Raw genomic sequence first — 144,179 nt, forward strand, 5'->3', positions numbered from 1 at the left:
CGTTTATAGAATTTATTGAAAAATAGATGGTGATCCTTTCCTTTTATCAGAGGACAAAAGCTTGGAGTGTAGGTTGACTTTGATCAACTGACCCTTTTTGCATATGGGTTACACAGTATTTTAATTTTTTGAGTTAACATTTAAAAAAAATGGGTCAGTTTAAAAAAATGAGTAAGCTTACATAAATAGCTGGATTTTGTTTCCAATTAAACTATGGAAGATTTGGCAACACTGGGCCCTCATCTCCAGGTTGGAAACCATTATCTAACTTCAGCTATCATAATTCCTTCTTAGAATGAAAGCTACATAGAATGTAGAGAGATAAAGAGAGAACTCTTTTAATAAACTAGCTTTTTCCAATCTACAAATTTCTTCTGTATTGATGGCTATATTACTCTTTTTTCTTAACTTCCTGTATTGTATTTTTCTCTTTTTTATTAGAATAGTGGATATATTAGTCTGGGTTCTCTGAATGTAAAATAGAGAGAAAGAGATAGAGATAGAGATAGAGACAGAGAGATAGAGATAACTATAGATATGGATATAGATATATAGATATATAGATATGGAAGAAGAGATTATGAGGAATTGGTATATAGTTACAGAGGCTGGTAAGTCCCAATATGTACAGCCTACAAGCTGGAGACCCAGGAGAGTCAATGGTATAGATCCAGTTTGAAGGCAAGAGAGGATTGATGTCCATCAGGCAGATATAATGAGAGAGGAGGAAGACCATCAAGCAGACACAAATCCCTTTTTATTTGCAGAAGCGTGGTGGGAATCACCACCTCTAAATCTTTCAAGCCCTTTATAGTGTCATTAATCTCTGAAATCCTTCCAAGAATGTAGTATTGCTTTTGACTTACTGCTTTCCTCAGCAAAGGCAGTTCTATTGGCTTCAGTGTGACCATTCTTACCATAATAGCCCTCACTCCACAGGTCAGGGAACTAATGAAAAGATTTTCCCAGCTTCCAATTATACATTCTAGAATTGGGTAAATAACCACAGGATGGGTTCAGGGACCCCACCAGGCCTATTGTGATATGGACCCAAGATAAAACTTCATTGATCACTTGACCACCATAAGCCCCTACGCCAACTACTGGACCACAGTGAAATTTTACATCTGCTGGATTTACTATCAGTTCAGAGCCAATGTCCAGAAGTCCTTGAAAGGTCTGATTATATCTTTTTCTCCAACATATAGTTATCCTGGCAAAAGACAGTACTGTTCTTTGAGGACGACTGCAGTCAAGATAAACAGTACATATTTTTTTGCAGTGCACTGGGTTCCTTCTTGAAGGGCACCTGGCCTCCTCTTAATTCAAGCAGATCTTGGTCTCTTTTGCGACACCTGTAGAAGCTTTCAGGTTTTTTTTGTTTTGTTTTGTTTTGTTTTTTTTTGCCAAAGCTGAGTATATTCAAATCCCTGAGCTCATATTTTTCTCCCTCCACTTTGTCCAGTAACATTAAGAGTGAACAGCCAGGGGCGCCTGGGTGGCGCAGTTGGTTAAGGTCCGACTTCAGCCAGGTCACGATCTCGTGGTCTGTGAGTTCGAGCCCCGCGTCAGGCTCTGGGCTGATGGCTCAGAGCCTGGAGCCTGTTTCCGATTCTGTGTCTCCCTCTCTCTCTGCCCCTCCCCCGTTCATGCTCTGTCTCTCTCTGTCCCAAAAAAATAAATAAACGTTGAAAAAAAAATAAAAAAATAAAAAAAGAATGAACAGCCAATCTTATTATATTTGTTAGTTTTCTAAGAATGTTTGAAAGTGTCATATTTATAGTCACCTAGCTCCTTGCTGCTTATAACTGGTTGATTAAGAGTATCCAATGGATATATTTTGCATACCTCTATTGACAAATGTATACCATGGACTATCAGTATTCTCTCTTCTACTAAAAAATAGAATCATTAGTGTTTTTAAATCTAATCTATCAATTCCAGAAACTACAAAACTAATTCATAAAACTCATCCATAAAATTCTATTCCTCTATAACCACTCTTGGTATAGAAATCTGTATTAGCCTGTGTTCTCCAGAGATGTAAAATCTATAGAAAATATATGTGTGTATTTATAAAATATACAAATACATAATACACACACGCCCTTCTCTCTCTTAAGATGTATTACAAGAAATTGGTTTATGCAATTATGAAGCTTGAGAAGTCCTAAGATCTGAAGCCAGCAAAGACCCAGGAGACCCATAGTATAATTCTAGTTTGGACTCAAATGCAGGAGAAGATTGGTGTCCTTCAGACAGATGGGATGGGAGAGGATGGAAGGCCATTGGGCAGAGAGGAATTCTTATTTGTAGAAGGATCTTTCTTTTTGTTGTACTCAGGCCTTCAACTAATTGGATCTGGGACACCCACATTAGGAAGGACAATCTGTTTTACTTTGCCTATAATTGAAATGTTAATCTTATCTAAAACACATTCACAGACACACCCACAATGTTTGGCCAAATATCTCAAAACCTCATTGCCTAGTCAAGTTGACATATAAATTTAACTCTCACAGCTAGTGGTTTTTGCTTATTGCATTTTTAAAATAAACCAAAACTTCAAAGTCTACTGTTTCCCTCTGAGAATTGTTGTTTTTTAATGTTCATTTATTTTTGAAAATGGCAATATTTCATTCTTTGTCATCACTGAATAGTATTGCAACAATGCGGATGGAACTAGAGGGTATTATGCTAAGCAAAATATGTCAGTCAGAGAAGGACAGATATCATATGATTTCACTCATGTAGAATTTGAGAAACACAACAGATGAACATAGGGGAAAGGAAGGAAAAATAATATAAAAACAGAGAGGAAGGCAAACCATAAAAGACTTAAATACAGAGAACAAACTGGGGGTTGCTGGAGGGGAGGTGGATGTGGAGCAGAGGTCAGTGGGGGGGGTATAAGTTAAATGGGTGATGGGCATTAAGAAAGGGACTTTTGGGGATGGGTACTGGGTGTTGTATGTAAGAGAGAAATCACTGGGTTCTAGTCTTGAAGCCAAGACTACACTGCATGTTAACTAAATTTAAAATAACTAATTAACTAACTAAATAAATCCATCCATCTATCCATGGGTCTAGTTCACTAAAACAAACAAACAAATAAATAATAAAGTCCATGGGGTCAATGCACTGAAAATAAATGCATTATAGATAGATAGATAGATAGATAGATAGATAGATAGATAATAGATGGATGGATAGATAGACAGATAGATAGATAAATATTTGAGAGAAAGAGAGCACATGCGGTAGTGGCAGAGGGAGAGGGAGACAGAGGATTCAAAATGGCCTACACACTGATAGAAGTGAACACGATGTGGGGCTTGAACTCATGAACGGTGAGATCATTCCCTGAGCTTAAGTCAGACCCAACTGAGCCACCCAAGTTCCCCCTTAGAATTGTTTTTAACTTTATTTTATTTTTCTTTATATTGCCTTTTTCTTCCTAGCAATGCATTTGTTAATATCCATAATTTTGTCCTCAGTAATGAAAAGTACTTAAGCATATACAGGTTCCCTATGGGTATGGTGTGAACTCAATTATTATCTGGAAAGGATTTTCTTTATTACTATTTTTAAAACAGTTATTGCTACAATATTGATATATACTTCACCTATAGGGTCATTCATAGAAATGTTATTTTGTCCCTTTCCAAGTAACATTTTTGGTATATTCTTTTATGGTTAATTTCAATTTTTATTGCATCGCTATTATTTTATTGAATCATTATTTATTGCCCCCTAAAGTAGACCTTCATTCAGTCTTTCCAGGAGAATCGATACATATATATTTATAATTAGATGACAGCAAATAAAGTTTTTCTTTGTAGGATTTAACATTTAAGATAATATGTGTTTAGTCAAACTGAGTTATCTTTTGTCTGCCTGATCTGTCAAAGAATGGGAAAAACATTAAAGTCCCTCACTTCATGTAAAACAAACAACACAGTTAAGAAATTGGCAGAAGACATGAATAGAGACTTTTCCAAAGAAGACATCAAGATAGCTAACAGACACATGAAAAGATGCTCAACATCTCTCAACATCAGGGAAATACAAATCAAAACCATGATGAGATACCACCTTACCCCTGTCAGAATGGCTAAAATTAACAGGAGAGGATGAGCAGAAAGGGAACTCTCTTGCCCTGCTGGTGGGATTGAAAATTGGTGCAGCCATCCTGGAGAATATAGAGGTTCATCAAAAAACTAAAATAGTCAGGGTGGTGGTTCAGTCGGTTGAGTGATCAACAGGTCATGATCTCTGTGCTGACAATGGGAGCCTACTTGGGATTCTCTCCCTCTCTATCTGCCCCTCCTTTGCTTTGTGCTCTCTCTCTCCAAATAAATAAATTAAATTAAATTAATTTTTAAAAAAGCTAAAAATAGATCTACTGCAGGATCCAGCAATTGCACTAGTAAGTATTTACTCAAAGGATACAAAAATATAAATTTGAAGGGGTACATGCACCCCATTCTCAACAATAGCCAAACTACGGAGAGGGCCCAAATGTCCATCAACTGATGAATGGATAAAGATGTGTCATTTATATACAATGGGATATTACTCAACCATCAAAAAGAATGAAATCTTGCCATTTGCAATGACATGGATGGAGCTATAATGTATTATGCTAAGTGAAATAGATTATTCTGAGAATAACAAATACCATATAATTTCACTCATATGTGGAATTTAAGAAACAAAACAGATGAACATATGGGAAAGGGGAAAGAGAAGAAAGGGAAACAAAACACAAGAGACCTAAAGATAGAGAACAAACTGAGGGTTGATGGAGAGAGGTGGGTGGGAGATGGGCTAGATGGGTGATGGGTACTAAGGAGGGCACTTGTGATGAGCACTGAGTATTTTATGTAAGTGATGAATCACTGAATTCTATTTCTGAAACCAATATTGCACTATATATTAACTAAAATTTAAATTAAAAATAAATATATTAGGCATATATAATATATATTTCATAAATACATATTTGAAAATAGGTATACATATGTATTTATGTCTCCTTTTTGTTTTTTGTTGTTAAAGACAGTTTATTTCTAACAAGTTGTACGTGGCCAATACAGTTTAGTCATTGAGAGTGACTGGACTAAAATATGCCTGGTTGTGAACCTAACTCCTATTTTCTATTTTACTCTAGTCAAGTTATTTAACTCTTTATGTTCCTCTTTACTCCTAACTATAAGAGAATGATAATAACAGTGCCAATTTCATAGAGATATTGATGGTCTTCAATAAGTGATACTTGTAAGCAGTACAATCTGTTAAGATTGTACTGAGCAATGCTATAGTATAAAGTTATCCATGTATGTTAATAATTAAGTACATTGTATATATTCCACAGATGTGGCTCTTGGTTTGTCAATATTGTTGAGTGCTGTTTTGAAGGAGACAGTGTGTGTGTGTGTGTGCATACGTGTATGTGTGTGTGTTTGTAAACCATTGCAGAGACTATTTCAGTATCAGGTTATATGAAAGTAAAACAAACAAACAAACCAAAAAACAAGAGAGAAAGAGACAAGAGGCAGAAAGGCAACCTGCCTAATTCAAGACACAGGGGGAAAATATAACATCAAAACCTTTAAGTTTTTGAAGAAATCATGTGAAAACTTTGAACATTCAAAGATCATGGAAGTAGGAGTTTTAGCCATATGTATATATAAAGGCTAAGTAGTACTTTTTTTAAATGTAGACTCTGGACTCAGATTACTTGCATTTGAATTACGACTCTGTCATTTTACTGAACATACTTGTACCTCATTTTCCAATTTATAAAATAAGGATAATAATAATCATTACCTCATGATACTCATCTGAGGTTAAAATGAGTTACCACATGTAAAATACTTAGAACAGTTATGGTAACTCTATAAGTGATGTGTAGGTGTTATTAGCTATAGTATTTGCAATAATTTATTGTTGTATCTCTGTGGGGAAGTGGAGTTCTAACAATGACTAAGGTAAAAAACCACCATTCTAGCCATCATTGCCGGCTTCCAGAATCATTACATTCCACTGTCCTAAAGTACTCCATATTGATCTTTAAAAAACAAAACAAAAAAATGTAAATCTTATTATATCTCTTCCCTATAAAAAACACTTGTTACATACTAGGTAATTATTGAGATGCCAGAAATACAGAAAAAAAATCAAATAGAAACATCTCTGAATTTATGGAATATAGCAGATGATGAATGAACATAATCCATTGGTAAAATTTAGGATACATTAGATAATGATAAGTTCTAAGGAGAAAAAATTTTTAAAAAAGTATTGAGAAGTGATAAAATTATATATAGGGTGTTCATGGAAGTGCTTATAAGTAGGTGATCTTAAAATGAAAACTTAAATGAAAGAAGTAGAGCACTCCAGGTACAGGGAACAGGAAATACCAAAGTCCTGGAAGGGGAAATGTGTGGCTGCAGTAGAACGAAGGAAAAGACGTTGTACTCCTACAACTTTATTCAAAGAAATAAAGGGAATCTAAATGAATGAGGGCCTTGTAGGTCATTTTAGAGTTTGACTTTTATGCCAGATGAAATGGGAACCACTCAAAGAATTAGGAACAGCAATGGCTATGACCTCACTTAACATTTGTTAAAGATAGCTCTGGTTACTAGATTGAGCATAAACAATCATGACACATAATCAGGATTGTAAGACTTCAGGTAAAAGGTAATCACAATATACCAGGGGAGAGGTCATGGTTGACCTGACCAGGATGGTAGCCTTGGAAATGATGAAAGTGTTCAGATCCTTGAATATTTTGAAATCACTGTTGGTGATGGATTAGATGTAAGCATATCAGAAATGAGAACTGTTGAGGATTACTCCTTCAACTATTTTACATGAACGTCAAGAGGAAAATCCATCCTTTTCTAGAATTTTATTTCACTTGAGCCAATACTGTCACCAGCTAGACTCTAAGACCTGGCCTTAACTATCCACCTGCTTGTAATCCCTGACCTTTGTCTTATATTTTCCCTTAAGCTCTTCTTTCCAGTTTTCCTCTTAACTCAGACAAATGAAACCCAAAATTATGCTCCAGGTGATGGCAACTGTCCTGACAAAATCTGCCACTTTCCAGGACCACCCAGACAGTTTGAGCTAAACCTGAATTGTACCTGAGCAGAAGGACCATGGAGTAACCTCTGGAACGACCCACAATTACCTTTACTTCCTTATAATACTGAAATCTCTGCCCAAGGAGGATACAACTCATATACAACAACTATGTATGTATAGGCATGTTTCCTTAAGGGACATGTGTGACCTTATGCCTGCCTCTACATAGGATGATAAGGCATCTAAATATCTAAATATTCATCTTAACCCTAAACAAACAGAACCCATTCACTCTCTCTCTGGGAGTTGGGAATTGGAAGCCATTCCTTGTGATCATTTGCTACAAATAAAAGTTTTCTTTGTGTTACAATTCATCCTGGTGCAGTTTCTGACTCACTAAGGAGCTAACTCATGTTTGTTTGGTTACAACACAGGCGATTGATGATATTTTGTATTTTGGAAACTCCTATGAAGGAGTTCAAATATATGTTTATTTCTTGTCAATTAACCCTTTCCCAAATGTGCAAATATAAATGTGTCAAATATATATGGAGGACAGAGCCTTACCTAGCAAAATCCAAAACCAAAATTCTAACAGATACTTTGAGATTAAATTGGTACTTAAAGGGCACCTGCGTGGCTCAGTTGGTTAAGCATCCCACCTTGATTTCAGCTCAGGTAACCTAAAGTTGGTCCTGAGATAGATCCCTGCGTTGGGCATTGAGCTGACAGTATTGAGCTTGCTTGTGATTCCCACCCTACCCCCCCACCGCCTCTCTGCCCCTCCCCCACTTATTCTCTCTCTCTCTCTCTCTCTCTCTCTCTCTCTCTCTCTCTCAATAAATAAATAAATAAATAAATAAATAAACATGAAAAAAAATTTAAAGTATCATTTTAAATTGGTCCTTGAATCCACTTACCAGCATCATTGAAGTATTAGGCCCACTCCTCACCATTTTTTTCCTGTATATATATATATATATGTATGTACATGTGTGTATATATACATATATGTATATGTGTGTATATATATGCATATGTATATGTGTGTGTGTGTGTGTGTGTGTGTATACACACATACAGAAAAAATTGTGAGGAGTGGGCCTAGTACTTCAATGATTCTGGTATATATATCTATATATATATACACACATATACATATTATAAATTTATAATACATACATATTATAAATTTATATATATTAATGTATATAAATATATAATATTTAATATATAAATAATATATATTATAAATTTATATATATGATATATAAATTTATATATATATGTATATACAAAATTTTAAAAAGTTCTTTCTTTTTGAGGCCTACATTCATACATAATATACCCTATGCTTAGAATATATCCTCTACCACATCCTTATATACTTTGCTTCCATATTAACTTTAGTCATCTTGATCACCTCTTACAACATTATCTGGATCCAATAATTGTCTTATATGCCACTAGGTCACCTTAGGTATATTTGCATTTTAACCTTCATTGTGGACTCCGTAAATTGTTCCTGTTTCATACTAAAATGAAACTGACTAAGGAATAAGATTATGGCTTCATGCTGTCTTATCCTGATCTAGTGTTTGGCAAAAAGTGTTAGTTAAATTTAAGTTACCATAATAAATATTAGCACTAAAGATGGCAGGAAAGTGCAAGTATAAAAGGTCAAGATTATTTTACCAAATACCTTGGTTCCCCATTCCCTCTACACTCATTCTTGCCATGCATTCCATCCAGGCTTCTTTCTCTCTTTTTTTTTTTAAGTTTATTTATTTATTTTGAGAGAGAGAGAGAGACTGTGTGAGCTGGGGGGGGGGGGGTGGACTGGGAGGGGAGAGGCAGAGAGGGAGAGAGAGAGAATCCCAAGCAGGCTCCTTGCTGTCAGTGTGAACCCCATGCAGGGCTCGATATCACAAACTATGAGATCATGATCTGAGCTGAAATCAAGAGTGGGATGCTTAACTGACTGCGCCACCAAGGCACCACTTAGTGAGGCTTCTGATTGCTCCTGAGAGCTTTCTCTGTTTGTGAGAACATGCTTTCTATGCAGGGTGGTGCTGCCAACTGTCATGCCTAAAGAATGACCAGAGATTAAAAATTGTTGTTGGATACGTTCACCACCTTCTCACCTCTCCAGTGAGACAATTCTAAAATAAGTCCTACACAATTTCCAGTCCACAGCATTATTAAGCTTCATTTGCCAAAATGGTAACATTCTCTTTAAGGCACCTGTTTTAGTTTCCTATTAATGCTTTAACAAATTACGCCAAAATAGTGACTTAAAACAGCACAGATTTATTATGTTACAACCTTGGGATTCAAAGTCCAGAATAGCTCTCGATGGGCTAAAATAAAGATGTCAGCAGGAATGCATTCTTCTTGAGGCTCTAGGAATTAATCCGTTTCCTTGTCTTTTCCAGCTTCTAGAGGCCACCAGCATTTCTTAACAGGTGTTTCCTTTTTCAATCCTCAAAGCCAGTAGGGTTGCATCTTCTGATATATTTTTGATCATTTTTAATGTTTATTTTTGAGAGAGAGAGCACAAGAGAGGGAAGGGCGGGGGGAGGGGGGGGCAGAGGATCCAAAGTGGGCTCAGCACTGACAGCAGACAGCCCAACAAGGGGCTCGAATTCATGAACTGTGAGATTGTGACTTGACCTGAAGTTGGACTCTTAACAAACTGAGCCACACAGGTGCCCCATTGTTTCTTTGATTTTAATACTGTAATATTCCTGACACCTTGTAATATATTGGATCTACCCAGATGATTCAGGATACTCTTCCCATTTCAAGATCCTTAATCACATCTGAAAAGTTCCTTTTTTCCATGTGAACTGACATAATCACAGGTTTCCAAGATCAGGACATGCACATCACTGAGGGACTAAATGGAGGACTATTATTTCCCTTAACACTACATTTTTTTTTTTTTTTGAGAGAGAGAGAGAGAGAGAGAGAGAGAGAGAGAGAGAGAGAGAGAGCATGAGCAGGGGGAGGGGCAAAGGGAGAGAGAGAGGGAGAGAGAATGTCAAGCAGATGCCATGGCCAGTGTGGAATCCGATTCAGGGTTCAGTCAGACAACTGTGAGATGATGACCTGAGCTGAAATCAAGCGTCAGACTCTCAACCAACTGAGTCACCCAGGCTCTCCTCCTTTACACTATATTCTGTATTGGCTTCTTCCTCTTTCCCTCTGACTTCGCTATTTTTAAATAGTTTATCCTGGGATCATCTCTAAAAACACCTCTTCCACTCAAATTCTAGTTTCAGCATCTGCTCTGGAAGAAGTTTATTTAAGCAACTGTTACTAAAGAATTACGTTATTCAATATTCAGTCAAAATTCATTGAACAACTGTCAAAACTTCTGGGAATAGAACATGGAACAAAATAGAAAATGTCTCTATACTTCTGGAGGTTATATTCCAGGGGGAGAATAAACAATAAATAAGTATATAACTTTTGAAATAATCAAGGAAAATATCAAATAGTGGCATGTGCTTTCCACAGACTTAAAGTAAGTAAATGTGATTGCAATGTAAATAGTGGTTGAGTAGCTACTTTAGATCAAGTCCTTGGAGAACTCTGTGGAATTGGTGTCAGCACTGTGAGATTTTTCTTTTCTTTTCTTTTTTTAGCACTGTGAGATTTAAAAGGAAGACTCCTTCAGGCAAATGGTACTTTAAAGACTTTAAAGTAGGAATTATATTGGCTTCATCAAGGACCAGAAATGTACTGCTAATGGGACCGTATTATAGTGGTAAAGAAGTATTGAAAGAGATGCAGAGAAGTAAGTAATGGGAAAGTAATATAAGGTTATGTGTTTTAAGTGTGTTGGGAAAGTGTAGAAGGTTTAAATCATAGATTAGTCTTCTTTTTTAATTTCAGTTTGGAGGAAAACCACTATGGCTCTAGGGAAGCAATGGATTTAGGAGTTAATAGAGTAGGCATGGAGATCAGTTAGGAAGCTATCAAGGAATGAGGCAAGAGAGGTTGGGAGCTTGAATTAAGCATTCAGTGCTGGAAATAAACAAACAATGGAGTAAGGGAAGGTCAGAGAATCAAAAGTAATTGTCCAAAAAAGCAGATGAGTGAAATAGGAGGGAATGAGACATTAGTGCTTCTATTAAAGATTAAAATAGGTTTTGGGGCACCTGGGTGGTTCAGTCGGTTAAGCCCCCGACATCGGCTCAGGTCATGATCTCACAGTTCATGGGTTCGAGCCCCCTGTTGGGCTCTGTGCTGACAGCTCAGAGCCTGGAGCCTGCTTCAGATTCTGTGTCTCCCTATCTCTCTGCCCCTCCCCTACTCACGGTCTGTTTCTCTCTCTCTCTCTCTCTCAAAAAGTAACTAAACATTAAAAATTTTTTTAAAGAGTAAAATGGGTTTAAAAAGAATTTGAGAGTAAAATATAAACAAGTTGTCATCAGAGGGAGTTTGGTCAAAATTAAAGATCAAACTATTAAAATGGTACAAAGTAAAGAAAGTTATTTATGAAATAAAATGCATTTGTGACAAAGAAAGTATCATTCAGTCTCCTAATTAGTTACATATTGGGATATAAACATATAATTTTAAAATTAAGAAAACTTGATATATCAATATCCTAGAAGACAGAAGAAAATCATGACAATTCATTTGTGATTCTGTTAATCTATTTTTTAAATTAGGCCACAATTATTTTTTCAAGAATCCATGCTGTGAATCTAATATTCCACAGTACTAATTAAAAGCAATTTTTGACATTTTCAGAACTTACTAAATGTAACTTTTATGTTTACTACAGTGTGTTCTGTAACACTGGGTTTTACATAACAGTTCAATAGTAGCACTCAAGGTCAGTAAGCAGGAAACATTAAAATTTCTTAAGAACAAAAGTTTATCTATAGATATAAGTACATATTATCCTGATAAGACCCACCAATATATTGCTAGGGATATGTATACATATAGTAAAAGTATGAAAAAAACAAGGGAACGATAGAATATTCAAGTTGAGTATAGTGGTTACTGATGATTAAAGTAGCTGCATCTATGAACTTGAAGGAAGTGCATACCCAAAGCTTCAACACTCATATCACCATATCTCTTAAAATGCCGGGTGGCTACAAGGACATTACTTTTATTCTCATACTATATAACTTAAATGTTATTTTTTTAAAATATTTGTTTAAAATCCTTCCACAGTAAAAAAAAATTTAAATAATACAAGGATTTTAGCTTTGATATATAGAAAACTTGAAAGTCATCACCATCATATTTATGACAAAAAGAAAAGAAAAAAAAAAAGCACGAAACAAAGTCAATACCGGTAGCTTTTCTTAAACATTCCCAGAATTGAAGTCACAAGACAAATCACCATTCCCTTAAAATGGAGAAACAGGTAAATTCAGAGTCACAGCCAAGATCTGCCTAGTTGGAACAGAAGCCCCCTGAAACTGCAAACTGATAGAAAGAGTCAAATGATAACTTTGTGCAATTGTTGGAGGTTTAGCCTTGACCAGCTGAGAATGAGAAACTCCTGCTACCTACAGTATTAATTCCATGCCCATACACCTGAATCCCTCATTAGTTTTGAGCCACCAAGTTCTAATGATAAAGAGCCAACAAAGATCCCCTTATGGCTCTGGGAGCGGGGAAGAGAGATTAAAAAACTGTGAAAGATTCCCCTTTGGGCTTTCTGTCTCCCAAATGGGTGGGATTAGCATGGGAAGGTGGGAAGTAGCAGGGTTGTGTAAGAACTCCTGGTGATGGTTATAGCCCAGAACATAGCCACATACGTATATATGTATATATATATATATGGTAAAATTATAGAACAATACTTTTCACCCACATCTTACCTCTCCAGAATAATGCCAGTGAATTATAATTAAAAGAGCTGAAAACACCAAGTTTCTCTGAGGAGCAGTTGTTAAAGAAGCTAAAAACAACAGGAGAGACAAAAACAAAGACAATGGAGAAATGTGAAGCCTCTGGCACTTATAGTTATGGAAAACATTAAACACCCCAAATTCTAGCCAGACTAACACAAAACATCACAATGAAGGTATATTTAATTCAGTTCCAGTTACCCAATACATCATGTCTGCTTTCAACAAAAAACTACAAGGCGTGCACATGGCAAGAAAAAACACAGATGAACAGACCATTTAAATCATCTGAACCAGACTCAGATATGAAGCATATTTTAAAATTTTTAGAGAGGGAATTTAAAATAACAACAATTAACAGGTTAAGGGATCTAAAGGAAAAGTAAACAACATACAAGAACAGAAGGGTGATATAAACAGAGTGATGAAAATTCTAAGAAAGAATGTCAAGGAAATTCTAAAGATATAAAACACTATAAGACAAATGAAGAATGCCTTTGATGGGTTTCTTAGTAACTAGTAATGACTGAGGGAAAAAAAATCAGTACTCTTGAATATAGGTAAGTAGAAAGTTCTAAGCAAAAATGAAAGAGAAATAGCACACATGCACACACATGCACACACATGCACACACATGCACACACACCATAAAATCCAAGAACTGTGGAAAAACTTCAAAATTGTAACAAAATTGTAATCAAGTTTGATTATCACCAGAAGGAAAATAAAGAGAATAGAGTAGAAGAAACATTTTAAGTGAAATAGTCAAGAAGTTTCAGAAATTATTAACAGACACCAAACCACAAATCCTTGAGGCTTAGAGAACACCAAGCAGTGTAAATACCAAAAAAACAAAAACAAGCACAAAAACAAACACTTCACATCTAGGAATAGCAGATTGAAACTGCACGAAACTAGGAAAAGTAGAAACTCCTGAAAGAAAACAAGATTAAAAAGCTAATCTACATAGAAAAAAAGATATGAACAACAGCAGACTTCTTATCAGAAACTAAGCAAATAAAGAGTAAAGTGAAATACCAAATTATTCAAAGAAAAAAAGAAAACCCACCAACCTAGCATTATGTATTTATTAAAATTATCCTTCAAAAGTTAAGGAAATATACACCTGCAACTCAATCCATAAATCAATCCAGGTGAAGGATAAAAATCATATTATGATTTCAATAGACAAAGAAAAAGCATTTGACAAAATTCAGCATCCATTTATGATAAAAAAAATAAACCTCTCAAGAAACAGAGGATAGAGGGAACATAATAAAAGCCATATATGACAAGCCCACAGCTAACATCATACTCAACAGCGAAGAGATGAAAGCTTTTCATCTCCATTCAGGAATAAATCAAGGATGCCAACTACTGCTAATTTTATTCAACATAATATTAAAAGTCCTACTTAGAGCAATTAGTCAAAAATAAGAATAAAAGGCATTCAAATCAGAAAGAAGTAAAATTGTCTCCTTACAGATCATATTATATACAAAAAAACCTAGAGTCCACCAAAAAAACAAAAAACAAAAACTATTAGAACAAAAAACATTATGGGACGCCTGGGTGGCTCAGTCAGTTGAGCATCGACTTAGGCTCAGGTCGTTATCTTGCAGTTCGTGAGTTGGAGCCCTACGTCAGGTTCTATGCTGACAGCTCAGTCCAAATCCAGAGCCTGCTTTGGATTCTGTGTCTCTCTCTCTCTGCCCCTCCCCCACTCATGCTCTGTCTCAAAAATAAATTAAAAAAACATTAAAAAATTTAAAAAAAAAACTAAAAACATTAAGTAACATTTCAGGATACAAAATTAGTATGCAAAAATCTGTTGTGTTTCTATATATACTAATAAAGTATCAGAAAGAGAAATTAAGGAAAGTACAGTTACAAATGAATCAAAAAGAATACAATACATAGGAATCCATTTGACCAAGGATGTAAAAGACCTCTACAAAGAAAACTAAAAGACACTAATAAAAGAAATTGAAGAAGAAAAAATAAATGGAAAGATATTCTGTGTTCATGGACATTGTTAAAATGTCCATACTACCCAAAGCAATCTACAGATTCAATGTAATCCCTAACAAAGTCCCAATGGCACTTTCAAAGAAATAGAACAAACAATCCTAAAAAATTGTATTGAACAACAAAAGACCCCAAAGCAATCTTAGAAAAGAAGAAAAAAGCTAGGGGTATCATGCTTTCTGATTTTAAATTGTATTATAAAGCTATAGTAACAAAATCATTATGGTGTTGGTAAAACAAAACAAAGGAAAACAAAACAAAAACAAAACCAGACACACAAATTAATAGACTAGAATAGAGAGTCCAGACATATACCAATGCATATATGGTCAATTAATTTATGACAAAAGAGGCAAGAATATACAATGGGGAAAGGACAGTCTCTTCAATAAATGGGGTTAGGAAAACTAGAAAGCCGTGAGCAAAAGAATACAACTGGACCACTATCAAACACCATATAAAAAAATTAATTCAAAGTGGATTAAATATTTGAATGTAAGACCAAAATGCTATTTAACTGTTAAAGGAAAATATAGGGAGTAAACTCCTTGACATTGGTCTTGAAGATGATTTTTTGCATTTGACACAAAAGCAAAGACAATAGAAGTGAAAATAAACAAGTGTGGGTACATTAAACTAAAACACTACTGCACCGAAAAGAAAGTCATCAACAAAATGAAAAGGCCACCTACAGAATGGGAGAAAATATTTGCAAATAATATAACTGATAAGAAGTTAACATCAAACTGTATAAAGAACTCATACAACTCAATAGCAAAAACAAAACAAAACAAAACAAAACAAAAAACCATAATCAAATTTAAAAATGGGTAGAGGACCTGAATAGACATTTTTCCAAAAAAGACATACAGATAGACAATGGGTCGTCAATATCACTAATCATCAGGAAAATACAAATCAAAACCACAATGAGATATTACATCACACATGTTAGAATGGCTATTATAAAAAAGACAACAAATTACAAGTGTTGGCAAAGATGTGGACAAAAGGGAACCTTTGCGCCCTGTTGATGGGAAAGTAAATTGATGCAAACACTATGGAAAACAATATGGAGGGTCCTCAAAAAGTTAAAAATAGAACTACCATATGATCCCACAATTCCACTTCTGGGCATTTATCTGAATAAAATGAAAATGATAACTCAAAAAGATACCTGCACCCCCATGTCCACTGCAGGAATATTTATAAAACCCAACATACAGATTGCGACAGATTAGCACCTCCTTTCTACTTAAGAGGCAATGCAATGTAGTAGCTTAAGTATTATATTCAAATCCTAGTCTTCCATTTATTAACAGTGTGCTATTTAATCACTTTTGAGCAATTTTCTCCTCTGAAAAATATAGGGGAGGAAAGCAATAATAATGCCATTGACTTGTCATAAGAAATAAGAATACACTTATAAAAAAGTTGGTACAGTGTTTAACATAAAACTTCTCATTAAATGTTGGTTCTTTTTATTGACTAAAGTGAGTTGGAGGGAGCAAAATGCTTCATAACTTTTGTGGCATTCAAAATGTAAAAAGATGGGGCGCCTGGGTGGCTCAGTCAGTTGAGCGTCTGACTTGGGCTCAGGTCATGATCTTGCAGTCCATGAGTTTGAGCCCCGCGTCGGGCTCTGTGCTGACAGCTCAGAGCCTGGAGCCTGCTTCAGATTCTGTGTCTCCCTCTCTCTCTGCCCCTTCTCTGCTCATGCTCTGTCTCTCTCTGTCTCTCAAAAATGAATAAACATTTAAAAATATGCAAAATGTATAAAAATATATAAATTAAATAAATTTTCTACGTAATATACATAGCATATATTTTTTGACTTCCAGTCTCATATGCAGTCTGCACTCAATTTTTTCCCCCACAAAATGTCATTATCCAATTGGCTAGTATTTTGGGGAATGATTTAGACTCTCTCAATAATCCAGTTCATTATGTGTGGGTGTGTGAGAGTAAAAGAAGAGCTTATGTGTATAAATGTGTGTATTTGTGCCTTTGATATCCATCTACTCGGCTTGCCACCAAAGAACATGTATACACGTTCTTTGAAACATATTTTTGGTTTATTAGTTTATTCTGAAGCAATACTTGAAATTAATCAAGTCTTCTACTTGTAGCATTATGTTTCCAGGGTTTTTCATGATTTTTTAAATTAATTCTTTAATGTCTGTTTTTATTCTAGAGAATGATAGCAGTAATTTGTAAGGAGTGCTGACTTTGCTTTGACTCATGGCAAAACAAACAAAAATACATTTTTTTTTGCAAAATAACTTAAATAGAAAATCTTATCAGAATTGTAAGTATTTGAAATGACTAATGACATGATGAGTCATTAGTTGTTTATGATTTTTTAAAGCATCATAAAATAATGTAGTTTTTAGTGTTAACTTGAGATATTCAATTTTTTATACTTTTAAAAATGTAGGGGGATCTATTTGTGGCATATGACTCTCAGAATTTTATAACCATGCAAAAGGGTAAAAGATTTGTACTACTTATTTGCACTTTTTTTTACTTAAGATTGAGCAATTAATTTTTAAATCATTATACATATATTTTCAATATTTCAGAATAACTAGCTCTCTCTACAAATTACCACATCCCAAATTACTAACATTTTTAAACATCTTACATTTTGCCACATATTTTAACAAATATGCAAGAAATTTCACATACGATTCTGATTTCCATGTTCTAAAAAAAAATGGCTGTACAATATTGTTAGCTTGATTAAATCATGTCAATTTCTATCAGCTTTCTAAATCACACCTGTAAACAACAGTTCTCCCCAAACATTCTCCACATGGAAGAACTAAAATCTTTCCATAAATTAAGATTCAAAAATTAAGTTACACAGTTTTTGGATTTTTTATGTTTATTCATTTGATAGAGAGACAGAGAGTGCGTGTGTGCACGAGCAGAGGAGGGTCAGAGAGAAAGACAGAGAGAGAATCCAAAGCAGACTCTGTGCTGTTAGAGTAGAGCCTGAAGTGGGGCTTGATCTCACAGACCCTGAGATCATGACCTGGGCAAAACCAAGAGTCAGATGCTTAACTGACTGAGCCACCCAGGTGCCCCAGTTTTTTTACTTTTTTAAATGGAAACTTTACAAGTGTAAATAATGTTCTCTAAATAGTTGTCGGTGAATCTTAAAGAAAATAAGCTGTTACTGTTGGTGAATTTTCTTGTCTATCTCCTTCTGCTGCCACAAAGGTCAATCAGAATGTGCCCTGTTGGGAAGGAAGACATTAACAGCAGGGATGTAACTTGTACTTTCCACACCAAATTCCCCTGAGGAATGAATCGTTAGAGGAGACCACACGTAAAGGTGCTGATGACCAGACCTTCTTATAAACAGGTTAATCATGTTTGCTAGATAAAAGATACAAAGATCCCTATTCTGAAATATTTTTATCAGGATCCATCTAGCCTTTCTAGATTGCTTATTGCCTTTAAATAGGAATGTATGTGTTTATGGCTGTAGAAAGGGAAGGTTCACATATCCTTTTCCTATATATGTAATTAGCACAGTATAAAATGAAGAGGTTACAAAAGAGAAATGACTTTGTAAATAGTATTTTCACATGTGTTGCTCAAAACATGCCCTTTGATTTGAAACTAAAACATATTTAATGCAGAAGAGAGAAACTTGGAAACTGTAGCTGATAGTTTTACACTCCTCTAAGAAAAGACTGTTTAATTTGTGTCTGGTACTTGCCTTTACGTTTTGAATCATTACTAAAGTTTTTAGTTGGAAAAGATCTATCACCATGCTCTGCTTTGACATTTGAGCCTTTGTTGTAAAAAAAAAAAAAATCAGTGGCAGCTGAAGGATTATCTTTCAGGCTCATGAATTAAAATGGCTAAGGCACTATTTGGCAAGGAAACAGATGAGTTTGGCAACATGATGTTAATTTGATGCCATAAATAGCCCCCTATACATCCTTGGTATGAAGTGGCAAAAGTCTTAAAGATATCACAGCACACAAGTCTTACCAGTGGAATAAGGAGTAAATGAATTTAGACCCAGAGGAATTACCTTAGAGATGATAATCAGAGAATGCCAAGCAGAAGAAAAAGTAGCAAACACTATTATTCCATGGCTGTTATTAGTATTCAGGCTGAAAACTATATTTCTGTAAGAGGGAACTAGGACCATGCCATGGCCACATGGGGAGAGAATATAATCACTTGCAAAGCAACTCAACTACAACTTTTAAGCACCCCAAGTATCAATAGCTGGGGCCATGATCAGGAGATCCTGAAATCCATAGTGTATTCTGATAAGAAGCTGAGATGGTCTACAGAGAAACTAGCAGATGCCTGGTAAATCTCTACTAGCATGGAGTCTAAAAATAGATGATCAGGAGGACACAGCACTAATTGTAAATGCTGCCAAATAGTGTATTATTTTGTAGGGTGTGTTAGCCAGGCTCTCCAGAGAATTAGACCTAATAGGATGTGTGTATAGAGATAAAGAAAGATTTATTTTAAGGAATTGACTCATGCAATTTCCGATGCTTGGTAAGTTCAAAATCTACAGGATAAGCCAGAAGGCCAGAGATCCAGGGAGTTATAGAACTCTTTTGCAAGAATTTTTTTCTTGTTCAGTCTTTGTTCTGTTAAGTCTTTCAACTGATTGATTGACGCCTACCCACCTTATGGAGAAAAATCCTCTGTACACACCTCAAAAGAGAGAGATTATTGTATCTCTTCCCTTTCTTATAAGGACACCAGCCCTATTAGATTAAGGGCCCAACTCATGACCCACTTAACCTTTATTACTTCCTTATAGGCCATAAATCTAAATATAGTCACATTGGGAGTTAGAACCTTGACATATGAATGATTGGGGGGAGTGGCACATTTCAATCCATAGCAGTAGATTTCAAAGATAAGACAAGGTGATTCTCTTGATTGCTTCATCCATACTTTGTATGGAAAAACTGTTCAAGAAAGTGCAACAGGTTAAAGGTTGTTGATATACTATAACAGGCTTGGCAAATGTCTTATTTTTATTTTCTATCTCAGACTCTACTAAGTCACAATTTGCACTTTCATGGAATAATATTCAGTATACATTTATAGTTTTGCCTTGAGTATATTTGAAGTTACCAACATACTACTATAATCTGGCACTACAGAATTCCAATTTGATAATCTCCAAAAATAATTTATTACAATATACTGATGATTGCCTCCTTAGGAAGTAAGATGAATTACGTACTCTAGACACTCATGTGACCATGTGACAAATAGAGGCTGCTGAACTTCATCATAAGTAACCAGATTAGGGCTATTAAAGTGAGAGCAGCTCCATTACTAAGAATCAGGGGCAGTCTCAATTCTTCACTTGAGCAATCCTATCACACCTTCACTGGAATGGAGCAAATGGGAAGCTATGGCCACACTGGTATCACTGTATGCCTTAAGAGTAAACAATACAGTCAAGCCAGATAGTCTCATCTAAGGACGAAGGATATGGGTAACAAATGGAAACAGAAGAAATTCAATTTAAATAAGAAGGGAGTAGGCTATTATTTCATAAAAGGATGAAGTAAAATCATTCCCAGGAGACCATCCCAAAATGATGGATTAAGATTCTTAGCTATATCCTACATGTGGTGCTAATTACTGATGTTGGGAGAAGCCATCAGTTATGTTTGCTCCACTTAAGGGAAATTGTACTCATGCTAACTAATGGTTTTTGCCTTAAAGTATCCACCTGGACAATCTGGGGAAAAGTAACACAGTACTCTGGTGAAAACTGACCTTTATGTGACCCAAACTACCACTTGGGTCATAATGTGTAGCCTATTTTACAGTTTTGTTCATCAGGTAACAAAAATACTACCTCTGAACTGCCTAGGATAAAGGCTATTGAACACCAAAGCACACTATGTGATTATGAATCAAGTTGATTCATTAAGACAGCTCCTTGGACATGATAAGAAGATTGCTGGCACCTGCCATATTTGCTACAGCTTAATGTGTTCTGTGGATATAATCCCTTTAATAATATCACTAATGAAAACTGTGGAGTTTTGTGGGAAATGTTCTTACAGGTGGTATGGTAGCCATGTATCACTATGATTATCTTTGGAGCTTTAGAGGGACTGCTGTTGGGGAGCCCTTTGGCACACACAGGTTGAACTACAGAGTATATCTGTACAGCTCACATGATGTCTCCATGTAGCTCACAATATTCTTTAGTGAATAGGTTTGCCTAAGTGTACCTATGTAACGATTCCTCAAAGGCAACAACAAATACTGTGGTATAATTTCCAAAGACCACACTGCATTTTTTTTCAAATTTTTGTCTTTAAAACTCAAAGTGATGTCAATAAAATAGGAGGGATTATAAAACTATTGTGTGTGGGAGGGTATATTTCAAAGTTCATGTGGGTAAATTCAATTTGAGAGGTGAATCAACTGAGTCTTAAAGACAAAGTGATACTTTCAAAATTAAATGGGTTTATTCAGCTCTTCTTTCAACTAACAAATGCTGAGTACTGATAGTGTGCTAAATGCTGGGGATGCGATGGTGCAAAAGGCAGACATGGTGTTTCTCTTAGTTTTTATGGCTTCTATAAACATTTACCACATTAGTGGCCTAAAACAACATATTACATGCTACAGTTCTGAAGGCTGTAAGTCCGAAACAGGTCTTCCTGGGCTAAAGGCAAGGTGTCAACAGGGCTATGTAATCTGGATGCTCTAGACAATACTCTCTTTTTTGTCTTTTACAGCTTCTAGAAGCCACCCACTTTCCTTGGCTCAAGTCTCTCTTCCATCTTCAAAACAAGCAATGGCTAGTTGAGTGTGTTTTACATATCATTCTGACACTGACTCTTCTAACTCCTTCATCCACATTTAAGGTCCTTCGTGATCACATTGGACACACCCATATAATCTAGGACTAGGTCCTGAAGGTCAGCTGATTAATAACTTTAATTCCATCCCAACTTCAATTACCCACTGCCATGTAATATAACATATTCACAGATTGTGGGGATTAAAATATTTGAAGGACATAATTCTGCCTACTACAGTAGTAGTCGTAAAGTCTGAAGGTGCCCAATTTTATTCTCATCTTTTCTGACTCTAATGGCTTTGTTGTATTTATTTTCTTATTTAATAGTCACATAATATGTTTTATTGTTTAAAACTGGATGTATTACACAAATTAAATTAATAATCTAATTTCAGTGGTAATCTATAAATTACCATTTATATTCTTGAATTCATGTCTTTCTAACAATACCATATTACTAAGTAACCTCAGTATAGCACCAGCCATATAAGTCAGGATCGTATTATTTTTGTCTCCCTTTCATGAAGGAGAAAACAACTACTGTTTAAAAGAGATTTGTGATTATCACAGCTCACATGACTACAGGTATTCATGCTCAAAACCACTTTTCTGTTTTTGAAGTCTTTGTATTCCAATATAGCTTCAGATGTTCTGTATACTTCCATAGATTGATTTCGATTAATATTTATATAGTTACTAAAGATGGTTAATCCATAGCTAGAAGGGAAATCCATACTAATCATCACATTCTTGCTCAAAGGGTGTCTCCTCCCAGATTCTATCCAAAGCCAGTCTTTCCTTTCTCCAAAACCCCATAGTTTTTGTACTTATATAAGGACACATCTGATCAATGTTGATCTTGTTTCCAAGGTATAGCTTTTCTTATAACTCCACGAACCAAGCATAATGCTATACACCCACAGCAACCAATTCTATACCCCAATCCACAAAAAAGAAGTGAAATAAAAAAGAAAAAGGATTGAACTGAACTGAATTAGATAATAGCTTCAAAACTCTTACCATTGAAAAATAGAGATATATTAAAGCTCATATCCAATTGTCAGTAATATTATTGATTTAACAAGAATGTTGTCCTCATACTAAATACTATTTCTTGTATGAAGATGGCACACTTAGATCTTTTCAAGTGGATTATTCTTGAACATCATGACAAGTAAGTGTGATTATAATGTAGCTTCATGGTGCTGGATAAATTAGTCTAATTTAATACAAAAACAAGAAAATAGGCCAAATAGCATGTAGATTTCCCATCTCCCATTTTCCCTTTTACATAGACATAAATGTTGGTTTCCCAAAATAGAAGAAAATGTTGATAAATGTTTAGTTAATATAAGATAAAAAAGAAAACAAAATAGATTTTACTTTTGAGAACTCCAGGATGAGATACCAAGAAACCCGACTGAATTAATCCCTCCCCTTCTTTTTTCAGGGTTCAAAGTTGTTCACATATTATACGAAATAATCCTGACATTTCTTCTCTTTTGGAGCTGATGTCTGCTGTGCTGCGTCCTGGAAAACCTTATGACTGCTGTTCTCAGCACGAGCTCCGCCTCTAGAAAGTGCTACATGACTGTATGCTGTTACTGTTACTTCAAGGCTCCCATGGTCACAACCCCGTCTCCAATAACTGTTCCTGATGTTACACAGAGATTCAGATGTTGTTACTAACCTAGGTTATGTTAACTCCTCATCCCCAGTCCTGTAGGTCAAGGGATATTAAGGTGTTTGATGTGATAGTCGCTCTTGGTCTTACAGAGGAATTGAAAGAGAACCCTCTCCCAATTTGACTTAAGTGTGTGGTTAAACTCTGCTAAATGATACCCCACAATATTAAAATGGTTATAATATTATACTATTTTATTATGCACTACTTCATTTATCCCCCTTTCTCAAAAAGAATGAGACAACTTTCCTGGGAAAATGAGTGGCATTATACATTTTTTTAAATTTTTTTTTCAACGTTTATTTATTTTTGGGACAGAGAGAGACAGAGCATGAACGGGGGAGGGGCAGAGAGAGAGGGAGACACAGATTCGGAAACAGGCTCCAGGCTCCGAGCCATCAGCCCAGAGCCCGACGCGGGGCTCGAACTCACGGACCGCGAGATAGTGACCTGGCTGAAGTCGAACGCTTAACCGACTGCGCCACCCAGGTGCCCCGGCATTATACATTTTAATGTACCGAAGTACACACTCAAATACATCCACATAAATTCAAGACAAACAGTCCCAGAAAGAGGTCTGGGGCCTTCATTCTCTGTTACCACAGAATAAGTTAAGAGAAATTCAAGTGAAGTTTTTATTTCCTTTTAAAGTATTCAACTCAGTGCTTAGATCTCTCTCCATTGGTAGCATACCAAAATGATTAGAAGGCATAATGATGAAGTGATTAATAAATAGCACAGGTTCAGAGACGGGTCTTTCTGGTTCAAATTTAGGGTATAAATTTTTTTGCTAGCTCTTTGAGGTGCATTCATTGAACCCCAGGTACTTAAATTCCTGGTCAGAAAACCTGCATACTAATAGATTATGGTAATAAAAATAACCTATGACCTATAATGCACTTTAAAATATCTCACATAATAAGTGCTCAATAAATGTCAGTTACGTTTATTATCCTCAAGTAAAGATAAAGTCTTCTACAATCTGATATTCACCATTTTGTTCTACGAATTAACAATTAGACTCAAAGCTTAATTAAATATTCACAGAGAGATCAACACTTTATTAGGCTTCATGAGCCCATAAGAAGCACATAAATTAGCACGTGCCCTGTGCCAAGCTTGGCGTTATGAACTTGCCGGGACCGGCTAGAATGGTTTCTCAGAATGAGCTCAGTTAACCATATTGCAACTCCACAGGCTGCAGCACACATCCTCCAGGCAGGACATGTGTGCAGATTCCGTGCCAGCAAGATACCCCCTCATTTCCTGCGCCCTGGCCTGAAGTAGAATCACTGTCGGTGGGGAAGATTGATGAGACGTTCTTAAGATTTGCTGTGGAAGAATTTCAAACAGGGCTGCATAGACACTCACTGCTGGGAAACTGTATCCTTTGGCAGACCACTGGAGCAGGCAATTGCCATTTGGAGCCAAGTGTCTCCAAGCTGAAGAAAGAAGAAACAGAGCCTGCAACAATAATACCTTGTATCAGGCATGACTCTCCAGAGTCCAATGGATGGATGAACACAAGCAGTGTGAGGACTACTGAGAAATGCAGGCACAAGGTCATATGGACAGAGCTCACCACTAAATATATTACTACTTACCTGTAATCATGTAGCATGTTATCATTAATAAAACAACTTCCTAACAGCCATCTCATAGACCCTTACAGTAACACTGGGAGACCTGTGGGCAATTCTCATTTTGTAAACTGGGGAACTTGACACTCAGGGAGTCAGGTTAGGTGCCCAATCCAAGAGCTGCAAAGCAGCCAAACGACATCTAAATGCCAGATATCAAAAAATTTTAAGATTCTCTTTATTACACCAACTTTTATTTCGTATAAGAACACAATTGTGAATGCACCCATGAGAAATGACACAGATAAGGAAAAGTAATAAACATTATACAAAAAAAAAATCAAGATGCTTGAGAAAGTATGATTATTGAAAGTGATCCGGGTTGAATCTTTTGATGTATTCTTCTCAGTCAATGAAAATGTTTTTATTCCAGCATATTAGGAAATTGATCCACAATCAAAATTTCTCTCCAGGTATAACACCGACAGTATTGCTTATCTTTGATAAATTCAATTTTAAGCATAGTCATTAAATGGTAATTAGAATGGTTCAGTATAATTTACTGAATGGTTCAGTAGACTACCTGTGCAATTTCTACATCTGTTGGTTAACAAAGAAAGAATGTTTTTAAAGCCTTTACACGTGATACAGTGAACATGTTTTCTCTTGCCTGAGACACCTTTTATAGCTGCTTGTTTGCAAAATCTTGGATTGCAAATGGGGCTATGTACACACCCATAAACCTTCACCAAAATAAAGAAATGGTCCCCAAAGTGTTCTGTATTGCTGATTTGCATTGTTTTATAATCAGTCTTTTTTCAGTAGTTTTCTATACCATTTAGCCACTGGAAAGAAAAATGACACAACTTTGGTCTAGCTAAGATTTAGCTTAAAGAAATCAACTTAATTGAGTTATTAACACAATTATGATTAAAAATGTAACAGTTTTCTTTTTATTTCTCCTCAGAATGGGTAGAGCTACAGCTTATTTAGCAGATTTTCTCCCATTTTCCCTTGTCCCACCTTATAATCAGAACTTCACATTCTCTTCTACCTACTAGGCCTGAAGTTTGCCAACCTAGGAAATGTGAATGATTCTTTTAATGTAAATTTTAGGTTTTTAAATGTAGATTTACAAATTAACTCATATTTAAAATTATGGAAAAATAGTATCTACCGTAACACAATTTTTTTATTTGTATTTTGAGAGAGAGGAGAGCGTGAGTGGGGAGAGGGGCAGGGAGAGAGAGAGAGAGAGAATATCTTAAGCCCAACACACAGGGCTTGGTCCCATGCCCCTGGGATCATGACCCGAGCTGAAGTCAAGAGTCAGATACCCAACAGACTGAGCCACCCAGGCACCTCCGTAACACATATTTTTGATGAATTATTTTAATATCAATTAAATTAAATGAATTGGCATTGTACTTTCTTCCAGTTTTCTTTATAGCCATGACATTTCACATCAGTACACAACTCTCAAAGGGCAGACTTAGAGATTCCTAATCATCTTTATAAAGCAAGCCTTGAGTGCTTTTTGGTATAATATCAGTGTATTCTCCCTAATATCTCTGTAGAAAGTAACTTTCAGCTTCATTTTCAGCAAAAAGTCCCTATCCACTTCCTTCTCTCCATGCCTTATCCCAGACCTTGTGTAGTTACGTATGTCTCCACAGCTGCTGCTGTGTTGTAAGGAGCTTTGTTGCACAATAATGAGTTGCTTTAAATACCCGTATAAAAATTTTCATTGCCTTGTTTCCACAAATCAAAGAAATAAATAATTTGCACTATTATTTACTTCTACTCAATTTGAAGCTCATAGGTTCTCCGTCTTATACTTTATTCCATTTTATTTTTTACATCTCCTTAACACCCAAAATTGTTATGCAGACTGAGGTGACACTAATTGTGTTTACTTGACAAACTGATTTATGCAAAATAATAAGCATTATTGTACTGGTCAGTCTTCTCATATAGGATACTTTTCTTACTTTATTACAATTTGTGTTCTTTAGGTTTTTTGTTTAGGTTTTTAATTGCCTTTTAATATATGCTTTGATACAAATTTGACACACAATAAAATATGTTCTAAGTACTAATCTTCCAAAACTTTCAAGATATATTCTTATTAAACCTTATTCTTAAGTATTTAAAATTTTTTACCTTTAGTGCAAGTGAAATATTTTAATTTGTGTTTTCTGTTGAGTTTCAATATTTGTAGAATTATCATTTAACATTGATTTTTAAAAGCTATATTTTATACTTTTATTTTTATTAATTTTTCTTCCACTGATATTTTTAAGTAATAATATCATATACTTATAAATGTTATTTTTTCTCTCCAATAACTATATCTTTAACTTCTTTTTTTTCTGAATAGTATTTCTTAGAACTTTTGGAACAATTTTAAGCAATACTGCCAAAGATTTCACTTTTTCTGATATTCAGAACTATAGCAGGAATGTCCATGGGTTTTAATTTTTATGTGTAATGTTGACTGCTGGAGTAAAATAAGTATTTACTTACTCTAAAATATTTAGTTAGCACAAACTTTTTGCCAGTTACTGTGCTGTCTCTGTGTGATAGACTAACTGCTTCAGGAAATAGATCCAAAAATATATCACGGATCAGACAGAATAGAAGTTCATTTCCTCTGCTGATAACAGTAATATATGTACTTTAGAGCTAGTGATGTTGCCCTACTCCATGCAGTTATTGAGAATCCAAAGTCAAAGGACAGTCATTCATCATCTACTTGTGATTTCAAAGTCACCTTGAAGGTTTAATCCATTCCAAACTGGAAGGGGAATAGAATAAGTAGTAGTGGTCATAAGAAGTTTTCAGGGTTGGGTTTTGATTGCATATATATATATGATATATATATATATCATATATATATCAATATATGATATATATATATCATGTATATATCAATATATGATATATATATATATCATGTATATATGATACATATATATATATATATATCATGCTCTTTCTATTTTTTTCAATGTTTATTTATATTTAAGAGCGAGACAGTGACAGAGTGCAAGCAGGGGAGGGGCAGAGAGAGAGACACACACACACACACAGAATCCAAAGCAGGCTTCAGGCTCTGAGCTGTCAGCACAGAGCCCAATGCAGGGCTTGAACTCACAAATGATGAGATCATAACCTGAGCCGAAATCAGATGCTCAAATGGTTGAGCCACCCAGCCGCCCTAAGTCATGTTCTCTTTATCTGTTCATTCATCAATGGACACTTACATTGTGTCCATGTCTTGGCTATTGTAAATAATGCTGTAATGAATATAAGGATGAAGCTATCTTTTCAAACTGGTGATTTTTTCCCCTTCAGATAAATACCCAGAAGTGGAATTGATGGATTGAGTCTTAACTTCTTAAAAATTATTATTGAGGAAAAATATTATTGAGGGGCACCTGGGTAATTCAGTTGGTTAAGCTTCTGACTCGATTTCAGCTCAGGTCATGGTTTCATGGTTGGTGAATTTGAACCCCATGTCAGACTCTGTGCTCATAGTGCAGAGCCTGCTTGGGATTCTCTCTCTCCTTCTTTCTCTGCCCCTCCCCTCGTGCTCTCCCTCTCTTTCTTTCTCTCTCTCTCTCAAGATAAATAAATTAAACTTAAAAATTATTGTTGAAATGTTTTATATGAATGCTGTGAATTCTACAACTATTTGTGACCCTATGAAATATCTTGGACAAGAAGTTTTCTTACTTCCCACCCTACTTTAAAATGAGTTTAAGGGCACCTGGGTGGCTCAGTAGGATGAGCATCTGACTTCGGCTCAGGTCATCGTCTCACAGTTTGTGGGTCCAAGCCTGCGTCAGGTTCTGTGTCTCCCTCTCTCTCTGCCCCTCCACCGCTTGCGTTCTGTCTCTCTGTCTCTCTGTGTGTGTCTCTCTCTCAAAAATAAGTAAACATTAAAAAAAACTTTTTAAATGAGTTTCTATTCAAGACTCCTGCAAGGATTTGATGACTTTAGACTAGTTGACTCCTACAGAGTAGGCTTTTAGTGGTAGCTACCCATAATACTATATGAAAAGGATAATTTTCAACAGACATAGAAACAACTGTAGGATCTTTTTTCCGAAAGAATTTTATGTTCAAGATAATATTCAATCTCCTCAAGCATTTGCTCCATTCAGTGACAAAAATTATTTTAATAACATTTTGAAACTGAAGGTATTTATAATGTCCTTGTCTTTCATACACTAATACTCTAGCCTTCCGTCAAATACAAGTGCATTATTCATAATAATTTTAACTGGCATCTCTCCCACATCGGTTAAAAACTATAATTATATTTACCTGGTACATGTTTGAAGAAAAAAAATAATAGAAGAAACTCTAACACTTTTCCAGGAAAGACAGAAACAGTTTGAATAGAAAGAAGCAAACTCAGAAAATAAGCCATTATATTTAAGTTGGGTCTCAGAAGGCCAGTAAAATGCTAAAAGACAAATTTTCCAGCTCAGAATTTTCTTGACAATTAAATGGCAAGATGTCAAATGTCAGACCATTCCAATGTCAAAAAGCAAGCAGAAACAATGTGCTTCGTACTAGTATATTGCTAATGCCACATGGTGCAGGCTGAACAATCATTGAGAATGCAATAATCCTCTGGTCACAATGACCTGCCTTAGAAATTATTTAGAAAATATTTTTTTATCACTTCCACCCGTACTAAAGCTATTGGCTGAACAAAATATTTTCTTCTGGCTTAATGCAGGAGAATTAAAATGCAGCTAAGCCTATGTAATCTAAATAAAAGAGATGGGATTTGGGACATGATGAGACACAAGGGTCAGAGAATTCCCTACACATAAGGCAAAAGTTTGATGAATTTTAAAAAATGAAGTAGAAATACATGACTTGGTAACACTGAAAAGATGGGAGGTAGGGAGTAAGAAAAGGATTGAGGGTTATGCTGAAATAATCAAAATAGAATAAAGGCAAATGTTCTCAAAGAATGGAACTAATACATGTGATCAAACAAGACAGTAGCTAAGATTAACATCACAAATACCTATGTAACGTAATGATTATACTTTTGTAATATAGCAGTCAAATTTTTTCTAGGACTCAAGAGTTAAGTGATCAATTACTCCATTGTTCTTTTCTTTTTTTCAACTCATTGGAGTATAATTAACATACAATAAAAGCATTGGTGATAGGTACATGCCACTGAAATCATGGCCACAATCCAAATAGAAAACATAATCATCATCACTAATAGTTTCTTTAGGTACTTTTATAATTAATTACTTCTCCATCCCTGCTCCTCCCCCTGTCAGGATCCCTCCATATACATTGATGTACCTCTTATCACTATAGATCAGTTTACATTTTCCAGATTTTTATATAAGTGTAACCATATAGTATGCACTATTTTTTAATTAGGCTTATTCTATTCAGCATAACTATTTTGAGCTTCATGCATGTTGTTACATACATCAATAGTCTATTCTTTTATTGCTGAGTATTATTCTAATGTAATAATATATCTTAATCTGTGAATTTATTCACCAGCCAATCCTTTCAATTGTTTCTAATTTTTAGGTATTTCAGATAAATTTGTCATGAACATTCATGTTCAAGTCTTTGTATGATCATGTTTTCACTTACTTTGGGTAAATACTTAGAAGTAAAATGGCAAGACCATATAGCAGGTATATGTTTAACTTTTTAAGAAACCGCCAAAATTTTCTACAATTTAGTTGTACTATTTTACATCCATAACCGAAGTGCATAAAAGCTCCTGTTCTTTCATATCTTCATCAGCATTTGGTATGGTCAGTCATTCTAATAGGAATGTAATGGTATCTCATTTGGGTTTTAATTGCATTCCCCTAATTACTTACAACATTGCTTATTTTTTCATGTGCTTATTTTCATCCTTACACTTTCTTGGGTTAAGTGTCACTTTAAATACTTTCTCTGTTTTTAATTGGGTAATATGTTTACTTCCTGAGTTATGAGAACTCATTGTATTCTGGATAGGAGTCCAAATTTTTTCTTCTTTTACAAAACATTTAGCTATTCTGCATCCTTGTCCAGATGAATTTTAAAACCAGCTTGTAAATTTCTATAAAAAATTGTTGGGATTTTAATTGGGATTGTGTTGAATCTATAGATCAACTGGAGAGAATTAACATTTTAGCAATTTGAGTCTTCCAACCTATGAATGTGGTATATCACTCAATTTATTTACTGTCTTCTTTTCTTTCTCTCTTCCATGATTCTAGTTTTTCAGTATGCATGCCTTGCACATCATTGGTCAGAATTATTCCTGAGCATTTCATATATTGATACTATTGTTGATAGGATTTTTCAGGCCTTCTATATTCTTACTTATTTTCTGCCAGTCATTCTGTCATTTATTAGGAGGCATAAATTAAAATCACGCACTATAATTGTGAATTCTTTATTTCTCTATGCAGTTCTTTGTTGTTTTTGTATAGTTCTATACGTTTTTGCTTCATGTGTTTGGATGGTCTGCTATAAGGTACACAAACATTTAGGATTATTATATCCTACCAAGTGTTGATTTTCCTCCTTATTAAATGGCTTTATTAATCCCTGGTAATATCCTTTGATTTGAAATCTATTTCAAAAGAGTTAATATAGCCACTGCTGTAAAATTTAATAGTATTGACATTATATATATCTGTCCATCCTTTTACTTTAAGTTATTTTTGCTTTCTATATTTAAAGTTTGTTTCTTGTAGGAATCTTATAGTTTGGTCATATTTCTTTATGTAATATAAAATATATGTATCTTTTACTTGTGTTTAGACTATCCATATTTAATGTAATTTGTGGTGCAGTTAGGTATATTCTATCATATTTTTGTTTTCTCTTTCCCATACACTCTTTGTTTCTGCTTTCTTCTTTTTCTGTCATTTTTGTACTTTTTATACTTTTGCTATATCTCATTTGCTGGTTTATTAGCTATAACTCTTTGTTTTGTTATTTAGGTGATTACTTTAGAGTTTGATGTATAGCATTCAACCAGCAAGGGATACTTTCATAAATGTATGAAAAAGAGCATTTCTTAGTTGTTTAAGAAATTATAAATAGAGAGGTACCTGGGTGGCTCAGTCGATTGAGCATCTGAGTCTTGATTTTGGCTCAGGTCATGATCCCTGGAATGGGATCATGGTATCAAGCCTTATATTGGACTCCATGCTGAGCATGGATCCTGCTTGGGATTCTCTCTCTTTCTCTCCCTCTGCCCACTTGTGCTGTCTCTCTCTTTCTCTCAAAATAAAAAAAAGCAAAATAAGAAATTAAAAATAGAATTAACATGAAGCAGGATTTCCACTTCTAAGTATACACCTAAAAGAATTGAAAGCAGATACTCAAACAGGTATACGTACATCCATGTTCAGAGCAGCACTATTTACAATAGCTGAAATGTGGAAGAAACCCACATACACGAAATGAAATATTATTCAACCTTACAAAGAAAGAAAATTCTGACACATACAACATATGTGAAGCCTAATGATATTTTGCAGTAGAGTACGCATATCACAAAAGACAAATATTAGATAATTTGATTCATATGAGATAGTCAAATACGTAGATTCAGAAAGTGCAGTGGCAATTTCTAAGGGTTAGAAAAGGGGAGAATGGGAGTTATGTTTTAACTGGTACAGAGTTTCAGTTTTCCAAGATGAAAACAATTCTGTGGATGTTTGGCCATGATGTTAACACAGCGACGTGAATGTACCTAATGCCAAAACAATACTGAAATATGGTTAAGATGGCAAATTTTTGTTATATGTATTTTACCACAATTTAAAACATGGGCAGTGGGGTAGGTTTGGGTTACAGGCTTATATTCCTGGTATAGAGTAATGGTTGGACTAACAGATGTTTACATGTCTACAGAGTAGTGATGCAGTTTTTATTTATTTTTAATTTAATTTAAGACTCTTAACAATAGAAAACAAACTGATGGCTGATGGAGGGAGGTGGGTGGAAAATGGGCTCAATGGGTGATGAGTATTAAGGAGAGCACCTATTGGGATGAGCACTGGGTGTTACATGTAAGTGGTGAATCACTGAATTCTACTCCTGAAACCAATATTGCACTGCATGTTAACTAAATAGAAGTTAAAGTAAAAAAAAAAATGCAGTTTTTAATCTCCACTGCTCAATGTTTCTTCACAAATTCTTAAAATACATTGAATGGAAAATGCTATCACTGCAGACAACTCCGAGTGTTAAAAACTCCAGAGGATGCAATCATATGGGGCTCCCCCAGTATTGTAAGATTCAACTACAAGATCTGAACCAGGTTCACAATAAATATCAGAGAAAAATCCCCTTCTGGCAGGAAGAGGATAAAAGGAACCATTCTGAAATATGTAAGAAAACTGTGGGGGCGCCTGGGTGGCTCAGTCTGTTGAGCAGCCGACTTCGGCTCAGGTCATGATCTCGCAGTCTGTGAGTTCGAGCCCTGCATCAGGCTCTGTTCTGACAGCTCAGAGCCTGGAGCCTGTTTCAGACTCTGTGTCTCCCTCTCTCTCTCTGACCCTCCCCCATTCACGCTCTGTCTCTCTGTCTCAAAAATAAACAAACGTTAAAAAATTTATAAAAATGTAGGTCCAGTTTTATTTTGAGAAAGTTTTCTTAAACTATACACTTCATTATAATTTGATTCCCTTAGTTTTGTTTTTGCGTTTTCTTTGCTGATTTTCAATATTTATCACCATCTCTAAAGTTCCTTTGTATTTCTCTTCCATTTCCATTTAAACATTCCTTCGGTTTCACTTTGTATTTCTCTTAAGCATTCACTTTTGGGTTCCTTATATTTCCTTTGTGAAATTATGTTTCTTCTATTGTATTTATTTCCTGAGATCTGTCACTTACCTCTTAAGTTTTAAAATCATAATTAATTATTTGCTCACATCTTAGGTAACTTTTCATATCTTTAACTCTTTTTTAAACAATAGGTGACTGTTTCCTATGTTTTGGGAACTCTCCATTCTCTCTAGGATGTTATTTTGCTCCTCATTCTCTCTTCCTTATAATAATTTTGCATAGGATTTGAGTTGGATCATTTCTGTTGCTTCTTTTTATATGAAACTAGCTTTCCTAAAGTTTTAGAGTAATGCAAGACTGGAAAAGTTTATGTATCTCCAATAAACTCTTGGTCCTGATTTTTGTATTGTTCAAATATATGGTGGCTTACTCACTGAGATTTCTGGACCCTGTATCCCACTCAATTTTGGTCTAGATCTTCTCTTTTGTTTTTGTTACTTCTCAATTGTTATTCAGCTCCTGGAAAGTTCCAATTGCTGTGTGATTCTGTTGGGAGTTCTAACACTCAGTTTTGTGAATTTACTTCAGCTCACTGTTCTCTGACCACAGGTGTCTTGCATTCACCCAGTACAGGAAGGGGCCAAACCCCTCCAAGTTCCAGCTTCTTAAATTTCCTTCTTTATATTGTTGAGCAAATATATCTTGTTTATTTGTGGTTGTCCCTTTCTCAGGGCTGACAGACACCTCACCATTGCTACCTCCTTCTTCTCACACAGACAAGAATAGCAGGTCTTATGGATTTGGGTGGTTTGTCTCCTCCTGCTTTTATGTTGGGGCTTGTGGGAATATCTTGTCACTTTGTAACATTTTAAATGTTCTGCATTTTTTTTCTCCCCATGCTGCTTGCTCTGTTTTCAATAGAGGGGTTTGGAGAGTTTGAAAACTTGGGTTGCTGCTGCGGCCATCTTCCCAGAATCCCACCAATGACTTGCATTTTTCATTTCACATTATGCTTTTGCAGTAAGCCTCATGAATAGAGGTAGCTAGGCTTCATATTTTCTCTGATATATAGCATACATCCATATAAACATGCAAACAATGTATCCATTTTTCAGGTTAATCCTTCTTAAAGGGTTTTGTTGTTATTACAAACAATACTTCTATAAATATTCTTTTATATCTCTACTAGCACACACAGGGAAACGTAAACTTATCTAAGGCAGTGCAGCTCAAAGTGTGGTTCAAGTTTTGGAGAGAAGCAGAAAATCAGAGGGAGTGGGATACTAAAAACTATGATAGACTGAGCCTTTTTTTTTTCCTAATGAAACTGTATTTTATCTAAAAGGGACTATTTCCATTCTTGGGATAAATTAATTTTAAAATAGGTAAGTCTAATTATTTTCCCAATTACTAGCAGTAAGAAATTATGAAGACCACATAAATTATAGAAAGTATTAAAGAGCCACATCTTCTATGCACATCTGGGTTATACTGTGAATAAACTTTATGACCCTTCTCTGCATAGTTATCTTGTGTCTGTAGTATCCATTAGAGTTAAAATCCCTGAAATCTCTTTTATATATATATATGGCCCAAGACTTCAGTATAATTTTCTCCTCCCTTATTTCTTTGAGGAAACGTTTCATTCATATAAAGAATGAACAGTCAGATATGTAGACATGACTGAGACATTACAGAATAGAGAAGAAATAGCACCTACAATGTTCCTGACAATGCAGGTGTATTATCCACACTATGAAAATTATGTTTTCTAGGGCAGATTGGTAAAAACAGAAGCTGGGAGAGACCTACCAGGAAGAAGATGAAAAATGCATTCAGATACCTAAACTCAAAAGAATTTCCATTCAGTAAGTTTCAAATGGATGGCAGTGGCTGTTGTAAAATAGTACCTGGAGGGTGAAGAAAAACAGGCCAGTCTAACACGTGGTGACAAATGGCAGGTAGACTCCTATCTTTTTGTTTACAATTATTCTCTCCCTCCCTTCCCTGTAAGATTATCTCACCCTTCTCTTTGCCATGTGATTTGCCTCCTGTGGGAAGAGAATACATTCCTGCCTCACTGAGTTTTGGCTCACCCATATGACATCTTGACCAGGGAGTAGTAAGCAGATGTGACCAAAAACATGTCTACTGAAAGCTTGAAGACAGAGCATGAGCTGTAAGACGGGTGATCTACATGGAGACACTCCTTCTTCCAGAGTTCTGCAGCAGCAAATATGGCCGTAGCCAAGTTACAGTATTGGTTTCAGGAGTATAATTTAGTGATTCATCACTTACATATAACACCCAGTGCTCATCCCAACAAGTGCCCTTCTTAATACCCAGCACCCATGTAGCCCATCCCCCAGCCACATAGAACTACCTTATGACTCAGCAACTGCCCTCCTATGTATTTAGCCAAAGGATACAAAAATACCGATTCAAAGCAAAACATGCACCTCAATGTTTATGGCAACGTTATCAGCAATAGCCAAATTATGGAAAGAGCCCAAATATTCATCAACTGATGAATGGATAAAGAAGGTATGGTGTACAGATTTATATTATAAATATATAAAATAAGTAATTTTAATTACAATTATATATATGTATATATATTGTATATACATATATACAATACATATATACAATACATATATACAATATACAATACATATATATTGTATATATATGTATTGCAATTATATATATAATAAATATATAATATATAATATATAATATTATATAATGAAATATTATTCAGCCATCAAAAATAATGAAATCTTGCCATTTACAACAACATGGATGGAACCAGAGTATTATGCCAAGTGAAATAAGTCAGTCAGAGAAAGAGAAATATCATATGATTTCACTCATATGTGGAATTTAAGAAACAAAACAAATGAACATATGGGATGGGGGAAAAAGAAAGAGCGAGAGGATAGCAAACCATGAGAAACATTAAAGACAAAGAACAAACTGAAGGTTGAAGGAGGTAGATGGGTGGAGGATGAACTAGATGGGTGATGGGTATTAAGGAGGGTAATTGTTGTGATGAGCATTGGGTGTTGTATGTAAGTGATGAATTCTACTCCTGAATCCATGATTGCTCTGTATGTTAACTACCTAGAATTTAAATTTAAAGATTTTTTTTCCTTTTGGAAAGGAAAAAAAAAGAAAAGGCAAACTTTGCAAATGGCCAAAAATTCTCTCAAAATTTCTTTATGACAAAATCATTTGAAGATAGCCATAATAGCCCTCTTTAAAGCTAACACAGCAAATTTTACCTTCACTGTTGGGTTGGATAGCTATAAAGTTAAGCATCAGATGAAGTAGTTGGTGCTTTAGCAATAAACCAATGAACATAGTGAGAAGCTTACATTATGAGAGATACTTAGGTACTTGAAATTGCAACTTCTGAATTGGATTCATATCTAAATCACACTTATTTTCAGGCATTTATGTTCATTTCTCTCTCTGCTTATACCCATCTTCCACCCTCCCTCTCTGGTTTTTTTTTTTTTCACTAGGCACACATCGTTGAATTTCCTAAGTGAAACATGATTATGACTATACTGTAATGCAAATTAGACCATCTTAAAAGTCATACATGAAAATACTTCAGCACAGAGATTTATACAGAATTACCATTATTCTCTTATAGTATGCATTTCCTTCTGTTAAAACAATTTTCACTTACTAGATCTTACTCTCACTTACATTATCACTGTATTTACTGTCAAAATAAATACTTTAACGTATATAAGGCACAGGAAGAGGTTAATAAAATTTAGAGATAAAATGCAACATAATTCTATTCTATATCATTCTAACAACAATAATTACCCTTGTTGGTTTATATTTCACTGGGCCTAAAGACATATGTTCAGTTTATACTAACTCCAAAAAACTGGTTCCCCAAAAACGTCAAGACAGTAGATACAGGGTTAAGTGAGGTGGCTTAACATAATGAGACCCAGGATTAGAGAACCCAGTGTCGTTTCCTCTCCACAGAGGGCTTATTTCCAATTTAACAAAACAAGGCTCTAGAATGTTTCTAAGCTTTGAAGAAAGAAATATGAGGAGAAGCCAGAAATAATAACTGAGAAACAGAAGCCTGAGAAATAGTAGGAAAATCAAGTGAAAGAAATGACTTGGCAGCCAAGGCAAGAAAATGTGTAGAGAAGTAGAGAATGACCAACGATGTCAAATTCCTCTGACAGACTGACTAAAATGGATATTGAGAATTGGTTGTTTATTATGCATTTTAATATACGTATATACTAAATAGTTACATAAGGCTATATATAGATACACATGGTTTAATGATAACATCAAGCACCTGTCACTTGCCAGGAAGTGTTCTAAATGCTTTACATATATTAACCAATTTAAATGTCTAAAAATCATGTGTGGTAAATGTTCTTATTATTCCCATTTTATAGATGAATGCACTAATACATACAGGCACACAATGAGTTGTCCAGAGTCACATGGACAGTAAGCTAAGATTCAAACCCAGGCAGCCTGTGTAAATTTCCCCAACAGGGAGAGTTCTACGCCAGTTGTGTTGTCATTTTAAAAACTTTGATGTATGGGTCTTTCTGATCCGGCACTCAAAGAGTCAAACATAGATTTGGTACAGTTCTGACACACTGTGTGTCCATACAGGTTGACTTTCCTAGGATGCCATTTTTAGGCAAAGAATGATTATAAACTCATGAGATGCTCTATTTTTGTAAGAGTGGTTTTGAAGTCTAATTAATAATAGAAATATGTACAACCAGAAAATAGTAGTTCTAAATCGTTCATTCTGAAACTCTGTAAAATCATTATTAAGTTTTCTCTGGGCTTGTGGCAGTCTGTTAGACTCATGAAGAGTTATAAAATACAGTTTCCTGCCAAGATTTCTCAAGGTAAGCAGTTACCATGTCATGAAAGATTCATTTTAACTTTAGGTTAATGAGAAGCTTATTTAAAGGATTTAAGCAAAAATACTTTTAAATGTGTGGTGAAGTCAGAGTGGCAAATTATTTGTTTGTTTCATTTCAAGTTTTTATTTAGATTCTAGTTAGTTAACATACAGTGTAGTATTGGTTTCAGTAGTAGAATTCAGTGATTCATCACTTACATACAACACCCAGTGCTAATCACAAGTGCCCTCTTTAATGCCCATCACCCATTTATCCCCCACCTACCTCCCCTCCAGCAACCCTTAGTTTGCTCTCTATCTTAAGAGTCTCTTAGGTTTGCCTCCTTCTCTTTTCTTCCTCCTTCCCAAGATGTTTTGTTTCTTAAATTACACATATGAGTGAAATCATATGGTATTTCTCTTTCTCTTATTTCACTTAGCATAATACTCTCTAACTCTATCCACATCATTGCAAATAGTGAGATTTCATTTTTTTCATGACTGAGCAATATTACACACACACACACACACACCATCATCATCATCATCATCATCATCATCATCTCTTCTTTATCCATTCATCAGTCAATGGACATTTGGCCCTTTCCATAATTTAGCTATTGTTGAAAATGCTGCTATAAACATCTGGGTACATGTGCTCCTATGAATCAGTATTTTTTTTTATCCTTTGGATAAATACCTAGCAGGGTAATTGCTGAATCATAGGGTATTTCTGTATTTCTATTTTTAACTTTTTGAGGAACCTCAATACTGTTTTCCAGAATGGCTGTACCAGTTTACGTTCCCACCAGCAGAGTAAGAGTGTTCCCCCTTCTCTGTATTCTTGCCAACATCTGTAGTTTGTGTTGTTAATTTTAGCCTTTCTGACAGGTGTGAGGTGATAGCTCATTGTGGTTCTGACTTGCATTTCCCTGATGATGAATGATGTTGGCATCTTTTCATATGTTTGTTAGCCATCTGTATGTCTTCTTTGGAAAAATGTCTATTCATGTCTTCTTCCCATTTCTTCACTGGATTATTTGTTTTTTGGGTGTTGAGTTTTTAACTTCTTTACAGATTTTGAGTACTAATCCTTTATCAGATATGTCATCTGTAAATATCTTCTCCCATTCTGTGGTTTACCTAGTATTTGTGTTGTAATCAACAATTAGTTGTAGTCTTTCACTGTGCATGAGCTTTTTATCTTGAGGAAGTCCCAAAAGTACATTTTTCCTAAAGTGGTAAATAATTTTATGAGATAAATCTATAGTCAAAAAGTACAATTAGAAACTCTTATAAAAATCCCATCAAGGAATATGATGAAAGTAGTAATTGATGATGGAAATAAGTGAATAGGGATGTTTAAGGATAGAAATCATACACTTAGTGATTGATTGAATAAGGAGGCACTAATAACACTCTTTAAATATTTGATTTGAATTAGTAGATGATGATGCCACCCATTGTCATATAGGAGAGTGAGGAAAGGGTGATTTTAGTGAGCAAAATATAGGAAAAATCAATTTTATTTTTAATCTTATCGGTTTGAGACACCTATAGAACTTAAAAAGGGAGATTTCAATAAGCAGTGCTGCAGTGGGTCTAAAGATCAGGTGATTGATTTGGGTTGGAGGTACTTCTTTAAATCTCACTGAAAAAAATAATTTCCAGGAACTTTTTCCTACCCTTGTTAAATGTTCTTGTCTCATTTGGAAAGAATATAGAAACCAGACACATTATTTAAACAATTTAATATGACAGACTGTTCTATAGTTACTGAAGGACTGAAACCAATAGGAATAGGAATAGGAATAAGAACAATGAAGTAATGCAGAGATAGCAACTGGAAGAAGTAGCTACCCTTTCAGGACTGTACAAAAAGGGTAGTTTAGATAGGCTTATCAGGATCTAAAATTTGTATCTCTTAGGAAGGGATGCTATTTAATGGATAGTTCATAAGCTTTGGGGAGGCTGGGTGGCTCAGTCAGTTAAGCATCCTTCTCTTGATTTCAGCTCAGGTCATGATCTCACAGTTTCGTGAGTTCAAGTCCTGTATCAGGCTCTGTGTTGACCACCCAGAGCCTACTTGGAATTCTCCCTCTCTCCCTCTGCTACTCCCCTACTCATGCTCTTTCTGTCTCTCTCAACATAAATAAATAAACTTAAAAAAATTAGAAAGCGTAGTTGATGGTTTCCATTGGTGAGGTCCCAAATGATTGATGAAATAGAACTGTCCTAATGCCAGGATGCCCTGATGCGTGTGTGTGTTTGGTAGAAGCTAAAGTTAAAAACAAAAACAAAAAAATTTCAATCCTCAGACTGCTCTCTTCCTGCTTCCCCTTCTGCCTCCTAACTCATAATCTAGAACACATTCTGGAGGTATTCTACAAGGAACAACACACATTACTTTATAACTTTGACCAGGTTGTTTCCTTGTAAGTGTTTACCAAGTTGGAAGTATGTCCCTGCATAATTAAGGAGGAACCATCAAGTTTCACTCTTGATTTAGGAGCACAGAGATGACAGTAGGCCTTGTGTTTTGTTTCTTTTTTCTAGTTCCAGGTTATACTGCTTTTTCAATATATAAGCCTAAATAGGCAGTCAACAATTTCTCAGCAAGCAATATTTCATTCCAGGGGTTTTCATGTCATTAACTGATCTTCAGTTTCCTATATTACAGATATTATCTTTATTTATAATTTTATATTATTCAATAGTCAGGTAAGCAAGCAGAAGCAGCTGGTTAGTAACCATCAAATTAAAAACTATACTTTTATTAATATCTTGCCTGATCTCCATTACAGTTTGAATACAGAATGGAAATGTAATGGTAGTATGCTTATTTTACTTGCCTCATGGGACCCTGGGAATCAAGTATGTTGATAAATATGGATATAAAATCCATATTTTATTTTTATAATCCCAATTTCTTGTTTGGACAGAAAGATTCACATTCAGATTTTTTTTTAATTGGACAAGCATTTAAAATTCTTGTATTCTTTTTTTTTTATAAAGTTTATATATTTGAGAGAGAGACAGAGACAGAGACAGAGAGTGAGAGTGAGTAGGGAAGGGGCAGAGAGAGATAGGGAGAGAGAGAATCCTAAGCAAGCTCTGTGCTGGCAGCTCAGTGCAGGGCTCAGTCTCATGAACCAGTGAGATCATGACCTGAGCCGAAATCATGAGTCAGATGCTTACTCAGGCAATCTAAGCATTTAAAATTCCTTTTACTTATTTTAATTTTTAAATGTTTATTTATTTTTGAGAGAGAGAGAGGCAAAGAGAGACAGAGACAGAGCATGAGCATGAGCAGGGGAGGAGCAGAGAGAGAGGGAGACACGAATCCGAAGCAGGCTCCAAGCTCTGAACTGTCTGCACAGAGCCCCATGTGGGTGGGGCTCGAGCTCACAAGCTGTGAGATCATGACCTGAGCTGAAGCTGGACACTCAACCTACTGAACCACCCAGGCGCTCCATCAAGTATTTAAAATTCTTATGCACAAAGCAATCCCTATGCTAAAAACACTTTTCAAGGTTAATAATTTCTATGTTATTACTTTATGAACTGCAAAGATATATCAAATACAATATCATTTAACCTCATTTTACCTGAAAGCTTTTTTATTATAGAATAAGTAAGGCAATACAGTTTTTTTTTCATTTAACTCTCACTTCAACCCACTTAATTATTTTCTGCTTTCTCCATCATTTTTAGGAAGCAGGTCTTTGGTTAAATAGAAAAAAGAAAGTAAAGAACTCTGCTGACATAAAAATACCAAGTTATGAATAGGAAGTAGTTATTAATTAGGAAGAAAAGCATGATTTGACCTGTGGAGTTTTCACTCTGAAGGACCAATGAACCCTACTAGAATATAAGTCCTAAAGAATCCAAAATCCCCTCCCAGTTCCCTTCCTTGTAATCCACACTGGAAAAAATCTCTTGCTTCCCTTCCTACCCCCAGGAAAGGATGTCCAATACACAAGGGGCTAGAATTTCTGACTCCATACAGATTTGTGTAGACAATGGAGGTGCAGATGGGTTATCCTAGGAAAAAATGGAAGGGAAAATCAGATGTTCAAGAGATTCAGACTTTGATCTACTAATTAGAGATTCTGTGTGTAAAGAGCATTTAAAATTATTTTCGGGTCTCCATGAATACTCATGATTACCCAATAATAATTTTTATATTAATGAACCATTCTTCCTTCCCTTTACAGATACTTCAGGGCATAATTATGAGATTAAGCTTATTTCAACTTATTCTCCATTTAAATCACATTCACTGTTCTTGTTACTACACAAATGTCCTATTAAGAATTTTGGCTTTGTCTGAGCTTGGCTCTGGGGTGTTAGGGCAAAAGTCATTAGCCCGCTTTGGGCCTCAGTATAAATCAAGGGTGAATCATGGAGCCATGAGTTTAATAATCTACAACTGAAATAAAAAAGACATGAATTTAATGTTCTTTTGCTTCCCATCCCATACCCAGCCAGCAATGTCCAATGCAACAATTGGCAGGAATTTATGATCCCATTTTTCATTTTAATCCTTTTATAGGTATAATTTACATTCAATAAAAGAACACAGATTTAGAAAGTACTGTTTGATGAGTTTAGATAAATGTACACATGTAAGCAGTACCCTAATAAGATGCAGCAAATTTCCGTCATCCCAGCAAGTTCTTATATAATCAATTTCACCACCCCCACAATCCCATCTAAATAGCCACTGATACCCTTTCTTTCACTATAGGATAGTTTTCTTGATGTAGAATTTCAGATATATGGAGTCATATTTATGTAATCTTTGAGTCAACATGATGTATTGGAGATTCATTGAAGTTGTTGCCTAAGTCAGCTTTTCATTGTTAAGTAATATTCCATTATATGGATATATCACAATCTATCCATTCTCCGTTGATGGGCATTTGTTGTTTCTAGTTTGGGGATACTATAAGTAGAACTTCTATGGACATTTTTTCAAATCTTTCTTCACATACATGCTTTACTTTATATTTTCTAGAATAAATACCTAGGAGTGGAATTGCTGATCAGAGTAGGAATATATTTAACTTCATTATTAACTGCCAAATTGATTATTAACTTAGTTTTCCTGAGTAATCATCCCATTTTATATTTTCTCCAGCAGCGTATAAGAATTCCAGTTGTTCCATATCCCTACCAACATTGATATTGTCTGTTTTCTGCCACTGGTGAGTACCCAACCAGCCAGCAGCAGACACCAATGTTCAACATTTAACAAGGCACCATTTCTTGGATAAATAGACCAGCATTGTACTGCAGGACAATTTCTAAACCTCATCACCAAGGTGAGCAGGGGGAGGAAAAGAAGAGGACTACAGTTTATTCCTACAGAATTTAATAAAATCTTCAGATATAGGTTTTCCTTTCTTATTTACAATGTCTTTACAGTCACCACCTGTCATAGACTCTAAGTCTAAAGTTCTCTTTTGGCCAGTAAAAGAGCAGACGCAGGATTAAAGCGACAGATGGCTAATGTCTGGGAAAAGACAAGAGCCCTAAGTAAGGGCCCTTGTCCCGTTTTTATTAGGATCAGAAGGCTTACAAACATGGCGAGACGTGCACAAAGAGACAATGGATCTGCGAACATTAACTTGTGGACATGAGGGAGAGGGGGTCTTGAGGATATTTGGAGTTAGGGGTTTGGGTTAATATAAAACAAAATCCAGGTGCCAGCAGTAGGGAGGAAGATTGTTTACAGTGGACATGAAGCACCACCTCTGTTTATCTTAGCTAGCCTAGGGGATAAGACAGGTAGGACATGTGACCTCAGGGTTGACAAGGCACCTTTTGTTAACCATCTCTGCTCTGGGCTGCTTTGCCTGCAGCACAGTGGTCCATAGTCCAATTCACCAACTTACCTGGCCCTATCCTCCTGTGAAAGAGCTTTTCTGCTATAGTACTAAATTGGGGGTGCTTCCACCCTGAATATCTAATCTTGTTTATTTCATATATCCATGTATTGGGCACCTTTGCACCATTTCTATTTTAGGCCTTTGCCTCTCCCTCTCTATTCTGGGGGCTCTGCACTGCCTCTCTATTTTGGGATGCCTTTGAACCTTCCTATTCCTGGCACCTTTGTGCCTCCCTATTCTCGGGGTATCTTTGCACCCCCCTATTTTTGGGGTGCCAATCTTGTTTACCCAAACTCCGGTGTGAGCATTTTATGATTTTGTATTTCTTTATGCCTTGTCCACACATTGGTGTAAGCCCGGGGGATTCCTAAGCTTATCACCCACAACCACCATCCCAGATCTTACTAAAAATTTCATTCACGTGGTACCAACTACACACATTCCCTAAGTCCAAGGGATCCATATTACAGCAAAAGCATGTGACAATGGGCTCATGATACAGAAACAACTGATCTATTATAATCATGGAACAGTCTTCTGAAAATATAGTCAACAAGTCCAAAGTGGGAAACAGTTGTTGAGTTAGGGCATTGTCCTTCAGGTAGCAATATAATGATTGAACCAATGATGGAGATTCATTACTATGTCTCCTATTGCTACAATACATTGCCCTGGGAACTAATAATTGTGATTAAGAATGGCCCCACCCACAGTTAAGCCCTATCACACATTATAACACTGTTCATGCACCTGTGGAAACCATGCTTCCCTTTTCTACAATTATGATCTCTGCTAGATAAAAAATTTAAAAAAATAATAAATACAAAAATAAATCCCTGTTTCTTAGGAAAAAAAATACTTTCTCCAGGGAATTTAATAAAAGACTTTCTAAACTGGAAGCTGTGACTACTATCGGATCACCCTAAGCTTCTCATGTAGTGGCACAACATGTGAATAAAGGACTTACAGCACAGGGCACCTGGGAAGCTCAGTGGGTTAAGCTACCAACTCTTGATTTCAGCTCAGGTCATGATTTCATGGTTTGTGGGATCAAGCCCCATGTTGGGCTCCACACTGACAGTGTGGAGCCTGCTTGAGATTTTCTTTCTCACTCTCTCTCTGCCCTTTTCCTGCTCTCTCTCTCTCTCTCTCTCAAAATAAATAAACTTTTTTTTAAAAAGCACTTACAGAACTAGCCTAAATAATATATCCTGATTACATATGGAACTAGAGTTTAATGAAGTCTAGGATAGATATGTCCAGAAATCAGCTGACATACTGGTTCTTCTCTTTGTGTTTTCATGTTTAGTGAGAACCATCAATAAGCAATAATAACCACAATACAATCTGGGAAGCACAAGCAAGAGTTCTAAAGCTGAAGAATAAAGATCTGGGTAACATAAACCAGACCACCTAAAATGTTGCAGAAGATAAGGAGAATCTATAATGGGTAGATGAGAAGATAAATGATTAATATTAATTATGACTTTAAGAGTAGATCGGGTAGCAGAGACTGTATCTTGTTTCACTAACCCTCTTACTAGAGTCTTCCAGGAGATTATAAGTGACCTTTCACTTGAAGAATGTTGCCCTTCTCCTGTGACGAAAAGAGTAAGGACATTGTTATTCTTTGAAAACAAAATGAAGGCTCAGTATTTTAAAATGGAATCTTTATATAATAGAGAACATAAGTGATTCAAGCAGTGCAAGAAATAGACTGTACTTGATAAATTTTATGTGCCCCTTCAGTCTCTCTTAACTTCAGAAGAAAGTTCTGAATGCATCATTCCACTCCTGGACCATGCTGCCATAACTATGGCATAGTCACTTGTTCCTGGACATCATAGCCAAATAGCTACACTCTGTGTTTTGTTTGTCTCTTCTTGTCACTTTCAACGTTGGATGAAATGCAGTACTAACATTTGTGGTGTTTGAAATACTGAATGGTGACTAAAGTGGCTTTATGATACAAATTAGATGTAATGGGAAAGTTAATTTTCCATGGGGCAAAGTTTAACCAATGGGAAATAGGAGGAAAAGAAAGGAGTTTGGCAGAGACATTTCCCTTCTTTCCTTTTTTCCATAGACTATCCCACAAGATAGTTGTTTCTTGTCCTCTTTCCTGAGTTCTGTATACGAAGTAAATGCATCTGATTGTAACTTGCTCTCATCATTACAGCTCATTAAGAAGCCTTAGGGTAGCAAGTATCACATTTTCTGCACTGATTCTCACTTTCCTTACATCCCTTCTCTTTTACTTGCTGTTCTGTTCTGTTCTGCATCTTCCAAATGAGGTATGAGCACCTTAATCCTTGCCTGAGGTTCAGTTTTTAGAAGATCAGGATTAGCAGAGCAGTCTACTGCTGAATTTTTAGTGAGGCATTTAATATTAATTTTATACATAATATTGGAGCAGATAAAAATATGAACATTAAAGGCAGTCACCTGAATCAAATCTCAGTTACTTATCAATATGTCCTCATGCATATCAACTAATATTTTCTGATCCTCAGTTTTCTCATCTGGCTAAAAAGTGATAATACATAGAATAGTAACTAACTAAAAATGTGTATCAACTACTTTTTAGACAGCTATATGTAGTCAACCTAATACTTTTGTTAAACACCTACACACTCCCCGAATTTTTGATTAAATAAGAATCTTCAATTTTGTGGTGCCTGGATGGCTCAGTTGGTTAAGGGTCCTTCTCTCTCTCTCTCTCTCTCTCTCTCTCTCTCTCTCTCTCTCTCTCTAATGTTTATTTATTTTAAGAGAGGGAGAGAGACAAAGAGAGAACAAGCAGGGGAGGGGCAGAGAGAGAGGGAGAGACAGAGAGTCCCAAGCAGGCTCCGCACTGTCAGCCTGGAGCCTGACACAGGTGTGGGGCTCAGCGCAGGGCTCAAACTCACAAACCAAACTGTGAAATCATGACTGGAGCTGAAATGAAGAGTCGGATGCTTAACTGACTGAGTCACCCAGGCACCCCAAGTGTTTCCATCATGATTTCGACTCAAGTCATGATCTCAAGGTTCCTGGTATCAAGCCCCGTGTCAGGGTCTGTGCTGACAGCATGGAGCCTGCTTGGGATTCTCTCTCCCCCTCCCTCCCTCCCTCTCTCTCTCTCTCTCTGTCCCTCCTCACCCACGCTCTTTCTCTCTCTCTCTCAAAATAAATAAATAAACTCAAAGAAAAAATAATCTTCAATTTTGTAATACACGACACAGACTCTACACTGATTTGTCTTACAGGGTAGGCATCTGAATTAGAGTAGGTTAATCACAGTTTTTTCTTGAGTATTTTCAAACTAAAGCCAAAAAAGAATTCTTCCCTTGGAGTTAAGATAAATTTGTGAAAGCCAAAAGTTATCATTGATTGTTTCATATCATATGGAGAAAATTCATTCTACAGGGAAATAGAATCTGACATGAATAAAGGTTTAGAGGTAAAAGATCAGGACAGAGTCTTGCTAGCTGCTAAATCCTAGATATCAGCCATTAATGAGACTCACCTTCTACCTTTGTCTTTAAGAGAGCTTGGATCTTCAGACCTGCTTTGATTTCTTTGAGCCACTAAATTTCTAGTTTTGCTTAAACTAATCTTAGTTGCATTGCTATCGACTACTACTTAAAAAGCAAAACAAAACAAAACAAAAACAAATAGGCATTTAGCACAATACTTACCACCTAGAAAGTCTTCAAAAATAGTAATACACATATTTTTAGAATAATTAATTTATTAAAAATGCTACAAGATAAAATTTTTTAAGAATTTTATGCAAATATAATGAATTCCTGTGTAACTGCTTAAGTAGAAATATTGGTTTTTTAATTGCAACTCAAAAGAATAAATTGTGAGAATAATCTCCTGAAGGGAAGAAACAGCTGAAAATGGAGTAAAATAATAAGAAAGATGGGTATTGGCTTAAATGAGATTTGTTTTCAGCTCTTCCCCAATGGCTGTCCAAATTGAAAATGGCAACAACAACAACAACAACAATAACAACAACAACAACAACAAATTCCCAAGGAATTTTATGAATAAATAAAAAATTAAGAGAATCCCCAGGGCTATTGGCCCATATTTCATCATTTCATATGTCAGTTTCTAGTTTCAAAGAAATGTTCCGCTTGAGGTCTGGGAACCAAATTATTGCATAAAGCATACTTCCAGGAGTAAATGGATATAGGATGTGTCCACATAGGACAAGCAATCTGTTGTGTCTTCAGTGACATTAAGAATTATGTTCCTCAATTTTTGCTGCTAAAATGATCATTTGTGCTATATAAATATATTCAGAGAAGAGAAAATATTAGGGGCTATTTGGGGAGTTCCTATTTCACAGCGACAGATACAACAGCACTTACTGAATTTCCTTTGTACATTTACACTGTACAAGAAGATGAGGCATTTTAAAAAGACATTTTTAAAGTACAGTAAATTGTAGTAAATGTTACAACACTTACATTTCCCGAGTAACCTACCATAAGGAAGATAATATGGTGTCAGTAAATTGTTAGTTTATAAAGCCACAACTGTAAACTCTGGTGACAGCACTATTTTTTTAATAACACACGGAGGAAAATGTACTATTTACTAGGGATAGGAGAATGATATTCTTTTAACCATATTCTTCGTGTACAGCCACTCACATAGGATGCTTAAGAGATAGTTATTTGGAGATGACTCTAGGAGTCCAAGTGGATTTACATGCTAAAGTACATGCTGAAAAATAGAGGGAGTTTTGCTAATTTTAAATTCAGATAAAATCTGATAAAAGAAACTCAGAAGCAAATCAAATCTCCCACAGAACATAATGTAGTGTTAAAGGAAGTATTCCAGGAAGATACAGCAACAAAGCATAATTATCTGTAGGTCATCCTACTTCTCACATTTCTTAGAATAGTCAATCCCTAAGACAATTTCCATTGGTCCTCAAGCACCTTAACCCCAGCCACTTCCACTTCTCATCCTATGAAGCCCTGCCACTCGTACCCTTGGAACATTAAGTTTTGAGGTCAGCCTGGATGCATCTCCTCCTCCTAGCTTTAACTGGCCAGAATGTTTAAAAGTATCTCAAAATGAGACTCTTTCCCTCACACCACACACAAAAGCATGTCAAGAGATGGGCTGTAAGACCTCATTCACAACTACCACCCAAACAATGCCATTTCCATCAACTTTCTGCCTTAAAAAACACCAGTTTGGCCGAAAATCATTGCACTACTGTCATCTCCCCTTGGTCATTCTTTCTCATGAATAGAAGGCCGAGGACCACATCACAATTGTCTTTTGTCACCCAGGCACATCTGACCACATACTTATGCCTGTTGGCCATGTTGTTAGAAATGACACATCTGACACTGGGGGCTCTCAGATCCCTGGTGTCTTCACTTCACCCCAAGGTATCACATCCCGTACTGCTCTAACAAGTGTATCTCGGCTTACCTCCGTTTTCTTCACAACTCTCTCTCTCTCTCTCTCTCTCTCTCTCGGTCCCTGTGCTTTAGAGTCATCGCTGTCCCTTCTGTTCCTCAGACCAGAATATTTTCATTCATTTTGAAGGTTGATTCCAATGGTGGGGATGTAGCCAAATGAAAGGCTTTTAATAAATCATGTTTTATGGACTCCTTAAATTGTCCATTATAGGGAAAGTTTGTTATTCTTATCTACCATGATAAAAGACAGGACATAAAAGTAAAACCTTGGCTAGTATACCTCACCCTGGGTAATGATGCCAAGCTTTTGGCCCTTTCATCATTTTCATTTATTCAACACAAATGGAAACACCACACCCCTCCCAGGACTGGCAGATTATATTTGCTAGATTCTTTATTTCTAAATTTTCCTCAGAACTAGGCATCTCTGCCAGCAAAGGCCCTAGTCTAGTCTTTTACAAATGATGATTATGTTTCCATAGTTCTGGGCCTGCCAACATCTTATGTTTGGTTTTGTTTCCTGATGGTTTGAACCCAACACTGTCTCTCTGACTGGCTCAAGGTAAGACCTGCCAAGAAGACCTTAAACTTTCTCAACCTCTCTATTTCTAAGGTGAAGCTTTTGCTTTTGATATGTTAATATTCAAATTAGCTATTTGTCAAGCTCTGCAATTAAAACTGAGATCCTCTCTTTCTTTTCAAGCTTAAGATAACCTATTAGGTCTTCTGTAAGGTGGAGTTCTACTCACCTCTATTAGCTTTAGTAACTCACTGTGCTCTATTCCGTGGTAGTTGTATGTATATATGTGCCTAATAGTCTCTTTGTTTTTGAAGATGTTACCCATGATCTTAATTCTTATATTGATGACTTTAATTCTTATACTTTATAACTTGTTTCTTTTAAGTATATTTCCCTCATAAAGATCTTTTGAAAATAAAAAACTACCCAAATTTAACTATACATATAACATAATAGTTATATTTTTTCTGAAAGTTTCAAGTTTATTTTGTATGTTTGATATTTTACAGGAACATAAGTATTTCCCTAACTTGGAAATCGCTATGTGTTTCTTAATTTTCTTTATGTTACCTAATCAAGATTTTTTTCCTGGACATTTTTACCCCAGTTTTTAAGAGAAAGTAAATTAATTATACCAGACATTGGTCTAGACTTTCAAAATAATTTCACTTTATTAATCCACATCATAAGTTTATGAGTTAGGTATGATTATCCTTATTAGCAATAAAAATGTAGGACTCAAAGATACTAAGCAACTTGACTAAATTTTCACAAGTTACTGCTAGAACTAGAATTGAAACTTAGGTTGGCCCCAGTCCGGGAAGCTACTTATTCCAAAATAGTACATGGCATTTTCTAAATAAAGTTGAATTAGTCAGATAAACAAGTGTCCTTCTAAGTGAGTTCTTCCCAGCTTTGAGAGATGAATTCACAAGGCTGTCATAAAACCCTATGTTCCAGAAAACCAAAGGCTGGCCTTTAATACCTTCTCTGTAATCAACTGTTTACTTATCATTTTTCCCCCTTATAAGTCAAGAGTGAAACAATAAGAATTGACTTGTGCTTCTAAATCATTTCTGCTTATATCTTTCAACATATTACTTTTTTCCATAAAATTTATTCAGTTTGATATAACTTGCAATGTAAAACTTTCCCTTAATCTTTCCATTGAATTATTCATCTCAGACATAATTTTCATCTTGAGTAGTTCAATTTGCATACACACACACACACACAGAAAGAGAGAGAGAGAGAGAGAGAGAGAGAGAGAGAGAGAGAGAGAACATGTCTCTGTGTGTAACCTGTTCATTACATTTCTTTATGTTACATGTTTATTAGGGACTAAACTGTGTCCCCAAAAGTCATATGTTTAAGCCTTAACCCCAGCACTTCAGTAAGTGACTATATTTGTAGATAGAGCCTAGAAAGAGGTAATTAAGTAAAAATTAGTGAGGCCTTTAGGGTGGGCTCTAATGCAATCTGAGTAGTGTTCTGATAAAAAAAAAAAAAAAAAAAAAAAAAAAAAAAAAAAAAAAGAGATACCAGGAATGTATACACACAGGGGAAAGGCCATGTGAGAACACTATGAGAAGGGAGCCTTTCACAGGTCAGGAAGAGAAGTCTGTCAAGAAACCAATCCTTCTGACAAATTGATCTTGGACTTCTAATCTCTAGAATTATGAAAAAATAAATTTCTGTTGATTAAGCCACCCAGTCTGTGATGCTCTGTTATGGTGACTCTAGCAAAATAACACAAAGTTCAATTGTTCCTTTAACATTTGAATATGTGGAAAGCAAACCAGTGAGAGTGTATTTCATGTGTCGGTTATTGGTCAGTTTTGATTAATGTTTCTCTTTTTTCCAGGTCTTATTTTCTTGCTTCTTTGCATGATTGGTAATTTAATTGAATGCCAGCCATTATGAGTTTTAACTTTTTGAGAATTGGATATTTTTATATTCCCATTTTTTTCACTTTGTTCTGGGAAATATTTAAGCAGCTTAAATACGGTTTGATCTTTTGCGTCTTGGTTTTAAGATTTGTTAGGCTGAATCAGAGCAGCATTTAGTCTATTAGCTAACTATTCCCCCCCTGACTAACTACTAAGGTAATACAATTCTTAATAGTCTATCCAAAGTCCATGAGTTATACAATTTTTCAGGCTGGTTTATGGGAATAGGCACTAACTGTTCCAAGTACTGTCCCAGGGAATACCAGATACTCTTCCCTTTTTCTCTTCTTCAAAATGTCAACTTCATATCACTTAAAAGAGACAAACTTTAAATATGAAGACAGAAATACAATTGACTGGATGTTTTGGTCGGGGAGAGGGATGGTAAATTTATCTTCTGGCTAGGACTTCCAGTACTATGTTGAATAAAAGTGGCAGAAATTGGCATCCTTATTCGTTTATCTTAGAGGAAAAAGTTTCATTTTTTTATGAATGATTATGATGTTAGCTGTCCTTGTCATATATAGCCTTTATAATTTTGAAGTTCATTCCTTCTATATCTAGTCTGTTGAGAGTTTTTATCATGGAGGCTTCTTGAATTTTATTAAATGTCTCTTCCTTCATCTTTTAAGATAATCATGTGATTTTTATCCTTCATTATGTTCATGTGGTGTATCATATTAATTGAGTTTCATATGTTGAAACATCCTTGAAGCTTGCGGTCAAATCCTATTTGATCATAGAAAATAGATCCTTTTAATGTACTATTGAATTCAGTTTGCTAGTATTTGGTGATAACTTTTGCATCTATGTTTATCAGGGATATTGTTCTGTAACTTTCTTTTCTTGTAGTGCCCTTTATGGGCTTTGGTATCAGGTGGTGCTGGGCTCATAAAATGAGTTTGGGAGTGTTCCCTCCTTTTCAATATTTTGGAAGAGTTTGAGAAGAACTGACATTAATCATTTAAATATTTCTTCAAATTCACCTGTGAAGCCATATGGTTCTGTGCTTCTCTTTATTGGGGGGTTTTCAGTTGCTTCTCTAATCTCATTATTTATTAGTCTGTTCATACTTTCTATTTGTTCATAATTCAGTCTTGGTAGATTCTGTGCTTCTAGGAAGTTAAGAACTTTCTATCAAAAGAAACAGTCAAATGAGCAAAACTACAGTGTAGAGTGGAGGATGATATTTGCATGACAGCTATCTCACAAAGTTCTCACCACTGGTCCAAACTGTTCTTCAGCAATGCTCAAAAAGCATCTAAAATAATTCCTTAACAATACCTCCACATTCTAACAGCATCATCCAATTCTCTGAGTAATGACAAATTTTTCCAACCTTTCTGTTTATTTCTATGTAGTTAGAATCCATGATCACTAGGAAATACATTCATAAAGCTTGGTAAATATAAAAGATAGAGTAGGAGGAAGACAGCCAGGCTACCTTTCAAGTGACCTTATAATTTAGGGATGGCATTTGGCAATACAGGGATTCATAAAGTCTTATTAATTTGTTAAAAAATATGTCAATCTCCTATGTTATACCACACATTTTGACAAACATAGAAAACAAACTTCTTTCTTTCTTTTTATTATAAGAGCACTTACCATGAGATCTATCCCGTTAACAAATGTGTAAGTGTACAATAAAGTATTATTAACTATAGGCACAATGTTGCATAGCAGATCTCTAGAACTTAATCATTTTGTATAACTGAAACTTTATACCCACTTAAGAGCAGACTTCTTTCTTTAAGGAGTTTATAGCAAATGGATTGGAGACAAATAATTCTACAAAACAAAACAAACAAAAACATCAAAGCTATTGCTTAGTTACCTAGTATGCAAGTACTGAGGGCTGAAACATCAGTAAATAGTCAAGGAACTGCAATATTCAGGGCTGGCTGAAATAAACTGGAGTGTTGAAGAGAACTACAGGAAATGGGAAAAGAAAGTTCAACACTTATTATCTCATAAAATATATTGCCATGCTAATCTAGGGTTTATTATGAAATCAGTGGAGAGATAATGCAGAATTTTAAGTAGGTACTCAAAAAATCACATTGATGATGCAGAAAGATCATTTCAATTATATGTCAGGGAGGGCTTCTATAACTGAAAAGAAGCAGCAAAGCTTCAGCCAAGCAGCAAACATGGGGGGAAATATTCTTGTGACAGGAACAAAGAATCCCAATATTTGAGTGAAGCTTGCCATGTTTCAGGTACAGAAATAAATTCACAATGAACAAAATGTGATGATCTAGAGAGAAAATAAAACAATTTGTAGTTCTAACCAAAGGTCAAATAACTTCAGGTTGATAAGTCAGGTTAAGGAATTTGGATTTTCCTCTAAGTGCAATTTAAAACAATTGGAACATGAGCAACAGAGTAAAATTATCTCTAGGTTTTTAAAAATTAATTCTGCCTGTGGGGTGGAGAATGAACTGAAAAAGGCAAGAGCAGAACAATAGAGTAGAAGATACAGTAGAGATGTAATATTAGCTAGGAATATGTTTACAGTGTTAGAGAGGAAAATAAGTACAATGATGTGTACTGTGGATTAAAAACACAGCATACATGGGGCACCTGGGTGGCTCAATCAGTTAAGCGTCTGACTTTGGCTAAGGTCACGATTTTACAGTTTGTGAGTTTGAGCCCTATTGTGGGCCCTGTGCTGACAGCTCAGAGCTCAATCTGGAGCCTACTTTGGATTCTGTGTCTCCCTCACTCTCTGTCCCTCCACTGCTCATGCTCTGTTTCTCTCTTAAAAATAAACATTAAAAAAAAAAACCAGCATACATGACTAACAGGGGCATTGAATTTTGGGTGTTCTATAAAGAGAGAAACTTAGCATAGATCTAAATGTGTGGCTTCAAAAACTAGGTGAATTATAGCAGCATTTATTGAAATGGGGACACATATATCAAAATCATATTAAGAGAATGTATCCACAATTGGAGAGGTCACAAAAATATTTTTCTAGATTTCTGGATTGTGTTGCATGGTAAACAAAGATTTTGAATATTGGAGAAAACTAGGTGATACATTCTGAGGCAATAAAGTATCTTGGTTAAATATCTGTGACTTAGAGGCAGAAAGAGTTGTGTTCACACTCTCGCTACGTACCTTCCCTAAGTGCATATGTATGGTGTGGACAATCCAAATAAACTCCAACCCCCTCACTAATTAATAGTCATACCATTATGATTCATACACAGTTTTTATAAGGTTAAATAAATTAATGCTTGCATTAATGCTTGCAATTACCTGCAAATTGCTGAGTACATAGAAAGTCACTCTCTTTCTCTCCCTTTGTCTCTCCATGTATCTATAGTAAGAATTCATATTAATACTACCATTACTACTAACTATATCTTAGAACTCTTCTAAGAAATGAGGATTCTACCAAAGCAATAAAAGGAAGAGTATTTATATAACTTTCAAGAAATGGTGCTAAATATTTACCAAATGTGCTGGAAAATGTACAAAAAGATGCAGATAATAAAAGTCACTAATAAATTTGTCAAATTATGCCAATAATTTGTCAATGTGCTCAGGGAGATGTGTTTGTTGAAAATATGGAAGTGGAATCCAGATAGATGCTTAACGACTATTTATTATAAACCATAAGTTACAGTTATTTCAATAAAGAAAATTTTATGGATTTTGAAGACATTTTCCTCTACACAAATGATGCTATTTTAAATAAGAGGTAAGAGCTAAGCATATTTAAATTTTTGGTCAACAACCTCTCTCAGGGTTTACTCAAGGATTAAATCCTGAATTATTTCATTACATTATTCATTGTTATATGGGCATTAGATTAATGGTAAATAGCAAACTTTCAATAAGTGCTTAAACTATCATAAATAGCTCTATGTATAAATTATAGAAGTCAAGAAGCTAGTATTTTTCTTAGCTAAATGAGATACATTTTTTCTGTACTCTAAAAGAAGTCACATTGAATTAAGATTTTGAACATCTTTTAGATCTGACATTCAAAAAAGAACATAAAGATATTAAGGGTATATCATTTAAAATGAATTTTATTATATTCTAAAGTAATTAGAATAGACCTAGTTTAGTTTTAGTTGTAACTTGGGTGTGGCTTTTCTCAAAATTATCCAATTTAAATACTTGTTTAAACTATAAGATATCATTAAGTTATCCAGCAAATAAGTAAGTATTTTTAAGTAGTTACTATGTGTCAGAGTCTGTTGTAACAGCTTTTTAAAAATCACTGAAGAATAATTGATCTGCAATGTTAGATTTGTTTCAGATGTACAGCATATTGATTCGACTTTTTGGGTGTGGATGGAGAATGTAGTCTTTTTCCAAGTAGCTATATGCCTAGCTAAAATTTGGAGTTTATTTATTTATTTATTTAGTCAGTTACCTAGTTAGTTTAATTCCAGCATAGTTAACATACAGTGCTATATTAGTTTCAGATGTACAATACACTGATTCAACAATTCTATACATTGCTCAGTATTTATCATGATGAGTGTACTCTTTAATCCCTATCACCAATTTCACCCATCCCCCATCCTCACTCCCCGGTAACCATCAGTTTGTTTTTGTTAGTTAAGAGTCTGTTTTGTGGTTTCTCTCTCTCTCTTTTCCTTTGCTTGTTTCTTTTCTCTTAAACACTACACAAGGGAAATCATATGGTATTTGTCTTTCTCTTGATTCGACAATTCTATACATTACTCAATGTTCACCACAATAAGGGTAGTCAACATGTACCAGTATATATTATTACCATATGATTGACTGTATTCCCTATGCTTTACTTTTCCTCTCCATGTCTTATTTTATAACTGGAAGTTTGTATCTCTTAACCCTCTTCATCTATTTTCCCTGGCCCTGGCCCCCATCTCCTCTCTGGCAATCACCAGTTTGTTCTTTGTGGTTAAGAGTCTGTTTCTTTTTGTTTCTTAAATTCCTCATATAAGTGAAATAATATAGTATTTGTCTTTCTCTCACTTATTTCACTTTGTGCTAACAGCTTTATATGTATATATAAGTATTTTTCTTTAAAAGCTTGTAAGGCATGTGCCTATGGTGAAAATCCTATGATTATGTTAACTTTACAAGAAGAAACAAAGCTTACAGATCATAAGTTATTTGCCCATTGTTGACTAATAAAATTTCTGAAAAATGTATAATAGCTGAAAATATCAACCTAAATACATTATATGCATCACTGATTTCATTTCTTAATTTAGCTTTATCTTAATGTTACTTAAAAGTAGCCTATGAATATCAAATATTTGTGACTAGTTTTTTTTAAATTTTGAGTCCATTTGAAAACAAATATAACACTGAATATATTCTATATAAAGAATGCATTATATAGTATTATTTTAAAATTTGAATAACCTTAACATATTAATCATAATTTACTATTGACCATAATTGCATTAATCAAATGCAATTTCTAGAAATAGCCTGCTGCCTGTCTTATGTTGCATCCAACATACTTTATTTTCCCCCTGGTATTTCTGCAAACATAACTATTTTCTAAGAAAAGTGCTTGGAAAAGGTGTAAGACGGGACAGAATTTTGGAAAAGTGTTTGCAAGGAGAAAAGGATTCAAAACTATTAATATTAGAAGAAATAGAGTCATTTATTTTCCACTCCACCCATATCCCTTCTGCATACTTCTTATTAATGACTGTGAATATCAACAGTACTACCAATGAATTGAAAGGAATGGAAATATATTCCACGTAGAAATTATTCCCCCTAGGTCTTGAACTCTGCAAAGGTGGCAATTTCATCCTGAATTATAGCTAAGGCTCTAGAGGAAAATTTTACCCTAGAGATTTTCTTCCCTCACCTTCTGCACATAGGAAAGTAGCTATAAATATGAGAGTATGTTAGTAAGAAAAATTATTCAGTCCTACAGGATTTCTCTCTTATAGTTATGCCCCATGTTGTTATACCATTTTCAGATCTGTAAAAATCTTCATTTGATTAATGTGTTACTAATCAGATGAAAAATCAGCATGATAGAACACAGCTGTAATAAGGATTTTGAAAATTCATGCAAATGGAATCTTGGTCTGTGGATCTAAGTACAATTTTTGAGCTGCTCATTATTCATGTATTTTGGAAACAGATTTTTTTCTTCATATATTTTTGCAAACCTCAAAACTTTTGCAAAAGTAATCCCTAAGTCCAAAAACAAAAAAACACTCTTTCAAAACTCCAAACAGTAAATTCCTTTGAAAAAACAAAACAAAGCAAAACAAACCACTTTTTGTCTCAAAAGCACTGTTGATCCTAAATGTAAAGTTTATTTCTATATTAACGAGGATTTTCAGGTATTTAATTGAAAGAACTTGGGTAATAAAACAGGTTTATGACTGGCTAAAAATATGGAAATGCTACTGATAAGCTGTTCTGAAATAGCTATTTAAAATAAGATATTGAAAAAAGAATGGAAAGATGTGACTCAAATTTGCTTTGGAATTTGTACTAGTAAATTTACTAGTACATTTTCAGTGGGATAACCAATGTTATAGGATGATATTGAATCAGAGTTTCAGGGATCATAGCAATATTATATGGACACTTTAAGAATGAGTAAAAAAAAAAGATTTACATTTTTCTCTATATAGCTTTTGCTAACATCTTGGTGTAAGATGTTGATAAATCAGTAGGCTTATCGATATCAATACTGAATTTCTGTTAAGTATCTTAAAAATATTAGTACAAATGTCATACTACATAGAATTTAGGTTCTATACCAAAATGGAAAATATTTTATTCATTTTTTAATTTAAATTTTAGTTAACATGCAGTGCAATAGTGATTTCAGGAGTAGAATTCAGTGATTCATCACTTACAGAAAAATCCCAGTGCTCATCACACGTACCCTCCTTAATACGAATCATCCATTTAGCCCTTCTCCACCCACCTCCCTCCATCAACCCTCAGTTTATTCTCTATCATTGAGCCTCTCTGTTTTGTTTCCCTTTCTTCTCTCCCCACTCATTCCGATATGTTCATTTGTTTTGTTTCATAAATGCTACATAGGAGTGAAATCATACGGTATTTGTCTTTCTCTGATTGACTTATTTCACTTAGCATAATACATTCTGGCTCCATCCATGTTGTTTCAAATGGCAAGACTTTGTTCTTTGTGATGGCTGAGTAATCTCCCATTACATATGTATACCACATCTTCTTCATTCATTCATCAGTAGATGGACATTTGGGCTCTCTCCATAGTTTATCTATTGTTGTTAATGCTTCCATAAACATTGGGGTGCATGTACCACCTCAAATCTGTATTTTTGCATCCTTTGGGTAAATACCTAATAGTATTTATCAGTATCAATTGCTGGATCATAGGGTAGCTCTATTTTTAGTTTTTTGAGGAACCTCCATACTGTTCTCCATTATGGCTGTACCAGTTTGCATTCCCACCAGCAGTGCAAGAGGTTCCTCAAAAGAAAACAATTTAATACAACTCTGTGACATTGTTAGAATTTTGATCCTAATAGCAAATAAGAAAAAAAATCTAAATGTTAAGTAAAACTTATAAGTCTTAAAAACACTGTTTTATGAGGTTTACAAATGTATATATAGTGGTGTAAACTTTAAAATACATTTTTCTCTCTTATTCCACCAAGTTTCCTACTACCAAGAAAGTCTGCTTTCCAGTCAATCTTCCTTCCAAGAGGTAAACACTATTCTGATTTCTGTCACTGTATGTTACTTTTACCTGTTTTTGAATTTTACATAAATGAAATCCTAAAAATCAATGTTGTATTCTCGATTATGAAATCTGTAGGGCAGGAGAGTTCAATTTTCATAAACTTAAACATTCAATATTATAAAGATATCCTTTTCCACCCAATTAATCTATGGATTGAATGTAATCCCAAATCAGTATCACAATAGGTTTCCTTTGACAAACTTATTCAAAATATTAAGGAAATATCCATGGAAAAGAATAATCAAGACAATCTTAAAGATGAAGAATAAAGTTTTAGGTCCTAAAGGCAAAATGTAAATGCTTATTATAGAAGTATACTAAGAATCTGTTATAGTGGTTCAGGGTAGACAAAATAATTGATAAAACAGCATACTCCAGAATTAGATGCACACATAGATAGATACTTGATTTACTATCAAGACGGCACTGCAGAGAAGTAGGATGTGGTCTTGTATCCATTGTACATCCATACAGTAAATAATGAATATGAATTCTTACTTTATACTATACACAATGGAACGTATATCTAAATATTGAAGATAAACCCTTATAATGTCTATAAGATAACACGAGAATACTTTTATGGCCTGATAGTACACAAAGTTGTCTAAAACTGAACACAAGAATCACTTATCTTACAGGAATAAAATAGATAAAATGGACTACATTAAAATTAGGAACTCATTGTCAAAAGAAACCAAGAGATTGAGAACTAAAGCCACATACTGAAAAAAAAATCATTCGAAATATATATAACCAACAAAGGATTAATATCCAGAAAATATATAAATAACTTCAGCAAATCAATCTAAAACAAGATAAATTATAGAAAAAGGATATTCAAATTTCATAAAGTCATATAAAGGATTCATGTTATTACCTGTAAAGGAAATTAAGTTAAAACCTCAATTATATACTGCAGCATACCCCAAAAATGGCTAAAACTGAAAATAATGTTAATACTAATACTTTATATTGTGAATTAACTTGAATCCTTATAAACTTCTCATAGGTGGACAAATGGGTCAGTTGTTTCGATAAACTTTATGAGACTATCTCCTTACGCTGATCAGATTCATAACCTAAAATTAATTATAAATCATAAATTAATCATAATTAATTATAAATTATAAATAAATCATAAAGAGCAAGTAATCCTCCTCTCCAGAGCATGAATAAACATGCGCATTAAATATGCACAAGAATGTTTATTTCATCCATATGTCTCATGGCCTCAAACTGAAAACAATTTAAAATACCTATCAATATTACAGCAGTTAAAATGAAAAATATTCTGCTACTCTGGTAACTGAAATAAATCTCACAATCACAATGTTACATGAAAAAAATCAAGCAGAAATATACTATAGTACTCTATTTAAATAGTTTCAAAGCCAGAAAAAAAATTTTCTGTGGACATACATGTCCCTAAATTCAGTCACTTTATCCTACTCTATATTAAAACATTCTGTAACATATTTTCCTTTAAATAGTTTTGTTTAAGTTTATGTAATTATTATACTTAAAACATCATCAACATTAATTAAAATCCAACATTACTTTGCATAATAAAAAATAATTGTCAAGACATGCATTTTAAAGCCTAAAAATAAAAGAGTTAAATTTGAATAATATTAAAATAATTTTTTTCAAATAAAATTCATTCCTAAATTTATTTTCTTATTATGAGAAACAAACTTTTTTGATCACTTCCTATAATTTAACATGCAACTTGATGTTGCTTTAATTACCTCAAATCCAAGAAACCACAACACACACCCACACTACAAACACAAGACATCAAAAGGGGCATAATTTAATGAAATTTCTTTTAATAATGCAGAAATCTGAAAACCATTTCAAAAGGACTTCTGAAGAATCACTCAGAATTAGTTTTTCCTTTGACAGTATTATTTGGTAGGACACCTGCATGGTTTGGTTGGTTAAATGTCTGACTCGATTTCAGCTCAGGTTATGAGATCATGAGATCAAGTTCCCCATTGGACTCTGTGCTGACAGTGTGGAGCCTACTTGGGATTCTTTCTCTTCCTTTCTCTCTCTGCCCCTCCCCTGCTCTCTCTCTCTCTCTCTCTCTCTCTCTCTCAAAATAAAAATAAACATTAAAAAATAAAAGAAAGAATTATTTGGTAATGTCCAAATAATTGGGAGGGAAACCATTCACTATTGGATTTAGTTTGGAAAAATACATTGTGAAGATATCTATTAAATCACTACCTTTTTCTTCACAATATTAAACAAATATTTTGGTGAACCTTTCAGATGAGTTTAGTCAGGCCATTCACAAAATGAAAATATTCAGTCTATTTGTTGGTTGGTTGACTAGAGTAAGGAAAGAGATTTTTCACCGAGGGACCTAGAGTCACTGTGTTTGAAGTACATTATCAATAGTTAACATTTATTAGCCCAGTACTGCCAAGGTATAATGCTAGAAGGAAACTTGCCATACTTCAATTATCACTGCAATCTAACGAAGTAGGTATTTTTATTATTTGCATTTTAGAATGCATGGCAAAGAAACTTAAAAAAAAAAAGGCTGATGAAGAGTGCCACTTTTTGGTAGCAGATTCAAGACACCAACCTGAGCCAAACCTATCCCAGCACTGAACTTTTAACCTCACATTGTGCTGCCCCCTTGCTCTAATTAAGAAACAGTAGTTAGAGATTCACTTCAGATTCTTTTTAGTGCGTGAGAGAGAGAATTTCAGAAAAGTCAGCGCCTAACTACTGGTGAAAAACAATATTTAAGAGAAGTCACATTACTGACAAGGATACATATTAGGCACTGCAGCTAAATGCTTTACATGCGTTACTTATTTAACCCTTATGAAAATCCTAGGAGATAGGAACTATTACCTCTATTTTATCCAGGAGGAATCTTTGTGTCAGAATCAGTAAGCAGCTTGCCCCAGAGCTGAGATTCAAGTTCAAGTCTATTATTGAAATCACAATGCCATATTAATCACACATATTCATCACTATGCCACCATGCCATATCCCCAGAGCAGAAGCAGAGGATATAAAAATGAAGAATAACAGATGATAAAGTATAATAGAATAAGAAATAAAGTAATTCTGAATAGAAAGATCTTGGAAAGCTCCTGCAAGGATGAAGAACTAGGCTGGATCTCTAAGGAAATGTAGGGCATTGACAGGTAGAAACAGCAGGAAAACAGACTAGGAAGACAAGACACAGCAGGAGCCCATGTGGGCCAGAAGAACCTGGCAATGATGGTGAGTAGGTCATATGGATTAAATAAAAGGATGGAATAGGAGATTAAGAACGAAAGCAGGTAGATTAGATCATGAAAGGCCATATATTTAGATGGAGGATTTGGAATTTATGTATACTGTTGTATAAAAAGAATTAATCAGTTATTGAATTTACAAGATTTGGGTATTAGAAATTTAGTTCTAACTATGGTGGCAATATGTTCTAGTTTGGCCCTAACCATCCTTGCTTATGTTTATTATCCTAGGAAAGTTGTTAACATCACCTCCTTTTCCTTTAAAACATTCCTAGTTAGGATAATCTATTTCGTGGCCACCTAACTTGGACAAAGATTTATGTTTATCAGACTGAAAAAATAAAAATTTGGCATCACCAAGTGTTGGTGAGTGTCTAAGGTTTTTAAACTGGATGAACAGTTTGAAGGGTAGCTTTATAGAACTTATTAGATTTTTTTTAAAGCAATACCAGACCTCTATATCTATGCCAGGGAAATGTGATAATTTTGCACAAGGAAGCACGTACAAAGTTACTGACTGTCTCATATTATAGGACAAGTCAAAACAAAAAGAGACAATTGTCAATAAACGAAAGCTATATAAAATATAGTATACATTTACTATGAGTCATTATGTAACAGTTAAAAAGACAAAATGGCAGGTGCGCCTGGGTGACTGTTGGTTAAGCATCTGACTTCGGCTTAGGTCATGATTTCACGGTTCCTGAGTTCAAGCCCCACATAGTGCTCTGTGCTGACAGCTAGGAGCCTGGAGCCTGCTTCAGACTCTGCATTTCCCTCTCTCTCTGCACCTCCCCTGCTCCCATTCTGTCTCTCTCTCAAAAATAAATAAACATTAAAAAATTTTTGAATGAAGACAAAAAGGCAGGCCTATGAGTTCTGGTATAGAAAGCAAACTAAATAAAATAAAAATGGTATTAATTTAAATGAATAGTAATTAATGTAAAAGGAATAGTAAATGTACTCCTTTTTAATATTCTCTATTAATGTAAATGAATAGTAAAAGAACTTCAGGGAAATCTACAACTCTTTAAAGAAAGGACTAGAATTAGGTTTATGAACAAATTAACAAGGTGTCTACTCTATAATCATTTAAGAGAAAGTGAACTATACTTCTGGCTTTATAAATTAAATAGGCAGATTTAAGAAATTGCATGATTAGAATTAACAGATCTTGGAATGTCATTTATAGAGATACTAAAGGAGTAAGTAGACGCAAAGAAGTCTCCAAATTTTGAACGTTCATTCCTGGAATGGTCTCATTTTGGAAATACTGATGGCATAAAATACATTAAACAAAATATATGCACTTTAATTTCTTACATCCTCTATTTGAGGTGCTAGTGGACTTGCCATGTAGAGATACGTAACAAAAAGTTGACCTGGCTTTTCTCTTCATTCCTTGAGACCCATGTTTACTTGTATGGTATTGGATATGACATTTTCCACATTGTATTATAGCTGTTTTATGTTTCCTCACTAGTCTGTGAGCTGAAAAATATTGTCCAACTTTCGAGTTATATAACTTTACAAAATCTGAGCCAGGTCTTTACTCATTATTATATTTCATATTACCTGTGAATATAAGTGCAATGTCACTTTCCTCATAACTCTTAAACTAATATTTTAGCCACCTATAAGTACACCTATTTATTTTCATGTCCATGTAGCACTATGATATTATATTGAGGTAATAGAATTTATAAGACTGCATTATGATATATGATTGCATTTTTATTCCCTACCAATCACGGAGCTGGGGTGGGAGCAGGTCTTACTTGATATGAATCATACAGTATCTAGTGTATAACAGATATAAAAGAATGTTGGTTGAATTGAAATGTAGAGGCATGACATAAGGAATACTGAAATGCTTGATAAAAAGACTAATAAAAATAAAGTGTTATTTTTCCACATTGTAAGACTTAAGTTCATTTAACATTTTTGTGTTAGGACACCATACAATGTTTATTAGATATATTTTATATAAATATCCTCTACTGAGGCATTTTTAGAAAATAAATTTCACAGCTATAATGTTTGCTTTTAGAATTGCTTATTAGATAGGAAGCTAAATTGGCAAATCAAGCAGAACAAAACTATATAGAAAATCCAAATCCATTTCTTTATATTGTTCAATAAAAAAAATTAAGAATATCCTGTACTTCAGTTTACAGCAGATGAGCTCATTTAGCTTCATCACTTCATTCATTTTTATGGATCTTAAGACTTTTTAGACCCACAGTGTTGCTTTTGTTTTAGTCATACCTAGGTTTATTTTGGGCAATCCTATTCCTCCTCTGTGTAACTATTTGAATATGTGACTTGAAATCAATCCAAGGTCCTACCACAAATTCCTGGAAACATCTATGTGCTTAAATTTACTTTACAAGAAAAGGGGTGGCTCTTCCTTATTTTTCATCTATTCTTTGCATTTTAATTGTCAGTGTGTAAGTCAGTAAAATGATTTTAATTATCCTATGATGAACACTATCATGCAGTTTCTAAGTTTATGCATAACAGAAGTGATTAAAATACTGTAATTCATTTTATGCTTTATTTTTTATTTTTTTTTTACTTTCACCAATGTCTTACATTGAGTTTGCAACCTATTGGCTTAAAATAAAACTTTATTAAAGAAAAAAAGAAATAAATTCACATTACTGTTCATTTTAAGAAAGCAGCAGTAATGAAAAGCTGTATCAATTTCCCATTATGGTTTAGAAGAGCTAGTGATATGAAACTGTATATGTAAGAAAAGTGACACCTCATTCCAACTTGGAATTCTAATTAAGCACTTTATTTCAAAAGAGAAACTATATTTTCTCCATTTCTTGGGATATTTTACAGTGTTAATCATTTTTTTTGATCTGCATAGGACACAGTATGTTAAATAAGTATCTGGAAAAATACTTATGGGAGATAAAAAAGGACCGTTATATATTAATTCAACTGAAATATAAAACACAAAGTACTTTAAATTGAATACAAAGATTTTAAAGCTGAATCTAATTTATCACTAGAAAATTGTAACCTTATGAAATGTAATATTAGTATCAAAGATCTGCATCTTTTCTACAAAGAGGACAATAAAATCTTACCACTTTCTCACATACATTAGTATAATAATGAAAATCAATTTATACTATGGTTGACCTCTGAAGTGAATTCTATATATTGATAGTATTCTGACTATATTTCAATATATTAATAAAGAGTCTGCTCTTTTAACCTTTTGTCAGCCAGGAGAGACAGACAAATCCACAAGTTAAACAGCAGGTATTTATGTGTGAGTACACATGCATATATTACACATCAACCCGTAGGGAAACAGGCTTGCTGAGAAACTGATAAAGAAGGTAGAAATATTTAGGGACATCTTAGAAGCTTAATCTTCTAACTTTCTCTGAGTAATTATATAGCTAAGCTCATGCTGAATATACATAAGAATCAGCACAGACTACTTTTTGTAAAATATTTTTAATTGGAAGCATATAGATAGCCTTAATTGTTCCTGAACATAATGTAAGCCTGATTGTAAAAGAATCAGGCGTAGCAAGAATTTGGCTTTATCAACTCAGAAATGGCTCATACCTGAACAGGAGTCATCTGCCACAGTCATGTCCTATATGGAACATATACCAAGTAAAAAGCTACAACTACTCTTTCTCTGTTAAGTTCTATATTCTTAACTAAATCAATCAGAAACATATAGCCAAGTGTGTGTGTGTGTGTGTGTGTGTGTGTGTGTGTGTGTGTGTGTGTGTATAACAGTATTTACCCTCAATAACCTGTGAACTTCCTGTAACAATGAAGACCAAAATCAGTATACTCATTCAAAGATGTATAACAAAGAAAACAAAACTGCAATGCCAAGTATAACAAAAAGATCTTTACCTAGTTATCCTTGTGAGTTTCAGCTATGTCCAATAAATTTATAGGGCAAAAAAACCAAAACAAAACATAGGGGCACCTGGGTGGCTCAGCCGGTTGAGTACCAGACTCTTGATATCGGCTCACATAATAATATCATAGTTCCTGAGAATTCAGTGCAGAGCCTGCTTGGGATTCTCTCTCCCCTCTCCCCCCACCCTCTCAAAATAAATAAACATATTTTAAAAAAGACAAAACATACACCAAGTTTCCTTTTCATAAGCCATTCTTCTTACTCTGATAGCATTTTTAAATACTTTCAGTTTATTAACTTTGACATTTCTATCCTAAGCACCTCCAACTATTCTCACAATGTGTTTATATGAAACTTTCAAAAACTTGAAGTCAATAATAACACATTGCAAAAAATCATATTTAAAATTTCCTAACCATTGCCACAAGTAGCATCAACATAAGAACATTGTAATTATTCAAATAGCCAACAGTAATCTCCTATGAAATTGAAAAAAATAAATGAGTTAATAAGCAAAAAGAGCCATATTTAACTCTGGTTTTAATTTTTATCTCAATAGAAATCAGAGGGGAAAAATAAGCTTAATTTAATATAATCTATGTGTAGCAAGGGAACGTTCTCATCCTGTCTATATCGTCAAACATATAAATATCATTGTTGTCAATCTCTTAAACTTTCAAAATTATGTGGATTATGTCTTCTGCATAAAAACTGGCCTACAAACTTAGAGTTTTAGGAATAAAGAAATAAAAGGAGCTTAAAAGGCCATTTTGTATAAACTTAGTTTGTTTTACAGATAAAGAAAAAAGCTAAATGACAAGGTTACTTCAACATAATGTATTATAATTTCCTGATACTGGAAATGTAGGCAAGCTTCTAATTAATGTGTCAAAAGCATTAACAGCATGTTCAAGTCCTATTTGTATTGAAAATCTGCTTACCTTATTCTTACATATCCTTCTAGCTACCACCCTATCTCTGTCCTTTTATTTATAGCCTCAGCTTCTTGAAAATGGTCGACACTTATTGTTCAACATCCTCACACACCATTTAAAACTGTCACAAGGGAAGCATTTAACTCTAGGTCCAGATGACTAGTGCTTTTAAGCTTCTAAAGCTGATTGTGCAGACTCACAAAATTTGTTTGTGCTAAACTATGCAGAGAACGTCCCTGGTGGGCTTCTCCCATGCTTAGAGGTACCAAGTGGTGATTAATCACAAACTACAGGAGATCCCAGAATACCTAAAATACAAGTTGTTGATTACATGGTTGAGAGATGCAGATTTCTGGTGGTATCTCCATGTTAATAAAGGGATAGCAAGCATAGAATCAACTGAGTGAGCCAGATTACTAGCCCAAGTTATTAGGCTACTTTAAAAATTATCACAACTCTAAGATTGTGCTTAGGCAAGTAGGCAGCTATCCCACAAGTGTATGGTGAGTTGGTAGCCATAGTCGTGTTCCTATAACCACAGTGAAACAGAGTTACACCTTAGGTCCGAAAATATGCCTCAGGTAATTGTTCCTGGCCTCTGTCCCCACACCCCACAGCAACTCTTCCTGTCATGATCTCCAATAACTTTGTCATTAATTGCAATGGATAATTCTCAGCATACATTCGTATTTAAATCCTCTATAGCTGCTGACATTTACTACAACATCCTACTTCTTGAAATCCCCCCCACCCCGACACACACCTTGGCTTTATTGATGTATTGATTCCAAATATTTTAATGTACACATCATTGATATTATATTTAATATAGAATACTCATTCCATGAAAAGGGACCTCCACTTGTCATTGGGATCATCATCACTATTATAGGTATTAATAGAGATTACTAGTTTTAATATTTATAAGCATAATGATGATTTATTATATTCCTAATTAATTAAGCTTAATTAATACCTAACTAATAATGTATAACTTTCAGTCCTCACCACACGATGTAGTGACCATGAGATAGTTGTTAGAGTTACACCCTATATCCAATCACAACCAGACCTAACCTACAATCTTCACATCTCTTAATTATGCCACTTTTTAAAAATTTACTTATTTATTTATCCATTTATTCACTCAGTCAGTCCATCATTCATCTATTCTTCTACCCATTTATGTATGTATGTATGCATGCATGCATGCATTTATTTCTATTTAAAGTAGGCTCCACGCTCAACATGGGGCTTAAACTCAAACTCCTGAGATTAAGAGTCACATGCTCTGATGACTTTGCCAGTCAGGTGCTCTTACTGATACTACTTTTCTTTATATCCTTTTACTCTAGTTGAAGTCCTTAACATTACTCACGTATATTACAAACTTCTCGTATCTGGTTTCTCCACTTCCAGTCTTATCCCTCTCATAATTTATTCTCTACAATGCTATAAGACTGGTATCACCCTAAAAGTAAAATATAATAAGATATTACCATCTCTTAAATATTATATTAAAATTCTTCATTCCCCCCCCAATTTTTTCAGATTCAGTCCAAATCTCTCTTTGCATGGCATTCTTAATCCAGACAATGGAAAATGAAAACCTAAAAGTTGATTCAAGTTCTTTATCTCAAGTTGTTTATGACATGGTGCTATTAATGTTTTAAAAGAATTACATGTGCTAATGTGAAACACAAAACAGAGAACAAACCTGAAAATTTCCTGAGCAGGCAAAAACATTTAAGCCACATAAGCAAAACTCAAGTTAGCTTATTCTGCAAAACAAGCGAAACTTAACTTGGGCCACTTTTTGTACCTGCCTCTGAAAATCATAAATGAGGGGCGCCTGGGTGGCGCAGTCGGTTAAGCGACCGACTTCAGCCAGGTCACGATCTAGCGGTCCGTGAGTTCGAGCCCCGTGTCAGGCTCTGGGCTGATGGCTCAGAGCCTGGAGCCTGTTTCCGATTCTGTGTCTCCCTCTCTCTCTGCCCCTCCCCCTTTCATGCTCTGTCTCTCTCTGTCCCAAAAATAAAAACAAAACAAAACAAAAAAAAAACGTTGAAAATCATAAATGAAACTTAAGCTGTTCTTCAAACTTGGCATGAGGTAAACACCTTTAACAAATTACTTATCACTAGAAAAACTCAAACCCTATAACCAATCATTGTAAAGAATAAATGGTCTCTGCATTTTCACTCCTATATCTTACAACAATGTATCTCAGTACCTCATTCCACTCTTGGTTTGAGAGCTCCCAGTTTGTGACTTGCTTTTACATTCACAATAAACTCTTACTAAATACGATTTTACTTAGCTGGTAGTTTTAATTTTGCTATTTCTGTTTTTTGTTTTTTGTTTTTTTTTTTTTTTTGTAAATGAAAAACTTTACCTCACATCAAATATATTCCAAACTAAGTATCAGTTGGCTCTGGCTGAAATCCAAATTGGACAATGTGATAAGGGTTTTGAAGTCTCTTCAAACATTCTCATCAAACCCAAGCAAACCCAGCAAACCAAAGTGCCTCCAAGCATTCTCTTTGATATATTCATAAATACTGAGAGTTAATGGTGGGGAATAGGTCTGGTATTATCCATAGTTCCAAAGATGATGCTATCAAAGTAAACAACCTAAAAGGATAAATGAAAGTTAGTAATTGCTCTTCATGGGACTAGTCTCTTGTAAAGTTATTTTGCCTGAAAAAGTTTACATTCCTTCTATTGGGGCGCCTGGGTGGCTCAGTCTATTGAGCATCAGACTTCGGCTCAGGTCATGATCTCGCAGTCCGTGAGTTAGAGCCCCGCATCGGGCTCTGTGCTGACAGCTCAGAGCCTGGAGCCTGTTTCAGATTCTGTGTCTCCCTCTCTCTCTCACCCTCCCCTGTTCATGCTCTGTGTCTCTCTGTCTCAAAAATAAATGAAACGTTAAAAAAATTTAAAAAAAAACCTGTAAATTCTTTCTAAACTTGGCCTTTATAAATCCACATTCTTAATTGAGTGCCATTACATCATATTTCAAACCCAACAGGGAAGTGAATACATTTTCAATAATCCACGGGTATCACCAATTCCCTCACATTTACTTAAGCACTGAAGTCCTGCACCTGCAACTCACATATGCACAGCAGGACAACTTTCTGCTTAATTTAGCATGGAGACTGGCAGCCAGAATCACAGAAAAATGAAACTTACACAAATATACATTATATATATAATCAATGGGGAAAATATGAGTCTAAAGAATTAGGAGAGGTTTTATTTTACTTTTGTTCACTCAAATATAGTAGGGGGTAAAAAATCTGAGTTGAGTTTTTAAGAATATGGGCAAATTTTCTCTAATACCTACAATCCATTTCCATAAATAGTTTTGATCTGTTTTGTGCAGTGCAATTTGCTTGAAAAATGTACATTTATAAATGTTTACATTATAGTCCATGCACTCAGCTAGCAGCAAATCTATAATCAGGGTTTAAAACGCAAGCCTTTAAAGTAATGAGCAGAGAAGGCAGAATAAGAGATCACACACATGCAGACAAGGTCGTAATTTCATTGAGTTTGAAGAACATAAACTCACATTCATATATATTTCAGTTTTTTATTCTGGTTTCACCATTTGCAAAAACAGCAGCTTTCTTTCCTGCCTAGAGGTGCCTTCCTAAATACAAATTTTTATACAGGCTATGTTTGACATCTTGGGATTGTGATCCTTAGGATATCCAATAAATAGACATGATGGCTCTTTCTCCAGAGACCTGTAGAGGTCCAGTGGTTTTTTCACCATGTCAGGAAAGCCCTAGTTACTGGCTCTTCCTATAGAAGAAAACCAGCCCTGAGCAGTAATATTTGTTGGAAATAATTCTGGCCTAGAATTGGAGACTTCATTTCAAACTGTTTCTCTTTTGAGGTTAATACATTCCAGCCCTATCATCCTCTCCCTGTCCTCAATATTAAATCTTCCCTCAGGTGTTTGTCTCTACTTAAAATGAAAACATTGGCACATGGTACAAAATCCTCCTTTCCATAAAATATTTTACTGTCAATGTGGAAAAACTTACATCTTAAATGCATTTGTTTGCTCTTTGTATCCCCCACTAGTAAACAAGCTCCATAAGGGCAGAGGCATTGCTTTATATACTGCCATACCCATAATTTATCATGTATTAGCCTGGTGCTCAATAAACCACTTTGAATAAATAAATATAGAAAATCTCTTGTTCTTGGCCATGACATCTACTTCACCTTAAGCATCTATTCCCAAAACCATGCCCCGGATCTTCCAAATGCAAGAATCATTATGTCTTAGGCATCTAAACACCAATATTCATTCAATCCCCATTCAACTGATATTACCAATCACCTACCATACACAAATACTATTTTATGTATGAAACAATAAACATAGAGTGTCTGTGCCTCAAGTAACTACATTCTAGTAAGGAAGACAAAAAAGAAAATAAACTCCAGACAACTGAAATGCGAAAACACAACAGAATATAGACAGAACAGATATCTCAGTGGAAAGAAAGGTACTGTTTTACTCTAGAAGTGCAGCATACAAAGATTACTATGAATGTAGGGAAAAAAATGGCGGGGGGGGGGGGTTCTCCTGCATTGTTCAGATCTGGGTCAGAGACCAAGCAAAGCTAAGGATACCAGTTGAAGGTATTCAGTGTTTGAATCTTTATGGGACTGGAGAAAAATCTGACAATATGGTGTTTTTATTTTTATCTAGTACTTACTAAAATGGACAAGACCTAGAGGAGCAAATATTAAACTTGTGAGAAAAAAAAAAAAAAACAGAGGTTGTAATGGGTTTCTGCTTATGCAAACTAACCAAGGAAAATAGCCCTCCATTAACCATACCTCACTTTTCACCATCAATTATTGGGAATACCTTTGACTAGATGTCATAATTGATCTCCAACAAATTGTGGGTGTTCTGCTCATGGGTCTCCAATCAGAAGCTTGGGTGGCAAACTTGAACCTCAATCTGTGCACTTTCTCTTCAGAAGCTCTTCCCATTAGGAATCCTAAATTTGTCCCCTAAGGATGCTTAGGGCATTTGTTTTTATCCATCTTAATTCCAACAGTAAACTTTATGAGATCTTTTAGGTATATTTTAAGTTTAAATAACCAATGTTTTCCTATACTTACATATAATATTGTTTTTATTCATCTTTATCATTTTTAATATTTATTTATTGAGAGACAGAGTGGGGGAGAGACATAAAGAGAGGGAGAGAGAGAATCCCAAGTAGGCTCCCTGTGGTCAGCACAGAGCCTGATGTGGGGCTTGAACTCACAAACCATGAGATCATGACCTGAGCTGAAATCAACAGTCGGACCCTTAACTGACTGAGCCACTCAGGCGCCCCTTTACTCCTCTTTATAAATACTTTGCCTAAATATTTAACTTTGTTATTTTAATTGCAAAGAGGAATAACCAGCCCAGGTTGCCAATTTTAAACATAACCCTTACCCAAAAGAAGCAAATGTCTGATCTTAAATAATTATCTGAGACCTGAAGACAGCTTAGCTTCTTTAATACGATCAGCAGCCTGGTACTTAACAATTGCTGCTCTTGGTGACTCAAGATCTTAGGAAAAATCTCTTACTGAAAAAAGCAGTAAGATGAGTCTAAAGAAACTCTGTCGGCATAGTTTATTCTTCATATAACTTCAGTCTTTCTGATGAAAATTAATGACAAAAAAATCATGGCTCCTAATAAAAATAATACACAGGTGATTTGTTTGTTCTGGTGAAAAATTCTTGAAATTTGAAAACTTACCACAAACTTAAAATGAAAGATGATCCTCCTCCCCTAAATTAATTAAACTAAATGAAAAATGGGTTTTAGAAATTGATTTGTAAATGTTGCCTATTCATAAGCAATTTATCCACTCTAGGAAGACTAATCTGCTATAGTTACAACTTGGCAGTTCAGCAGTAATTAAGGATCAAGAGAGTGGGGTATTGTCCAAACAAGAACAAATACTCATTTGAAAAAATATCCAAAATATGACCAAATTATATATCTAAAATCAGAAAATTTCACATCAAATAATTTATCAATTGCTTGAATATACAATGATATTTCAAACTTAAGGAAGTATTTTTCTCCACTAGATTTATCATATATTTATTTTTTAATTTGTTTTTCATGTTTATTAATTTAGAGAAATTGTGTGTGTGTGTGTGTGTGTGTGTGTGTGTGACAGAGAGAGAGAGAGAGAGAGAGAAAGGGGAGGGGCAGAGAGAGGTAGAGAGAGAATCCCAAGTAGACTCCACACTGTCAGCGCAGAGTCTGATGTGGGGTTTGATCTCACAAACCATGAGATCATGACCTGAGCAGAAATCAAGTAGTCCTCTTAACTGACTGAGCCACCACAGTACCCCAAAGATTTTAATGAAATATGTATCATAATCTGAATTCCTAAGGGGTGCTTCTTTTTTTACACTAAATTAAAAAACACTTATGAATGACTCTCATTCCTTGTAGGTCCATGAAGCATATGCTACAATTTCAGATTGATGTCTCTCAAAATCTCACTGCATGCTACACTGGTGAAATTGGTTTTATGTTCTTTCACATTTGGGGTGCCAGGGTGGCTTGGTCAGTTAAGCATCCTACTCTTGATTTCAGCTCAGGTCACCATCTCATGGTTTCTGAGTTTGAGCCCCACACTGAGCTCTGCACTAACAGTACAGAGCCTGCTTGGGATTCTCTCCCTCTCTCTCTGCCCCTCCCTTCCAGCACACTCTCCTTCTCTCTCTTTCTCTCTCTTGCCTGCTCAAAAAATGAATAGAAAATATATTTCCTGCCACGTTTACTAGAAATAACTGTATTCAAAATAAATGTGGTGTACCAAAGCAAGCCCAAGCCCATTATATTTATAAGACCCTCACTTCAAATATAATGATATAGATAGGTTGAAAGTAAAAATATTTTAAAAAGTACACTATGAAAAAGTGAATTTTTAAAAAAAGAAAGCAGAAGTGGCTATATTAACATTAGGGAAACAAAAGGCTTAGGAGCAAAGATAATTATCAAGAACAAAGAGAAATAATATTGATATAACTAGTAAAAAAAAAAATAAGTGAATACTACCTAGCAATTCTATGCATATAAATTACAAAAGTAGACAAAGTAGGCCAATTCCTTAAAAACTGCCAAACCTTCATCAGCATATAATAAATTAACTGAATAGTCCTATAAATATTAAAGAAATTGAATCTGAAATGTAAAAGGTTTTAAAAAAGAAATTCCTAGGCCCAGATGGTTTCAATGAATAACTTATAGAAAAACTTTGGAAAACTTCTTGGCTGTTTGTAGTTTCTATAAAAGTTGAACATATGATTACAAGCCAGCAATCCCACTCCCATGTATATTAACATAAATATATATGAAATATATGTATATGAAATATATATCTTGAATATAAAAATGTATCTACCAATGTTCTTAGCAGGTCTATTTGCAATAATTAAAACCTCAGGAAGAAGTTCAGAGCTCAGTATTTTCAGCCTCCTTCAGAACAACTGCACTCCAGGGAGCCTGGGTGGCTGAGTAGGTTGAGCATCTGACTTGGGCTCAGGTCATGATCACTCAGTTACTGATCCCAAGCCCCAGGTCGGGCTCTGTGCTGACAGCTCAGAGCCCGGAGCTTGCTTAGAATCCATGTCTCCCTCTCTCCTTGCCCCTCCCTGCTTGCACTCTGTATCTCTTTCTCTCTATCAAAAATAAACAAACATAAAAACAAAACAAAACAAAACAAAAACCAGCTACATCCCCTTGCCCCTAAACATGCACACATGCACAAAGTGATCCCTCAGGCTTCTTTTCAAAATCCTATAATTGCTTAACAGAATTTAAAAACCTGTGCTATTAGGTACCTTGAGGAAATCAACACTAGCTTCCAAATTACCTAAACTTAAAATTTTTTTGTTTGCCTTTTTTTTTTTAAATATCCTTCTTTAAAGAAAGGATTAACACAAGTTTTATATAACATAATTCTGTTCCTGGATTTTATTTTCTTCATTAAACTGCATTATAAAAGTTCACATTTATTTACATTTCTGAAAAAAAAAACTGACTTACTTCAGAAAGAAGTGAAACTTAAAAAAAAACCTTATGATCAAGGATCTTTCTGAAAACTTTTAAAAAGTAGTATAATTTCTTAAAGAATTCTGTGTTTCTTACAGTCAGAATTATCTTTCTTACATAGACTGTGGGGCAGATGGTTTCATTGTTTTCCAAATTCCATTATAGATTTCTCTGTTAGTAAAAGAGGTTTAACTGTCTGCTCAGATAGACAGAATAGTCCTCAACTTCCTTGGAAACTAGTTATAATTAATAGACACATACTGTGAGTAATTTTGGATCATTCAATTAAAATAGAATAGTCTTTTTGGACTTAAACTCATACCTCCTTAAGGGCCTAAATATCATTGTGACAATAACTCAGCTTTGATCAGGTAGTAAAAACAAGAAAAACTAAGTGAAAAAAAATTAAAGAATCAATGTCCCTGGGTGATTCTGTGGAACAGCACCTCCCCACACACAAGAACCTGACCCACTCATATCTGGAAGGTGGTAGAAAGGAAATATTTGGTTTTTGTCAGCATACTTTGTGATTCCTTGTTGTAGCCACATAGCTTACACCCAAATATGGGCTGTATACCCAAATTTGCATTATGACTTAAACAATATCAAAACCAGTTTGAGACACTATCATGAAACTTAGCCTCTATTCCAACAAAGCCCCCCGCCTACTTACAAGCAAAATAAGAGCATTGGAAGACAAGTATTCCCTTATAATTTACTTTCAGACTGTCCACTTTCACAGCTTTATTCCACTCCATCTTTTGACGTCTTGTTTTTTCTTAAATCTTATTTCATTTGCCAAATGGTTATTTTATTCAGATTGCTTTCAGACATTTCACCTGCCTTCCAAATACTGTTTCACCTATATAATTATGAATATATCTCTTTAAAATATTTAGTTCATATACATTCTTTATACCCTTAGTATATATAAATAACATATTATATATAAAATATTTACTCTATGTATATTTGTATATTGTATGTAGATTTATGTGAATGCATATAGATAAAGATAGAAGGAGAAATATATAGAAAATGAGTTTATGATATGCCATCCCCAAAGTATGCAAGTTTGGAACATTCATTATTTTGAGCTGAAGGCTGTTGAGAAACAGTAGATGCAATAAGGGCTTTCTGATCTACCCTTTTCTATCTGAAACTGGGCCATAATATTTCCTATGAGTAAGGTTTCTCCCGGTACTAGGAAGAAATGAATATCCTTATCACCAGAGACTGGGGGCTGACACTGTAATGGATCTGTACAAATAACCTAACTAAATAAAATGACTTATCTTCCACTAGTCTCCTCCCCCTATACATGTCCTAGTCACTTCCCCACAATATATTGCCCGTAGCTCTAACCCTTTTGTATCGTCATTTCTTCACAAATGTATTGTTTCTTTGTTGAAAAGATATAAAAGCTTTCTGTTCTGGCAACTTCTCCAGGTACTCATTTTCTTTTGAAGTCCTCATGTACACAAAAAATTCTAATAAAACTTGTATGCTTTTCTCCTGTTAATTTGTCTTACATCAGTTTAATTCTTAAGGCCAGCCAGGGTTTCTAAAAGGGTAGAGGAGAATTTTTTCTTCCCCTGTAATCTCTATCTGTTTCATCTCTCTCTCTCTCTCTCTCTCTCTCTGGAGAGAGAAGAATGAGGTGGAAGAGGAGGAAGAGGAGGAGGAGGGGAAGGGGAAGGAGGACAAGGAGGAGAGAGAGAGAGAGAGAGAGAGAGAGAGAGAGAGAGAGAGAGAGAGAGAAACAGCTCCACCATGCTAGACACAAAGAATAAACAATGAACAAAACAGGCATAATATCATTCAGTCATAATCTTATTAGGGAGACAGACATTAATAAAATTAATTACATAATAAATATTAAATCACAAATGTGTAAGTACATAAAAGATAAATAATGCAGTAAAAAGCTTTTAATAAAGTAATTTGATCCAGTTAAGGAGACAGGGAAGGTTTAACTGGGGAAATTGTTATTGAGTTGAGATTTGAATGAGGAGTAAGAGATGACTGGATAAGAACAGAAGACCATTTAATTCAATGGAAATAGCATGTTCATATGCCCTCAAGATTAAATATGGGAATGCAATTTATGACTGGAGCTGAAGGTAGGGGCTACTCCATCCTGATTGCTTACAAGTATAGCTCCTGGTGCATTCCTGGCCTTTCCCTGCCCCTTATTCTCTTAAATGCCAGGGGATATGGAATAACTTTACCTCATTAAAAAAACTGGTAACAATAAACTAGTCATATTCAACTTAGGGCCTCTCTTCTTTTTGATAGTGAATCTGCCATCAAGGTCCTAAATTTTTCACCATCACCTCAATTCTTAATCCTTTCTTGGGAAGGTGTTCCAGGTTGTGGCTTGAGCTTTCTTTACCTGTGGCTTGGAATGAGGGAGGAGTTGGCTTATTTTTGAGTTTTATTTAAAAGGTCCATTTGCCTCTCCATACCAAGCTTAGACTTTTATCTCTCACCTTAGATTCTATTAGTAAAATAACTTGATATTTTACAATATTTTGTCTTATTTCTCAATTTTTTTAGAACCTAGAGGCTCAGCTAAGGTAGGTTTAATTGTACTACCAACAAAAGATCAGAAACTTCTAAACTTCTTTCTCAATCATGCAGTCCACTGTGTCTAGATGACTCCTCAAGGCAGATATCTTCCAAGTTTTGACTTATCATTTCTGGCTGCATTGATTTCATGGCATTCCGTATGAACAGGTGCTTTTGCTGTTGCTAGGTGCAGAGTAAGACTGCACATATAATCACTCACAACTCTCAAATACTTCCATTCAGAAAATATACATGTCATTTCAAGTTCACATTTCAGTGGTTAACACAAATCATATGGCCATTATTGTCTCCAAGGGACATGTTCCCCAAAAGAGAATAAAATCAGGTACTTCAATGATCCCTAGTGTTGTCTTCCATAATCTTCCCTTTGGGATCACCTAAGCCTAGTCAAATTTAATATAAGTAGCCTAAGGCAAAAGTTGGATCAAAAAGTCCACTCTAAATATATCTCTACTGAATCCTAAGTCTATATCATTTGTCTACATCTTAATATTCTAGCAGTTTACCATTCCATTCATCAGTAAAAGTGAGAAGGCAGGAGCAATAGTTTAATTATTGTTGTTCTTTTTTCTCCAGTCCTCAGAATAGGTCTTTCTTAGGAGTATAAATGTGGGGAAGCAGGGGCACTTGTGTGGCTCAGTCCAGTAAGCGACCACTTCGGTTCAGGTCATGTTCTCACGGTCCATGAGTTCGAGCCCTGCATTAGGCTGTGTGCTGACAGCTCAGAGCCTGGAGACTGCTTTGGATTCTGTGTCTCCCTCTCTCTCTGCCACCCTCCCCCCCCCCCCCCCCCCGGCCCAGCTCACACTCTGTCTCTCTCTCAAAAATAAACATTTAAAAAAAATTAAATGTGGGGATGCATAGTTTCTAAGAGGATTGCCTAGGGCTTTCATACTAAATAATGTAGGAAATATGATTATTTAAAAGGGTCTAAATATTCATTCATCTTTTCATTAAATCTTTTCAGTGACCCAACCTCTAGGATTTTAGCGCAAAAAAATACTCCTAATATTTTAGTCACTACAGCCCATTCCTTCTGTCTTAAAGCTGGAATGAAATTGGGAAGGTTGGCATACCAATGACCTGGGAAGGGCAGAAATTAATCCCAAGCTGGTTGTGAAGGTCAATAAAGGCTAAGGCCTATTGGGTCTATTTTGAGTAGCAAGATAAGATGGATGAAATTATAAAAGTAAGTATCTCCAAATATAACTTCAAAGATATTTTGGTATAAATATAAAATATTATTTATATATTTCTAAAGTCTATATATTATTAACTAAATTATGTTACCTATATAATAGCTGTGGTAAATAAAATTTTCCCTCCAAATCACCTTGAGTAATTATTTCTAGTTATTTGCAAAGTGGTTAAAATATTCACTCATTAAATCCATCAGTGTTACAGGGTGTCTATTAATACCCTGAGCAGTGACACATGCTACAAGACAAAGATGAATAGGTGGTGATTTTTGTTTCTGAGAAGCTAAAATTTAGTAATTATGGTTCTACAACAGGTATTAGTCTTCAGAATAAAGAACAGACAAATATAAGCAAATATATGGTTTACTACCATACCTAGGAATAAGACAAAAACATTTTTGTACATCTGCAAGGGAGCAAGTTTAATTTTACCCTAGTGTTCAACTCTCTTCTGAAAGTGACTCACTCCTTTCTAATTAAAAAGTTGGCATTTTACTTAATAACTATAGTAGACATTATATGGATTTCTCAAAAGCTATATCCAAATTAATTTCCCTTGTCTTCTTCTATTAACAAAGCAATAAAACTAAAATATATATTATCCAACATTTCCTTGAAGCTATGATTAGTCACGTGAAGCACTCCACGAAAGACCTATCTTCCCTTGGTACTTTCCTTTTTCTGAATTTAATTGAGACACATTCTTCAGTGTGATAATGACAGCCAAAATCACAGGCTGTAATTAGTGAAGCAAAGAGATAAAGGACACCAAGTTACCAATGCACACTTAAGTCACACTACCAGCTCTGCATGACCTCCTTCTGAATTTCTTTACATGAGAAATGTAAGTCTATATTAGTATAAGTCATATTAGTAGGATTTTGTGTAAATCAGAGCCAAGTGGAAACAATGATAGAGTGACAGTCAAAAGACTACTAACTAAGAACACTTAGAGAGGAATTTGTTTTATTTTGTCCATGAACTACTTAGTTTCTATTAATTTTTGTGGTAAAAAAATAGCTAACCTTATTTCATAAATCAAGATTGAAGTTCTCATTTATTTTTCTGATATCTTCTAATTTTGCAAAATAAAGTCAAAGGAATGAAAATATGATTTACAATACTACCATGTAAATAAAAAGAACATTTTAGCTTCTGGGATTGTGGTTGTGTCCTCATTGTCAATTTACACACAGAGAAATGCACACATGCACATACTTGCATATTTAATATACAGAGAAAGTTGGCACCCAAAAGCAATTCTGCACAGTATGTGGGAAATTAATAAGACTTCTTTTGAAATAAGATATACAACACATCTTCCCAAATAGAATTTTCTAAAAGATAGTATTAGATGAGGGATATTCACTCATAGTCCAGCTGCTGAGGGATTAGATCCAAATCTTGGTATTTGACCTATTGTTACTCTTTTGAAACAGGAGGGATTATTTTCCTCTTACAGATTTACAGAAAACAAATTTGCCAATTGAAACCATCTGTCACTGATCCAAGAAAATATTTATTTTCACTGAAAAGTTATATTTAACCAAAGAAATAAAAGTCATTAAAGATAGGTTTTCAGTTTATGATGCATTTTTTAGACTCTTTCATCCTAGTTAACTATACCTTCTTGTCCTTGATGCAGTTATCAAGGATCTAGAAACTTCCTGAAAATTGCATCTAGGAAAGTCAAATTAGAAGCTAATTCTTAGACTGTAAGAAGACAAACATACCTGTAGTAATTGCCCAAGGATATTCTAACAAAGTCTTTTCTGGATGTTACACAATCTCTGATTTTCTGTTAACCTAATAATTCTCTCACCAGTTATTCATTGAGCAGTTCCAGAAAATGACGTCATTGCTTCTCAATCACTGTTGAGCAAGGAAGGTGGTGAGGAAATGAGTAATTGGTTGAATCTGGGGCAGCACAGAAACTTTGTCAATGACAATTACCACTGTCACAAGTATGATGTGACATATGTGGGCTCACAGTCAAAATAAAAGATATCATCCACAGAGCAGAATACCTATTAATTATGAAATTGGTCCATCTCCTAATTTGTAAAGATTTACAATTTGAAAGTCTGGATATTGTATTATTAGATGTTGCATCATTACAGATGTTTTTATTGACTTATTATCCAATGTGCGTGTGTGTGTATGTGCACATTATCTATTTTAAGCAGAATTTGCAGACTATAACACAGAGAAGTATGAACTTTAGGAACTTTAACAACATTTCCAAATATTTATTTATCAATGTTAATGATTTGCATAATAGTAAGTCAAAAGTAAAATCTTAAGAGTGGCTCTATGCTCCATCTTGACAGACTCCTTTTTTTGAGTGTATCATAAGATAATATGTCAAAGTAAAACTTGCATAGAGAGACAACTTTTAGATAAACATGTAATAGTAAGGTTTCAAAAGCAATAAAAAGCCCTAAGAGATTCCATTGTATTTTTCCCACATCATTCATTTTCAGCCACATGAACTTCTCTAATCACCTACAACAGGCATAACAATGGGTGGCAAATTCTTAAATAATAGTTTTAGTGAAGAAATTTCTTTATTGAAAATACAGAACTGAACAGAAACAGACTGCAGGCAGTATCGTTGATAGACAAATATAGACCTAAGTATAACACAAACATGGTCCCAGATTCCAGATCTTTCAGGTGGTTTAGTTACTTAGGAAACACAAGAAAGATATTTATAATCTTGAGTTCCATCATCAATAAACTAGGGATCTGAAAACCTCACAAGGTTTTTTAAAGATTAAATGAGCAATAAAGTATCCTATATAGCACCTAGTGAATAGCATATGTTCAATAAATAATAAATGTGATTATTTCCTATTTGTATGTAGAACATAGGTGGGGTAAAGCAATACAAACAATATAAAATAATTATAAATTAAAAAAAACATAGTCAATGCAGTGGTTTATTAATTTTCAAGTTTATTAATTCTATATGCTATTGACTGCCAAAACTTTGTCATTGGTCCAATCTTCTTTTTAGATAAAGTCTCAATTTCTAACCAATAAGTAGGTATGCATCTCTACTTGGATTTTCCTCAGGCATCTATAACATAGTCAACTGAATCCACTAATTCACATACATCAGCACAATTACAAAAACAATATCAGACAGAACATCACCACTACCACCATCAAAAAATTTGTTTCCCTTTAAATTCGAAGAGTCTTACCAAAACCCCTTGAACCTCCTTCTCTGTAACCATTTAGTCACCAAGTTCTAATAATTTGATCACTATATATATATATACATATATGTGTACTTGTAATGGTAAGAATGGTATATATATAGGATGCATATATATGTGTGTGTATCTATATATGTGTATATATATATATGTATATATGCATATATATGTGTGTGTGTATGTGTGTGTATATATATGTGTGTGTGTGTTTTCATTATCCCCATGGTTTTGAAACACAAATATCCTTAAGTGGATTCCATTGTTCTTTCATTTTTCCCCATAATCAGGTACATGTAGTCATCTATAGACACTTTGACTACATTTTACCCCTTGAACTCTATGTTCTAACTATATCAAAGATCTTCCTATCCCTCTGATACATCAAATTCTCATAAATGCTGTTGCCTTCATCTGTAATATCTGCCTTATGCAATTCCTACCCATCCTGCAGTGTTCATTTTAAATGGTAATTCCCCTGGAAGGCCAATATAATATTAAAGTATTTTAGGTTTCCATGGATACAAACCATACGAGGCAACAGGTCATGGTGCAATAGGGGTGAAATGAAATTATAAAGTAGAATTAAAGTGAGATTTGTGAAAAGAAAATTGAGTGATTAGAGTTGGAATTGCCAAACTTAAACTACCATCTTCCTGCAGGAGATGGTTAAAAACTATTTGCTGAGTTCAAATTTTATTCACTTAACATATGTGTAGGGAATATCTAGTGTAGGCCAATTATTATTCTGTGTTCCAAGAATACAGCAGAAAAACTCTCTGTGTCCTCCTGGCATTAACATTATAATGAATTTTGAAAAAGTTTAACATAAAATTATCTTTTTAAAAATTTTTATTAATGTTTTTTTTTATTTTGAGAGATAGAGAGACAGAGAGCAAGTGGGGGGAGGGGCAGAGAGAGAAGGAGACAGAATCCAAAGCAGGCTCCAGGCTCTGGGCCTTCAGCACAGAGCCCAGTGCAGGGCTCAAACCCACAAGCAATGAGATCATGACCTGAGCTGAAGTCAGAGGCTAACTGACTGAACCACTCAGATGCCCCCACAGAATTATCTTTTAAAAATGGTGCAGTAACATCAAAGAAATTAAATCTTAGGTATATAGGAAAAACTCCATATTATTCCACTGCTTTGATGATATAGTTATTTTCATATTGGCATCCTACCATTAATATTTTCTTCCTGTAAAGGTTTAATATAAATCAGTGAATATACTGGATAGCACATTAAATGCCACAGAAGAGTTTTTGAAAAAAGTAATTTACTGATGCTTTTCTAATTAAAAACATATATATATATATATGTATTTGAAAATATAGATTTACAAATGCAAATACATATACATACACACACACACACACACACATATATATATAAGTATACATACAAATACATATATATGTGTACATTTACTGACTTTTAACTTTAGAAACTAGATACTCATTTCTGACATGAAAGATCGGGATCTAGCTTTCTTACTCTAGACTTCTCCTTAATAATACTCGCAGTGTGTCATTTAGTTATCATTTTAGTTCTGTCACTTACTAAAATCCTTTAAATATAATATAAAGATTTTGTTTCTTTTTCCACAAGCGTTTTCAGTAAGCTTTGACTATCTACATTGAAAGATGGTGGTACTAATACTCCTATTCTTTCTCCATATTGCATCTCCTAAATTCTGCTACTGATATTTTATCTTTACAAAGTGAAGTTTAATATTTATTTTCAATTTTGTTATAACCACCAAAATTTGTAGTTTGGTCCATTAAGTCAAAAGCCTTTGAAATGAAAGGGATGAAATAACATTTACATATTAATGGAATATAAAATCCAATATTAGACTTAGTAATATGCTAAAATAACACATTTTTTTTTTTTAATTTTTGGGACAGAGAGAGACAGAGCATGAAAGGGGGAGGGGCAGAGAGAGAGGGAGACACAGAATCGGAAACAGGATCCAGGCTCTGAGCCATCAGCCCAGAGCCTGACGCGGGGCTCGAACTCACGGATCGTGACCTGGCTGAAGTCGGTCGCTTAACCCACTGCGCCACCCAGGCGCCCCTAAAATAATACATTTTTTAATGCATCGAAGTAATTAACCCTGGAACCACATGAACTAAAATGTTCCCACCATTAGGTAAAATACATAAGTTTTATTCTTTAGTGGTTAATTTAAAATTCATAACACATTTTCCTCTCATATTGAGCAATTTTTTATACAATTTTTGTTCATTGTAAGTTTGCCAATTGCTTAATTTTGGTTATATTTTTGGATTTTCTTACATCCTCATATTTTTTACATATAGCATATATGTATTTGTGGTCTTTCTATACTTCTTGGCTTCAATTAAGACTGACTGTTCTGGGGCACCTACGTGGTTTATTTAGTTAAGCCTCTGACTCTTGATTTCAGCTCAGGCCATGATCTAACATTTGTGAGATCAAGCCTTGAGCACAGAGTCTACTTGGAATTCCCTCTCTCTGCTCCTTCCCCACTTGACGTGTGCTCACTAGAGCTCTCTCTCTCTCTCTTTCTATCAAAATAAACAAATATACATTAAAAAAAAAAGACTGACCATTCTTAATCTGACGCACCGTTGTTATCCTAAACCCTGTATTTACTGACCCCTTGGATCTAATCCACTGTCTCCTGGATACATTTTTCTCTATCTTGATTTGCACCTTAATTTTTATGGAGAACTTCTCCTAGTAACTTTATTTTAATAAGTACGGGAGGTGATTTGGGGAACCCACAACAACCCAGTGTTTGGTGATACTTGAAGTGTTTGGTGACACTTGAAGGAACAATAGGACCTGGCAGTTGTCCTGATGGCAATGGTAAATCACAGTGAAAGAATATAGAGAAGGATCAGCAACAGAAAAAGACACATCAGGAAGTCTGGAGGGCATCAGGAACAGACATCCAAGTTTTCTCTCTCAGCTTAGGGGGTGGTGGGGTTGCAAAGAACATGCTCCTTTCTCCAGTAATGAAATGCAGTAACATTTGTATAAGACGTCCAGGGACGTCTACTTGAGACTCAAATGAGTGTAGTTATTTATACTGGAAAAAGTTTCATGTCATTGCTTTCTTTTGTATCATACATATTCTCATTGTCCTGAGAACATGTTCTGTTTCCAAGTAAATGCCACAAAAATATTCAGATTAATCAGTTACTTTTTTTGTAACTGAAAATCAAAAACAAAATACCATGTCTCATCTAGAATTTTGTTGGAAGAGTTATAATTTTCCTTTAATAAGGAAAAATGCCTACATTACTCTAAGCTAGTGTGGAGGGGGATGTGTACTTTAAATAAGCCTAGACATGAATGGCTAAAAAGTAACTCACAACACCCTAATACTGCCCATCAGCAATAAGGCTGAATTGTTCCAGAAGATTGGGAGAGGTAAGGACATTATATGCAAATGCACGTGTCATTTAAAATAATGGCATGCAATAATGAAGTGTGAATATGCCATAGCTTGTTAATAAACAAACAATATCTTAGTAGAAACATGTATTTCAAAAGTTTGAATTTCACAAAACAACTAATTTAAAACTATTAATATTTTTATCAAGTTCTAGCTCCATCTTGAGGAGGATTAAATAAAATCCAGACTAGTCATTTATGTTCCTTCTTAGAAAAGATGAAACATCGAATGCAAATGTTACTACTACTACACAGTTGACTCAGTTTTTTGTTCCTTTTGGATTAAAGGGAAGAGTAGCAGTTCATGCCTCTCTTAACTGGTACTTTCCTTTCCATGTTTGGGGGTGTCTTCCTTTTCATTATCTTAACACGAGAATACATTCATTTTGACTAGGTTTCAATAAGAAGGGACTCTTGTTCATTAATTTTATATATTTAATCATTGGAATAACTTTCTACAGACTACTTTTGGAATCCTGCATTTCAAACCTGGTTTTGCTCCATTCACATAATTCTGAGTGCCATGGGACACAGTCATATCATGATAAGACCCCTGTCCCCTCATCTTTGTGTCATGACACTGAGAAAATTGGCATAGTGGGTAATCAAAACTCCTGAAAGCCATTTATACATATAAATGGCAATAAGTACAGATGGGAAGAAAAGCAAAACATCTGAATATATTCTCCCAGAGGTCATCCACATACAGCCTTAATTCAATACTCCCCTTTTCAGATCCTAAAATACCTTCTACCTCTACAACTTCATACAACACAAGGTGAAATGTGAGAGATGGAGTCCAGAGTAGAAAGAGACCAGGTTATGAAAGGGCTGTAGCTAAAATGTCTTTTACAAATACATGTAAAACACATGTGTAGGGCTCTGTATGAGTATTAGCTGAAGCTGGATCAAGTGAGATGCCTGAGTGTTAAGTTTCACTAGCTTGACAGTGAATCCACCTCTAAACACATGGGGGTTGTCAAATGCCAGGCTTAGAAATGATGCACATAATTTCTGTCCATATACCATGGGACAAAAGTCAATTCCATAGCCAAGTAAGTGCCAACTGAGTTTTGGAAATATAGTTTAGTTGTGCATCTAAAACAAAGTGAAAGCAAGTTTTCAGTGAACTCTTGACCCTGTCATAGATGATGATAAGGGCAATGCAGGAACACAAAGGAAGTTGAGGAATATAGAGACGGCAAGAGGTAAAGTTAGTTAATTAGTATAAAGAGTCTGGGGGCCCTATTTAAACTACTACCAGTGTGTTTTAGGGCTTACAGTAACGGTCTACATTGCAATACTGCCTGGGTTGAAATCTTGGCTCCACTCTTACTGAAAGCGTGACTTTGAAAAAACTAACATACCTCTCTGTGGCTCAGTTTCTCCATCTACAAAACTGAGGTAGTATTATCACCTAAAGTGCTTAAAATTGTTTCTGATAGTCTATCTACAGTATTTTCTGTTATCATTAGGCCTTATTAGTAAAGTATATTTGAGCAGAAATATGAAGATATAAGAGAGTCAGTCATATGGAAAAATGGGAGATATTCTAGATAAAAAACAAAAACAAAATAAAAAGAGGCTTTGAATCAACTTGTAAGATTTTGGTGACGTGAGGTCTAAACTTTGATCACTACTTAGTAAGGTAGAGAACATCGGTGTCCTTGACAGGAACTGTGCCTGTGAAATGCTAGAGAGAAAGCCTAGCTAGAGTAGGTTGGAGAAAATGTGAGGAAAGGAATTACATACATTAAATATATAGTCATTGTAGGTATTTTGCTGTAAAGTAGATTACTAAAATAGAGTTTTCTGGAGATCAAGTAGAGGTGCTGTTGAGATAATATTCGAATGCTAATAGAATGATTCAGTGGAAAGAACTGATGTTGAAAAGAAAGGGAGACAACTATACAGTCAGGCAGAGTGGTTGAAATCCAGGGCAAGTTTTCTCCAATAATGAGAGCAAAGGCAGTCATATGGACATGGGTTAGAAGTATGGGCAGAACAGGAGCTTAGAGAAGCTCTAATACTTCTATTTTCTCAGTGAAATTCACGGAGAAGGAAGACAGCAGTAGTCTTAATGGTAATTTGAGTTGATGAAGGAAACATGTAAACTAAATGTCTAAGATATTGTGAAGACGAATGGTCAAGAACAGTGTTTCTCAAATTTTGGTATGCATCAGAATCACCCAAAGAGCTTGTGAAAACTTAGAGTTCTGGCTTATCTTCCAGAGTTTCTACATCAGTGCATCTGTGATGAAGTCTGAAAAACTATTTGAAATAAATCACCAGGTGGTGCTAATCTTATGTGTTCAGTGACCACAGTTTGAGAACCCATAAACAAAGGAATTTTAGAATTCTTGTGCAGCAAACACAGGTGCATTGATCATGGATTTAGTGAGAAGGTTGTGTATTTTTCTCTTATTATACACAGAAAATATAAACTTGGATTTAATCATAGTTTGTTCTCCCAATTTCACGTAAGCAGAGAGCAGGGAGGGGATTTAGCCTATATACAAGAGTAGTTATAATGATGGATCATAGACTCCGACTCCAGGAAGATGAAATATGAGGATTGGACAGGGGGAAGGACATGAAAAAATATTCGTGTGTGCACATAAAGATTTAATACATAGGTATTAAATAGGATAGGAGACTGCTATCCTTTCAAAGTCCTATTTAGAAAATTGCTCCTTGGCTGGAATCTGGGAGCTTGCATTTAGAGACAGTTCTTATAATTCCTTGATAGGAATGGCTTATTCTATCTAAACTGTTGGTATAAACAATATGGTTTATGCTCAACATCTGTTTTCCTTCTCTGGGTCTAAAACTTCAGTACATTCTATGAAGAGCGTACCTACATGACCAGTTCCCAATAAAATTCTCAGGGAATGATTCTCCAATGAGCGTCTCTGGTAAACAAGTTCCACAATTGTTGTCACAACCCATTGCTGGAGGAATTAAGTGCATCGTATGTGAATCCACTGAAAAAGGACTCTTGAAAACTTGCACCTGATTTGCTTCAAACTTTTTCCTATATGTCCTTCCCTTTGCTGATTTTGGTTGGTATATTTTTACTGTGATAAATTTTGGCAATGAGTATGACTGTATCTTGAGTCCCGTGAATCTTCCTTAAAATTTTTTTGAAACTGGAGATGGTATTGGGGACCATTAACATCATAAACTCGATGCATTGCAGTTATATTATGCGAGTGTGTGCTATAAAGTGGTAGTAACTAAAAAGATAGGAGATTGTGACCACAGAATAGGGTGCTTAAAATAAAATTATTAGGGAATTGTGGTTGTACATTAAAGGATTAATGTTATTAGCATGGATGTTGTGTCTAAAATAGGGTGAAAAGAGTCAGTTCATTGGAGAAGAAACCAAGAAACTTAAAGGCTAGAGGTTTTAAGGAACCATCTACATGAGAGATAAAAAAAAAAAAAAAACAACCCTAGTTTGTAGGTCTTTAATTCATTCTGCTAGGCATCAGGGAGCTCTTTTCTATTTATAGACTTATGTCCTTCATTCATTTGGATAAGTTTTCTTCTATTATTTCATCTCTCTATTTTATCTTTACTTTTTTGGACTTGGGATATTCAAGTGTTGAATATCTTGAATTAATCCATTATCAGTGATACTATTTTCTCCTATTGGATATTTTCCATAGTTTTATAAATATAATTTATTGTCAAGTTAGCTACCATCCAGAGTATACAGTGTGCTCTTGGTGTTGGGGGTAGATTCCCATGATTCAGCACTTCTATACAACACCCAGTGCTCATCCCAACTAGTGCCCTCCTCAATGCCCATCATGCATTTTCCCCTCTCCTCTACCCCCTACTCTCAACCCTCTGTTTGTTCTCTATGTTTAAGAGTCTCTTATGGTTTGACTCCCTCTCAGTTTATAACCATTTTTTTCCTTCCCTACCCCATGGTCTTCTTTTAAGTTTCTCAAATTCCACATATGAGTGAGAACATATGATATCTGTCTTTCTCTTACTGACTTATTTCACACAGCATAATACCCTCCAGTTCAATCCACATCGTTACAAATGGCATGATTTTATTCCTTTTCATTGCCACGTAGTATTCCATTGTATGTATGTATATACGTATATATATATGTATATACACATATGTATACACATGTATTTATATATGTGTACACACACACGTGTGTGTGTGTGTATGTATATATATATATATATATATATATATATATATATATATATATACATACACACAAGATATACCTTCTTTACCCATTCATCAGTTGATGGGCATTTGAGCTTTTTCCATAATTTGGCTATTGTTGACAGTGTTGCTATAAACACTGCGGCACATGTTCCCCTATGAATCAGCACTCCTGTATCCTTTGGATAAATTCCTAGTAGTGCTATTGCTGGGTCGTAGAGTAATTCTATTTTTAATTTTTTAAGGAACTTCCACACTGTTTTCCAGAATGGCTGCACCAGTTTGTATTCCCACCAACAGGACACATGCGTGCCAACATCTGTTGTTTCCTGATAATACAGTGAAAAATGGGCAGAAGATATGAATAGACACTTTTCCAAAGAAGACATCCATATGACCAACATATGACATCCAGGTGACATATGAAGAGATGCTCAACATCACTCATCACCAGGGAAATACAAATAAAAACTACATTGAGATACCACCTCACACCGGTCAGAGTGGCTAAAATTTTTCCACTTTGTTTGCCTCTTGTCAAAATGCTGGAGAACAGCCTAAGTTTTCCCATTTCCCAGAATTCCAAGTAGATACCAAACATCCTCTTTCTTTGTATTTATAGCTTTTCTGACACTTTACTAAGACCAGAACCTCAACAGACACTTTCATCCTATATTATAAGGGTTTTAGGAATCAAGGGAAGTTTCCTAAAATAGAAAGGCTTCCTTCCTAATGGAAGTATTATGATACATCCTCCTCTTTGCCCATGCAGATGGTGTGGGGGTATGAAGATACTAGTTGGATAAAGACTCAGCCATACTCTTCAAGTTCAGTAGGAAGTAATAAAACAGAACTACTCATGGAGATGGAAAGGACCTGAAATAATGGAAAAATCTGATGTCCACAGATGAAGTAGCCATGCACGTATTGGGTCAAATTTCCTTCCCAAAACAAGCTCTCATTTCAGATTTTAGCTGACAGCCTTCAACTGTTAATGCATTCAAAAGTTTGCTTCATATTTCAGGACGAGTCTATGTGCTTTTTGTCCAGCCAAACCAATGATGGGTCATGTTGTGTTACTAGAGTCTGGTCATTTGGACAAATGTTGACTTATATTAACTCACACTCTCTGCTCTAGTGCTCTCCATAAGACAGACTAATACTTTTGCATATCTGCATTGCAGTATGAGCTTTTCTTTACATAGTCCTGCTTCCTCCAGTCTTTCCTTTCACAGATGTCAGATCTGCATCAGTGTCCAAAGGCTTTTTTTGGCCCAGTCTTGCTTCCTCTCCCTTTTAAATTTCACAAGCATTTACCATCCACCACTGCCTAATAAGTCTCTTGTACTAGTAATGTTAACTCATTGTCTGCTTCTCAGAAAGCCCACTGAATGCAATATTTTAGCTTTGATATTTATCTAGCCAGAGAACCTTGAAGTTTTTGGAACACTTTGCCATGTACCCTAGAATGAGGGACATAAACAAAGAGGTTAGTGTCTCTTTTTCACTTGAAAAGGTAGAAAAGGTAGCCAAGCTTGAGTCTCACCCAAGCTTCACCCAAGAGTAGCTTGCAAGACAAAGGCAATGATACCCCTATAGCAGTAAAATCCTGTTGGATGCAATTGACATGGCAAATGGCTGAGGGATATATGGCAAAGACAAGTAGATGCCCCAAAATTTTATGCTTGACTTTTAATATTATAGGATTGTCAATGGGAATCTGATGAACAGCCAAAGACCACTTTTCTCAGCTGTACGTGCATTAATGTGTGCCTATTTAACTGAGTTCAGGTCTATGAAATAGCGTTGTGGTGGTATATTCCACTTCCAGGCCTGCCCTATAAAATTTTTCATTACTGCAAGCCACCATGTTTTCTCCTCTTCAACTGGATGTACAGTGATGCCTAATAAATGTAAAGAAATTACATACTGAAGAGGGAAGAGCTTTTGATAGACTTTAAATGATTATAGACCAAAACCTTTCATTCATTCCCAAACCCTACTGATTAGGTATATCTCCATTAGATTATTAGATAAGAAATTAGATTATATTTTATTTCACAACTTAATTTCCAGGGTTTAGTTGTTACAGCACCTCATTCTACTCTGAGTAGTACAAGAAGCATCTCAAAGAAGTTGGCTAAAGTAATTGCCCATGTTGAGTAATGAGACAGTCAGAGTTTTAATCACTACAACAGCAGATCAGTAATGTGAAAACCCTAATAAGAACTGATTCCACCAGATTTTATAAAAATTCACCAGATATGGACCAACTGCTTTCCCATATTATTTTAACATATTTAAACTCCAGTAATAGTGTATGGATTTCCCCAAATTTCTTCAAAAACTCATAGGACTTTCATTTTTTTACCTAATCTTTCCCTCCCCTATCTCAATTTTGGAGGATGCGCCAGCAAGTGGGAGAAAATAAAGGAAGAAGGAAAAGCAGACCTTCCTCTCTTCCCTACTATAAGTCCTGACACTTCTGCTCAGATCTGAACTAGAGGGAGGGGAGAAGCTTTGAATTAGATGTGAGTGAAAATTTAAACTGAATTAGGTAGAACTGATTCTGATTTTTAAAAATGAATACTATATGCATATAGTAAAAAAAAGTCAGGAGGAATAAATAAGTATATAGTAAAAAAAGGGTTGTTTTTATATCCTTGTCATAAAAACATTCAATTTCCCACACATGAAGAAGCTACTTTTAATAGTAATAAGTCTTTTGAACATTGTTTCAGAGATTCTTCATAAACGCAGAGGCAAAAAAATGGTAGAATGCATTATACATTGTTCAGTACTTTGTTTTTTTCACTAAAAAACATTTTTTGGATATCATTCCATATCAGTAGTTAAAAATCTGTGTCACTTTTTTCTACCTATTGAATGGCATTATTTAACCAGGCTACTATTAAATCATTCATCAATCTATTATAAATGAAAAAAGATTACTTAATAATTTTTACATATGTTATTTATCTCAATGTGTAATTATCTGTAGGGTAATTCTAAGAAAATAAATTGCTAGGACAAATGGCTCATACATTTTTGATAGATATGCTAAATTGACTGTCATGGATACTGTTCTCATTGAATAGTATGTGAGTCTGTTTCTCACTCTTTCTAATACAGAGTTTTGTTCTTTAATAATTTGAAAGATAAAAAAAAAATAGTATCAAGGTATAATTTTAATTTGCATTTATCTTCTGTAAATGAGGTTGAAAATCTTTTCATATTTAAGAAAAGTACATATTTAGTACTCTCTTTATATCATTCACCTTTTTTTTAAACTTTTTAAAAATTAAACATTAGGGGCTCCTGCGTGGCTCAGTTGGTTAAGCATCTGACTTCAGCTCATGTCATAAACTCATGGCTCATGAGTTCAAGCCCCCCATCAGACTTTGTGCTGAGAACTCAGAGCCTGGAGCCTGCTTCAGATTCTGTGTCTCCCTCTCTCTACCCCTCCCCTGCTTATACTCTGTCTCTATCTCAAAAAAATAAATAAATAAAATAAATAACAAACATTTAAAATATTATAAAAGTAAAATGATAAACTTTATATCCAACATGGGACTCAAACTCATGACCCCAAGGTCAAGAGTTGCATGCTCTACTTACTGATTCACATTTTTTCTATAGAGCTAGATGTCCTTGTAAGACATGCATGTGCCAGAATATAGGAAACAAACTCTATAATGATTCAGATGAGACACTGGTGAAGTTCTTAGGAGTCCAGTGGACTGAGTCATGTTGGGACAGCACCATAAAGGTAAAAGAAAAGATTTTGCTCCTCACCCCCACTCCCTGCCCCATACCTCTTATCATGATGAAAGAGTCAAAGAGCTTAGTGAATTTGCAAACACATACTACACTTGGGGATATTCTTGTAACCTATTTATTGGGCAACACAGAAGGCTGCCAGTTTCAAGTAAGATCCAAAGCAGGAGAGAACTCTGTGGCAGGTTCATGTTCTAGTGAAAACTATCCTGTCTTTTTTGTCTTATGACCTAACAAATAAGTTATTAGTTTATATACCTGTGTTGGTTAAAAATCATGGTTAATGTCTTTTGTAAACCCTAATATGATAGTTGGAGCACATGTGTCTAGGGTTTAGGATTATATCAGTGCCTTCTAAAGCCAACTATGCACCATTTGGAAAAATGCTCTTGGCCCAGTAAATTGAGAAAATGACAATGAAACAAAATATAGCAACATGACTTGACCATCATGATTGAGCCATCATTGGAGTCACTGAAGTACAAAGTTACATAGGTATAGAACTATCACGCTGTATAAGTGAAGCATTTCTTTCTGGATTGGGCTCTGACAGATAGTTCAGACTCAATGGCACCTATTGCTAATGATCTCTCAATTCACACTCATGGGCTAAAGGGCTGTTTCCAGTGACCAACTGACAGACAAATAAATGATGTCACTCTAATTCTTATACCAATAAATTGATTGTTGCACTAGTGAAAAATGGACTGCTACCATATTGGTGCCTCCATTGAGTAGGGTCCCTGAAAACAGCATTGAAGGGAAATCCTTCCAATGGACAAAGCTACAGATTCCACCTAGAGAAAGATATGAGTGAGTTATATATACAAAACTCTGATGATTAAATGGACTGGTTGGTTAATAAGAGACGAGGAATGAAGAAGATTTAAATACTGGAAGCATAGAGTTATGAGATTGAAGAGGCCACAAAGATTATCACTTGTGTTTCATGCCAATGACCCTCAAAAAGTATCCACTTCAGAGGATGCTCTCAGTGACAAATAAAGACATTGACTTACCTAGCTTCTGCCTTCAACCACTCAAATGCATACATAGTTAATCTGTTAATTTAACCCATAGGGACAGGGATGGAGTATATATGTGTAATCAACAACATGACTTTTACATGAAGGCTAATCTAGCTACTACCCTGCTGACTGCCCCATTTGTCATAGGGAAGGACTGATGCTGAGTTCTCAAGACAGACATTTGGAAATTTATTGGTTACATTCCATCTTAAAGGGGACAGTGATTCTCACAAACCAAAATAATTCATATTTTAAATGTGAGTCTATCTTCTCTGCCTATAGTATCTCCAGGAAAAATACCACCTCAGGCTTTACATAATGGCTCATACTTCAATATAATATCCTCACAGATTGCTTCAGACCAGGAGATGCAACAATGGGCTAATTAACCATGTGGGACATCACTCTGACAGCTGACCTGACAAATGGGGGAATAAGATATTGAATGTACAACTGAGGGACAACTCCAGGACATCTTGCATTGTTGGAGTCTTCTTCTGCAGGATGCAACTAGTCACTGTATCAATGATCAGAATATGATGCAATATCACAAGAATATACAGGTCTGCAAACAAAAGGCAGAAGTAAGTAGGTACCTTTCCTAAACATTTTCTATTTGAACATATCTTCCATGCATTCTTCAGATCTGACAGGTTTGAGATTCTAGTTCCTGAGATAGTGGTGAAATATGAAAGGTGGATAATTTAGCTAAAGAAGACAGGCAGAGCTTGACTGTAAACCTAAATCTGTAACTAACACCAGGGAACCAGAGGGTAAAGAATGGAGTCAGTGCTCTACCTGGGATGATAACCCTAATTATCATGAGGAGCTAGGGCTGCTAGTACACAGAAGGCAGAAAGATACACACCCGTAATATAGGGCATTCATTAGGGTATCTTTTGATGTTTCTAACTTCAATGATAACTGTTGATGGGGCAATTTTGCAAGTGCAAACTTACAAGAGCCAGGCAAGTAAAGCTTCAGACATCCTGGAGAAGGTCCATACTAACCATCAGGCAAACTATCTCAAAAAGCTAGTTTCATTCCAGAGAATCCAGAATAGTTGATGGAGGCAGAAGTGATCATTTATAGGCCTTGGGGAGCTGCAATAGTGAAGATCTTACTTTGTTATTCGTTGTTTTTGTTTGTTTGCTTGTTTGTTTGTTTTAATCATTTTTAGTCCTTCTTAGGGCATTACAACTGACCACTAGCAAAAAGGATTGGATTTTTGTTATTCTTTCAGGCATGAATTGATAATATGTTATTGTCATATATTTGTATAAGATCAGATATCATAGAGGATATTGGATATGAGTAGTGAAAGGGATTGATTCTTTACATACAATTTATGAGTCTCTCATATTTACCTGGCTGTGCCTGTCTTCCAGCCTTCGGCTTCTTGATTCATCCACTAATGCCTCTCTTTATTTCATCATTCTCTGAGAGGAAGGCTCATCTCTATCTCTCCTACCATAATGAGAGCTGAGAAAGTTCCAGTATTCAAGCCCAATGAATTGGACCCATGGAAGCTCTGGTTTCTTCCAGCCCTTTCAGACTCAAATAAAGTGCTATATCATAAGACATGGGATCTGGCTTTCCCAGAGATGACTTCTTAGTCCTTTCCCAGGACTCATGAAGCACAAACCAGAAGTGAAAGAGAGTAAACACCCTGTGGGCCTAATTTGGCCAATAAGAAGAGGAAAATAAAAACAAAAACCAAACCAAAACCAAAACAAAAAACAGCACATAAACCTCTCCTCCTTCCCTTCAACTGAATGTTCTGAGTCATAGTAGTTCCATCTAGCCTTGTTGTAGATGTTGAATATATCCAAATAATGAGCTTTATTATCTGTGAAACTCAGTAATTCACTATCCTGTATTTTCTTTTTCTAATTATCTACCTCTATGTGTTCTTGCTGTTCTGGAAATCACACCTCAGTAAGGCATTAGCACATCCCCTGACCACTCTCCTGTCTTAGGTTCTATTTTCTACAATCTATGGACCAAAACAAAGTCAATTACTGTAATTTCAGCTATATTTGTTCTCATAGATGCTCATCTTAATTCAGCTTTCATTTTTTTAGAAAGCAGTTTTGTTTTCATAGACTTCTAGTATGTTGTCCTCTCTTTGGAAAGGTTTTCTATATCTACTTTGTCTTCTCATATTATAAACAATTTTACTTTGTTTCTCCTTTATATTTTAGTCTTGGTGAGGTATTTGGTTGATTTTCACTTGATCTACAGGAACATTCTTTTTTTACTGGTATTATTAATCTATTTGTGTGTGTGTGTGTGTGTGTGTGCGTGCGCGTGCGCGTGTGTGTGTGTTTATGGCGCATGTGTTTGCATGCATGTGTTTGTATTCTTTTCCTAGTTTTATTTTGCAGCACCTCTGTAGACCTCATGTGATGGTTCCTTTTTCTTAGATTTATTTTAAAACCCCCGTCAAGTAGATGAGAGCACAAACAGGAAGAAATGTTCCTAAACATTTCAAAGTGTTGAGTTAAGCATGTTCTTTTGGGGTGCCTGGGTGGCTCAGTTGGTTAACATCTGACTTTGGCTCAGGTCATGATCTCATGGTTCATGGGTTTGAGCCCCACATCGGGCTCTGTGCTGACAGCTCAGAGTCTGGAGACTGCTTCATGGATTCTGTGTCTTCCTCTCTCTCTGCCCCTCCCCCGCTCATACTTTGCCCCCTCCCCTGCTCATACTCTGCTTCTCTCTCTCAAAAATAAACAAAATATTTTTTTTAATTTTAAAAAAGCATGTTCTTTTAACCCATACTTACCATATGCAAATAAGTATAATAACTATAAACTGATCACATGCACAACTCTCAGCAACCCCTACTTCACTAATGTATTTTTCAATGTAAAGATCATCTATGATGTTTATCATTTAGCTCTCTAACCATTACTTCTCATGAGGGGAAAAAAAGCTCCTAACAACGGAGTGTCAAACATAATTTCAAATAAAAATAAATGAATCCATTATCATAGTTGGAGACTTCAACAACCCTGTCTCAGAACTAGACAAATGTAGCAGGCAGAAATCAATAAGAATATAGTAGAACTAAATAACAGTGTCAATCAACCAGATATAATTGATATCCATAGATTAGTTTATCCAACAACAGCAGAATATGTATTTTTTCAAGCTCATATGGAATATTCACCAAAACAGATCACATTATAGGCCATAAACACACTTTAACAAATTTAAAAGAACAGAAATCATGCAGTTTGTACTCTAAGAACACAATGGAATGATACTGGAAACAATAACATGAAGACAAATGGAAAATCCCAAAATATGTGAAAATTAAATAGTCTAATTCTAAGTAACATAAAGGTCAAAGAAGAAATCTCAAGAGAAATTTAAAAAAATATTTCAAACCAAATGAAAAGGACGATAAATTATCAAAATTGTAGTATGTAGTGAAAGGAATACTTAGAGGGAAATATATAACATTGTATTCATACACTTAAAAAATAACTAAAATCAATAATATAAGTTTCCACATTAGGAAACAAGAAAAAGAAAAACAAATTAAACTGAACATACGCAGAAGAAAATAAATAATAAGAATCAGAGTGGAAATCAATGAAATTGGAAACAAGAAATCAACAGGGAAAATCAAGGAAACCAAAAGCTGATTTTTAAATAATAATAATAATAAAATTGATAGGACTTAAGTCATGCTAAGAAAATAATACAGAGTAAATTACTAATAGCAAGAATGAGAGAGGGGAAATCACTACAGTTCTTATGGGCATTTAAAGATAATAGAGGAATACTATGAATAACGCTCTGCCCACAATTTTGCTACCTTAAATAGACCAATTACTTAAAAAATACAATTTACCAAAACTCACATAGGGGGAAATAGGCAATCTTAATAGGCCCCTATTAATTAAAGACATTGAGTCAATAATTAATAACCTTCCAAGATAGAAAACACTAAATGCAGGTGGGTTCACAGGTGAATTGCACTAAATATTTAAGGAAGAAATTATACCAGTTGTCTACAATTTTTTTCACAGGACAGAAGTAGAGACAGCACTTGCTAACTCATTCTATGAGGCCAGTGCTACCCTAATACTAAAACCAAAGACATTACAAGGAAAGAAATGGCAGGCCAATATCTCTAATATAAACATAGATGCAAAAATCCTAAATACAATATTAGCAAACCCAATCCAACAATGTATACAAAAAATTAGGTATTACGACCATGTCGTATTGGTCTCAAGTATACAAGACTGATACAATATTCAAAAATCAGTTAACGAAATCTATCACATTAATAGCCTAAAAAAAGGAAAAAAATCACATGATTATATCAGTAGATTCAGAAAAAGCATTTGAAAAAAACCAACATCCATTTATGATAAAAAAATTTCTGAAAACTAGGAATAGAGGGTAACTTCCTCAATCTGATAAAGAATATCTACACAATAAAGGCCTGTAGCTAACATCATACTTGATAGTGAGAAATTCAAAGCTTTTCCACTAAGATCAGGTAGAAGGCAAGGATGTCCCCTGTCACCAATCCTTTTAAACATCATACTGTAAGTCTATGTTAATTAAATAAGATAAGAAATGGATATAAAAGGGATACAAATTGGGGAAGAATAAATAAAACTATTTTTGTTTGCAGATGTCATGATCATCTATGTAGAAAACTCTAAAGAATCAACAAGAAAATTCATGTAACTTACAAGAAAATTCATGTAACTTATAGCAAGGTTTCTGGATACAAGGTCAACATATAAAATCAATAAGTTTCCTAAATACTAGCAATGAAGAAGTGGAATCTGAAATTAAAAACACAATATCATTTACATTAGTACTCTGAAAATGAAATACCTAGGTATAAATTTAGCGAAAGTAAGACCTACATGAAGAAAGCTACAAAATCCTGATGAAAGAAATCAAATAAATAAATAAAGAGACATTCTATACTTTCAGACAACTCAATATTGCCAAGATGTCATTCTTTTCAACTTGATCTATAGAATCCATGCAATCCAAATTAAAAAAGAAAATAAAAACCAGACATTTTGTGGATATTGACAAACTGACTCCAAAGTTTACATGGAAAGATAAAACAGACAGAATAGCTAACACAATATTGAAAGAGAAGGAAGACTGACACTACTTGGCTTCAAGTCTTTCTATGAAGCTATATTTATCAAGACAGAGTGGTGAAAGAATGGACAAATAGATCAACGGAACAAAACGGAGAATTCTCAAATAGGTACTCATAAAAATAGTCAATGGATTACTGACCAAGGAGCAAAGGCAACCAAAGGAGCAAAGATAGTTTTCTCTACAGTTGGCGCCAGAACAACTGGACATCCACATGCAAAAATATAAATCTAGACACAGACTTTATACCCCTCATCAAAATTAAACCAAAATGGATATTAAAACACAGGCTATAAAACTCCTAGAAAATAACATGGGAGAAATCATTGATGACTTTGGGGTATGGTGATAAATTTTTAGATACAACACTAAATGAATGAAGAAAAATAACTGATGAGCTGAATTCATTAAAAATGAAGAACTTGTGCTGTGCAAAAGACAATATCAAGAGAATGAGAAGACAAGGCACAGAATAGGGCACATTTTCAAAATACACTTCTGATAAGTGACTGTTATCCAAAACATAAAAGACCTATCAAAACTCAACAGTAATAACCTGATTTTTAAAATGAGCCAAAGATCTTAGCAGATACCTCATCAAAGAAGACATACAGATGGCAAATGAGCAAGCACATAGAAAGATGTTCCACAATAGATGTCATCAGGGAGATGTGAATTAAAACAACATTGAATTACTATTACACACCTAATAGAATGGGAAAAATCTGGAATACTGAGAACACCAGATACCGTTAAAGATGTGGAACAATAGGAACTCTCATACATTTCTGGTGGGAATGCAAAATGATACAGCCACCTTGCAAGACAGTTTAGTGGTTTCTAGCAAAACTAGGCATAATTTTACCATATGATCCAGTGATTACACAGCTTGGTATTTACTCAAACAAGTTGAGAGATTTTGTCCACAAAAAACACGTGTACATCGAGGTTTATAGTAGTATTATTCAGAAGTACAAAAACTTGGAAGTAACTGAGATGTCCTTCAGTAGATGAATAAACAAATGGTAGTATATATAGAAAATGGAACATTATTCAGTTCTAAAAACAAATGAGCTATCAAGCCACATAAAGACATGGAGGGACATTAAATGCATATTTCTAAGTGAAAGTAGCCAATCTGAAAAGGCTACATATTGCATGATTCCACCTATATGCCATTCTGGAAAGGGAAGCACTATGGAGACAGTAAAAAGATCAGTGGTTGCCAGGGTAGGGGTTGGAGGAAATAAACAGAGCACAGAGGATTTTTAGGGCAGTGAAAATACTCTATATGATGTTATGATACATACATTTGTCCAAACACCAAGAGCAAACCCTAATGTAAACTATGGACTTTGAGTAATTATAATGTTGTCCATACAGGTTCATCAGCTATAACAAATGCACCACTCTAGTGGGAGATGTAGATAATGGGAAGGCTGTGGGTATGTGGGAGCAGAGAGATTATGAGAAATCTCTGTACCTTTTCATTTTTTATTTGAACCTACAATTGATGTAAAAACAAAGTCTTAATAAAATCAAAAATACAAAGATAATAAAAAAAACTACTCAAACTTAGGAAAGTCTTGTGTGTCTGTATGGATGGCTACCATGGAAAAGTGGACTTGTGATATTTTTTGAGGTCTGCAACTGGAAACACCTTCTTCATACAACTTCCTTTAACCACTGTATTATTTCATTACTTTTGAAAATGCTTCATTTTATTTAACAGGGTGAGGTTCCATATAGTTCTAATTTAACTGAGGATGGAATATACATTTCTGCGTTCTCTTCTCCTTACTGCATTAAATGTGGGAAAGAAAGCCAAATCTAGCTGAACATCAATTTTCTGTACTTCCCTTTTTAAGAGCTGAAACAGCATCTTGGTTACTGAAAGTTCTCTTTCAGATGGAATGTTTAGGCACCTTGTGTGGGATCTGGAAGGCTTAGGTGAGGTGGCAGAAAGCCCACTGTTAAGTTTTTGGCTCCACAAAATGCCAGAGTAAGAAGAAAAACAAATACACAAAGCAAACCAAAAAAGACAAAAAAAAAAAAAAAAGTCTACGGATCTTGTATAACTCTATATTTCCATACCACTAGAAGTTTCTTAAATGTGTCTCTCATTTTGTCAAGTAAAACACTACGTTAAGAAAACATGTTTCATATATGTTTTATTATATTTATTTATACTTATATTATCATTTCTCACTTATTAAAATAACTAAATTGCAGACAGCTTAAGGTTTCTAATGTAACTATTGCTTGAGAACATTTCTTTTAGTTTAAAAATGGTGTTAAAAGGATAATAATTTAATGGCTTGTGACTAAATATTAAAAAAACAGCAAAATTTGAATTTGAGATCACTGTGCATAAAGGCTTCTCTCAATGGAAAAAGGGGAGGTGAATGTGATAGTTTTATGGATCAACTTGGCTAAGCTATGGTACCCAATTTATTTATTCAAATATGAATTTAGATGTTGCACTGAATCTATTCTGTAGACCCGCTTAGCATTTACAATCAGTTGACTTTAATGTCACCTCAGGAGCAAAACTTGAGGATTCCTGGAAAAAAGGGAATTTGACCTGAAAACTGCAGCATCAATTCCTACCTGAGTTTGCAGGCTGCCTGTCTAATTGAGTGATTTTGGACTTGCCAGTTCTCATAGTCATTTGGGCCAATTCCTTAAAAGAAAAGTAATCTCTCTCGGCTCTGCCCCTCCCTTTCTCCCTCCCTCCCTCCTTCCTCTCGCTTTCTCTGTGTTTGTGTGCATGCTTGCACGCACTTGTTTGTGTGTATACACATATATACACATAATTGGCCCGGATTTCTGGAGAATCCTGACTGGTACAGTGATACGTCCATACTAAGGTAGTTCTTTTTTTTTTTTTTTTTAAGATTGTAAAAAATATTTATTTATTTATTTATTTTTGAGAGAGAGACAGTGCCAGCGGGGGGAGGTGGGGGGAGGGGAGGAGGAAGAGAGAGAGGGAGACACAGAATCTGAAGTAGGCTCCAGACTCTGAGCTGTCAGCCCAAAGCCCAACTTGGGTCTCAAACTCACAAACCAAGAGTTCATGATCTGAGCTGAAGTCTGAAGTTTAATCAACTGGATCACCCAGGTGCCCCTTATACTAAGGTAGTTCTGTCACAACAGTTTCACAGGATGAATGTCTGTGAAACTTTATTCTCCCTATTCTGCTACCAGTTGATTCTGATCCTATTACAAGTGACCTCTGCACTCACTCAAAAGAATCCTGAAGACCACCCCTATTACAATTTTCTTAGAACAATTACCATAGGCACATGTTTATATTTTGAAGAATTTGGTAGAAAAACTATGATCTTACATGGCAAGAATCTCATTGATGGAGACATCAGGGGTGGAGAAATCATGAAGACAATGTATAGGTTAGATTTAGGAAAATAATATAGGAATGAGCAGATAATCTTCTGTGTTTATTTATTTTTATTTTTACTTTTTAATTTTTACTTAAATTCAAGCTAGTTAACACATAGTGTAGTATTGGTTTCAGGAGTAGAATTTAGCGATTCATCACTTACATATCACACCCAGTGCTTAACCCAACAAGTGCCCTCCTTAATGCCCATCATCTATCTAGCCCATCCTCCAACCAACACCCATCCAGCAACCCTGTTCGTTCTCTGTATTGAAAAGGCTCTATGGTTTGCCTCCTTCTCTGTTTTTATCTTGGTTTTCCTTCCCATCCCCTATGTTCATGTGTTTTGCTTCTTAAATTCCACATATGAGTGAAATCATATGATATTTCTATTTTTCTGACTGACTTATTTCACTTAGCATAATATGCTCTAGTTCCATCCACATTGTTGCAAATGGCCATATTTCATTCTTTTTGATCACTGAATAATATTCTATTGTATGTATGTGTGTATATACATACATATATATACACACATACATACATACATACACATACACACCACAGCTTCCTTATCCATTCATCAAAGGACACTTGGGCTCTTTCCATAATTTGGCTGTTGTTGATAACACTGCTAAACATTGGGGTGCATGTGCCCCTTCAAATCAGTACTTTTGTATCCTTTGGATAAATACCTAATAGAGCAATTGCTGGGTCATCGGTTAGCTATATTGTTAATTTTTTGAGGAAATTCCATGCCATTCTCCAGAGTAGCTGCATCAGTTTGCATCCCCACCAGCAGTGCAGAAGTGTTCCCCTTTCTCTGCATCCTCACCAATATCTGTTGTTTTCTAAGTTGTTAATTTTAGCCATTCTGACAGGTGTGATCCAAATTGGCAAGGAAGAAATCAAACTGTCACTCTTCACGGATGACATGATACTGTACGTGGAAAAACCAAAAGACTCCACCAAAAACCTGCTAAAAGTGATACATGAATTCAGCAAAGCAACAGTACAGAAATCATCTGTACAGAACAAAATCAACATTGTACAAAATCAATGTATAGAAATCAGCTGCATTTCTATATACCAGTAATGAAGCAGCAGAAAAGAGAAATCGAGGAATCAATCTCATTTACAATTGTGCCAAAAACCATAAAATATTGCGGAATAAATCTAGCTATAGAGGTAAAATATCTGTATGCTAAAAACTATAGAAAGCTTCTGAAAGAAATTGAAGACACAAAGAAATGGAAAAACATTCCATGCTCATAGATTGGAAGAACATATATTGCTAAACTGTTGATACTACTCAAAGCAATCTATATATTCAATGCAATCCTTATCAAAATAACCCCAGCATTCTTCTTAGAGCTAGAACAAACAATCCTAAAATTTATATGGAACCAGAAAAGACCCCAAGTAGCCAAAGTAATGTTGAAAAAGAAAACCAAAGCCGAAGGCATCAAAATTCCAGACCTCAAGCTGTATTACAAAGCTGTTATCATCAAAACAGTATGGTACTGGCACAAAAACAGACGTGTAGATTAATGGAATAAGACAAAGTACCCAGAATGGGACCCATAAATGTATGGCCTACTAATCTTTGACAAAGCAGGAAAGAATTTCCAATGGAAAAAAGAGTCTCTTCAGCAAGTGGTGCTGGGAAAACTGGATGGCAACATGCAGAAGAATGAACCTGGACCACTTTCTTACACCACACTTCTTAAACTCAAAGTGGATTAAATACCTAAATGTAAGACAGGAAACCATCAAAATCCTAGAGGAGAAAACAGGCAACAACCTCTTTGACATTGGCCACCACAACTTCTTACTAGGTATATCTCTGGAGGCTAGGGAAACATAAGCAAAAATGAACTATGTGGACTTCATCACGATAAAAGCTTCTGCACAGCAAAGGAAACAATCCACAAAACTAAAAGGCAACTGACAGAATATTTTATTTCCTGTATGTGTTTTTTTTTTCTATGCGCGCATTAGTATTTGCTATGGATATACAACGTTAACAGTGATGTATCAGTTACAAATAATTATTTTTGTTTTTGCTTGATATTCAAGGTTAATTTCTGATTAATCCAATTCTCTAGAATTATGTTTAGAGTTGCATAAAAAATTGGAAAGTAATATTTGTTTTTGCCACTGACTTACCACAGCGTAGCAAGTTTAGCCTGAGGAGGTTAAGACGGTAATTCTTTGCAGGCTCATTTTCAGGTTTGAGACACACATCAGTGGATTTCAAATTCTCCAAGGAAAAGTCTCTTGTAATGTTTTTAAACAGGGGAAGATCATTGTTTCAGAAAAAAAATACACACACACACACACACACAACATTTGGGTATTTATTTTAAAAGTTAGACTTCTGGATGCAGATGATCAGTAAAAATGGAATAGTTCAAAAGCTGTGTGGGGGCTAAGGGAGGAATGCATTATTAACTATACAGGTAGTAGGTACTGCTCCTGCTGAGTAGATTGTCCTATGCTTTCCCACCTAAAGCTAGTTAATTGGCTGAATTTTATTGCAGAGAGAAGAACTGGTGGCATATTACCACCACAGGACATTTATAAATTGTGACTATTCACTTGAGCACACATAAAAGAATCAAATGTGGAATTTCATCTAAAGAAAGACTTCAGATGGTAAAATCCATCTCAGTCCTGCTTCACTGATCCTAAGAGGAGCCACAGGACCCATGTTCTCAGTTGATTTTCTCTCTGTTTGTAGGAATGGTATTTTGGGAGAGAACTGGATTTATCTTCCCTTGAATATCTTAAAAAACTAAATGGACAGTGATTTTGGCCTATGTAATTTTAAGTGATTTTAAGCCTATGAATCTTTTGAATTAGGGAAAAATTTCTTTTTTTAACTTAGTTTTATTGAATTATAATCAACAAAAACTATTATATTAGTTTCATATGTAAAACATAGTGATTCAATATTTTCTACTTTATGAAATAATCACCTCCATAGGTCTAGTTGTCCTCTATCACTATACAATACTATTAATTAACTATATTCTCTACACTGTAGATTATATCCCTGTGACTTATTTTATAACTTTGTACCTTTTTTTTTGTCTTTTAGCTGACAAAGACATTAGCTTCAGGTATAGCACACAGTGATTCAACAACTCTATATGTTTTCTACAATCACAAGTTTAACTACCATCTGTCCGTATGCGGCATTACAGTATTATTGGCAATATTCCCTATGCTGAACCTTTTATTTCCATGACCTTTCATCCCATAACAGGAAAGAAAAATATTTTCTAAAACAGAAGACTTATAGGGTTTTGGTCACTACCAGTAAATACTATAGTTATAACATTCATGTATAGAAGTTATTATGGATCAGGTTCTGTGAGATGTGCTATGTGGATTGTCAAATTCAGTTCTCAGTTCTCATAATAGACTTAGTTAGATACTATCATTATTCCCATCTTATAGATAAGGAAATGAAGAACCAGAGAATTTTTAAATATGTCTAGGTGATGACTGAATGAGAGAAGCAGCATTATGCTATCCTTTTAATTTCCCTGAAGATTTTTTATACTTATTGATAAAGTCCTCAGGTCTAGCACAGCAGTTTCCACTTGACTGTTCTCTTACTGCAGATAGGATCACCTGATGATTATTTTTCTGGGACCCCATGTGTTATATGCTTTATGACACTCACTTTTTATCTTCTGCTAGAGGATAGTTTTGAATGGTTAATGTCATTGGAATACTTGCCCAGGGTGCACATAGTATAGGTCAGGCTCAGACTGTCTTTTGAGTTCCTTCATTTCCTGCCCCTGACTTGTGCCTCAAATGCTATTTCACCTCAGTGGGTGTGTGTATAGCCACTTTGAATTAGGTAATTTATTTGGGCCACAGTTTTCTGGACTGTAAATTGTAGACTAAAAAAAATTCAATGTTTATTTATTTTTGAGGGTGATAGCAAGCACGGGAGGAACAGAGAGAAAGGGAGATAGGATCCAAAGGACGCTCTGGTGCTGTCAGCACAAACCTGGACATAGATAGGGCTCGAACTCATGTACCGTGAGATCGTGACTTTAGCCAACGTTGGACACCTAATTGACTGAGATACCCAGGCACCCCACAAGTTACAGATATTAAATGAACCTTCATATGAGTATGTCATGATGATCCTATGAGACAACAAATATACAATTCTGGGATCAGTGCCTAGAATATACTAGCCAGGTGTAATATCAGCAGAAGAAACAAGTGTAGAAATAGTGGTGGTAATAGATACAGTAGTAGTTGTAGATAAAGTGTCTGCTTTAGTATATTTTCTCTGATTCTAATGTTATTTTTATTTTTTAATTTTTTAATGTTTATTTTAGAAAGAGAGAGAGAAAGAGTGAGAGTGAGCAGGGGAGGGGCAGAGAGAGAGGGAGACAGAATCTGAGGCAGGCTCCCAGCTCTGAGCTGTCAGCACAAAGCCCAATGCAGGGCTCGAACCCATGAACTGTGAGATCATGACCTGAGCTGAAGTCTGATGCTTAACCCACTGAGCCACCCAGGAGCACCCCCTCCCCATCTTTTAATTTTTTAAAAAATGTTTATTTATTTTAAAATGAGAAAGAGAGAGTGGGGGCCGGGGCGGGGGAGGGGGGGCAGAGACAGAGAAAGAGAGGGAGACAGAATCTGAAGTAGGCTCCAGGCTCTGAGTTGTCAGCACAAAGCCTGTCACTTTATTTGTTTGATTCTAATTCTTAAAGACAAAAAAGATCATGGAGCAAAAGTTAAAAAAAAAAGTAGTAAATAAATTTAAGAAGAAGAAAAAAACCTTATTTAAAAAGGACAGAAAACATGAGACAGTTTACTGTAAATCTCTCACTGTTTGATAATCTTAATCTGTTTCCTTAGGATGCCTTCAGGTACAGAAGTAAAGAAAGACTATAAACCGCTTAAAAAATAGTGGTGAGGAAATGAGAGAAAATTTGTTCAAAGCAAAGAAGTGGTTGCAAAAGAAAGTAGAACAGTATTGCTGGTCAACATGGAAATCAGGTGAATGTACAGTAATGAGAAGGTAGTTTTAAATTCATGTAATTCCAGAGGAGTCGTTCTCTTGAAGAGCAATTTGTGTCACAATTTTCAATATTGAAAGAGCTTTTTCATATATTATGTCCCTTACTCCTTGCAACACAATTGAGAGGTTGTATATCCATTTTATATCAGGAAACTGAGGGTTAATGCAGAAAGTCACTTACTGGACACCAAAGAGGCAGAATGTATGAGAACCAAGGGATACAGTATTATTCTTTTGATGCATACTCAATTTTTTCTACATTTTTTGTTTCATATTGTATCATACTCTACCACTCATGTTATAGAGATTGCTTGAGTAATGAATCTTGGTCTATACCTTTTCTATGATGGACTGTTTCTTAAGCTCATAAAAGAAAAGACGGAGTAAAGGCACAAACACATTTAAGGTGAAATCTTTTCAAATATTAAATGCTCTGTGGTTATTTTTCTGAAAATCAATGCATGTTTTCCAACTGTGACATTTTCCTGGTTTTCATAAAGAGAACCAAGTGTAGATTCAATGACTTCAATCTATAATCAAATAGATTTCAAAAATAGGTCAAATACTTCTTCACAAACTATTATCATGTATCGTATTTTTTAGACTCTATCAAGGAAGGCTCGCCTAAAAAATGACATAGAAAACAGAATGTGCTTTAAGGACTCATCAGCACATGTTTTCAAATTTAAAATATCAATTTTATGTGTGTATACATGTATACTTTTTATATTCATGCATTTAAAAAATATTTCTTTTAGTCTATTATTTTATCAACTAGGAAACACTCCTTTTTGGTCCCATCAGAGTATCTACCAGAAGATACAATGCAGAACTTGTGTTATAAGCATGACAGACATATGCCTATGAAGAAACTTTGCAAATCTAAGCTTTTTCTAGTAATCTTCAAATTTAATCAGAATCTTCAAAATTCTACTGCATTCTGATATTTTCTTTTTTTGCATATGATAGCAATAAGCTAAAATATCTGCCTTGCTTTGGGAGTTTCATGAATTTTAAGAAACCAATGTGTCTATATTTTTTATGGAAAAATAAATCTCATAGTAAAAAAGGTGTTAATTGAAAAATTAATCTGTGTGACTAATCCCAGAAATCATAACATGACAGGTGTATGGCTTCTTCTAAAAGACATCAAGCATTATTTAATGTTTCTTCATGGGAATTTTGGTAAATTAGTAGGTAATATATCTGCTGACACTGAAGGTAAGTTTCTTCTCAGATGGTCATTTCCAATGCTATATTTCTTGAGTAGTGATAACTTGTTTCTTGAGGTGTCAACACTGGCCACACACTAGGTTAAGCCTCTGACTTCAGCTCAGGTCATGATCTCACGGTTTATAAGTTGAAGCCCCATGTTGGGCTCTGTGCTGGCAACTCAGAGCCTGGAGCCTGCTTCGAGTTCTGTGTCTCTCTCTCCCCCAACTCATGCTCTGTCTCTCTCTTTCAAAAATAAACATTAAAAAAATAATAAATAAATAAATAAATAAATAAATAAATAAATAAATAAAAATAAAATGTGCAGAAATATATATATGTATATATATATTCTATATATTTCTAAATATTTCTTGGCCATCTTATTGCTATATGAAATGATAAGTATAATCGGCTTTTAAAAAATTACTTACAGCCCTGTAATCAAGAAGCTAACTTGACAGCTATTTTTGTTCCAATCTTATTCATATGACCACAAAATTTAAATAGCTATAATTATGGTTAGTTTTCCAATAGGTTTCTAAGTTTTTGTTTTTGAGCAATTCAGCTGTCAAATAATACAAAAATGAAAATTTGACAACAAATTCTGGTGAAATAATTAAGATCATTTTGGACCTGGGGTACCTGGGTGGCTCAGTTTGTTAAGCGTCCCACTTAAGCTCAGGTCAGAATCTCACAGTTTGTGGGTCTGAACCCTGCATGGGGCTCTGTGCTGATACCTTGGAGCCTGGAGCCTGCTTCGGATTCTGTGTCTCCTCTCTCTCTGGCCCTCCCCCACTCTCGCTCTGTCTCTATCTCTGTCTCTCTTTCTCTCTCTTAAAAATAAATAAACATTACCAAAAAAAATTTTTAAATATCATTTTGGACCTGTATGTGGTTAGTCATTAAAAATAAATACGTAAATTCAAATCAATCTAGTTAGACCCTTGACTATTTAGTTGCCTCATTTGACCTTTATCTGTCTAGCAGCTATACTCTGGCACAATGTACCATGTGAGAATATAAGGCTCTTTATTTTCAAAATAAAAATATCATTAAACATCATTGCTCAGTAACAGTAAAACTGTAACTGCAGAATTAGCTACAGTGGCAATAAACTAAGCAGTTAGAATACTAATGAATCCATTTTATAGCAAAGTAGAATGAGAATTCTCAAGTGACCACGCATTGTGGCTGAGCTGTAGATCTCTGTTAGCATTTCAGCAGGTCAATCAATCATTAATTAACTTTTTTTTTTTTATCCTAACAGAGAAGTCCTCTTCCGTTGATAGACATCTCAGGAGAATCCCTTTTCAACCTGACAGAATGCCAAGTATCCAAACAGATTGTTTATCTGAATCCAATATTCAGAGGTTTTCATCTGAGATGCAGAATGCATTTTAAACATCACATTTAGTATGAGTATGTTGTCCCACCCTAAAACATTTGTTGCCTAGGTAGTCAAGTCTTGTCAATCAAAGTCAAAACCTAGAAGAGAACGTTAATTCTTTCAGTGTATGTTTTTTCTAAATTTTTCACAGTTTTCTTTTCTTCTGCAGGTGCCACGAAAGGCTAAGGTAGAGATTTAAGTAACATGCACAACACGCTTAAGCCTCCAGAATCTCAAGTTATCCTACAAATCCTTTAGTAATCTGTCCCTCCAGAATCTCAAGTTATCCTACAAATCCTTTAGTAATCTGTCTTCACAAAGAAATCAGTTTCTTAGTTTCCTCTCTTCGAAATTTTCTTGTTCTGAGTTTCCATTAGTTCACTAGGTTATAGTAAAGAATGACAGATAGCCCGATGATTAAGAGCAAAAAATCTGGAGATAGATCTGGATTGGAGAAACACTTGTTCTTCTACTTATTAGCTAGATAACTTCAGGTGAGCATGGCCGATGTTGCTACTCTCCAATGACTAGTGTCTCTCTTCTTCTAGGCAATAGAAGGTTGTGCTTCTTGTCCCCTTGAGCATAAGAATAAATATGAGTCTGTGTTTGGCTAATGAAATGTGTACTCCTTCTATGTGAGGGCATTTAAGAATCACTGTTCAACTCTTCAGGAGACCATATATTTAGGAAGCTACGGTCTTTGGCATCTCCCTTAGCCTGACTAATTGGATGGCCATATCATGGGAAATTGCCCTGCAGACTCACCAGAACCTGCAGCATTTTTTTAAATAAGCAAGATAATAAACGTGTATTGTGTTAAGGTACTTGAATTTTAGGGTTACTTGTTATTATAACATAGCTTTGCCTGACCTGACAGAGACAGTAAGTTATTTAAACTTTCTAGTCTCCATTTTCTGCTGTAAAATGATGACAATAAGAAAACCCTCACAGGGATATTTTAATAGCCTATTAATTTGAAAATGTATATTTAAAATACTTAAAAAATAATTTCCCTTACACAGGGGTCATAAGTAGCTATCTTACTGTTATCACGTATCACAGTAGGTTCACAGCTTCAAGATGGAGGCTCTTTTATCATGCCTACCAATATTCTTCGAATATTAGAAACAGCCTAAACTCTTTGAGCCTTATCCTGATGATCTACCACACAGAAGTAATACGCATGTTGTGCTTTGAATTCTGAAATATCCTTCAGCCTTACTGACAATGCCAATGTACTTTTTAAATTTTTTTTAAAATTTTTTTGTTTTTTTATATTTTTTCATTTTCGAGACAGAGACAGAACACGAATGGAGGAGGGTCAGAGAGAGGGAGACAGAGAATCTGAAGCAGACACCAGGCTCCGAGCTGTCAGCACAGAGCCTGACGCGGGGCTCGAACTCGTGGACTGTGAGATCATGACCTGAGCTGAAGTTGGACGCTTAACCGACTGAGCCACCCAGGCGCCCCCAAAAATTTTTTAATGTTTATTTATTTTGGGGAGAGAGAGACAAAGTGTGAGCAGGGGAGGGGCAGAGAGAGAGGGAGACACAGAATCTGAAGCAGGCTCCTGGCTCTGAGCTGTCAGCACACATCCTGACGTAGGGCTCAAACTCATGAACCATGAGATCGTGACCTGAGCCAAAGTTGGATGTTTACCCAACTGATACACCCAGGCGCCCTGACAATGCCAATATTTTTAATAAGTAACATTTGTTTTAGCCTGGTGGGAATATTGATTGATGCATTTACCCACTAAGTCCACGAATGCAATTTAACACAAATTATGTGCAAGTAAGTTCCAGAATTCTTACCAAGTTTGTTTCTGTTGTTGAAAGTTTCTAATATGCTACCTCTGTTTCCTCAAATAAAAATTCAGAGCAGTAAAATTTAGCTTCTACCCATTTCCTGGGAAAATTGTGGTACTTTATATTATTATAGATAGAAGTAGTAAGGATTATAATGAAGGGAAACATCTACTGCGATTATAATGAAGGGAAACATCTACTGCAATTATAAGAACAAAATGCTTGTAAGAAAGGTAGAATTGGGATGAAATGCTTAAGCCAGATGCTAACATACAAGAAATCATACAAAATCCAAAATGTACTGTTGCCAAAGAGCAGAAATAAAATGCTAAAAATAAGAAAAGGATGGATAAGCATGGCACATAACTTCAGAGTTTTGCCTTAATCCACATGTTTTTTGATTTACCTATTTTCTTCACGTTCTGAACATATAATAGATTTGGTCAAAATGACTTTAAGATGCATGTCAATGTTAAAAATAGAGTACTTTGTTCCAGATCATAAACATAAATGAGAAGCAGGGTGTGGTTGTATGGAAAGGAAAAAAAAATATAGGATCCATGTGCAGGGAACATAAGAAGAAATGGACAAGAGTAGTGATTGTATATTTTTGGTGTATCTGTAGCATCATCAGTCTTGACATCTAAACCAAATTTTAGATGGGAGTCTATCCTGTCTCAGTGGGTTATAACAGGGAGTTTCTGAAAGTACATTCCAAGGACCATTCAGCAACCTGATAAAAATTCATATAATTGAGCCCTACTCCAAGCCAAATAAATGACCTCTAACCTCTGGATTATTAAAAGAAAACAATAATTTTAATACAATAAAGTAAGAGGAATATTGCTAAAATATTCGGGTATATCTTATCTTTCTTTTATCTTTCATTTCCACTTATTTCCTCATTCAGAATAGGATAGAGTTTATGTCCTTGTATTGATTAATGATATAAAATTCCTTCAAATTTCAGCACATAGGTTACTTCCTGAGGTTGGCTTAAGCCTTAAGCCACCAAGGCTGGCCTGGCCTGGCCTGGCCACCAAGGCAAACTATGATACTATCCTACTTTACTTACCTGTATCACACTTATCACTCTTTCATATTTTCTTTTCTTTCAAACTTATTTGTTTGTTTGCTTCCATCTCACCCCATGAATAAAGGTTTTAAGAGAGTCAAGGCTTTCTTTGTCTAATTTATTTCTCTATCTCCAGGACCAAAAACAATGCTTAGAACATAGTAAGCCCTCAGTCAATATCGATGTTAGATAAATGAATAAATAAATAAGGCAAATAAAACCCAATTTTTAATCTTACAATTTCAGAGTAGATTCCTGAAACTCGTATGAAGAAATATAAGCTTGAAGAGACTATAAGGCCTATTTATTTGAGCAAGATGAATTCTTTAGAGTTCCAAATAGACTATGAAACTAAATGAACTCCAAACATGAAGTTAATTATAAAGTTAATGCTGATGAGAATGCACAATGAACAAAGGGTTTTTTTGTTTTGTTTTGTTTTGTTTTTGTACCTATCATAAAATAAAATTCAACCAATTATTAAGAGGAGAAACTATTAAGTGGAACATGGTCAGATAATAAATTGTTAGGGCTCTGATTCATGGCACTGACTCCAGAGGAACCAGCATAAGCATCAGGGACAAAGCAGCCTTCAACCCAAAGAATACAATCTATTGTCAGTATCAATAGTTGAATGGGAGCAGGCTTAGCCCCTAAGAAACTCCCGTCTTCACTCAAAGATATACCATATACATACCTAGGCATCTATAACACCCAACATCACACCCCATATAAAAATCATCCAATGCAATTATCTACAGCAGTGACAACTTATCTGTGTCTCAAAATGTGTAGTGTCATCCAAAATTCCCATTTCAAACTTCCCTCTTTCACTAACCCAGGCAAACATATATTCCTTGATAATGAGTTTATAGCCTGGATACTTAGGAGGGCGTCTCCTAAGAGACTTAATGAATAGGGAGCTTAATGAAACTGCTTTAAGATCTTCACCAAAGCTTCAAAAACAGTGAAATTCCACCTTTACCCATTATGCATGTATGCCATAATTAAAAAAATAACATAGGAATAGATACAATCCATTATATTGCGGAGTTTCATACTCTCACTTCTAGATGTTAAACATCTGAGACCACAGATGTCCAAAGAATTCTAGCTTTCTTGGTAAAAGCTAGCAGAGCAAAGTCATATACTCTTGCCAAGATGTAATGACTCACTTGAAAATCAGTGAAATAAACAGCACCTAAGGGAAAATATATGACTTATGGACTCAGTTGGGGAAACAGAAAAGGAATAAGTTTAAGATAAAATATAAACAGGAAAGGAATAGTATAATATGAAAAAAATTAAAACAACATGCAAACCAAAAGAAACACAAGACAATGCAGAATAGCACAAATTCAATGTATACTGTTGTAAGGAATTAGCCTTACCAGAATCTTGAATTTGCTAAGAATAGTGTCATATAAATAAGGGTTTTTATAATTAAGATTTGCAGTATGCAATGTCCATAAATATGAGTTGGTTTTAAAAATATTTTTGTGGTAATATGGGGCTTTTACTGCAAACATGCTTATCTTAAACCATTAATTATATTTCTATCTCATAGGACTTTTTTTAGACAAGAAATGGTAGGAATGAATTCCAAAAGGAAGGGGTAAATCTTAAGTAGTATAAATTTATTAAAAAACAATATTGGTGGTAACCAATTAACTATCCCACCTCTATCCTGAATTTGAAAGTATGTTGATGGGTCTATCATGTCACCTTAAACCAATAAATATGTACATCTTAAGCAAAATTGTGCTATGCTTTTGACCTTATTGGGGTAAAAACTGTCAGCAAAAGACAATCTAATCTTAATAACAAAGCTGAGCAATCCTTTTAGAAGCACTTCTTTTTTTTGCCAAAGATTAATTTTATAAACGGAATTAAACCTAGTTGAACGCACTCTTATTTATTCTGACAAAATTCCAAAACAAGATACATTACTTGGAAACATCTCAGATATATTGTGATTAGCTTGCCTGCCTTTGGGGATCATAATGAAAAAGAAAAATTTAAATCCACCATCTGACTCTTAGAATTGCTGATAACTACCTACATGATCTAACTTCTGGTCCACAGAAAATTCAAATGCAAGAACTATGAGAAAATATCGACCATCCTTTATTTAAACTACTCAGCAAATCTGATTAAGCAATCCTCAGAGTCCACCAGGTTAGATAGAGAATTTAACTGCATCCACAGAAATTTTTAATCCCAGCACAGATCAACTCGTTCATTTTAAACACACTCTGTTTGCCCTTGTTGATATGAGGCAACAATTCAAGCCCAAGGCTCAGGATTATTTTCTCTAAGTTGCTTCTTCCTCTACTTAGCAATAATGGCACATCTTTCTACACAATTTAACTGTTTTTATTGTCCATACTTTTTAGCTTCATCTTTAACTTTTTAAATGTATCTATTTCTGGCCTTATTACAATAACAAGAGTTAAAATGTATTCACAATAGCAACAATTTCTATTTCAAATATACTGGAACATAAATTATTTACCTTTCTCAAAATACATACAGAAATCAATTTGCATATAATGTAACTGTACATGAGGGAATTCATGATTAGAAAAATGACTTCTGTATTGAAGAAGAATTTCTAGCCAGGTGCGTAAGCAGAGACTTATGATAAAACCTCTAAAACTAGAAAGGAGCATTGCACACCAATCTATCATGTTATAAATAAATAAATATGATAATAAAGAAGATTCACAGAATCTACTAAGGAAGAACTTATTTTATCCTTTCAACTATACTAAGTGCTTATACAAGTAACTTAGATATGAAGACTGAGTGAATCATTAAAAATCCATTACAGCCCTTACAGTTGCTAAATATATTTATACTAAACTGTAAAGAAAAAAATATTTCATTTATATTATTCAGTAAGCATTTTCAACTAATTTTGTTTTTAGGGTATGTAAAATTCCAACTTAAATATATCAATCTTCCCCATTATCTGTATTAGATATATTTATGAACTTGAAAGGTCTTACCTGAATAATGCAATCAAGTTTACAATATCCAGGATAAGCAAGTTCACTAAGCTGCTCCTCTGGAAAAATCTGTTAGCAGGGTCTGTAAAAATCCATGTAAGTATACTAACTCTCAAAATCATTTATTGTAGTATAAATAAACTACTTAAAAGCTGTAAGAGCCCATGGACAATTGGTTTTTCTTTGTTTGTTTGTTTTTGTTTTTCTCCCAGTAGATAGTGAGACATTTTAGGCAAAGGCTGATCTGAGTTGATATATTTGTATTCTCAACACTTACAATAGTACCTGATATATAATGATGTTCCCTGTATGTTTGTTTAAAAAATAAATAAGTGAATGAAAATGTATATTTCATCAACTGCCAAGCAACGTTAACATAAAGAAAACATCAAACAAGTCAAATTTTAATGCTCAGGTAAAATATAATTCTTATAGGCTTTTGATTTGCTTGAATAGCATATAAATTGTTTGCCAACCTAAAGGGGGAATGACAGTTTCAAATTACCAGTTTCTAGAGAAACTGATTTACAGAATTTTAACCAGGTGGAATTCTAAAGCAATAAATTAAAGTACCTCAATGGTAGAAATATAATTAAAAACTGGTATTGCCTCTTGTGTTTAACATACCTTAGGGAGCTCTAAGCAATAAGCTTGTCAAGGATAAATAAGGCCTAACAGCCACTGGGATTAGAGACTAGAATCAATTTTCTAGAAAGAAAAAGAAAAAAAAAGTATTAACCTCTGATAAGTTATACAAATATTGTATACAACTTATTATATGCTTCAGATTATAAAAATATGAAAAACAAATGAAAAAAGTTCTGTGCAATATTTATATCTTACTGTAAATAAACACCTCCCTAGTGCTTGAATACTCATTTTTCTTTATATTGTGTGAATTACTTCAGCATCTGCATGACAAATGTACTATGCTTTCAAATCCAAAAAGCTAATGACTGGCAAAAGACTTTAAGAGGCACCATTTACATTTTTGATGATGTTGTGTTGGACTTACCAGCTAATTCAAAATGCGGCTGAATCTATGGAATTTATTCAGGGTCAGAAATGTCTAATACACAAGCTGATTAGAATGACTACCAGATCATCTCTGATATCAAGCCTACCTAAAATCTACCCTGAATTTAAAATATATTCATAATAACACTTAACATTAATTGTTTTTGTTATATTGAATCCATTGTTACATCAGACAACCAGCAGTTTTCAGTTCTTTATTGCAGAGCAAATTACTTTTTAATTGTAGTGAAAGCATTTAAAGATAAACTCTTACAATGCAATAACAAGCCCCCCCCAAAAAAAGCCAATAAAAATAAGCAAAATATTTAAATAGTCACCTTGCAAAATATGATATACAAATGACTAACAAGCACGTGAAAAGATTATCAGCATCATTAGTTTTCACAGAAATATAAATTAAAACCCAAATGAAATGTTGTTAGAAACCCATCAGAATGTCTAATATTGAAACAGCTAACTATATCACAGGTTGGCAATATGTGAAACAACTGGAACTCTCATAGACTGCTGCTATAAATTTAAAATGGCATAATGATTTTGAAAAATAGTAGTTCTCAGTATTTTTCCTAAGAGAAACAAAAATATGTTTCACACAGTGATATTTATACGGCTTAACTTCCGATAGCGGCTTAACTTCCGATAGCCAAAACTGGAAACAACCTAAATTTTCATCAACAGGTGAAAAGATTTTTCAAAATCATGGTATTTTCCTAAGAGACTCTTAAATGCACAGAACAAACTGGGGGTTGCTAGAGGGGAGATTGGTGGGGGGATGAGCTAAATGGGTGATGAGCATTAAGGAGGGCACCTGTTGGGATGAGCACTGGGTGTTGTATGTGAGTGATGAATCACTGGATTCTATTCCTGAACCCAATACTACACTGTATGTTAACGAAATTGAATTAAAAAAAATTACCTTTATTTATTTTTGAGAGACAGAGAGACAGAGCACAAGTGGGGGAGGGGCAGAGATAGAAGGAGACACAGAATCCGAAGCAGGCTGCAGGCTCTGAGCTGTCAGCACAAAGCCCAATGTGGGTCTTGAACTCAGGAACCGTGAGACCATGACCTGAGCCGAAGTCGGAAGCTTAACCGACTGAGCCACCCAGGCGCCCTGAACTTGAATTTTAATAAATGAATTAAATTGAGGCACTTTGGGTGGCTCAATCAGTAGTGGCCGACTTCTGCTCAGGTCATGATCTCATGGTTCATGAGTTCAATCCCCACATCGGGCTCTCTGCTGTCTGTGCAGACCCTCCTTTGGATCCTCTGTCCCCCTGTCTCTCTGCTCCTCCTCTCTCTTTCTCTCAAAAAATAAATAAGCTTTAAAAATAATACATAATTAATTAATTAATTAATTAATCAGTTTAAGAACCATGGTATTTTCAAACAATAGGGTACTATTCAGCAATGAGAAGGAATGGACTACTGCTACCTTCAAATACATTATGCTGAGAGACAGTAGCTTAGTCACAACAGAAGATAGAATGTATGAATCCCATATAAAGCCAAAATTAATCTCTTAAGACAGCAAATCAAAGGTTTTCTATGGCTGGGTGGGTGACTGGGAACAGGATTTCTTGGTATTGTGAAAATGTTCTACACTGCAATTGCAGTGGCAATTCCACAGGTACATACATTTCTCAAAACTCAGGAAAATGAAACTTAAAATGTATGTATTTATTGTATGTAAATTATATCTCAATAAAACTGATTAAAAACTATACTAATCTTTGATAAAATTTGATAAAAAAAGAGCTGTGACTGTAACAATAGACTTTGCCAAAGAATGTGGCTGAATATATACACTTAGATAAAAATGAGAATTTAAAATCAAAATGATAATAATACTAAGAACATTTTGAAAACTTGCCATGAAAAGTATAGTAACAACATTTTGGAGTGTTTATTATATAAAATATTTCACCTCTAGTAGCACTTTTAATTTTAACCAGATAGGGAACCTGATAAGCAAGAAGTTTATAACTGAGGAATGAGAATTTTATAAATCTGCTCATGTTCACAGAGATATTCAATATAGCACCAGTATATAAAACCCAGACCTCTCTGATTCAAACCAAAGAAGAGCATAAAATCTGAAACTGTAAATGTCCTAGAAGAAAACATAAGGAAATATATCCTTATTTTATTCTTGGCAATGATTTTTTGCATAAGACACCAAAGCACCAGCAACAAAGGAAAATTAACAAGTAGGACTACATCAAATGAAAAGTTTCTGTACAGCAGTACAGCAAAAGAAACAGTCAACAAAATAAAAGAGAAAACCTACAGAATGGAAGAAAATATCCCATATAACCAATAAGGGATTAATATACAAAATATATAAGGAATTCTTATGACTCAAGAGCAAAAAACAAACAAACAAAAACACAAATAACTCAACTAAAAATGGGCAATGGATCTGAATATCTGAATAGCCGTTTTTCCAAAGAAAACAAATGGCCAACAGGTTCATGAAAAGTTGCTTAACATCACTAATGGTCAGGGAAATGCTAATCAAAACCACAACGCGAGGTCACCTCACAGCAATTAGAGTGTCTAAAATCAAAACCGCAAGAAACAAGTGCTGGCAAGGCTGTGGAGAAAGGGAAACCCTTGTACCTCCTTGGTAGGAATGTAAATTGCTACAACCATAATGAAAAACAGTATGGAAACAAAAAGTTAAAAATAGAACTATCATGTGATCCAGCAATCTCACTTCTGGGAATATATCTAAAGTTAATGAAATCATGATCCTAAGGATGTCTGTACTACCATATTTATTGCAGCATTAGGTTATTTACAAAACAACCTAAATGCCCATTAACAAATTATAGACTTTAAAAATGTTGTATATACACATACATAGCAGAATATTATTCAGCCATAAAAAGAAGGAATTCCTGTCATTTACAAAAATATAGATGAACCTGGAGAATATAAGGTTATGTGAAAAAAGAGAAAACAAACACTGTATGATATCACTCATATGTGGAACCATAAAAAAGAGAAGAACATCATAGAAATAGAGAGCAAAATGGTGGTTGTCATGCACTGGGGAAATGGGGAAACTGATCAAAGGGCACAGATTTTCAGTTGTAAGATGAATTATGAGGATCTAATATACACTGTCATGACTATAGTTAATATAATATTGTATTGTATACTTGAAATTGCTAAGAAAGTCGACCTTAAACATTCTCACCCAGGGGCACCTAGGTGGTTCAGTCAGTTAAGTATTCGACTTCGGCTCAGGTCATGATCTCGCAGTTCGTGGGTTTGAACCCCCCATCAGGCTCTGTTGCTGACAGCTCGGAGCCTGGAGCCTGCTTCAGATTCTGTGTCTCCCTCTCTCTCTGCTCCTCCCCCATTAATGCTTTGTCTCTCTCTGTCTCTCAAAAATAAATAAAATTTAAAAGAAAATTCTCACCCAAACAATGCAGGTGGTGAATGTGTTAACTTGATTATGAAAATCATTTCACAACATTTACATTTATCAAATCATCTTGTACTCCCTAATGGAGATGTGACATTTGAATTCCCACAATTATAAGGTCCCATCTTATACCCTATAAATAGATTCGCCTTTTTAAAAAAGTCATTCTCTCTTTACCTTGATTTTAAAGATATGCTTAAAAAAAATCTTAATTCTGTTTTAGCTGTTCTAAAGAAAAGCAAAATACATGGATCCCGTTTTTGTTTTTTTTTTTATTTCTTCACCTGCCATACCTTACAAGCTAGAAATTTAGGAAGTGAGCAGAATATCCCGGGATTTAGAGAGTTTGGAGAGCACTAGCAATCTGTAAGAGAGGTCTCGCCTGATGAAAATCCTTGCTGACAGCCAGTTTTCCCTTTTTTATAAAAGACACACTTGCTGTAGCACTTCTGTACATAAATTTAAATCTGGTATTTTGTTTTAGTAAAGGTCAGGAATCCCTTACAAGGCATGTCCTGAAAGTATCAATTTATGAACATTTACATACATCTGGAGGATATTCTGACTTCAAAGAAAAGCTGGGCATGTAAAGCAGTGACCAGCACTTTTTTTTTTATACTATTGTAAATGGGTGGCAGGCCATTTTCAAAGATGGAAAGAGACACAAAATGTTGAAACAATTGGCACAAGGGCACAAAATTGGTAAGTGATAGAGAGTTTCCATCTGTTTGTATCCACTAAAAAGTACCACCCGGCAACTTAAATAACTTTGCACATTATTCTTTATTATATTATACACAAATGTAGTAATGTATAGAGTTATTTGTATTTACTAAATAACTTATGTTGCTTTGCATCATGTCCTTGGGTAAATTTAAACTTGATATGCGTGTATTTTTCTCTTATTATACGCCATTATTGGTCCAGAGATCAGTCTTACATGCTTTTTGCAACATTTCTCCCATTTTAAATTGCTTCTTTGCATCTATGCAAACAAAATAAAATTTGGGGCAGCAACAATTATCCACATCAATAGAAACTAATAATGGACAAATGAAAACATGTTCTAACAGGTTTTATCTTCCATATACATACATATACATACCTATATACATACATATATTTTATATGCATGTATATATAATATATATAAAATATATTTTAAGAGAAATCATTCAGTGAATGTTTAATAGAGAGCTGTTGACTAATGGGTTCCTCTGCTTTTCTTCTCCAGCTTTATTGAGATCATTATAATTGACATACAACATTGTGTAAGTTTACAGAGTACAATATGTTGATGTCGTAAAGCAGATAATGTGAAATGATCATCACAATAATGTTGGTTAGCACATCTATCATTGCATATAGTTATCTTTTGTGTGTGTGGTGAGAATTTTGAGGATGTACTCTATTAGCAACTTCCAAACATACAATAGAATATTGTTAACTACATATTCCATGCTGTACTTTATATGCTCAGAACTTATTTTTCTTGTAACTGGGAGTCTGTATGCTGTGATCACCTATGCCCATTTCCTGCATGGATGGACATCTTATTCAGCCATCTTGCTGACATAATTCTATTTTTCCTGTACATATTCAATTAAACAGTTGACATTTTATTGCAAATTTGAGAGCTATGTCTAAGGACAGAACATTAAATATAGTTAATGTCACATTAACTATATTTGGGAAAAAATTTGAAACTAATAATAATAAGAAAAAGAATTTTATTAAGTTTTTGAGAATCTTACTACCAAGGAAACCACAAGCCAAAACAAAGTTGTTACCAATACTGACCTGAAATAATCTCTGGGACACTAAGTTTACATGACCAGTAGAATGACTTTCAGGCTGAGATCCCTTCAGAAGGGCATAATATCCAACATTCATTTTAAAAATATCATGGAGCATAATGAACAGAAGTGTTTCCCATAAGACAGTAAGGAAATACAGTGAAAAAAGAAAAGAGAATTCCTCCTGAAGATAATGACTGCTCTACAAGAATCCAGGATTCCTATGGACCAATGAATTTTGAGTGTCTTCCATTCTTTTTATTTACAAATGAAATTTTAATTTTTGTTGCCTGGCCCCCCACACCCTACTGTGAATTCAATGCTGGGTGGGGGGATTCCAAAAACTTAGAAACTTATTAGAAATAGGATACTTTTCCTAACAATACCTGTAAGAAAAATCTCTTTAGAAATAATAATATTTTTAATAGGAATAGAAATTCCTGAATAGGAATTAATTTTTGAATAATATTAATTTCTGATGTGTTGACTTTTCCTGATAAATTATTCAATGATCCAGCAAATAAAATATAATGAGAATCCACATGGTAGTCAATCAGTGTATTATGTATTAACATTTCCAGTCTTGGGGTCTTAAGTTTTCCTTTAATATTCTTCCATTTTAATTCCTTGACCTCACAATGCCTGGCATGTATGGTTTCTCTACTACTCTTGAGCAATCAGACTTATTTATGGACTCAATCCAGCTGTATTTCATTTGATTCACTTATCAAAGCTAATACTCAGATCAACTGGAACCTCAAATGGGGCTTTATCAAAATTATAAGGCAAACAACAACAACAACAAAACTTACATGAAATCATATGATATATAGGCTAGTTTACTTGAAAGAACTAAAACATCTCAGTACTGGGAATGCATTCCTTATTTGTTGTCTGTACCCAGTAGTAGATACTTTCTACTATTTAACATCCTGGTATTAAGTGCCTAATATCATGTCACCACATAAATCAGTTAGGATTGATTGAGGATATTCTTCTAATCAGCTCCCAAGAGCCATGTGCAACAAGAAGGGAGAGTTATAGCCACTGGCACAGTACTTGTAGCCACTGAAGATATTATTGTGTGTCACTGAAAGTATACCGGTCAAGAGAGTCAATGTGCTGGGGCATTAGAAAAGGAAAGTTAACTCATTGTCTGCAGTATAAGTGGACAGCACAAAGAGAAAATGAACAATAAAGCAAGTGAGTACAGTGGCCAAACAACAGCGTTAACCCAAACAATGAAGAAAAATAGACATATGTCAGGGAACATCCATCTTTATGGATTATAATCTTCCTCTATTAAGAAAAAAGTGTATAGTAACATAAAAATATTGTGAAGATTTTAAGAATATATATAGAAACACTTTTAAAATTTGTATATCCTTTGGATATCTCTTACCATTCTTGGAATGTATCCAAAGAATATAATGAGAATAATGCATCAAGGTTTTTGTACACAGGGGCTCATTGCAGAGTAGGTTTTATTGGTTCAAAAAATTAAATACAATTAAACAGGTGATAGTTTAAATAAAAACAGCCATACCTTAGGATGGTATGCAGGTATTAATTATCAATTTATAAAAGTAAATTTAATATTTATTATTGATGACATGTATTCTTTTTTTAAATTTATTTATTTATTTTAAGAGAGAGAGAGCATGCGTGCACCAGTAGGGAGGGGGCAGAGAGGGAGAAAGATAATCCCAAGCAGGCTCTGCAACACCAGCACAGAGCATGATACAGGACTCAAACTCATGAACTGTGAGCTCATGACCTAAGCCAAAGTAGGATGCTTAACCGACAGCCACCCAGGCACCCCATTGATGACATGTATTCTAAATGCTTTGAAACAGTATTTCTTTATGAAATTACAGATATGAAATCAAATCAAATCTAATAGCTACCTGTTTTCACTGCTTCTGATTTAATCTAAAGCTATGGTTCAATACTATACAGTGGACATGTATTAATTAGATAACAGTGTTTGTTAAGTGCTCTCACATGTGACCGACAGAAGACAAACTACCTATGGATAGATGAAAACCTATTCTAATTGGTTTTATCCTTCCTGTGCATTTTCAATAGAGACTTTTTTGAGATAATGTTGTCATTTGTCCTTGTCGCTCCCTAGATGTTTCTTTTTGCATCTCTTTTCTAATACAAGGCCTGACATATGGTAAGAATCCAATAGTTTTCTGTTGCATATGGAACACCAAGAAACTTTTAAGAAAGCAAGTGTGAGCTTAGAAAAACACTTCTTATTATCCACCTGAAGTTTCAATGTTATTTAATATAGTCAACCTATGAACTGTGGTATTCAGCCTCTAAGTATGAAATTCTATCACATGAAAGATCCATTAGAGAACTTTCAATATTCTTAGAATAAAGATGCAATTGTAAATTTACTTATGTCTGTGTTGCTCTTTGCAGTAAAACTTAACAAAAATTAAGAAATTATCCAATAGAGGTAAAGAACATGTACATTTTCACTGAGTCTTCCAGAAATGCATTGCCATCTGTATTTGAAATAATGAAGAATACAGTCTATACAAAGAGAACAACAAAACAGAAAGCCAAGGCCGTTCTGATTCATGATGTTAATAGTATTGAAACTTGTGCACGTTGAGTCAAAGGACACTGATGAGAAGAGTTAATAAGGTAATTTTCTACTCAATGATCATTTTCTGCTTCAGCCTTTCATGCACAAATTCTTTTTACGGAAATACAGCTTTTGAGTTCAACTTAGGAAGTCATGAAGCTCTGAATTTTAAACTCCACCTTCAGAAAAGAGAGAGATGAAAACAAGTATGCTAAAGCTAGAATTCTCTTCCAAGAAAAGCTTCAGAGCCAACATGGCCATATGCCCCATCAGTAATGCATCCCTTCCCACCTAGATCTGCACTTGGTCAAAATGCTTGACAATTATTGCATAATCATGTATTATAAGGAATATAATATAGGGGCATGTGGGTGGCTCAGTTCGTTGAATGTCCAACTTCTCAGGTCATGATTTCGTGGTTCACGAGTTCGAGTCGCCTCAGGCTCTGTGCTGACAGCTCATAGCCTAGAGCCTGCTTCTGTCTCCTGTCTCTGCCCCTCCCCTACTCACGCTCTGTCTCTGTCTCTGTCTCTGTCTCTCTCAAAAATAAATAAACATTAAAAAAAGAAGTATAATACAATTTAAAATAAGAGGAAGTCACAGAAAACATTTTAGAATTATTTCTATCAAAATAGAATTTTTGAAGGCCTAGAATATAAACAGTTAAACACTAACTAAGAAGTTGTTTGTCGAGTTGTTTTTAATGTGTGACTTTTAAGAGCACGCAAGTATGCGGGTGCCTGGATGGCTCGGTTTTGAGGGCAGGACTCTTGATTTCTGCTCAGGTCATGATCTCAGGGTCATGGGATCAATCCCTAGAGCCCTATGTCTGGCTCTGCACTGAGCATGGAGCCTGTTTGAGATTCTCTCTCCCTCTCTTTCCACCCTTCCCCAACTTGCACGCACATGTCTGTACTCTCTCTCTCTCAAAAATAACTAAACCTTTAAAAAAAATAAAAAGCACACAAGTATACTTACAATTCTGCTTTTTTTGATAGCACAAGGTTGAATTTTTCCAATGTGTCTTGTATACCATAATATTTCATATTCTGAATCTGAATAATTATAGACTGAATATATCAATTAACATTAAAGTTGAGGTGAAAGATAAATTATCTTTCCAACATTATGCCTGCTTCCTTAAAACTCTCTTGATGTTGCAGATACAAAAATACGGAGTTGAGAAAAGGCGATGGGGTTTTGAAATGTACCATGTCTAGCAGCTGCTGAATTATAGCTTACAATAATACCAATTTGGGAAAGTCTAATAATCAGAATTATTTATTCTTCAGGGAATGCAGGCTGATAAGGTTTATTGCCTATTAGTCAATTACAATAAACCTACCTTTTTAAAGGCTTTCTATTCATTCTATGCAGCAATTTATTTGCCACTGTATGGTTTTTCTGAATAAAAGTCCATTTTTGTCTTTCGTGGTCAGAGCACAGAGATCAGACGAGAAAAGAGTGAATTATGTGTGTATCCATGTTGTAGAGTGGAGTTTTAAAGGTCAGATACTCATTTTCATTATGCCATAAACTGTTGACCTAAGATGAAGCAAAGACTACTCTTATCAGATAGGATTGAGTTGCAGAAACCTTGCCACATGGTTTTCCACGAAAGAAATTTATAACACTTCACATATCTGACAGCACTGATTTGTCATAAGACACATCATTATTTCATGTTCTATGAAGAAATATAAACACACTGCCAGTTAAAAAGGGGGGAAATGTATTTAGAATTGATGGAAGACGGTGTCCCAGTATTTCACACTGCTTACAAATGGGCTGCAAGTGCTGTAGGAGCTTCCCAGGAAATCATCAAGCCCTCAGAAGCACACTGCCTCTGCCCAGGAAAACTGTAGTTATCAAATCAGAAAACCAGTAAACGTAGCATGGCACTGCCTCTGCTATCATTGGGTAAATGCTACTCTGACTACAGAAATCTGCTGAATCACGGAAGTGATAAATGCAAACCCATGAATTCCTTTGCCAATCATACACCAGAAAAATGGGCGCCTGTCAATTCTTTCCCTAGTTCCCCCATTTTGGAAGTCAAATGTCCCTGTAGTGCATGTGATTCTCAGATCTACGTCACCTCTGGAAAACTAGCTGCAAAGGAACTCAGGATATATAATTCTAGGTTGGAGGTTAAAATGGGCATTGCATAAGCCATATTCTCTACCTTCCATTTCACTTTTACTATCAAGGATGTAGCTGACTTTGGAATAGAATATAGGAAGTGTGGTAGTAGAATAATTCCCCCACCTCTTACCCCTCCAGAGATGGCCACATCCTAATCCCTGGAACATGAATATATTGTTACATGGCAAAGTTAATTAAAATTGAAGATGAAATTAAAGTTGCTAATCAGCTGACCTTAAAATATGGAAATTATTCTGGATACTAGGTAGGTCCAAAGCAATTACAAGAGTCATTAAAAGTGGAAAATGGCAGCAGCAGAAGAAACCAGAGGGAGATGGCTACAAAAGACTGGCCAAAGATGATACACATTGATTCTGAAAGAGGAAGGGGACAAGAGCCAAGGAATGGGAGTGGCCTCTAAAGGCAGGGAAGAAAGAAAGAAAGAAAGAAAGAAAGAAAGAAAGAAAGAAAGAAAGAAAGAAAGAAGGAAGGAAGGAAGGAAGGAAGGAAGGAAGGAAGGAAGGAAGGAAGGAAGGAAGGAAGGAAAGAAAGAAAGAAAGAAAGAAAGAAAGAAAGAAAGAAAGAAAGAAAGAAAGAAAGAAAGAAAATAGATTCTTCCCTATATCCTTCAGAAGTAATGCTTCCATCTTGACTTCTTGATTTTAGCCCAGTGAGATCCATGTTTGACCTCTGTCCTACGGAATTGTAACATAATAATTTTGCATTGTTCTAAATTACTAAGTGTTCATTTGCTACAGTTGCAATAGAAACCAGACACAGGAAATAAACACTAAGAGGCTCTGTTTAGTCAACTAGTATTTGTCAAATGGTTACTCTGTACCAAGTGGTATTCTCCTGTCTTTAGGAAATTGCAGGACAGCCTTTGTTCTCATGGACTTCACAGCTTTAAGGAAGAACAGGGACAAGAGAACATTAAAATTTTTTAACGTTCTGGGGTGCCTCGGTGGCTCAGTCCGTTAAGCATCCATCTTCAGCTCAGGTCATGATCTCATGGTTTGTGGGTTTGAGCCCTGCATCAGGCTCTGTACTGACAGAGCCTTGAGCCTGCTTTAGATTCTGTGTCTCCCTCTTTCTCTGCACCTGCCTTACTCATGCTCTGTCTTTCTCTGTCTCAAAAATAAGTAAAGCATAAACAAATTTAAATATATTAATGTTGTAATGGAAAAAGCATGAAAATGAGTGGTCAAGGAGGTAGATGGGAAAATCATATCTCTATGCAAATAATGATATATTCTTAGTACTTTAGAGTTCTTGCGGAGGTAAGGGTAGAGATAGGATTTAATTCTAAAGCAGAAAAAATGTTAGTTTTATGTCCATGTGAAGATTTCAGATATTAAGCCAAATGCTCAGAGAGTAATAATATTTTATATGTATAACAGGCTGTATAACTTCTATTGCATTCATTCTCTAGAATATCAGAGAAGTTTTCCTCAGCTTTTTAAAAGTGCTGAATGATTTGCCACACTATTTAAAAGATGGTGGTAGACACTATTACACAATGAGAAGCACCTGTGATATGCCTAAATGTGTCCTTCTGGGCCAATGCTTTATAACAGAGAATATTTTAGTTAGTCTTCATACTTTAGAATTCCTCTGTAGTACAAGCCATTTCAACAAACTTCGGAGTCTATAATTGCTACTTCACAATACTGTCATTTTAATCCCCAGCAAGAACCCTCCCACCTTAATTTTCATTAGTGGAAGAATCTGGGAGAGGAAGAGGAGAAACAGACTGTAAAGATAAAGCTACTGGCAAATAAATTCTCCAACTGAACTTTTAAAAGTTCTTTTGTTCTTGCCTCCATTTGAAAATTCAAATAAATTCTCTGATTTGATAAATGGTTATTATTGTTGCTGGATCCTCATATGGTATATTCTCATTGGTATATTCATTGGTATTTTTATTTATAATTATTCTCATTGGTATATTTTTATAATACTTTCATAAAATGTACCACAAACAATAATTAGCTACCATAAACTCATAAAATACAGATTAAGAGCACATTTATCTATTAATGTGGCATCTATTTTTACCACTGATCCCCCTAGTTTTATAATCAAAGATGGTGAAAATGGGAAGTTATTTCCTTGCAACCATTAAGCATCTCATCTGTGGGCCCAGACTGACTGAATCAGAATCGTGGCTCAGCCTTTTTCTCCCTGAGTGACCTGGGGTAAACTTTATTTGCTTCAATTTCTTGTGTGTTGGGGTAAATAATAGCACTTTCTGCAAAGGGATGTTTGAAGATAAAATAAGTAAATACTGAATTTTACTTACAGTTATGCCTGACCCATAAAAAGTGCTCTTTATTTGTTAAGTAAATAAAATAGAAAATGAATTCAAAATGCTTAATTTTCATATAAGGTGTTAAAACTCCATAACATTTACTTTCTACCATTCTATGTTTAAAAATTTCTTTTTTCAACGTTTATTTTTATTTTTGGGACAGAGAGAGACAGAGCATGAACGGGGGAGGGGCAGAGAGAGAGGGAGACACAATCGGAAACAGGCTCCAGGCTCTGAGCCATCAGCCCAGAGCCCGATGCGGGACCGCGAGATCCTGACCTGGCTGAAGTCGGAAGCTTAACCAACTGCGCCACCCAGGCGCCCCAGATTCTATGTTTAAACATACTTGGGATGTTTTCTTACACATCTCTTCGGTTATTTATTTAGTGGGATGGCTAGATAAATAGCACAGAAAATTGATACAAAAAGTCTGAGCCTCATAGAACTTATGGCTTTGTGGCAGATACAGACATTACACATAGAGTTATAAGAGTGTGAGTGATCTGAAATGGAAGCAAAGAGGGCATTGTTGGCAGATACAAAGGATGGTTGAATAAAATGTATTTTAAGGTAAAAGGCAAAAAATTCAACCAATCATCTGGAACTTCATCAAAATTCAAACATTGGATATTCTCTGAGGACTAACTCATGCTGTGCGCATGGCATGATGTTAGGGTAGGCACCATGCCAAACAGACTTTCTGCCAAGAAGTCCTCATTATATTAAACCCAAATGTCTCTTCTGCTACGTTCACTTCATTTTCTCTGCTAGAGACTTTGGACCCAGAATAGGATGTTAGTTAGCACTGGCAAAATAGAAAGAAGGCATGATTCAATTTTATTTCTCAAACACTATGATAATCCATCCTTTTAAAAGTAATTTTTAGGATTTTATGGAACCAAATTTTTAAAGTAGCAAAAAAGAAGAAGGAGGAGGAGGAAGGGGGGGGAAACAATTTGCCTGCAGGGAAAATAACCATGGGAAAATGGACAATTTAACCTATACACGTTAACTATAAAAAGATCATTAAATTTGAAAACTCCTGGTGAATCTGTAACTGGCGATAATGCAAGCTCTCTGGGCTATCAGTGAGATGATTTTAAAGTTTTAATAGGCATTGGACTTTAAGAACAAACTACCCTCTTCCCTCCACCAAGTAGAATTGAGAACAAATGCCCTTAGGTACAAATATAATTAGGTCCACACTATAAGGGGGTCACATTGAAAGAAAAAGAACATCAATAAGGAGAATTGCTCCATCCATATCCAAAGGGCCTTAGAGGTGTAAGAAAGCAACTAAAATTATTGTTCTGCACAGTAGTGTGACTCTTTCTCCAGAAATAGAGAAGATAAGGAAAGCTAAAAAAGTACTACTTGTATGGGCAATATTCAATAACAAAGAATACATTCTAGCTGGTTAAAGCCAACAGAGATGGTTTACAGAATCATTGGGAGTGCTGAAAAAACAGAATTAAGATTGCACTTTCAGAAAAGACTTCCAAAGCCACAACAGAGAATGAGCCACCAAAAGGAACCACCTCTTCTATGATAAGGAAGCCACCTGCTGAATTAAAAGACTAACCTCAGAGCTATACTGAACACCACTCAATCCACAACACCACTGTAATTAGAAAGCCCCTTCCATGACTGAGAAGGTGCTATCAGCTTCATAACCATTCTACAATGGTTATGATCAAAACAATGTCCCACTCAGTCTTCTTGATACCTGTGATGCTACTGACTGGATACTGATACCTCTGCTAATTGTCCAAATTGTCCTGTGAAATAAATAAATGAATTATTAAATAAGAAAATAAGGAAAGCTCCACAATACTGCTTACCATCCTCAGAGGGAGCAACTTTCCAGCAATAGCCTCCAAATGCATGCAAATACTTTCCAAATGCATGCAAATATTTCCAAATCATTCTGGGATCTTAACTTGAAAAGGGATCTAAGTACTGTGGTTTTTAGTTTTCCAACTCTGCAGTTCAGGAAATTTCATTAGAAAAAAGTTAGAAAGTGTGTCATAAACCAATTTTCTAATAATGACTTTTGACATTATGAATCTCGATTGAAACATCTTTAATAATTAATATTTATTCTTTGATGTTTCTTAGGAGACTGGCTTGTTTAGTCCAACAGATCTAATAACCTTTAGGCAATCTGATCCATTTATAATTCATTCTTATGAGAAACCAGGAAAGGGAGAACTAGCCTTATCTCAAAAAAAAAAATCCACATCTTTTCATTTTCTCAATACAGATAGTGAGGATTTAGATAAAGGAGAAATGCCTAGAGATACCTGACTGGCAATACAGCTTTCTACCAGCCATTACAGATTATTTTTTTCTGTCTCATTTTCTGGAAAGTTCTCTGTTATAGGCAGAATTCTAAGATGATCCCCAGATTCCCATCCCCTGGGGCGCACACATCCTGTGTAATCTTTTCCTCTTGAGGATGGGTGAGGTGTGGATATGATGGATTTCATTCTTATTATTAGATTATATTAAATGGCGAAAGTGAAGGCATTCTACAGATGAAATTAAGATCTCAAATCAGTTGGCTGTGCTAATAAAAATGAAGATTATCTTGGGTGAGTATGGTTTAATCTGTGAAAGCTTTTAAGGACGGACTGAGCCCTTTGTGGAAAGAAATTCTCCAGCCAGCCCAGGAGAAGTAGGTTGCAGGGTTTGAGAGATAGGCACCACATGTCATTGACCAGAGGGTGGACTCTAGGAGCTGAGAGTGGTCTTGGTCTACAGTTAACAAGGAAACAGAGATCTAGGTCATACACCTGCAAGAAAATTTATCTTTCCAACAAGTAAGGAATTTGGAAGAGGACTTCACATGAGCTTAAAATGAGTTTGCATTCCTGGTCAATAATCTTATTATTATTATCGTTGTTGAAGTACAATTGACAAACAATGTTATATTCATTTCAGATTTACAACTTACTAATTTGACAATTTTATATATTACTCACTGCTCACCACAACAAGCGTAGTTGCCATCTATCACAAGACAACATTATTACAATATTACTGACTACATTATCTATGCTGTACTTTTTATCTCCGTGACTTATTTTATGACTGGAAGTTTGTACTTCTTATTTCCATTACCGATTTTACCTATCACCGTACTCTCTCCTCTAGCTACCACCAGTTTGTTCTGTGTATTTACGAGTCTGTTTATTTTGGTTTTTTAAATTCATACGTTTTTGTTTTGTTTTGTTTTTAGAATCCACATATAAGTGAGATCATATGGTGTCTTTCCCTGTCTGACTTATCTAACTTGACATAAAAACCCCAAGGTCCATCCATGTTATTGCAAGTGGCAATATCTCATTTTTTATGGTCCAGTAATATTCCATTGTGCACCACATTTTCTTTATCTATTCGTCTATCAATGGACACCTGGGTTGCTTCTATATCTTGGCTATTGTAAAGAATTTTACAATAGATATATGGGTCCATATATCTTTTCAAATTAATGTTTTCATTTTCAAGATATACTACAAAGCTATGATAATCAAAATAGTATGATAATGGCACAAAAATGGACACTTAGATCAATGGAACAGGATAAAGATCCCAGAATGAGACCCTCATCTACCAAGGTCAATTAATATATGACAAAGGAAGCAAGAATATACAATGAGGAAGAGACAATCTTTTCAATAAACAGTGTTAGAAAAATTGGACAGCTACATGCAAAAGAATTAAACTGGACCACTTTCTTCTACCCTAAACAAAAATATAATCAAAATGCATTAAATCAAGAGCGAAATTTGAGACCTGAACCCTAAAACTCCTAAAGAAAACATAAGCAGTGATCTCTTGGATATCAGTCTTAGCAACATATTTATAGATATGTCTCCTTAGGCAAGGGGAACACACACACACACACACACACACACACACACACACATACACACAATTATTGGGACTTCACCAAAAAACAAAACAAAACAAAAAACCTTTACTAAGCAAAGGAAACCATCGACAAAATGAAAAGGCAACCTGGGGAATGAAAGAAGATATTTTCAAATGACATATCCAATAAGGGGTTAATATCCAAAATATATAAATTTTATACAACTAGACAGCAAAAAAAGTACAATTAAAAATTGGGCCAAGGATCCAAACAGACATTTTCCCAAAGAAGACATACAGATGACTAACAGACACATGAAAAGATGCTCAACATTATTAATCGATAAGAATCGACACAGTGAAAAAAAAAACAAACCAAAAAACTACAGTGAGATATTGCCTCATACCAGTCGGAACAGCTAGCATCAGGAAAAAATAAAGGAAGGAAATGAAAAGAAAAGAAAGGAAAAGAAAAAGAAAAAAATAAATAACAAGTGTTGGTAAGGATGTAGAAAAAAAGGGACTGCTGATGTAGTGTTTATGGGAATGTGAACTGGTACAACCATTGTGGAAAACATTACGGCAGTATCTCAAAAACTTAAAAGTGGACATATTATATCATCCAGTAATTCCACTAGTTGGTATTTACCCCCCCCCAAAAAATGAAAACACTAACTCAAAAAGATACACACGCCCCAGTCAACATGTTGCAGCTTTGTGATAACCGCAGCAAAAATATTCAGCTATACTATGCCCAAATTGATTAAAAGAGGGTACCTGAAATCAGTATATTCAATTGTCTACTTGTTTGATGTTCCCCTAGATTTTTACATTTGAGATAATGCACAACTGTAAGATACAAAATGGGAGAGAGCTATGCCTTTATTCTGTAAAGTGAAACAGTAGTTTTGAGAGCATGCTTATGGCCTATAGTAAGATTAATTTTATATATGACTTTTATAGAATTTGAAGATATGGAATTTTATTCTTGTTAAATTATCCAAATCTAGACACTCAAGTTTGATGTCTGTTGGAAACAAAAATTGAAGCTGTCCAACACACTATATGAGTTTAGTATGTATATTACGATGGTAATTGCTTTATGCTTTATACATTCTTCCTGAAGAATGTATACTCTTAAGAATGTTTGCTCTCACTGTGGCAAATAATATCTGTATCATTTTTCTCTTCTATATGTTTAATATTATATAATAATATCCTAAGGACTTCAAATAAGTTAATTTGCCTTATATAGTTGGTTATTTTAGTCAATGTGTGACCATTAACCAAGACTTTTGGGTGTACAATCTGAAAATGATCCTCTTTCCATCATTCATTTTTAGCCTAATTCAGAGATAACAGCCACTCACCTAATTTGTCTTATTCTCAGTTTAGTTTATGTAAAGATGTACCCACACACATTCCCACTGCAGGCAGTTACTGTAAAAATATTGCCAAAATCCAAAGAATTTTTCCTTCACATATGCATGCTATTATACAGTCACAGGAGAAAAATGCTACTAGGGGTTTTCAGGAGATGTTGTTTGTCTTTCCACATCTTCATGTTCATAATGCCCAAACGAGATTATTTCCATGAAGAATGAAATGGTAAAATTCTCCATTGTCTTGTTTTCTTTGTTTTGGCTTTATCTTTTTATTAACTGACCTGGCTAATGTTACTTTTTATTTTTTCACTCAGATATTTTTCAGATAAAACTTCTGTGTTTATCTTATCTAAATTCTTATTTCAGAAGTTCTCTGCAAAACTATAGTCAGTAATCCTAGCTAGTATTTAGTTATTTCAACATACAGATTTTTCTTTTTTTTTTCCCGTTTGATTAGCAGTAACAAAGCTAAACCAGTTAATATATTTTTGTGATCTTGAAAAAAAAACGCTGTTGGTTTCAGGTTGTAAAAATAAATGTTGGCTATAAAATTTTTTCTTGCTGCTACGTATTTAATCTTAAAGACAACTGTAATGAAAGTCAGAAGACCTGTCAAACCTCAATATATGTGACTCCACATGTAAACTTGGGCAAGAGTCACTCAATGTATTTAGGCCTTTCTTTTTCCATCAATAAAATAGAGGAATAGGATGGTCTCAAAGCCCCTTAGAGCTCTGATGCTTCTAACTTCTCAATACATAATTTTCTCAAATGCATTAAGCTCACAAAACTTTCCTGGAACTTATTGTGCAAATAGACTTCCATTCTTATTTATGCATAATTATCAAAAGCCTGCATTGTAATGCAGAATATATAGCACAAGGGCTTGAACCTTGAGAGTAAAATATTTCTCTCTTCCTTTTGAAATCCCCTGGTGCCCAGACTTCCCTAGTTAAGAGTTCATAATGCTGAGTTCTGAAATTTGATTGCATTGCATTGCAGAATATCTTCAACTTGCAATGTTTGTTTACCCTTATATAACCTAATCTTCTCTCTGCAACAGATAAGAACTTCCTATGGAGAAAAATCTGCTGCTCCAGGAGAGAGCCCAAGCGATTTCAGACTTGCAACTTCAAGTGTGCAGCATGTTAATGTTGTTTCTGCCTCTCTCTATCCCCATGGCTGCAGCTTCTTTGGGGGGCTCTTGTTAACTCTGTCTGCATGAATAAACCATAAAGAAAGCTTTGCTCATTCTATCAATACATTCTGCATATCCCAAAGTGTGTCTTATATTTTCCAACGTAATTTTTAAAAAGGCTGAATAGTGCATGGTCAATAAAAAAAAAAAAAAAAGAAAAGAAAAGAAAATCTAGAACCAGAGCTAATGTGATAGGGTTGAGTCTTTTCTTGGACACAAGAAAAAGGTTACTTAGGGAAAGACATCAAAGAAGAGTCAAATATCTTCAGGGTTGGTTCCTATTTGTCCCACATCAAGAACCAATTCTTCCCACTAGGCCGCCAGCTCTGTGCTTAATGACCTCAGAGCTGGGAGCTCAGCAGGACAGGAGTGAAAGCAGTTATTGTACCAAAACAAAACAACCCTTTTCCTTTAGGAAGGCAACCTTATTACAGAACACATTCACCCTATGTTTTTAACTAATACAAATAATTTTGGTATATAACAGTCATGGCCACTTAAGCATGTGATTAAAAATACTCTGCTTTCTGGGTTAAATAATTATCAACACGTTTGCCTATATATACACACACACACACACATACATATATGTGTGTATATGGGATTTTATATGTATATATATATATATACACATTTTATATGTATATATATATATATATATATATATATATACACATGTGGTTGTGTGTGTGTGTGTATATATATATGTATATGAAATCTTATACCCCAAACTCTTCCTGGACTTCCAACATTAGTACAAGAGGCATTATCCCTTCTCTTTACCCCATGCAAGCAGTGAAATTGTCATTTTGATTCTGACAGGAAGAGACCTTACAAAGATTCCCTCACATGGGCCTTCATATTGAAATACAATTTCATAAGGTCATTTAAGAACTCTGAAATTCCTGAACTCTAAACTTAAAAATAGGTTCCAAAAAGAGTGTCTTACAGGCCGATGAATGAAAATATAGACAAGGTGGGGGAAGGTGAAAGACTTGTTATCTAGTTTCTCTCTTATCTTACAGAGAGTGGAAAGTCAGAGAGGTGAAATTACTTGCTCTAAGTAACAGCAATATGAGAGGGAGCAGATATTTGCAAATATTCCTCTTAGGTCACAGCTATTTCTCAACTGCAGGTCTGAATAAATTATAGTCTGAAATGTTACACTGCATGCTGAGTAGATATATTGTGATGGCAAATTCATGTAAAAAAAGTCTTCATTTCTAGACTTTACTATACCTTCTCTCTGCATTCCTCTAGTATTCAACCTCATCTGTCACCCCTCTAATTGTCATTATAGTATGTTAAATAGGTTCTCAGGTTGTGTGATCTCCAGAGTTACCAGGTTGAGAGCTGAGAGTCTAGGTATTCAACCAATTGGAAGAATTTCCCAGATAAAGTTGGTGGTAAGCATGAACAGCAACATGTGTTTTAGTAGAGTGCAATAAGTTTGGAAAATAATCTTTATTTAGTCCAATTTTATTTCTCCCCACTTTATACCTCCACTCATTAGATGTTGAGATTTAATGTTCATGCTACTACATGTGATAGTAACTGCTAACAGCTCACCAACCCTATTCAACATTTCCCAGCCTCCTTTTGTGCTTGGGAACGAAGAATATGAGATCAAGCTTTAGCCAACAGACTATGAGTAGTAATGGGAAGCATGAATTCCAGATCTTGCTTATAAAAATGTCACCCCATGTGATTTTTTTCTCTTCCTTCTACTTTTCATTCCTGGCTTTATGCAAATAAACACAATTATCCACAAGATCATAGTGGAACTACAGATAAAAGGAGGCTGGAGGGGGCGCCTGGGTGGCTCAACAGTAGAGTGTCCAACTTCAGCTCAGGTCATTGTCTGAACTCATGGTCCATAAGTTCTAGCCCCACGTCGGGCTCTGTGCTGACAGCTCAGAGCCTGGAGCCTGCTTCGGATTCTGTGTCTCTTTCTCTCTCTACACCTCCCCTGCTCACGCTCTGGCTGTCTCTCTCTCTCTCAAAAATAAATAAACATTAAAAAAAAATTTTTAAATAAATAAAGGAGTCTGGATCCCTGGAACATCTCTTGGAGGAAAACCACCTGCCATAAAAAGAAAATCCATTCTAGAATCCGGATGAGGTTTTGTTGCTGTTGGTGGTTTTTTGTTTGTTTGCTTTTTTCTTTCTTTTTTTTTTTTTTGAACATTATATCCATTGGAGTTTGTTATAGTTGCTAGAATTATACTAACTAATACACTTTCTAACTAGTGAGAATCATTTTTTTAATTCCTACGCATCTTGCCTTGCCAGGAAAAGTCCATAAAAATAAAATAATAACTACTCCCTAACTGTTAATCCTAGTTTATATGATACAGCAATTCCCTGCCTGTGGCATCTGCTGCCCTGGGATAGGGGTTTCCCTCCTTCCCCTCAGTCCTATACTTGAGAATTATTACTTTAAATGACAGATACTTTTCATGGGAGTGTGTTAGGCTATAAAAAATGCCCAGCAATGCTCAGAAATACCAATTAATGTCTCATATTCTTCCATGATATCATTAGCATCTGTCAGATCCTTTCAACATCTTAATCCAAATGATTTTTTTTAAATGTAAGGATTCCAGTCAGTCAGTGCTAATAGGACAAAATGAGGAATGCTAACTTTTTTTTTTAGTAGGGAAATTGGGAGCAAAGGGAGGTCTCAGCCTTTAACCCCTTTCTCAGTGGATACTGTCACCAATTCTACATCAAGTCAGTACAATCTGGGGTAGTACAAACATGCCATTAATATTTTTTTTACTAATCTTTGAAAGTACTCCCAAATATGTCTTACTGTGCTTTGTATTATATCTTGGGAATTTATCCCCACTTAATATTGATTTTCATGTTACCAACTGTTATCTTAAATTTGCCCTGTAAATTTGAGGTCTACCAAAATGATTATTAATGATACACCATATAATACTTAAAGGCAAAATTTAACATTCAGACAATCAGAGACAGCTAAGATGTCAGTGTAGCAGGAGGATCCTAGGCTTGCCTAATCCCTCTAACACAACTACATAACTATCAAATATTGTGAATACCCAAGAAATTAACCTAAAGACTGACAGGACAAACTAAACAACTAGAGGGAAAGAAGAGACCACATCAAGGAAGGTAGGAAGCATGGAGATGTGGTTTAGGGGAGAAACAAATCATAGGTACTACAGAAGGAAGGGAGTCCTGGTCATGGTGAAAGGTGAGAGAGTGCACAGGGGATCATACAAGGAGAACACTTCCCCAAAGCCACTGGCTAAGAAGGTAAAACGGGCTGATCTTCCTGAGTTTTTGCAACCAATGGAGCTCAAAGACTGCAGTTTTAGAAGTCTGTGGACTTAGCTATAATAATAGAGCCATGAGACTGCTGTCTTATTCCTGGAAAGAAGGCATGCAAGCATCCCCAGGACAGACCACACAATCTGAGGGTCGCCCAAGACACAGGGAGAGACTTTTTGCTCTTCTTGGAGTGCATCTGTGAGAGGTGACATTCATAGATATGCTTTTGCGAGGACAAAAGAGGCAGAAGGTGCCATTTCCATCTCCCACCTCTCAGCATAGATGCAGAGACACCTGCTGAGGGCAGCTGAACCCAACACTGGCTATTTAGCCTGCTTTGCTCCCAATCCAATATCCTTGTGCTCTGGCATTTCTGCCTTTCTGGGTCAAACCTGCATCAGTCCCATCATGGTGAGAACCTCCCCAGAAGACTAATGCAGGTCCTCACTATACCATCTATCTAAAGTTTGAAGTTTTAAAAGTCAGCTTGCCTGGCGTAGAGCCCAAACAAAGTACACTGTGCTTCTCCAGATAGACAAGCAACCCAGAAATGCCTGGGATGCACAAGGGGAAATTATTCACTTTTCTGGGAGTGCTTCCATGACAGCAGTGAGCACAGAGTCCCCTCTCCAGGGACAAAGGAGCTGGCTGGCATCACTTTCTTCCCCTGCTCATCAGTGCAAATCAACTTCAGTAAACAGCAAAGCACCAACAATGGCTGCCTAACCTGCTTACACTAAGTCACACCCCTGTGCTCTGCTGGTACTGCTTTTCTTGGGCAAGTGTGACTCAGAACAAGCGCAGAGAGCCCCTTCCTTAGAAGACCAGCAGAAACCTCTGCACATACCACGTGTCCTGACCATAGAGTTCTGCAAGGCTTCATCTCTGATGGAAGTAGCATCAACTCTCATTAACAAACAGACCAGAACACACCTAGTTAAAATTTGCCATACCAGGTCAAGGTCTAAACATTGCCTACTGCAGGCAGGGAGCACCTCTGCAGACAATTGACCTGAGGATACAGCAGCCAAAATACAGCAGCAGAGTGCATGCAGCACATACCAAAAACTTCCAGGCCCTGGACACTATATGACCTCTGCTTCACAAAGCTATTATTATCAGGAACAGGAACCATAACACAAGGAAGAATACAGAGACACAGATAAAATAGCAAGATAGAGGAATTCATTTCAAAAGAACAAGAGATCTGATTGAAACAGATATTAGTAATGTTGTTGTTGGAGAATTTAAAGCAGCAATCATAAGGATATTCACTGGGCTTGAGAAAAGCATTGAAGACATCAGGGAGACCCCTACCACAGAGATAAAAGAACTAGAAAACCATCAAGCAGAAATGAAAAATACAATAAACTGATTCAAAACTGGTTGGTTATAATGACCACAAGGATGGAAGAAACAGAAGAATGGAAGATGGAAGAAACAAAAGAAACTGCAATTATCGAAAATAATGAAGCTACACAAATGAGAGAAAGAAAAATTATGGATCATGAGAGTAGATTTAGGGAACTCACTGACTCCATGAAACATAATAATATTCATACCATAGGACTCCCAGAAGAAGAGAAAGAAAAGGTAGCAGAAGGCTTATTTGAGGAAATAATAGGTGAAAACTTCTCTAACCTGTGGAAAGATACAGACATTCAATTTCAGGAGGTACAGAGAACTCCCATCAAAATAAATAAAAGCAGGCCAACATTAAGGCATATTGTAATTAAATGTGCAAAATATAGTGTTAAAAAATCCTAAAAGCAATAGGACAAAAGAAGTCTCTTACAAGGGAAGATCCATAAGACTATCTGCAGATCTCTCCACTTGACAAGCCAGAAAAGAGTGGAATGATACATTCAATATGCTGGACATGAAAAATATGCAGCCAAAAATACTCTATCCAGCAAGGCTATCATTCAGAATAGAAGGAAAGGTAAAGAGTTTCCCCAGACATACAAAAACTAAAGACTTTATGACCACTAAATCAGCCCTGCATTAAATATTAAAGGGGACTCTTTGAGTGGGAAAGAAAAACCAAAAGTGACAAAGACTAGAAAGGAACAAAGGAAATCCCCAGAAACAAGACAAAATAAGTAATAAAATTGTATTAAATTCATATATATCAATAATTACTCTGAATGTAAATTGACTAAACATTCTAATCAAAAGACATAGGGTGTCAGAATGTATATAAAAAAAAACAAGACTCATCTATATGCTGCCTATAAGACACTAATTTTAGACCTAAAAACACCTACAGATTGAAAGTGAGGGAATGGACAAGCACCTATCTGGCTAATGGACATCAAGAGAAAGTTAGAACAGCAATACTTATATTGGACAAATGAGACTATAAAGCAAAGATTGTAGCAAGAGACAAGGAAGGACACTATTTCATAATAGAGAATATCTAACAAATGTAATTATTTATGCCCCCAACATGAAGGCACTCAAATGTATAAAACAATAACAAACATAAAGGAACTCATTGATAATAATACAATAATAGGGGACTTTAACATCCTACATACAACAATGGACAGATCATCTAAGCAAAAAATTCAACAAGGAAATGATGGCTTTGAATGAAACACTGGACCAGAGGGATGTAACAGATATATTCAGTACATTTCATCCTAAAGCATAAGAATACACATTTTTTTCAAGTGCACCAGAACATATCACATACTAGATCACAAATCAAGCCTCAACAAGTCCAAAAAACTGGGATCATATCATGCATGTTTTCTTACCACAATGCTATGAAACTTGAAATTAACCACAAGAAAAAATTTGGAAAGACCACAAATGCATGGAGGTTAACAACATGCTTATAAAGAATGAATGGGTCAAGGGGCACTTGGGTGGCTCAGTCAATTAAGTGTCTGACTTTGGCTCACATCCTGGTCTCAGAGCTTGTGAGTTTGAGCCTCACTTCAGGCTCTGTGCTGACAGCTCAGAGCCTGACT

The sequence above is a fragment of the Acinonyx jubatus genome, chromosome B1 (assembly GCF_027475565.1).
Source record: "Acinonyx jubatus isolate Ajub_Pintada_27869175 chromosome B1, VMU_Ajub_asm_v1.0, whole genome shotgun sequence".
In the NCBI taxonomy this organism is placed as follows: Eukaryota; Metazoa; Chordata; class Mammalia; order Carnivora; family Felidae; genus Acinonyx; species Acinonyx jubatus.